General features: G+C 43.6%; 1 protein-coding gene and 1 pseudogene across 5 annotated transcripts; one reads left to right on the top strand and one right to left on the bottom strand.

Moving 5' to 3' along the window:
* Positions 1-38,535: 38,535 nt before the first annotated feature.
* SLC41A3 (solute carrier family 41 member 3) lies at positions 38,536-141,060 on the bottom strand. Of its 5 annotated transcripts, none has more exons than XM_043572011.1 (11): positions 140,917-141,060; positions 117,459-117,745; positions 94,088-94,195; positions 75,341-75,412; positions 69,468-69,612; positions 60,128-60,274; positions 57,338-57,482; positions 55,823-55,902; positions 53,625-53,759; positions 40,718-40,866; positions 38,536-39,427 (listed from the first exon to the last, which is right to left on the bottom strand). In XM_043572011.1, the coding sequence occupies exons 2-11, from the start codon at positions 117,711-117,713 to the stop codon at positions 39,218-39,220; spliced, it is 1,446 nt and encodes a 481-aa protein (XP_043427946.1). In that variant the 5' UTR covers positions 117,714-117,745; positions 140,917-141,060; the 3' UTR covers positions 38,536-39,217. The 5 variants fall into 5 exon arrangements, with proteins under 5 accessions (XP_043427946.1, XP_043427945.1, XP_043427947.1 ...); XM_043572010.1 differs by lacking the exon at positions 140,917-141,060 and adding an exon at positions 134,500-134,642; XM_043572012.1 differs by lacking the exon at positions 140,917-141,060 and adding an exon at positions 134,500-134,642 and having other exon boundaries at positions 117,528-117,745.
* On the top strand, positions 76,766-90,265 carry LOC122478375 (annotated as a pseudogene).
* Positions 141,061-144,179: the final 3,119 nt, after the last annotated feature.

Genomic DNA, 144,179 nt, shown 5'->3' with positions numbered 1-144,179 from the left:
TTCCCCTGCCAAGCAGAACTCTGTCTTCTCAGGCTCAACAAATCTTCCTCCCGGTGTCCTCTTGCCCTCCTGCTCTCCAAGCAGAGCTGTTGACTTTTAACATTCCAGATAAGTCCCTCTGGCTGTCAGAACTCACGAAGTCCGGCCCCTCCGGTTTTGCAAGCCAGATTTCAGGGGCTCTGCCTTGCCGGGTGGGCTGCACCTCCACTGCCCCGCCTCCCTCCCGCCAGTCCAGGTAGTGCGCACAACCTCTCTGCCCTTCCTACCCTCTTCTGTGGGCCTCTGGTCTATGCTCAGCTCCGGAGAGTCTGTTCTGTTAGTCTTCTGGCAGTTTTCTGGGTTATTTAGGCAGATGCGGGTGGAATCTAAGTGATCAGCAGGACGAGGTGAGCCCAGCATCCTCCTACGCCACCATCTTCCTTGCAAACCTAATTTATTTTCAAAGAACCAGCTCCTGGCTGCATTGATCTGTCCTATTGTTTCTATATCACTTACTTCTCCTCTACTTCTTATTATTTCTCTTCTTCTTCCAGCCATAGACTTCATTATTTGTTCTTTTTCTAGCTCATTTATGTGTGAGTTTAGGTTATTTATTTTAGACTTCGTCCTGTATTGCTATATACTTCTCTCTTAGGATGGCTTTTTCTGAGTCCCAAAGGTGTTGTACTGTTGTATTTTCATTTGTTTCCATGCATTCTTTAAATTTCTTCTTTGATTTCCTGGTTGGCCAATTCCTTGTTTAATAGCATGTTGTTTAAACTCTGTGTATTTGTGGCCTGTCCAAATGTTTCTCTTGTGGTTGTCTTCAATTTCATAGTGTTATGGTCAGAAAACAGGCATGTTGTGGCCGGGTGGCTCAGTCAGTTAGGCGTCCAACTTCAGCTCAGATCATGATCTCACCATTTGTGGGTTTGAGCCCTGTGTTAGGCTTTGTGCTGACTGCTTAGATCCTGGAGTCTGCTTCGGATTCTGTGTCTCCCTCTATCTCTGCCCCTCCCCTGCTCATGCTCCATCTCTCTCTCTCTCTCTGTGTCTCTCTGTCTCTCTCTCTTTCAAAAATAAACACTGGGGTTCCTGGGTGGCTCAGTTGGTTAAGTGTCCAACTTCATCTCAGGTCTCATGATCTCATGGCTTGTGAATGTGAGCCCTGCATCTGGCTCTTTGGTGGCAGCTCACAGCCTGCAGCCCGCTTTGGATTCTGTCTCCCTCTCTCTCTGCCCCTCCCCTGCTCACACTTTGTCTCTCTTAAAAATAAACATTAAATTTTTTAAATAATTAAACATTAAAAAATAAAAAAGGAAACAGGCATGTTATGATCTCAATCTTTTTGCACTTGTTGAGGCCCAATTTGTGACCTAGTATGTGGTCTATTCTGGAGAATGTCCCATGTGCTTTTGAAAAGAATGTCAAAATGTTAGGATGTTATCTTCTGAATATATCTCTTAAGCCCATCTGGCCCAGTTTGTTATTCAATGACGTTTCCTTGTTGCTTTTCTGCTTAGATGATCTGTCCAGTGATGGAAGTGAGGTGTTAACATCCACTACAATTATTGTATCAATATCAGTGGTTTACTTAATGTTGTTATTGTTTTATATATCTGGGTGCTCCCACCTTGGGTGCATAAATACTTAAAATTTTTACATCTTCTTGTTGGATAGATGCCTTTATTATAATAAAGTGCCTTTTGTCATGTCTTGTCACTATCTTTGGTTTAAAATCTAGTTTGCCTGATACAAGTATCATTACTCCTACTTTGCACCTCTATTTCCAGGACCAGTGTTACTCCACTCCTTCACTTTCAATCTGCAGGAGTCTTTAAGTCTAAAATGAGTGTCTTGTAGGCAGTATAGATCTTGTTTTTGTTTTTGTTTATCCATTCTGACACCCTATGTCTTTTGATTAGATCATCTTGATTTGCTCATCCAGGGTAATAATTGCTAGATATGTATTTAGTGTCATTTTATTACTCATTTTGTTATTGTTTCTGGACATTTTCTCTGTTGCTTTCTTGTCTTTATCAGTTTTCTTCTTTCCTTTCCACTCAGAGTCCCCTTTAATATTTATTTCAGGGAAGGTTTAGTGGTAACAGACACCTTTAGATTCTGTTCAACTGGGAAATTTTTCATCTCTCTTTCTATGCGAAATGATAGCCATGCAGGATAGAGTGTTCTTGGCTGAATATTTTTCCCCTTCAGCACTTCGAATCACTTAGATCTCTGGCCATGACATCATCTTGATCTTTCATTTGAGATGAGTTCCTTTGTCTAGGAATTTGGCTTTAATTGCCTTTAATCAGTCAGGTACTGTGTGGAATGAGAAATTTGATTCAGTGTTTTCATATTTCATTACAAACAATGGTACTAATTATGATAATGATGACTAAGAACATCAGCGGTAATTTGGAGTACCACAAACTCTAGGAATTTCCACCTTGCTAAAGTCCATCCTGTGCTGGACTTCAGTGAGAGCCAAGCAATTCTTAACTCCATTTTCTTTTCAACCAAAAAACCATCTGGTCATCCTCGGAGCAGGCACCAAGTGACAGCCAGCTGTTGAGAAGGTCACTAGTAAGTATCCTAGGACCTCACTGGGATGACTGAACTCATGCACACAGCCTCCAAAGTAGACCTCCAGCAGCATGTCCAGATATGCTCCCATGAACATTTCCCATGGAATTCTGGAAAAAACTATCAACAGGTGACAGGTAAACAGAACAACCTGTGAAGATGGCACTAGAGTGGGTCTGTGACCCAAGGTGATGAGAGTGGGCCACCAGGTGACTGTGGGCCCAAGGCTTCAAGTACTCATTGATGGCAAGACAGGTAGGCTTCTCATATTAGCCATCCTGAGAAGGGCCCCAGCTCTGGAGAGGGGACTTGTAGTAATTTTGATGTTCTCACGACTGGAATCTATGTGGAAAGGTGGGAGTTCTGGTGCCTCCCTTGTACCTCCATAGCAGGTCCCCAGCTCTAGGTGAGGTTTGGAAATATTGGGAAATGAAAAATGACTACTGGAACCATAAAGAAGGGCACAGGAGCCAGACCTATGTCTTCTTGTGCCCAGCAGCCCCAGTAGGACCCTGTGTGCAGAAGGTCCTAGAGCATGTGGGTTGACCTTTGCCTGCCACCCCAGTGACCTGGAATCACAATGCTGGCCTAGCCCTGCACCCTTCTCCAGAGCCACCCTCAGGTGGGTGGATAGTGCACCAATCCTCCGACACCACAGTAATGATCCTGCTAGTGATGCCAGGCTCCTGAACCTCTGCTTCCCTTTCTGCACTGAAATCTTATCTCTTGCCCATTTCCCTGGAGCTCTGAAGGACAAAGCTACCTAAAAGCATCCACCAGGTATCCACAACACCTGAGCAATCATGATCAGGAAGGACATGGATCACTTCTTCTTGAGCCTCGGATCTCCTTCCCAAGCCAAGGACACATGGAGTGTCTCAAGCGAGATCCTGGGTGCCTCTGAAGCAAACCTCATGGCCTGCAAGGTGTGACCATGGAAGCCTTGGAAATGGACTTGGAAATGTTTTCCAGGAGGTCCTGGGGATGGTAATTTTTGGAGAGATGTTTGCTAAAAAGGTTAGAGTCTCCTGAGTAGAATCTCATGCCTACTGGGACTACTTCCAGGCTCTGGAGGAACATAAAAAATTTCCCAATGCCATGGGAAAGAAGAGGAAGAAATCCCTTCAGGGGCTTCTCAGAGCAAGAGGAGTTGTTCCCAGGCTCCCAGTGGCCTTGGGAAATCTACAGGGGCATGGGCAGGCACGGACTGCAAAATTGAAACCATGAAAGTACTTGAAGAATTGTGTATTTATCATATTTATTTCATAATTTCAGTGTGGAGAACTTTCAAAACATTTTTTAAAACCACTTAGAAGTCACAAGGGAAAGATTGATAAGCTTGACCATACAGAATGTTTGTAATAAATAATCATTAAGTGGGACCAGGGAAGTAAATTGCAGCACATCCATACAATGCAATACTATCCATTTTTGGTTTATTTATATCATTATAATGAGATAGATCTGTAGGTTCTGAGATAGAAACATGTTCATGAACTGCTAAATGAATATAGCAAGTGCTAGAATTGTCAAAGTGTAGACAGAAAAAAAACATGAAACTTTTTCAAACTTCTATGGAAAGGCAGGGAATTGGAATAGCTTAAGCATTTGTGAAGGACAAGAATAAAGTCTTTCCTATATCCTGGTGTCAACAGTCAAAAACAACACTGGCTTCATAAACTATAAGCCACACTTCCTCCTGTCTGCTGTCTCCTACTTACAGTCCTCTGGCAGGCAGCTGACATCCCAGCCCCTCCAACCTCCCAGCTCCTTTAAGGCCCAAGTGAACTGGGAGCCAGTAGGACCCTGAATCTTCAGGGTCCCTGTTTCCTCAGCCTTTCCCTTCATACTGGGAGCCCCAGGCAATTCATTCATCTGCCTCAGCCGTCCAGGTCTGGTGCTACATGTCCCGACCTACACTAAGTGTAGTCCTTCAGTCCAGGAGCCTTGGGATGCATTCCCAAGGGAAGTTTATTCCTTTGCAGAGCACATAGGAGGGAAGGGTTAACTTTTTGCACCTGGACCCACCATATAGACATTGTATGCTTTCAACTACCAGTAACCCAAACTTACAGAAGTCTTGGGTTTGTTGGCACAGCCATGGCCATTGCTCTCTCCACACATGGAGGCACAATAGCAAGTTCAGGAGTGCCAGAAGGAAAGGGGAGATACACACACACACACACACACACACACACACCCTGATGGTTAATTGGTACTCTTGCCAGGGCCTGCAGTGGTGGCAGCAGAAAAGTATTCTTTTAGTTAAAGCAAACTAGCTAAATTTTGTTTGCTATTTACTTTATTTTTTTTATTTTTTTAATATATGAAATTTATTGTCAAATTGGTTTCCATACAACACCCAGTGCTCATCCCAAAAGGTGCCCTCCTCAATACCCATCACCCACCCTCCCCTCCCTCCCACCCCCCATCAACCCTCAGTTTGTTCTCAGTTTTTAACAGCCTCTTATGTTTTGGCTCTCTCCCACTCTAACCTCTTTTTATTTCCCCTTCCCTTCCCCCATGGGTTTCTGTTAAGTTTCTTAGGATCCACATAAGAGTGAAACCATATGGTATCTGTCTGTCTCTCTATGGCTTATTTCACTTAGCATCACACTCTCCAGTTCCATCCACGTTGCTACAAAAGGCCATATTTCATTCTTTCTCATTGCTATGTAGTATTCCATTGTGTATATAAACCACAATTTCTTTATCCATTCATCAGTTGATGGACATTTAGGCTCTTTCCATAATTTGGCTATTGTTGAGAGTGCTGCTATGAACATTGGGGTACAAGTGCCCCTATGCATCAGTGCTCCTGTATCCCTTGGATAAATTCCTAGCAGTGCTATTGCTGGGTCATAGGGTAGGTCTATTTTTAATTTTCTGAGGAACCTCCACACTGCTTTCCAGAGCAGCTGCACCAACTTGCATTCCCACCAACAGTGCAAGAGGGTTCCCGTTTCTACACAACCTCGCCAGCATCTATAGTCTCCTGATTTGTTCATTTTGGCCACTCTGACTGGCGTGAGGTGATACCTGAGTGTGGTTTTGATTTGTATTTCCCTGATAAGGAGCAACGTTGAACATCTTTTCATGTGCCTATTGGCCACCCGGATGTCTTCTTTAGAGAAGTGTCTTTTCATGTTTTCTGCCCATTTCTTCACTGGGTTATTTGTTTTTCGGGTGTGGAGTTTGGTGAGCTCTTTATAGATTTTGGATACTAGCCCTTTGTCCGATATGTCATTTGCGAATATCTTTTCCCATTCCGTTGGTTGCCTTTTAGTTTTGTTGGTTGTTTCCTTTGCTGTGCAGAAGCTTTTTATCTTCATAAGGTCCCAGTAATTCACTTTTGCTTTTATTTATTTATTTTTTATTTTTTATTTTTTTTAAATTTTTTTTCAACGTTTATTTATTTTTGGGACAGAGAGAGACAGAGCATGAACGGGGGAGGGGCAGAGAGAGAGGGAGACACAGAATCAGAAACAGGCTCCAGGCTCTGAGCCATCAGCCCAGAGCCTGACGCGGGGCTCGAACTCGCAGACCGCGAGATCGTGACCTGGCTGAAGTCGGACGCTTAACCGACTGCGCCACCCAGGCGCCCCTCACTTTTGCTTTTAATTCCCTTGCCTTTGGGGATGTGTTGAGTAAGAGATTGCTATGGCTGAGGTCAGAGAGGTCTTTTCCTGCTTTCTCCTCTAGGGTTTTGATGGTTTCCTGTCTCACATTCAGGTCCTTTATCCATTTTGAGTTTATTTTTGAATGGTGTGACAAAGTGGTCTAGTTTCAACCTTCTGCATGTTGCTGTCCAGTTCTCCCAGCACCATTTGTTAAAGAGGCTGTCTTTTTTCCATTGGATGTTCTTTCCTGCTTTGTCAAAGATGAGTTGGCCATATGTTTGTGGGTCTAGTTCTGGGGTTTCTATTCTATTCCATTGGTCTATGTGTCTGTTTTTGTGCCAATACCATGCTGTCTTGATGATTACAGCTTTGTAGTAGAGGCTAAAGTCTGGGATTGGGATGCCTCCTGCTTTGGTCTTCTTCTTCAAAATGACTTTGGCTATTCGGGGCCTTTTGTGTTTCCATATGAATTTTAGGATTGCTTGTTCTAGTTTCGAAAAGAATGCTGGTGCAATTTGGATTGGGATTGCATTGAATGTGTAGATAGCTTTGGGTAGTATTGACATTTTGACAATATTTATTCTTCCAATCCATGAGCAGGGAATGTCTTTCCATTTCTTTAAATCTTCTTCAATTTCCTTCATAAGCTTTCTATAGTTTTCAGCATGCAGATCTTTTACATCTTTGGTTAGATTTATTCCTAGGTATTTTATGCTTCTTGGTGCAATTGTGAATGGGATCAGTTTCTTTATTTGTCTTTCTGTTGCTTCATTGTTAGTGTATAAGAATGCAACTGATTTCTGTACATTGATTTTGTATCCTGCAACTTTGCTGAATTCATGTATCAGTTCTAGCAGACTTTTGGTGTAGTCTATCGGATTTTCCATGTATAATATCATGTCATCTGCAAAAAGTGAAAGCTTGACTTCATCTTTGCCAATTTGGATGCCTTTGATTTCCTTTTGTTGTCTGATTGCTGATGCTAGAACTTCCAGCACTATGTTAAACAACAGCGGTGAGAGTGGGCATCCCTGTCGTGTTCCTGATCTCAGGGAAAAGGCTCTCAGTTTTTCCCCGTTGAGGATGATGTTAGCTGTGGGCTTTTCATAAATGGCTTTTATGATCTTTAAGTATGTTCCTTCTATCCCGACTTTCTCAAGGGTTTTTATTAAGAAAGGGTGCTGGATTTTGTCAAAGGCCTTTTCTGCATCGATTGACAGGTTCATATGGTTCTTCTCTTTTTTTTGTTAATGTGATGTATCACGTTGATTGATTTGTAAATGTTGAACCAGCCCTGCATCCCAGGAATGAATCCCACTTGATCATGGTGAATAATTCTTTTTATATGCCATTGAATTCGATTTGCTAGTATCTTATTGAGAATTTTTGCATCCATATTCATCAGGGATATTGGCCTGTAGTTCTCTTTTTTTACTGGGTCTCTGTCTGGTTTAGGAATCAAAGTAATACTGGCTTCATAGAATGAGTCTGGAAGTTTTCCTTCCCTTTCTATTTCTTGGAATAGCTTGAGAAGGATAGGTATTATCTCTGCTTTAAACGTCTGGTAGAACTCCCCTGGGAAGCCATCTGGTCCTGGACTCTTATTTGTTGGGAGATTTTTGATAACCGATTCAATTTCTTCGCTGGTTATGGGTCTGTTCAAGCTTTCTATTTCCTCCTGATTGAGTTTTGGAAGAGTGTGGGTGTTTAGGAATTTGTCCATTTCTTCCAGGTTGTCCAATTTGTTGGCATATAATTTTTCATAGTATTCCCTGATAATTGTTTGTATCTCTGAGGGATTGGTTGTAATAATTCCATTTTCATTCATGATTTTATCTATTTGGGTCATCTCCCTTTTCTTTTTGAGAAGCCTGGCTAGAGGTTTGTCAATTTTGTTTATTTTTTCAAAAAACCAACTCTTGGTTTTGTTGATCTGCTCTACAGTTTTTTTAGATTCTATATTGTTTATTTCTGCTCTGATCTTTATTATTTCTCTTCTTCTGCTGGGTTTAGGCTGCCTTTGCTGTTCTGCTTCTATTTCCGTTAGGTGTGCTGTTAGATTTTGTATTTGGGATTTCTTGTTTCTTGAGATAGGCCTGGATTGCAGTGTATTTTCCTCTCAGGACTGCCTTTCCTGCGTCCCAAAGCATTTGGATTGTTGTATTTTCATTTTAGTTTGTTTCCATATAATTTTTTATTTCTTCTCTAATTGCCTGGTTGACCCACTCATTCGTTAGTAGGGTGTTCTTTCACCTCCATGCTTTTGGAGGTTTTCCAGACTTTTTCCTGTGGTTGATTTCAAGCTTCATAGCATTGTGGTCTGAAAGTATGCATGGTATAATTTCAATTCTTGTAAACTTATGAAGGGCTGTTTTGTGACCCAGTATATGATCTATCTTGGAGAATGTTCCATGTGCACTCGAGAAGAAAGTATATTCTGTTGCTTTGGGATGCAGAGTTCTAAATATATCTGTCAAGTCCATCTGATCCAATGTATCATTCAGGGCCCTTGTTTCTTTATTGACTGTGTGTCTAGATGATCTATCCATTTCTGTAAGTGGGGTGTTAAAGTCCCCTGCAGTTACCACATTCGTATCAATAAGGTTGCTTATGTTTATGAGTAATTGTTTTATATATTTGGGGGCTCCGGTATTCGGTGCATAGACATTTATAATTGTTAGCTCTTCCTGATGGATAGACCTTGTAACTCTTATATAATGCCCTTTTTCATCTCTTGTTACAGCCTTTAATTTAAACTTTAGTTTGTCTGATATAAGTGTGGCTACTCCAGCTTTCTTTTGGCTTCCGGTAGCATGATAAATAGTTCTCCATCCCCTCACTCTCAATCTAAAGGTGTCCTCAGATCTAAAATGAGTCTCTTGTAGACAGCAAATAGATGGGTCTTGTTTTTTTATCCATTCTGATACCCTATGTCTTTTGGTTGGCGCATTTAATCCATTCACATTCAGTGTTATTATAGAAAGATATGGGTTTAGAGTCATTGTGATGTCTGTATGTTTTATGCTTGTAGCGATGTCTCTGGTACTTTGTCTCACAGGGTCCCCCTTAGGATCTCTTGTAGGGCTGGTTTAGTGGTGACAAATTCCTTCAGTTTTTGTTTGTTTGGGAAGACCTTTATCTCTCTTTCTATTCTAAATGAAAGACTTGCTGGGTAAAGGATTCTCGGCTGCATATTTTTCCTGTTTAGCACACTAAAAATATCGTGCCAATCCTTTCTGGCCTGCCAAGTTTCAAAATCCCTTGCTGCTTTCAGAATTTTCTCTTTATCCTTGTATTTTGCCAGTTTCACTATGATATGTCATGAAGAAGATCGATTCAAGTTACGTCTGAAGGGAGTTCTCTGTGCCTCTTGGATTTTAATGCCTTTTTCCTTCCCCAGTTCAGGGAAGTTCTCAGCTATAATTTCTTCAAGTACCCCTTCAGCACCTTTCCCTCTCTCTTCCTCCTCTGGGATACCAATTATGCGTATATTATTTCTTTTTAGTGTATCACTTAGTTCTCTAATTTTCCCCTCATACTCCTGGATTTTTTTATCTCTCTTTCTCTCAGCTTCCTCTTTTTCCATAACTTTATCTTCTAGTTCACCTATTCTCTCCTCTGCCTCTTCAATCCGAGCTGTCATCATTTCCATTTTGCTTTGCATTTCGTTTAAAGCGTTTTTCAGCTCCTCGTGACTGTTCCTTAGTCCCTTGATCTCTGTAGCAAGAGATTCTCTGCTGTCCTGTATACTGTTTTCAAGCCCAGCGATTAATTTTATGACTATTATTCTAAATTCACTTTCTGTTATATTATTTAAATCCTTTTTGATCAGCTCATTAGCTGTTGTTATTTCCTGGAGATTCTTCTGAGGGGAATTCTTCCGTTTGGTCATTTTGGATAGTCCCTGGAGTGGTGAGGACCTGCAGGGCACTTCCCCTGTGCTGTGGTGTATAACTGGAGTTGGTGGGCGGGGCCATCGTCAATTCTGATGTCTGCCCCCAGCCCACCGCTGGGGCCACAGAGGGATCTCTGTCTCTGGAGTGAAGATTAAGTTTATTATTCAGATGTAGAGTCATGTAAAAGGCTAACAAAATTAAAATTGAACATAAAAATCATGTAGAATGCTAATGGTTTGGATGAGGTGAAGATGGCAGGAGGTTTCTCAGACTCCTGTTAGTGATTGAGGCTTGGTCCAGGAGGGATGGAGAAGGGAGAAGAATCTCACCTTTGGTGAACTTGACCCACATAGAGCCTCTGTTTAAAAATTTCATCTATTCAGTGTTTTATCCATAATCACATTTTTCTGAGCCCCTTTCCACATCTGGCCCAGCGTCCTCATAGAGCACACAGGCTGGAGACATCATCAGAGTGTAAACACAGCACTTGGACCTACACAACCTTCCTGACATGCAGCTTTTGATTGCCAAGGTAGCCATTTCAAAGATATCCATTGTGAATACACCCATTGCCAGCTGTTTGACACAGCTACTGGGGAAACAGCTAGATGAGAAACCAGGTCACCGCAACTATGAAATTCCCCTTTTATTAAGCCCTGGATAACTGACCACTTGAGTGACTCCCTTCTTATACTTTAATCCCTATAATTTTCCAATAAAGAGTGAACCTTGAAACCCTAGACACCCCTCCTGAGACTTCAATAAAGGCACACTCCCAAGTCTGCTTTTCTCTCCCTACCTGAGACCCTAATGTGTGGCCCTTGGGTGTGCTGTGTACCCTCCAGGACCTGTGAGTATTTTTTTTTTCAAAGTTCTTTGGTGGTTGTTGCTGTGGTGCATCTTGCAATCATAATAAGAACCACAAGGGCCAGTCCAGCCTCAACAGTGGCTCTGGATGGGGAAATGCCTGTGGGTGCTCATCACAAGTAGTACATGCCCAGGTGAGTGCCTCAGGCACTCCTAACTGATAGCATCACTATCAATTGACTGAGACTGACACTAAACAGACTAAGGGACCCAAGTGAGACCATAGAGGCCTGTGGGAGAGAGCAAGGCCCAAGATGGTCTTCATGAAGGAAGTGCCATCTGAGTTGGGTCTACAAGATGAGCCAGGGGCAGCCACTGAGCTGGAACAAAAACATGACAAATGGATGAACAAATGAATGAACAAATGAATGGCTATCCATCTAGCAGAGAATGAAGCAGGGAAGCTCACCCATGCTGAGGGCTGAAACACAGTGCACACTGGGTGTGTTAGTCCATTCAGGTTGCTATAACAAAATACAGCAGACTGGATAACTTAGAAAAAGCAACCCTATTTGGAGGCTGAAAGTCAAGATCATGGTACCAGCATGGTTGGGTAAGGGACCTTTTCCTGGTTCATATCTGGTAGCTTCTTGCTATGTCTTCGCAAGGTGGAAGAGACTAGGTGTCAGTGTGGAGCCTTTTTATAGAAGCAAGAATCTCATTCATGAAAGCTCTGGCCTCATTACCTAAACACATTCCAAGGACCCCAGCTTCTAACAATTTCACATTGGGCATTAGGATTTCAACATATGAATTTGGAGCAGAGGAGGGGACAGGGAATAAACATTCAGATCATAGCACAGACAGAATGGTGGTGAGGCCTATGGTGTAATGCCTGCCTCACTCACTTAGGGAAAGAATGTGGCACTGATGCTTTGGAGGGGAGACAGTGAACATAGCATGTTAGAAGGGGTATGTGCTACAGAGGAAAGATGGGGACTCAGGAAGCTTATAAGTGGGCTGGAGTGGACAGGAGGGGGCTAGGAACAGCAGGGGCAGGGGACAGTCATGTTGAAGAGATTGCACAGGACATCGTGCCCGCTGTGAGGACTTTTCCTCCAGGTGGGGCAGCTTGTGCTGAGCAGGGGTGGGGCTCTGAATGCCCTGAAGGTATGAAGTGGGTAATAGCTAGGGAGACTTGGGGTGGGGGAGGCTGTCACTATAGATTGTGTAGGCAGGGAAGCCTTCTCTTAGGAAGTGACATGTGAGCTGATACGTATCTCTTGTATGGACCATGTTTCTAGCTTGCTAAATGTGGTGTTTTAGCATGTGCATGTGTACACTGGACATGCCTTGTTGTAAACAACCCATTGGTATGTCTGAGTCACTTCATCTAGGCGTCCAGCCTTCCTGCTCACCATTTCAACTTAGAGGAATCATTCTCCAAGGGGTTTCCTTTTCAAATACAAACCAATCCATCCAGTGTCCACAACTCCAACCACTTCATCTATCAGACTCTCACACTTGAGGCCATTATCCACCTGCCCTAATAATGCCAGGGCCATGTACCAGAAAACTAGGGACGACCTCTATGTTCCAGAGTCCTGAAAGTATTCAAGCCAGCCAGTCCTAAGCCTGCTTACCTTTTCTACCTGTTCCTTTCTAAGGAAACTACAATAAGGAACTTTCTCACGTTTTCCCACCCACTCCCTGTGCCTCCTGACCATCATGGCACATGTGGCCCTGTACGGTGTGATTTGCCCCCTCCTCTGGGAGCTCTGAGTAAAAACTGTCTTTTCAATAAAAGACCACATCCATGGGGCGCCTGGGTGGCGCAGTCGGTTAAGCGTCCGACTTCAGCCAGGTCACGATCTCGTGGTCCGTGAGTTCAAGCCCTGCGTCGGGCTCTGGGCTGATGGCTCAGAGCCTGGAGCCTGCTTCCAATTCTGTGTCTCCCTCTCTCTCTGCCCCTCCCCTGTTCATGCTCTGTCTCTCTCTGTCCCAAAAATAAATAAACGTTGAAAAAAAAATTAAAAAAAAAAGACCACATCCTGATATGTTTACCTTACTATAACACATTTATGAATACACTATATTTTAAAATAGTGAATGACAAGAGACCTCCTAGGCACTTTGAAGAGTGGGCAAACGAGTAAACTATACATCTTTTCATAATATTCTCAAGTTTAATACCTTAAAATATATTAGAGTTCCTTTCCCCCATAAAATTTCAGACTTCATAAGAATGGAGGGCATATAGGAAATTATATGGATCAGACCAGGCATCTGGAGAAGAGACTGGGAATGCACAAGTGATAGAAGAAAGAACAAGATGAATCCCCCTGGAAGATAATAGCTCCAGACTTGTTTATTTGGGAACATCAATCTTCCAGAGAATTTCCAGAGAAGTGCCTGGAGAAGGGATGGCTGGAGCCGAACTTGGCTGTTCACCCTATGGAAGGAAGGGCTGAAATTTCAGAGGGCTGTGGTTCTAGGAGCAGCCTGGCCCAAAGGAACCACACAGAAAACTCTTCCCCAAGACTGCTGTCCTGGTTAGAATAAGGTTCAGCTGCTGTCAAAGAGGTCCCTCGCATGAGTTTGCATCTCTCTCCTGCTTGGTCTAGAGGCAGACAATCCAGGGCTGGCCTGGTAGGGCTGCCCCAGGAAGCCCCTCTCCCTGAAGCCCTGTCATCCCAGAGGAGTTGCCCTTGTCCACACAGGCCAGGATGGAGCTCACATTCCAGCAGCAGGACAGGGAGAGAAGCAGAAAGTGCCTGATTCTCTCTGCTAGGAGACATCCCAGAAGTACAAATCACTTTGCTTCCCATCCAGGGGGGAAATCCTGGTCACACAACCAGCCCTGCCACAGAGGATGCTGGGAAATTTATAGTCTGGGCAGCCATATGCGCAGTTCAAAGTCAGGTGTCTGGTTACTTGCAGTAGTGGATAATGCCACCAGGAGCCACATGTACATGTCTGCCACATCCCTTTAAAAAACGTTACCTCCCACCACCCAACGACTCCATATCCCAAGTTCATGTTTAATAAGAGATTGTCCATGAAATAAATTGGATTAATTCATAATTCAAGAACCAGCTGAAAATCATAGGCCAGTGGATGCTTTTCATTAGATTTGCTAGCAAATTGCTAGTGTAACCCCATTACGAACTCTGAAGCTTTTTGGCTGGCAAAGGTGACAGGGCCAGAGAGTGGGAGGATAATAGCAAAGTACCAATGATAAGATAAGAACCATATGGTCCTGTCAATAGATGCAGAAAAAGCATTTGACAAAATACAGCATCCTTTCTTGATGAAAACCCTCAAGAAAGTTGGGATAGAAGGAACATACTTAAACATCACAGAAGCCATTTCTGAAAAGCCCACAGCTAATATCATCCTCCATGGGGAAAAACTGAGAGCTTTCCCCTGAGATCAGGAACATGACTGGGATGTCCACTCTTACCTCTATTGTTTAACATAGTATTGGAAGTCCTAGCATCAGCAATCCAGACAACAAAATGAAATAAAAGACATCAAAATTGGCAAAGATGAAGTCAAATTTTCACTTTTCACAGATGAAATGATACTCTACATGGAAAACCCGACAGACTCCACCAAAAGTCTGCAAGAACTGATACATGAGTTCAGCAAAGTCGCAGGGTACAAAATTAATGTACAGAAATTGGTTGAATTTTTATACACCAATAATGAAGCAACAGAAAGAGAAATAAAGAAACATCCCATTCACAATTGCACCAAGAACCATAAAATACCTAGGAATAAACCTAACCAAAGATGTAAAAGATCTGTATGCTGAAAACTATAGAAAGCTTATGAAGGAAATTGAAGATGATAAAATGAAATGGAAAAACATTCTATGCTCAGAGATTGGAAGAATAAATATTGTTAAAATGTCAATAATACCCAAAGCAACTACACATTCAATGCAATACCAATCAAAATTGCACCAGCATTCTTCTCAAAGCTACAACAAACATTCCTAAAATTTGTATGGAACCACAAAAGACCCTGAATAGCCAAAGTAATATTGAAGAAGAAAACCAAAATGACAGGCATCACAATCCCAGACTTTGGTCTCTACTACAAAGCTGTAATCATCAAGACAGTATGGTATTGGCACAAAAACAAACACACAGACTAATGGAATAGAATAGAGACCCTAGAATTGGACCCACAAATGTATGGACAACTAATCTTTGACAAAGCAGGAAAGAGTACCCAATGGAAAAAAACACAGTCTCTTTAACAAATGGTGCTGGGAGAACTGGACAGCAACATGCAGAAGAATGAAACTAGACCAGTTTCTTACATCATACATACAAATAAACTCAAAATGGATGAAGGATATGAATGTGAGACAGGAAACCATCAAAACCCTAGAGGAGAAAGCAGGGAAAAACCTCTTTTACCTCAGCTGCAGCAATTTCTTACTTGACACATCTCCAAAGGCAAGGGAATTAAAAACAAAAATGAACTATTGGGACCTCATCAAGATACAAACTTCTTCACTGCAAAGGAATCAATACAACTAAAAGGCAACTGACAGAATGGGAAAAGATATTTGCAAATGACACATCGAAATAAAGGGCTAGTATCTAACATCTATAAAGAACTCACCAAATTCCACACCCAAAAAACAAATAATCTAGTGAAGAAATGGGCAGAAGACATGAATAGACACTTTTCCAAAGAAGATATCCAGATGGCCAACAGACACATGAAAAGATGCTCACAGTCACTCATCATCAGGGAAATACAAATCAAAACTACAATGAGATATCACCTGACACCAGTCAGAGTAGCTAAAATGAACAAATCAGGAGACTATAGATGCTGGAGAGGATGTGGAGAAACAGGAACCCTCTTGCATTGCTGGTGGGACTGCAAACTGATGCAGCCACTCTGGAAAACAGTGTGGAGGTCTCTTAAAAAATTAAAAATAGAACTACCCTATGACCCAGAAATAGCACTGCTAGGAATCTACCCAAAGGATACAGGAATGCTGATGCATAGGGGCACATGTACCACAATGTTTACATCAGCAGTATCAACAATAGCCAAAGTATGGAAAGAGCCCAAATGTCCATCGATGGATCAATGGATAAAGAAGATGTGGTTTATATATAAGATGGAATACTACTTGGCAATGAGAAAGAATGAAATCTGGCCATTGCCAATTGCCAATGAAGCAATGTGGATGGAACTGGAGGGTATTATGCCCTCCAGGGTGAAATAAGCCAGGCAGAGAAAGACAGATACTATACATTTTCACTTATATGTGGATCTTGAGAAACTTAACAGAAGACCATGGGGGAGGGGAAGAGGGAAAAAAAAAGTTACAGATTAGGAGGGAGGCAAACCATAATAGACTCTTAAGGACTGAGAACAAGCTTAGAGTAGATGGGGGGTGTGGGAGAGGGGAAAGTTGGTGATGGGCAGGGAGGAGGTCACTTGTTGGGACGAGCAGTGGGTATTGTATAGAAACCAATTTGACAACAAATTATACTTAAAAATAAAAATAAATAAATAAAAGTTTCTCCATTAAAAAAAAAGACTTACATGTAAGTCAAGAAACCACAAATCTAGAAGAAAACATAAGCAGTAAGCTCTTGAACATCAATCTGAACAGTATGTATGTATGTATGTATGTATTTTGTTTTTTTTTCTTTTTTTTTAATATATGAAATTTATTGACAAATTGGTTTCCATACAACACCCAGTGCTCATCCCAAAAGGTGCCCTCCTCAATACCCATCTGTATGTATGTATTTTGGATCTGCCTCCTCGCACAAGGGAAACAGAAGCCAAAAATGAACAACCTTGATGACATCAAACTAAAAAGTTTTGCACAGCAAAGGAAACCAATAATGAAATGAAAAGGCAACACACTGAATGGAAGAAGATATTTGCAAATGTTGCAAATACAGAAGTTAACATCCAAAATAGATAAAGAACTCACTCACACAATTCAATAAAAAGTAAACAATCCAGGGGCGCCTGAGTGGCTCATTCGGTTGAGCATCAGACTTTGATCAGGTCATGATCTCGCGGTCTGTGAGTTTGAGCCCCATGTCGGGCTCTGTGCTGACAGCTCAGATCCTGGAGTCCTGTTTCAGATTCTGTGTCTCCCTCTTTCTCTGCCCCTCCCCACTCATGCTCTGTTTCTCTCTCTCTCTCTCTCTCTCTCTCTCTCTCTCTCTCTCTGTCAAACATAAACATTAAAAAAAGTAAACAATCCAATTTAAAAATGAGCACAGCATCCTGAATAGATATTTTTCCAAAGAAGACATACTCATGATCAACATGAAAAGATGAAAAGAGGGTCAATATCATCAGAGAAATGCAAATCAAAAGCACAATGAAATATCACCTCATACCTGTCAGAATGGCTATTATCAAAAAATATAAGAAAGAGCAAGTATTGGCGAAGATATGGAGAAAAGGGAATGCTCATGCGCTGTTGGTGGGAATGTAAATTGGTGCAGCCACTGTGGAAAACAGTGTGATGGTTCCTCAAAAAAATTAAAAATAGAACTACCATACAATCCATCAATTACACTCTTGGGTATTTATTCTAAGAAAACAAAAATACTACTTCCAAGAGATCTATGTCTCCCAATGTTTATTGCAGAATTGTTGACAACAACCAAGATATGAAAGCAACCCAACTGTCCATCAATAGATGAATGGATAAAGAAGAATGTAATATACATATACACAATGAAGTATTACTTTAAAAAAGAATGAAATCTTCCCATTTGTGACAAATGGGTGGATCTGGAGGACATTATGCCAAGCGGAATAAATCAGTGAAAGACATACCATATGATTTCACTTATATGTGGAATTTCTAAAAAATGAAACAAATAAAACAGAATCTGATTCATAGACACAGAGAATAATCTGGTGGTTGACAGAGGGGAGAGGATGGTCGTAGACAAAATGGGGAAAGGGTGATCTTCCAGTTACAAAGGTACAAGCTTCCAGTTATAAAATAAATAAGACGTGGGGATGCAACATACATAATGGGGAATATAGTTTATAATGTGTAACAACTCTGTATGGTGACAGAGGGTAGGTAGTGTTACCATGGTGTTAATTTTGCGTGTATATAAATGTTAAACTACATTTTGTACATTTGAAACTCATATAATATTGTATGTTAACTATACTTCAATAAAAAAATAAAATACACAATTATAAAATAATCAAAGATGCTGACAAAGATTAATGTACAAAATGTTCACTGTGGTGTGTACAATGGCCAAAAATTAGAAGCAATTTAAATGCCTTATCAATAAGATAATCAGGTATGTATTGTACTATATAATAATTACCATACTGCTTAAAAATCATGTTTCTGAAGAAGCTTTGGCACTGTGGGGAGATACAATGAGCTTAGAAATGAGCTTTCTAATGAGGCCTGCTAAACTTCCTAGGTCCCAAAGGGGACTCTCAGTCTTGTTCAACAAATCTTATTTCTGCCCCCATCTTCACTCTAAGTAAAAACTACCACTGTCTTCACAGTTTGAGTCAATAATCTAAAAATCGTTCTTGATTGTTTTCTTCCTCTGTCACTGGATAGTCATTTCCTAGGCCAGTTTTGCAGAAACTACCTTTTAAGACCTCCAGGCCACCCTCTCCTTCCTCTTCTAGTCCCCTTCTCTCCCATCCCCTCCACTTCTCCATTCCTCTGTGCCTTGCCCTCCCTAACCCCCAAATTCCCAGTACACTAGGTCTCCTTTTTAAGATGACCACAGTGACCTACTTCTCCTAGGGAGGGGCCCTGGCTCCCACTCTCCCACCCAGAGCCCACAGCAGCCAGATGTGTCTTGCCCAATGGAAGTCGACTATATCAATCCCTGCCGGACCCCCGGCAGGAGTGGATCCCCTGCTCTTCAGAACAAAACCCAAACCCTTTCCTGTGAAACTAAGCTTTGACTAATGAGAGAGATCAGTGGAAACCACTGGCTCAGCAGCCAGGCCCACAGCTCACAGAAGGAGAAAGTTTTATTAGCAGAGCACTTCACCATCAGAGCTGATTGCTTTCCAGGCCCTGAGCTGTGAGATATTCATTTTTATTATTTTTTTATTTTTATTTTTATTTTTATTTTTTAAAAAATTTTTTTAACGTTTTATTTATTTTTGAGACAGAGAGAGACAGAGCATGAACGGGGGAGGGGCAGAGAGAGAGGAAGACACAGAACCGGAAACAGGCTCCAGGCTCCGAGCCATCAGCCCAGAGCCTGACGCGGGGCTCGAACTCATGGACCGCGAGATCGTGACCTGGCTGAAGTCGGACGCTTAACCGACTGCGCCACCCAGGCGCCCCGAGATATTCATTTTTAGAGACACATAGCAAAATGCACCAGTGGGTTGGTCCTGTACACAAAGGGTGCTAGTCCAATCCCTCCCTCCCTACTCTCACTCTCTATCTCTGATCCGATTAACCTAACACTCCAGCTTCCTTCTGTCTAGAATGCCCCTTCTCCATTTCTTATGTCAAACCCATACACCTGGGGCCTACTAGACACCACCTCCTTCAGGAAGCCACCCTGATACCTCCAGCAGTAGATGAACATATGCTGTGCTTTGAATATCCTTCCCATTGCACCTATGAACAGGTGACTGTACTGTAGTTATGTCCCTGCCTTGTCTTCCCAACTGGCCCATGAATTCTTCAGGTGGGATCTATGTGTGGTTCATCTTGGGGGAGAGCCCAATGTCATTTGGCTGAATGTCCAGCATATGGGCTTCTCAGAGAGGAAGCCACATAGGCAAAGTATCTGTGGGAAAGTGAATGATTCAGTGTGTGCAAGTGCAGGGTGATGGTGAAAAGGTCTTCATGGGGACAGGTAGGAGAGTCCTAAAAGCCCACTAAATGACTGGGACTTGCCCTGAAGGGGAGAAGAGCCACGGATGGATTCTAAGGAGAGCAAAACTGGTTGACCACACATTGAATTGTCCATCATAAAGAAAACCCAAACTCGGTGGGGGGGAGCCACAAGACCCCCACCCTGTCCCTAGTACTTTTTCTTGCTTCCCCTGGCCCTGCTGTAAGGGGGGATGGAGCATCTTCTCTGGTCAGATGCAAGGACCATCCCTGGGCAGGGTCACAGCATGTTGAAAGACTGCACACAGTGCAGCTGGGCATCACCAAAGCAGTCAGGGGACCTCTTGGAGATTCCTCGTGTTTCTTAGAAGCCCACAGGGTAGCTCCCTGATAGCTATCTGAAACCACAAATTCACTGCCAAAAAAATGTAAATACCTGTTTTCTGGAAACCAGGCTTTTACAGCCACCTTTCTGGCATCCCCTACATCCCTCCAAGCTGCTGTCTCTTACCATAAATCCCCCAGAATGTCTGGATCCTCATGGAGTGCCCCTTTGAACTTTGAATTGGATAAACAGCCAATACCTCAGGCCTCTTAGAAGGACTGCTCCATGCTACTGTTATAAAAAGGAAAAACCATCACAGTGGAGAGATCCAACTACTGCATTACAGTCAGGAAACTCAGTTGCAAGCTTCAGTGACCCCTAAGCCACTTTGGGGCCCACCCCCACACCACTTCTGACTCCCACACAGGCTGGTTCATGGGACTTTGTTACCCTGTTGTGAACTCTTGGTCACAATTACCACAGGCACAGGACCCAAATGCTCCCCTTGGTCCTTCTGAAAATGTTGGGCAATGTTAGTGTAGGAAGGTAATACACAATCTCTGCATTTCTGCCCTGCAATCCTCTCGTGATCATTTAAATCATTTTAAATCATTTTTAAATGATTTTAAATCATTTTTAAATGATTTTTAAACCCTTAAATCATTTTTCCATTTAGTTGTTCTGGTGACTTCCCAAGTACTACATCACTATACACTCCTCCCACTGGGGCATGCCTCAGCCCTAATTCTGTGTGGGGAGGATGCAAAACAGTATCTGTGATACATCTTTCTGGAGCTTTTATTACAGGATTTGGTAGAAATTCCCCCCTTTTCCTAAACATGGAAGAAAAGACAGAGAAGAGCAGGGGAGGGGAGAAGTGTTCCAAGAAAAAACCCAGTCATGATGGGGACAGAGGGATGAACCTGCAACTAGAGCGACCTCTCCTCTTGTAGGCCATAGATGTGGGATACCGTCTTGATTTGAATCCCATGCAGAGAACTCCAGAGCAGTTTGCAAGCCTCTCTGTCCATGGAACCAAGTTCTCTTGTCTAAGTGCCCTTGCACACCAAGCGTGTACTTCTTGTACCCCTTCCAGCCTCTGACCAATCTCCTGTACCATGTCGCCAGACTCCCTGGAGCTCAGCATCTTTTTTTCTTTCCATTTAAAATGTATAGAGTATGGCTCGACCTCCCCAGTATTTGATCCCTGCCTTGGCCATCCCCCATGAGAGATTAAACTGACTTAACTTTATTTTGTTTGCCATTCTGGTTCTTGCTTGGCAGCCTAAAACACAAGTGTCTTAGAATAAGATATGAGGAACATGATGGCCACTCCATGCCAGCCCTGGCTCTGGCCAAAGGAGGAGGCTGGGGTCATACCATCAAGCTGTCTGGTGTGGAGGAGTTTCGTTTTGAGAACACAGTCCAGGGCTTTATTACTGCTGCTAGTGCCTTGGGTGGAGGAGGTACCAGGGCCACATTGGGGGCTGAACTGGAGGCAGAGGATGCTCCAGGGCCACACTGAGATGCTGTGCTGGAGATGGGGGTCTTTCATTTCAGGCTGGGTGGGGAATGGCAGGCACTATGTGCTTCTGCTCTGTCTCCTGGTCCCCTTCAGGCCTCTGTGTTTCTTTACTGAACAACCAGGCAGGTATAGCTGGCTCATGCCGGCAGCATTTTCTACTGCCTCTGATACCTGCTGAGCCTCCTGGGTTTGGGAAGGATTGCAGCTGTTGGAGTCAGCAGAAGGGGAGGGCGTTGCTGTGATGGCATGGGCCTCCATCTTGGGTTTCTCAGAACTCAAAATCAAGGAGGTGGCCATACCACTGTTAAACTTCCAGGCTGTTGATGGGTCCTAGATCTGGTCCCACACATAGCCCATGTTCATTATCACTTGAGTCACCTGGGGGTCCTTGGTGTCATGGAGTGGCTCATTGTAAGGCCTGAGTTCCTTCTCCTGCACCACATTATGGATCTCTTATAATATCTTCTAACATTCTTCTGTCACTGGGGTTGAGGACCATCAGTTTTCTCAAGAGGTTTTCACATTCAAGAGGGAAGAATTTTGGATATGGTATTGTCTCCTCAGGATCTGCTTCCATAGCTGCCAGAAGTCCTCTCCCACAAAAGGCAGGGGCACCAGTGACCATGGTGACAGACTGGTTCCCAGGATCCACACATCCATCACAGGGCCAGAAGAGTTCTGAGGGAGCATAAGTTGGGGGGTGGGGGCTGCCACAGTAGACGTTCAGCTTATGGCTGATGGTGAACTCATTGCTGAGGCCAAAGTCTACAATTTTTATGATCAGGTTAACACCAAAAAGTAGGCTCTCCAGCTTCAGGTCCCTGAAGGCTGATGACACTGGCAGTACTGCACAGTGCATACTAGCTGCTATAATTTGCCTTGAGGCTCTTTCTCTGTCATGCAGCCATGGCCCAGTAAATAACCAAATATGTCACCCCCACTAATGTACTCTGAGATGAGGAAGAGTGTTTCTGTACTGTCAGTCACCTGGAGCATTTTTATGATATTGGTGTGATCCCAGCCCTTCATGCTATGGACTTCACAGAAAAGTCTTAGGAAGCTTAGGAGGAGGTCTGCTGACTCTTGTTAATGACCTTACTGAAGGAAGACAGCATTTGTGACATTTACCCCAATAAGATCATCAGCACAGTCTTCTTCAGCAGCCTCAGAGGCCAAATGACAGTGGGTTGATCTATTCAAAATGTTGGGGAAAAAATGCCAACCAACAATCCTGCTCTGGCAAAACTGTCTTTCAAAAATGAGAGAGAGATTGTTGATTCATTATATTATACATCTTAAACTAACATAACATCATATGTTTATAAAAGTTCAGAAAGAAAGAGAAAGAGAAAGGGAAGGAAGGAGGAAGGGGAGGAAGGGACAGAGGGAGGAAGGGAGGGAGGGAGGGGGTCAAGGAAGGAAAGGGAAGGGGAGAAAGGAAAGGAAAGGAAAGGAAAGGAAAGGAAAGGAAAGGAGGAAGGCAAGGAAGGGGAAGAAGGGAAGGAAGGAAGGGAACGGAAGGGAAGGGACCAGCAGAAAGGACTTGGAAGGAAGAATGGAATGGAAGAAAGGATGGGAGGGAGGGAGGGAGGGAGGGAGGGAAGGAAGGAAGGAAGGAAGGAAGGAAGGAAGGAGAAAAGGAGGGAGTGAGGAAGGAAGAAAAGGAGGGAGGGAAGGAGAAAGAGAGGGAGGGAGAAAAGGAAGGAAGGATGGAAGGGAGGGAGGGAGGATGGAGGGAGGGATTCTCCCCCCTCCCCAAGAAAAAATGAGGGATAAATTAAGACATTCTCAGATATGCCAAAGCTTAGAACATTGCTACTTCTAGACCAGCCCTGCAATGAAGGGAGTAGTTCAGGCTGAAATTAAAAGGCAATGGAAAGTAACTCAAAGTCTTATGAAGAAATAAAGATCTCTGGTAAAAAGAAATATATGGATGAGTATAAAAGCTAGTATTATTATAACTTTAGTTTCCATCTCTACTTTTTCCTTTCTACATTAAGAGACTAATGTAGTTTTTTAAAAGAAGTATTACTCTATGTTTTAGACTCAATCCAAAAGTATATAATTTTCTGACATCACTAACTGAAAGGAGGTGGGGTCAGAGCTGTAAAGGAGCAGAGTGTTTCCATGCTATTGAAGTTAAACTAGTATAAATACACATTAGGGTATTATAACTTACTATGTTAAATGTACTTCCCATGATAACCATGAAGAAAGCAGCTGTAGAATATACACAAAAGGAGATGAGAAAATAATGTAAACATTTCACTAGAAAAAATCAACTAAACACAAGAGAAGACAGTAATGCAGGAAATAAGGCACCAAAAAAAAAAAAAAAACCAAACCAAACAAAACAAAAACCCGCTATAAAGCACACAGAAAGCAAACAGCAAAGTGATAGAAACAAATCCCTCCTTACCAGTAATTACTTCAAACAAAAGTGGATTAAACTCTCCAGTCAAAAAGCAGAGATTGGCAGAATGGATTAAAAAATATGATTGAAGTATTTGCTGTCTACAAGAGACTGATTTTAGATCAGAAGACATAAACAGAGTTAAAGGGAAAGTATGGAAAAGATATTCTATACAAATAGCACCCAAAAAGATCAGGGGTGGTTATACTATCAGACAAAATTGATTTTAAATAAAATATATCCACGTTCATAGTAGCATAGTAAACAATAGCTAAATGTGGAAGCAACCCAAATGTGCATCAGTGGATGAATGGATAACCAAAATGTGGTCTATACATACAAAAGAATATTTTCCTGTCTTGAAAAAGAAGGAAGTTAGGCTACAACATAGAAGAACCTTGAGAAAAGTATGCTAAGTGAAATAAACCAGTCAAAAAAAGACAAATAGTGTATTATTCCACTTCTAGGAAATACTTAGAAGAGTCAAAATCATAAAGACAGAAAGTAGAACACTGTTTGCCAGGGGCTGAGGACTGGGAGGAATAGGTAGTCTTTGTTCAATGGATATGGTGTCTCAGTTTTACAAGGTGAAAAGAGTTCTGGAGATGGATGGTGGTGATGGTTGCCCGACGTTATGAATGGATTTAACACCACTGAACTGTATACTTAAAAATTAAAATGGTAAATGTTGCTGTATTTTAGTGCAATAAGAAAAACTGGGGGAGGGGAATTTTGTCTCTCTCTTACCAGCTCTCTTGTGACTTTCTGTATGTGTACTCAGGTGGGCAGGCAAGAAAGTGAGTAGGAAAAGCTAGCAGAGAGTAACCAGCACAGGCTAAAGATTCCAGACCATATTTCATACTCCTGAGCAAGATAGACTTCGTTTTCCTGCTTTCATTTACATTAATCTCAATTCCTCTTTCCCACAAAACCATATTATCCTATGAAAACTATGAAATTGAGAAGAACAAATTACTGGCACTGGAAAGCGTGAAAGAGGATTAGCAATGGAAATAACTCTGAGCCATTTATTCACCATGAACAGATGATCTGTTAGATTAAAATTCCATGTTAATCCAGCTCAACCTTCAACATCTGCTGAGAAAGGACAAAGGGAACTTGAACAGAACATATATTTAAAGTAGTTGAGGACTTTATTTCATAGCCCATCAATTTAACACATCATGCAAGGAAGAAAATCTATTGAGTATTAGACTAACTGGTTAACCTAGGTTTTGTTTGTTAATATAAAATACATCAATATCCTTACCAAGTACATACTGAAGTAGTGAAAATTCACTAAGCACCAAAGCACACAAGTATACTTTATTTCACTTCACTTTATTGCACGTCGCAGATACTGTGGGTTTTTTTTTAATTTTAATTTTTTTTTTTTTTTTTTTTACAAATTGAAGGTTTCTGGCAACCCTGTCAAACAAGTCTATCAGCACCATTTTTCCCCAACAGCATTTGCTGACTTCATGTCCCTGCTTCACATTTTGGTAATTCTCACAGTATTTCAAACTTCATCATTTATCATATTTGTTATAGTGATCTGTGATCAATGAAAGCTCAGATGATGGTTAGCATTGTTAGCAATAAAATATTTTTTAATTAAGGCATGTGCATTGTTTTAGACATAACTTTAATATTTGCTAGGAGAACAAAAACACATTTTGACTTTGCCTTACTGCAATATTAGGTCTATTGCAATGGTAGGGAACAAAACCTGCAATATCTCCAAGGTATGCCTGTATTTTTGATATGTGAAAAAGACTGGAGAAGCATTGAGACCTCACTCTGAATCCAACAAAATAAATATAAAGGGGGAATTGGAAATGTTAAAAGCATCTGTACCAGTCAGTGTTCTCTAGAGAAACAGGACCAATAGGATATATATAGATATACAGAAAAAGATTTATTAGGTGGGATTGGTTAACACAATAATGGAAGCTGAGAAGGAAGTCCCACAATCTGCCATCTGCAAGCTGGAGGCCCATGAAAGCCAGTGGTATGGTTCTAGTCCCAACTTTCACACCTGACAACCAGGGGAGCCAGTGGTGTTAAGTCCCAGTCTGAGTACAAAGGCCTGAAAAACAGCAGCATAAATGTCCAAGAGTAGGAGTAGATGGATACCCCAGCTCAAGCACAGGACAAATTTGCCCTTCCTCTGCTGTTTTGTTCTATTAAGGTCCTCAATGGATTGGATGATGCCCAGTCTCATGAGGAATGGCGATCTTCTTTCTCAATCTACTGCTCCAACTGCTAATCTCTTCTGGAAACATTCTCACAGATACACTCAGAATTAAAGTGTTATCGGCTATCCAGGTACCCCTTAACCCAAGTAAGCTGACCTATAAAATTAACCATCACAGCATATAATGAATTTGGATCTACCCTTTTAAAAAAATTATTTATTTATTTATTTTTATTTATTTATTTTTTGAGTTGCAGGTGGTTTATTTGCAAGATAATTACAGAGATAGAGTAGGAAGTTGGCAGAGTGATACAGAGAAAAGCAAAACTAATGGTGCACTATTGAAATATTTGCTTTGAATAGTTAGGGTTAAATTTTTCTAGGATCATAAAGATGTGCATAAAATCATCTCCAACATTGTCTTTCCCAAACACAAGAGGCTGGGGCATTCATCCACCAGGCACTTTTGCTCATTGATTGAGGGTTACCCCCAGCACTGTTATCTTTCCCCATCAATTCTGGGCTTCTCTTGGGTAATGGATGAATGGTATCCTGTGGTTTTGGAGAAGGCCCTGAGGAAAAAATTGGAAAACTCCATGGTGCTCATTTTAGTTTGGAAGAACCCAGGATTACAGGATCAGCTGCAACTGCAGCTGAACTCACTGGTAAGCTGATGTTATAGGCACACCTGCCATAGTCCGTGCTTCCATGAACAAATCTCTCATTAGGCCTTCAAGATGCTGGAATCTCTAAGAGGCAAATTTAATTACCAGGTTTATTGGAACAAACTATAATAGTTGTTATTGCAACTAATCTTAAAGCCCTAATAAGTACTCATCATCTCTTTCTTGGAATTTAATTGCTCTAGTACTTCAGCTAGACTAAGCTATATGGTCCAAACTCCTGTTTACCTTGTCCATGCCAGGTCATTATTATCACCAGGAAAAGAGGAATGGAGACACTTCTTTTTGTTTTGTTTTATTTTTTTAAATTATTTTTTATTTGTTAAAATTTACATCCAAATTAGTTGCATATAGTGAAACAATGATTTCAGGAGTAGATTCCTTAATGCCCCTTACCCATTTAGCCCATCCCCCCTCCCACAACCCCTCCAGGAACTCTCAGTTTGTTCTCCATATTTATGAGTGTCTTCTGTTTTGTCCCCCTCTCTGTTTTTATATTATTTTTGTTTCCCTTCCCTTATGTCCATCTGTTTTGACTCTTAAAACTTCATATGAGTGAAGTCATATGATTTTTGTCTTTCTCTGACTAATTTCACTTAGAATAATACCCTCCAGTTCCATCCACGTAGTTGCAAATGACAAGATTTCATTCTTTTGAAGTAATACTCCAATGTATATATATACCACATTTTCTTTATCCATTCATCCATCGATGGACATTTGGGCTCTTTCCATAATTTGGCTATTGTTCATAGTGCTGCTATAAACAAGGGGGTGCATGTGTCCCTTCGAAACAGCACACCTGTATCCCATGGATAAATGCCTAGTAGTGCAATTGCTGGGTTGTAGGGTAGTTCTATTTTTGTTTTTTTGAGGAACCTCCATACTGTTTTCCAGAGTGGCTGCACCAGCTTACATTGCCACCAGCAATGCAAAAGAGATCCTCTTTCTCTGCATCCTCGCCAGCATCTGTTGTGGCCTGAATTGTTAATGTTAGCCATTCTGACAAGTGTCAGGTGGTATCTCATTGTGGTTTTGATTTGTATTTCCCTGATGATGAGTGGTGTTGAGCCTTTTTTCATGTGTTAGTTGGCCATCTGGATGTCTTCCTTGGAGAAGTGTCTATTCATGTCTTTTGCCCATTTCTTCATTGGATTGTTTTTTGGGTGTTGAGTTTGATAAGTACTTTGTAGATTTTGGATACTAACCCTTTATCTGATATGTCATTTGCAAATATCTTCTCCCATTCTGTCGGTTGCCTTTTAGTTTTGCTGATTGTTTCCTTCGCTGTGCACAAGCTTTTTATTTTGATGAGGTCCCAGTAGTTCATTTTTGCTTTTGTTTCCCTTGCCTCTGGAGACGTGTTGAGTAAGAAGTTGCTGTGGGTAAGATCAAAGAGGTTTTTGCCTGCTTTCTCCTCGAGGATTTTGATGGCTTCCTGTCTTACATTGAGGTCTTTCATCCATTTTGAGTTTACTTTTGTGTATGGTGTAAGAAAGTGGTCCAGGTTCATTTTTCTGCATGTCGCTGTCCAGTTTTCCCAGCACCACTTGCTGAAAAGACTATCTTTATTCCATTGGATATTCTTTTCTGCTTTGTCAAAGATTAGTTGGCCATACGTTTGTGGGTCCATTTCTGGGTTCTCTATTCTGTTCCATTGATCTGAGTGTCTGTTCCTGTGCCAGTACCATACTGTCTTGATGATTACAGCTTTGTAGTATAGCTTGAAGTCTGGGATTGTGATGCCTCCTGCTTTGGTTTTTGTTTTCAAGATTGCTTTGACTATTCACGGTCTTTTCTGGTTCCATACAAATTTTAGGATTATTTGTTCTAGCTCTGTTAAAAATGCTGGTGTTAGTTACTTTGATCGGGATTGCATTGAATATGTAGATTGCTTTGGTAGATATTAACATTTTAACAATATTTGTTCTTTCCTATCCAGGAGCATGGAATCTTTTTCCATTTTTTGGTGTCTTCTTCAATTTCTTTCATAAGCTTTCTATAGTTTTCAGTGTATAGATTTTTCACCTCTTTGGTTAGATTTATTCCTAGGTATTTTATGGTTTTTGGTCCAACTGTAAATGGGATCGATTCCTTGATTTCTCTTTCTGTCGCTTCATTGTTGGTGTATAGGAATGCAACTGATTTCTGTGCGTTGATTTTATATCCTGCAACTTTGCTGAATTCATGGGTAAGTTCTAGCAGTTTTTTGGTGGAACATTTTGGGTTTTCCATATAGAGTATCATGTCACCTGCAAAGAGTGAAAATTTGACCTCCTCCTGGCCAATTTGGATGCCTTTTATTTCTTTGTGTTGTCTGATTGCAGAGTCGAAGACTTCCAATACTATGTTGAATAACAGTGGCGAGAGTGGACATCCCTGTCTTGTTCCTGACCTTAGGGGGAAAGCTCTCAGTTTTTCTCCATTGAGGATGACATTAGCATTGGGTCATTCATATATGGCTTTTATGATCTCGAGGTATGATTGGATCTACCCTTCTATTGCCCACATTGTTACTGATGGTCAGGGCCCCCTTCTCTATTCTGCCTCCCTCCCTCTCTCTGCTGATTTGTCTATTTTCATTTCTCCCTCTGCTTCTTTCCCAGGTCATTCTCTGTCATGCTTACTGGGCGTTTCCAAGTCATCTGCACCCAACCCATCCCCCATCCTCTATTTTACCATCTGTTTGGAACCCAGCTCTCCCTTACTCAACTCCATTTCCCTTGTTCTTCTTTGTCTCTTTTTTCATCTCCCACCCTTTCTGGGCCTTAGCAGAGATGGAAGAAAGATGGCCCTTACCCAGGAAGGCCAATGGGAATATAAATACACCCTGGTAGGTACAGCCAGTTGAATGGGATTGGGGACAGAACACACACTGTCATGGGACAGAAACCACTCATCTTCCCCTGTCCAGGGTTAAGGGCCCTCTCTGTGGGATGGCAGTGAAGGGGTACACCAGGTATCAGCAGCACCTGGCTCAGGAAGGAGGTGGGGTGTGGTCTTAGGAGAGAACTGGGGTCAGCAGAATCCCAGCAAGGGAGAGGGCTCAGCAGCCTCCTGTTGCCCTCCAGAGCCATGAGGGAATAGGCTGGGACCAGGGAGGGAATACACCTCCAGAGTGAGGATTTGAGAGTAAAGTGGGAAGGATGGGTCAATGGATGATATATATATATCATCAGTCAATGGACACTTGGGGTGTGGCCATAATTTGACTATTGTAGATAACGTTCCTATAAACATCAGGGTGTATGTGTCCCTTTGAAATAGCATGTTAAACTAACTGGAATTTAAATAAAAACTTAAAAAAATAAATATTAAAAAACTAATCTTTGAATACTAGTTTTGCACCATCCATATTCTACTCATTCTAAACACATTCTGTTTACTGTCTTTGCATACTCATACACACACTGACTCCCCAATTCATAGCAAATTGTGTATAATTCAATCTCTCTGCACATTTCTTTTGCTCTATTCAAATGTCACTCTTTAACCTCCTGTTTTTCATTTGACAATCATCGCTTGCACACTGTGTGCTATTTAATACCTTCTTTGTGCACAATTGCCTGCAGTTCAAGAGTCGCTCTTCACACACTCACTGTGGGTTTTCCAACAGACATTATTTCCACCTCCAATCCAACCTTCACTCCAGGCTACTCATTCAGTGCCATTTAGCTCTACCTGCCTGCACATTCAGTGTCTGTGACTCACAAAATTATGTGTGCAAATGACCAACCTTTCAATATATTATCCTTTTGCACAATCCAACTTCCACTCATTAAAACCAACATCATGGTATCCAATACTCACTCTTGGCACACTCACTATCTGCAATAAATACTCTATGTATGTTCGTTCTGTTCCATCCAACTTACAATACCTGCCCACTCATTCTGAGGTATTCAAACATCTCTCACACACTGACTGTACTTTATTTAACAATTACACTGGATTACTCACCACCACTTGTGATTTAACATCCACTCCTCCCACACTCATTATTGCTATTCCAATGCCACTCCTTGCACTCACATTGTATGCTTTTCAAGAACAACCTCATACACATTATACTCATTCTGCACCATCCAAATTCCATTCACTACACCCATTGCATGCCATTGGACAATAATCCCTTACATACTCCGTGTGAAATTCCAAAAGTATATGTATTCTTGGCAGGTCCTACCAACCTCCATTCCTTGCAAACCCATTATTTTCCAATTAATAATTGCTATTCACACTGTATACCATTCAACATCCTCTCTGTGCACATTTAGTGTTTCAATAACCACTCTTTCCACACTCACTGTGATTTGCAAACCACTCTTTGGATAATCACAGTGTGCAATTCAACAACTATTCTTTGCACATGCATTATGTACAGTCCAATCCCTTTCCTAGAACACTCACTGTTTGCTATTCAACAATCTCTCTTAATGCACTCCATCTTCTCCATCCAGTACCACTCCTCTGCCATTTAACAATCACTTCCTGCACACTTGCTCCTTGAGAATCAATAGGCACTCTTTTTTAACTCATTCTGCACTTTGCAGTTTCCATTCTTTGCACACTGTGCCATTCAACAATAAATCCTTGCAAACTCACTGCGCTATTCTACTTCCACTCATTGTGCGCTCATGTGTAATCTAGCAATCACTCTACAAGTATTCCCTACCACCCAACTTCCACTCCTTGCACACTAAACTTTGTGCATTCAACAACCACTCTATGCTCACTCACTGTATGATACAACCACCATTCTTTTCACACCCATTCCCCACCATCTAAATGCCATTTCTTTCACACTCAGTCTTGGCTAGTCTACAACTGCTCCTTGAATACTATGTGCTATTCTTGAGCTTAACCTTGATGTTTATTTTTCTTTAGATTTTTCTTTTTCTTTAGATTTTTCTTTCTTGACATTGGTCTTGATCTTCTCTTTAATGCTAACTTTGAATGTTCCTTGGCCTTGTTTTGATTCCAACTCAGACAAACTTAACATTTCTTTACTTTTAGCCTTGATTTTAGCTTTGATTATGATCTTGACCTTGAGCTTTCTTGTGACTCACTCATCCTTTCCTATAAAATGTCTAGACAATGTATAGCCCTGAATGTGAAGTTGCATTTAACCTTGAACTTCACCTAAAACTTGATTTTGGCATCAATGTTGGTTTTTATTTTTGATCTGTTAAAAATAAGTACAACTTAAAGTAAGTACAAGCTTAAAGATGACCTGTACTTTTTTTTAAAATTAAAGTTAGTTAACATACAGTGTAGTCTTGGCTTCAGGAGTAGAACCCAGTGATTCATCTCATACATATGACACCCATTGCTCATCCCAACAAGTGCCCTCCTCAATGCCTATCACCAATTTAGCCCATGCATCCCAACCAACACCCCTGCAGTAACCCTCAGTTTGTTCTCTGTATTTAAGAGTCTCTTATGATTTGCCTCCCTCTCTGTTTTTATCTTATTTTTCCTTCCATTGCTTTAGGTTCATATGTTGAGTTTCTCAAATTGCACATATGCGTGAAATCATGTATCTTTCTCTGACTGACTTCACTTAGCATACTGCCCTCCAGTCCATCCACATTGTTGCAAATGACAAGATGTTATTCTTTCTTATCACCAAATGCTATTCCATTGTGTGTGTGTGTGTGTGTGTGTGTGTGTGTGTGTACCATATCTTTATCAACTCATCAGCCAATGGACATTTGGGCTTTTTCTACAATTTGGATATTTTTGATAACATTGCTATAAACACTGGGATGAATGTGTTTCAAATCAGCATTTTTGTATCCTTTGGATAAATTCCTAGTAGTGCAACTGCTGGGTAGTAGGGTATTTCTATTTTTATTTTTTTGAGGAACATCCATACTATTCTCCAGAGTGACTGAGCCAGTTTGCATTCCCACCAAGTGTTCAAAAGGGTTCCTCTTTCTTCACATCCTCACCAACATCTGTTGTTGCCTGAATTGTTCATTTTTTCCCATTCTGAGAGGTGTTAGGTGGTATACCATTGCTGTTTTGATTTGTATTTCTCTGATGATGGGTGATGTTGAGCATCTTTTCATGTGTTTGTTACCCATCTGGATGTCTTCTTTGGAAAAGTGTCTGTTCATGTCTTTTGCACATTTCTTCACTGGATTGTTTTTGGGTGTTCTTTGTAGATTTTGGATACTAACCCTTTATCTGATATGTTATTTGCAAACATCTCCCATTCCATAAGTTGCCTTTTTTTTGTTTCATTTGCTGTGCAGAAGTTTTTGTCTTGATGAGGTCTCCATAGTTCATTTTTTGCTTTTATTTCCCTTGCCTCCAGAGGCATGTCAAGTAAGAAGTTGCTGCCTGTTTTCTCCTGTAGGATTTTGATGGTTTCTCATTTCACATTTACATCTTTCATCCATTTTGAATTTATTTTTGTGTATCGTGTAAAAAAGTGGTAGTTTCATTCTTCTGCATGTCCCTGTCCAGTTCTCCCAGCACCATTTGCTAAAGATGCTCTCTATTTTCCATTGGATGCTCTTTCCTGCTTTGTCAAAGAGGAGTTAATTAAAAAATACATGGAAGCAAATGAAAATAAAAACACAAGAGTCCAAACCCTTTCAGTTGCAGCAAAGGCAGTCCTTACAGGAAAATACATTGCAATTCAGGCCTATCTCAAGAAGCAAGAAAGGTCCCAAATACACAACCTAACCTTACACTTAAGAAGCTAGAAAAGGAGCAGCAAATAAAGCTCAAAGCCAGTAGAAAAAGGGAAATAATAAATAGAGCAGAAATAAACAATATAGAATTAAAAAAAACACATTAAAAAAACAGATCAATGAAACTAAGAGTTGATTTTTTGAAAGACTAAACAAAATTGATAAACCACTAGAAAGATACTTGAAAAGAGGGCCAAATAGATAAAATCACAAATGAAAAAGGGAAGACCACAACCAATACTACAGAAAAATAAATAATTATAAGAGAATACTATGAAAATTATGTACTGACAAGCTGGACAATCTGGAAGAAATGGACAAATTCCTAGACATTCACACACTACCAAAACTCAAACAGGGAAGAAACAGAAAATTTGAATAGGCCCATAACAAGGAAAGAAATGAAGTCAGTTATCAAAAATCTCTCAACAATTAAGAGTCTTGGGCTAGATGGCTTCCCAGGGAAATTCTGCCAGACATTTAAAAAACGGTTAATACTGGGGCACCTGGGTGGCTTGGTTGGTTGAGTGTCCAACTGTGGCTTAGGTCATGATCTCACAGTTTGTGGGTTCGAGCCCCGTGTCAGGCTTTGTGCTGACAGCTCAAGCCTGAAGCCTGCTTCAGATTCTGTGTGTGTGTCTCTCTCTGCCCCTCCCCTGTTCATACTCTGTCTGTCAACAATAAATAAATGTTAATAACAATTACAAAAAAAAAAGAGTTAATATCTATTCTCAAACTGTTCCAAACAATAGAAATTGAAGGAAAGCTTCTAAACTCATTCTATGAAGGGAGCATTACCTTGATTCCAGAACCAGACAATGACCCCACTAAACAGGAGAATTACAGGCCAATATCCCTGATGAACTTGGATGCAGAAATTCTCAACAAGATGCTAGCAAATTGAATTCAACAGTACATTAACAGAATTATTCACCATGATTGAGTGAGGTTCATTTCTGGGCTGCAGGGCTGGTTCAATATTTGCAAGTCAATTAATGTGATACACCATATGAGTAGATAGGATAAGAACCATATGATCCTTAAAATAGATGCAGAAAAAGCATTTAGCAAAATACAGCATCATTTCTTGATAAAAACCCTCAAGGAAGTAGGGGTAGAAGGAACATACTTCAATATCATAAAAGCCATATATGAAAGGCCCACAGCTAATATCATGCTCAATGGGGAAAAACTGAGAGATTTCCCCTAAGATCAGGAACACGACAGGGATGTCCACTCTCACCACTGCTCTTCAACATACTGCTGGAAGTCCTAGCTGGAGCAATCAGACAACAAAAAAGAAATAAAAGGTATCCAAATTGGCAAGGAAGAAGTCAAACTTTCACTCTTTGCAGATGACATGATACTCTACATGGAAAACCTGAAAGACTCCGCCAAAAAACTGTTAGAGCTGATCCATGAATTCAGCAAAGGCACAGGATATAAAATCAATATATAGAAGTTTATACACCAATAATGAAGTAGCAGAAAGAGAAACCAAGGAATCTATCCCATTTACAATTGCACCTAAACCATAAAATACTTAGGAATAAACCTAACCAAAGAGGTAAAGATCTGTCTGATGAAAACTATAGAAAGCTTATGAAAGAAATTGAAGAAGACACAAAGAAATGGCAAAACATTTTACGCTCGTGGATTGGAGAAACAAATATTGTTAAAATGTCAATACTATGCAAAGCAATTGACACATTCAATGGAATTCCTATCAAAATTCTTCACAGAGCTAGAAAAAAAAATCCTAAAATTTGTATAAAATCACAAAAGACCCTGAAAAGAAAAGTAATCTTGAAAAAGAAAACCAAAGCTGGAGGCATCACAATTCCGGACTTTAAGCTGTATTATAAAGTGTAATCATCAAGCAAGTAAGGTATTGGCACAAAAACAAGACACATAGATCAATGGAATATAATAGAGAACCCAGAAATGGACCCACAAATATATGGCCAACTAATTTTTGACAAGGCAGGAAAATGTGTTTTTTTTTTAAGTTTACTTATTTATTTTGAGAGAGAGAGAGAGAGATTGAGAGAGAGATTGAGAGAGTGAGCGCAGGAGAGTGGAAGAGAGGGAGAGAGAGAATCTCAACAGACTCCATGCTGTGAGCACAGAGCCAGAAGCAGTCTCAATCTCACAAACAGTGAGATTATGACCTGAGCCGAAACCAAGAGTCAGAAGCTTAATCAACTTAGCCACCCAGGTGCCTCAAGGATGACCTGTACTTTAAATTTCTCCTTGACTTTCATGTAAACCCTGATTCAAAGCCACTTTATCATGCGTAGCCCAGGCTGTGAACTACAACTTGAACTGGACTTAGACTTTGACCTTATTGTAATGTTGACCCTGATGTGAAGTTTAGTTTGATTTGTCTTTTTAACTGATCTTAGTCTTGAACTTGGCCCAGACTTTGAATCTGAGCTTGAATTTTACTTTGATCTTGACCTTGACACTAAATCAGATTTACTTTTTGCTCCTGATTATAATCCATACTATGTGTTGCCCAAGTCCTCCTGTCTTTCACCTTTAACATGACCTTAGCACATTGAAATCTGCCTTTACCTCGACCCTGGTTTAGACCACATTCTGACCCAGATTATCATCCAGACCTTCTAAATATAAATTTGATTTTAACCCCGATCTTGACTTTGAATTGGAACTTAACCTTGACTTTTGATCCTGAACTTGAATTTTATCATGATTTTGTTCATAATTCAGACCACCACCTGTTTCAGACTCTCATGTATAGGTCTACTCCAGAATATGAACTTGAAATTGACCTTGATATTAACCTTGAACTATGTCTAGGTCTTAACACATGACCTTAACCTTAACCTTATACTTGACCTTGATGCTGACCTCAATGAAAATCTGTCCCTAATATGTTAATCAAGTTTCACTTCAAACACAAACTTGACCCCTTGATCCTTAACCCATAAGGACTTTGACCTTAAAGTGACCATGAAATTGACCTTGACCTTGATTCAGTTCCTCATCGGGTTCCTGATTGTTGTTCAAGATAATATCTAGATCAAACTACGAATTTGACCTTGATCTAGACCTTGTCCATGATTCACACCCAATTCTTTGTCTAATCATCGAGGACATGTGTAGCCATGATTGTGAACTTAAATACAGATCCTCCTCAGTTTATGATGGGGTTACATCCCAATAAACCCATTTTAAGTCAAACATAAGTGAAAAATGCATCGAATACACCTAACCTATCAAACATCAGAGTTTAATCGTTTCCCACAAAGCCTATTAGATAACAAAGTATTGACTATCTCCTATAATTTCAATACTCTTCTGAAAGTGACAAACAGAATGGCTGTAAGGATAGTAATTGTTAGCCCCCACAATTGCTTGGCTGACAGAGAGTTGCAGCTGTTGCTAACTGCCCCACATCACCAGAGAGCATCATACCATACCAATAGCCCAGTAAAAGATCAAAACTCAAAATGTGAAGTACGGTTTCCATTGAATGCAGATTGTTTTCACATCACTGTAAAGTTGAAAAATCAGAAGTCAAATTGTCATACATCAGGGATGATCTGTATGTTCCTGGTCTTGGAACTGATCTTGACCTTAACTATAAATTGACCTTAAACTTGATACTGATGTTGAATTTGACCTTGACTTTCACCTTGATTCAAATCCTCATCGTCTTCCTGTCTATTGTCCAGACCATATCTACATCTGTGAATTAAGTTGGATCTAAACAACCATGACTTTGACCAAGGAATTGACTTTATCTTTCTGCCTGATTCAGGCCCTTGACACTAGCAGCCAGAGCATGTACAGCTTTGGGATGTGAGGTTTAACCGAACCTTGAGTTTGGCTTCAATCTTAAATTTATATTCACCTTGACCCACTTCCTGCCCCTTACTCTTATCAAAACTCCATAGATAAAATTAACCCAGCTACTAACTTCAGTCCCATAGCCGGATTCATCCCAACTAAGATATTCAGCTCCACAACCAGATTTATACCCAATAATTCCTCAGCTTTGTGTGTGGATTTAATCCTGATGGCCACTTCAACACTGTAGCCAGATTCAGCCAGATGTTGACCTCAGTACTGGAGCTGCAGCAGGACTGTCCTTATGAGAACCACCTGGATTTATCCCTGATGGTGCCCTCAGTTCTGCAGCTGGGTTCATCACCTATGATGACCTTACCCCATAGGAAAATTCATCCCAGATGCTGACTTCAGCCCCGCATTAGGGATCATTTCCAATGATAACCTTACGTCATCTGGGTTCATCTCTGATGATGATCTCAGACCTGCACATGGATACATCTGTGATGATTTCAATGTGAAAGCTGTATTCAATCCTCATGTTTACCTCCTCTGTACAGAAAAATTCCTCCCTAATGTTGACCTCAACCTGGCAGAAAAATTCATCCCATAAATTTCCCTCATTCTAGCAAGAGGGTATATACCTGGTGATGTCCTCAGTCAAGGAACTATATGCATCTCCAGTGTTGACCTGTCTCACACATGTCTTCATCCAAGATGACATGAATAAGTAAATACCTATTTCACCATATGAAGATAATAATCCTCAACCCAAATCATGGCTAAAGTTGTTATGATGAGTGAATAAGAAACAGGAAGTAAACATCTATTTTAAAAAGTGAGGACATTCTGGGGCAGTGCTTCTCAAATGTAAGAGTGCATCAGAACAACATGGGGCTTGTTAAACCCACCTTGCTGACCCCACCCCAAGACAGGCTGACTGGCAGGCCCAGGGGAAGGAGGATTAACAACTTCCATGTCTAACAAGTTTCCCTGACTTTGATGCTTCTCTGCTAGAGACCACAGTTTGAGAAATAGACACTAGAGAAATGCCAGAGGTATTTGTTACTTACAGACCCCAAGTCTCATGGTTGCATTAACTACCTTTAAAGACACAAAAGGCCAAGTACAATATAATCTATGTTTTATTTTATACTTTTGTGATCACTAAAATCTAAACAGAAGTTTGGATTCAACATAAAAAAAGAAAAAGAAAAATAGCGACAGGATTAAATACCAAGAGCAGATGACAAGGGTATGCAAGGAAGGGCTGTCCTGGGAAGGGTTGCACATTTGCAGGCACATCAGCAAAATAGCCCATGAAGCTTGGATCTAGTCAGCCTGTGGGTAAGCCACAGCACAGTCCTGAGGTATAGGCACAGAAAGTGTTTCCTTCCTGCTCCTTCCGAGTACAGGCTGTGTGGACACAGAACACTGCCCACACATCCCCCCAGTGCACTGGACATGCCTCTTCCTTCAGCGTCTTCAGGCCAGAGTCCCCTGCTCTCCACACACACACATGCACTTATTTGCACTCACCCAGCACATGAGTACACACTCAAGCCCAGGAGCATGCAGTCACATGTACACAAACACTGCCTCTGATTTCAGGTCTCCTTCACCTTTACAGGCTCAGCTTCCAACTCCAGAGTCAAGATGTGTGAGTGTCCCTGGAAGACTGACAAAGGGTCACTGCAGAATCAGGGTGTTAACCATCCTTCCTGAGGACCTAGTCAGGGAGAAACTGTATTCTGTACCCTGCTGGTGGGAAGGAAAATTCTACTGAGCAAATATGGCTGCCTGGGCTCATTAGGGAGGCCCGGATGCTGGGTCTGAGATGCCATCCAGCCCTGCTTCACTCCTCAATAACCAGTTGATAAGGAAGCAGAGTGTCAGGAGGCCAGTCCCTAGCAGGTCCCCCAGCCCTGTGAGGTAGGGGATGCAGTGGCTGTCTGGATCCAGAGCCTGGTGCCACGTGAGCCGAACCATTACTTCTGCCAGGTACAGCAGAATTGTCACCTGTCATAAGAGCAAGCAGACACAAAAGATGACAACTAAGTCAGAAAGCCAAATGTCACCAAGAAACACTAGATTTCAAAGGCAGATACTAAGGTAGACATGTCAACCCCAGGGAGTCAACCCCATGTCAACCCCAGCTGGACTTCCTCCAGCTTCTCTTGGGGTCAATGCCTAGCTCTGAGCTCATGCAGAGGCCAGAAAGTCCACCCTCATCCACACTTGCCTAGTCCCCCTCCAGTCGTCAGGACCTGCTTGCAGCATCCTGAGGTGGCAGACAGATCGTCTCTGCTACACAGGCTCCTCTCACCTTCCTCAGAAACTCAAGACACAGACTTCAGATAGGGTTCCCTAGAGGGCCTCACTTGAGCAGTTTTGGAGAGTAACCCTTCCCTGGAAGCACCACAGTGCTGGTCTCACTTCAGAGCTCCTCAGTGTCTTGTGACAGGCTGACCACAGCCCCTCTGTCCCCCTCGGGACAGTTTCTCAAAGTACCCCGCCCTATCCTTCATGATCAGGGACATGCTGCAATTGCAAATGCTCTAACTCAGAGGATTTGAAAACATCAGTCCCTAGTTCTAGCATTGCCCTCCTAGAACGGTGCCCATCAAGGCCCACCGTTATCCCTGTGGACACCCTAGGCCCACCAGGGGCATCCGACAACTAGTCTGGGCAGATAGTCTGCTGAGTACTAGCCACAGGCAGGCACCAGCCTAACCTTTCATCATGCCCTTATCACCACCCAGCACTGACTAAAAGTCCTTGCATGTGTTTTAGCAACATCCCAGCAGGGACCTGACCCCTGCCCACCCTGTCTGTGATGAATGATGTGCATGGCCCAGTTCACCAGCCAGAACCACACATCAGCTTGCTTCACGGCAACTTGCTGTATCTTCAGGACCATCCTCTGATCTCCTGGTGATAATTGAGCAGTGTGCTATATGCAGTATGGATGGTGCCTTGTGGGAAGTGGAGATTAACGAGTGTGCAGTGTAAAGTGTGTCATGTGCAGTGTGCTGTGTGTACTGTGGAGCATGCTGCTTGCAGTATGAAATGTGCCCTGTGCAGTATGCAATGTGGAATGCATGCAATGCAGTGTGGTGTGAGTTCTGTGTCTGGTTCACACCCTTGAGCTTGAATATGTTGATTCTTGGAAGATGGGGGCCATGCCCTGCCATGTCCAGGAACCCCCCAACCTCACCCCCTCAATATCTTTCTCAGCTCAGGGAGATAAATCTTGCTGGATGACGAAGCACTGAATGCTGCTTTGATGCTACTAACAGTCATCCTTACCTGCATCAGACTTGCTAGCAGATAGAACACCACAAACATCTTACTTTGTGGGACCAAATGGCCTTCCACCAAGTAAATGATATAGAAGAAAATCAGATGGCCTGGAACCACGAAGGAGAGCAGGACTCGAGCTGATACGGAATTAATTTCTGGAAAAGACAACCATAGAGGTGTGTGTGACTTGACAGGCAGCAGGGACCACCTTGGCATGTTTAGTTTCCCGTGAGGCATCCGCATTCATTTATCTACTACACGAGTGTTTCCTGAGCACCTACTATACTGCAGGCATGTTCTAGCAGATGAGGATATAGCTCTGTCCCTTCCTTCAAGGAACTGACATTTTAGGGAAGAGAAAAAAAAAACAGACTTGAGTAGCAGAAGCAAACAAGAAAGGTCATTTCAAAGGGTGACCAGTGCTAGGAAGCATGGGTCTTTGTTTTAGAGAACCAGGTGTGTACTAGCAAGATGAGTTACTGGATACTAAAAGCTCTCTCGAGAAGAGGACAACTAGGCTGAGACACGCATCTGGAGGAGAGTATTCTGGGCAGAGAAAAGAGGATTTGCAAGGGGCTGAAGGTAGAAGAGAGCTCTGGAATGTGGGGGGAATGAAGGCTCAGCATGTGAAGTCTGATCCAGGGAGGGCTGGCACACTCATAGGGGGCCTCAGACAGCCCCTTCCTCACGCTAAGCCTGAGAGATCCATTCAGCACATTCTCTTTTGGCTTCAGCCCTCCAGGAATCTGAGACTCTGCAAGAAGTGTGACTTCCCCGCCCCAACCACACACACTTTTAAGAGCGTCACGTGTAAACGCAAATGACTCTTCAAACAGAAATAGTTTCAGTAAAAAGCTTCCATTTGCCTCTGAGTTAATATATTTCATCAAATTCCTAAGAAAGAGGGGGGAAATCATATAGCTTAGAAGCCAAAAACACTACCATAAAATAATATGTAGAGAGGGTGAGAAAACACAAGAGCTCCAAAGTCTATTCGTGATGAAAAATTAGACAAGGTATGAGAAGATTCTTTTAAAAAAATAAAAAGTAGGGGCGCCTGGGTGGCTCAGTTGGTTAAGCGGCCGACTTCGGCTCAGGTCATGATCTTACGGTCCATGAGTTCAAGCCCCATGTCGGGCTCTGTGCTGCCAGCTCAGAACCTGGAGCCTGTTTCAGATTCTGTGTCTTCCTCTCTCTGACCCTCCCCTGTTCATGCTCTGTCTCTCCCTGTCTCAAAAATAAATAAAATGTTAAAAAAATTAAAAAAAAATTAAAAAAGAACAAGTAGAAGCAAAATAAATAATTACTAATGGCAGCTGGCACTAAAACTCAAGACAATCTTGAGAGTAAGAATTCAGTAAAATATTTAGGTGCTGCTATACATTGGATGTTTGTCTGTATCCCCCTTGCTTTCACCACCCAGATCCCCATGTTGTAACTTAACCCTGAGTGTGATGGTATTTGGAGGTGATTAAGTCATAAGGGTAGGGTACAGCACTCACGTATGGCATTAATGCTTATAACTTATAAGCTATAAGAGACTTCAGAAAGCCTCTTCACCTTTTCCGTCATGTGAGCACATAGTGAGAAGACAGCTGTGAAGGAGGAACAGGCCATCACCACAGAATTTGCTAGTGCCTTGATCTTGAACTTCCACCCACCACAACTATAGAAAACAAGTTTCTTGTGGTTATGAGCCAATCATTTTATACTTGCATTATAGCAGTCTGAACCAGGAAAGGTACAAAAATACAGAAATTGAAATAGATTTTCCAAACACAAGTGACAAATCAGAAAATATAATAGGTACAATCCATCAAATGCACTATTAGGTAGTTACCCAAAGGATACAAAAATAAAGATCCAAAGGGGTACATGCACCCAAATGTTTATAGCAACATTATCAACAACAGCCAAACTACAAAGAGAGTCCAAATGTCCATAGACTGGATGGATGAAGATGTGGTATGTATATATACATATGTATACACACACACACACACACACACACACACACACCCATATGTGTGTATATATATATATATATATATATATATATATATGTATGTATATGTATATATGTATATGTATATACATATATATATATATACACATATGGGTGTGTGTGTGTGTGTGTGTGTTTTCATATATATACACACACAGTGGATTATTCAGCCATCAAAAATGAAATCTTGCCATTTATAATGATGTGGATGGAGCTAGAATGTATTATGCTAAGCAAAATAAGTTAGTCAGAGAAAGACAAATACCATACAATTTCACTCATATGTGGAATGTAAGAAACAATACAGATGAACATATGGGAAGGGGGTGTGGAAAGAGAAGACAGGGAGACAAAGCATAAGAGACTCTTAATGACAGAGAACAAACTGAGGGTTGCTGGAGGCAAGGGGGGTGGGGGTATGGGCTAAATGAGAGATGGGTATTAAGGAGGGCACTTGTTGTGATGAGTACTGGGTGCTGTATGTAAATGGTGAATCACTGAATTCTACTCCTGAAACCAACATTGCATTGATGTTAACTAAAATTAAAATTAAAGAAAAAAAAAAGATAAAATGTGGTTCCCAGTACTAGAAAAAATAACAGGGATTTCCACGTTAAGACAAGATGGGGTAGACACATTTCTTCCTAATCCTCTCACTAAATCCAACTAAAAATGCTGGACATTATATATAAAATAAACATAAGATTTTAAAAGGTGGAGAGAAAAAGTGGCTGGCCAGGGACCTCAGGATTCAACAAACAACACAGAGGTAAGTTACCTGAGTTGTTGTTTTTGGTGTTTTGGTGGGTGGTGCTGGTTTATTTCATATATCCCAGACAGGATGCTGGAGAAGTCAGCAAGCCAGAAATGTCAATCAATGGGCAAGATTCAAAAGAAAAGACTCAACAAAAGCCTGCTCTGTCTAGCCAAAGTTCCAGAAGAGGGACAGCCTAGCAAAGCACAGAACTTCTAGACAACAGCTGCTCTATTCCAGACAAACACCACAGGAAAGACTGCAGCCCCACTTTCATCAGCAAAGACCAAGTGGGGAGCCTGGACTCTGACCTAATCTATGTGGAATGTTGTGCTCACCCCTTCTGGCTGACGTGGGATAAGAGAAGAGTAAGTGGTACTCTGCCTGGTGGTAATGAGCTCCCCACTTCATGTTGATGAAGGCCATGTGAGGAGCAGTAATAAGGCATCCCTCTCCCTCTCGGACAAGGTGGGATCAGAAGAACACAGACTCCCTGCCAGTCCACCAGCAATGAGGTGCTCCTCTTTGCCCAGTGTGTGAATAGAGATAGGGGAATCCTGGGCTTCCAGCCCTACCTGGCAGTAAGCAAGCAATGCATTATTCCCTTTCCTTCAGTGGTGCACTGTCAGGGGAGGTGCCTAAAAAAGACTTAAATAAGATCCAGAATTTAATAACCTATACCCCAAATGCCTGGGATTTAATCTAAAATCACTTCTTACAAAAGAAATCTCCTATAACCAGTAAAGAAATAGAATTAGTAATCAAAAATATCCCAAAAAAACCAAGAGTCCAGGGCTGGGTAACTTTCCAAGGGAATTCTACCAAACATTTAAAGAGTTATTTTGAAGCTGTTCTTTTGAAGCTGTTCCAAAAATTAGAAATGGAAGGAAAGCTTCCAAACTCATTCTAGGAAGTCAGTATTACCTTGATTTCAAAACCAGACCAAGACCCAATGAAAAAAGGAGAACTCCAGACCAATTTCCCTGATGAACACCGATGTGAAATTACTCAACAGGAAACTGACCAACCAGATACAATACATTAAAAGAATTGTTCACCACGACCAAGTGGGATATATAAGCAGGATGCAGGGCTGGTTCAATATCTGCAAAACAATCAATGTGATATATCACGTTAGTAAAAGAAAGGACAAGAACCACATGATCCTCTCGATAGATGCAGAGAAAGCATTTGACAAAATACAGCATCATTTCTTGATAAAAACCGTCAAGAATGTAGGGATAAGAGGATCGTACCTCAAGATCATAAAAAGCCATACGTGATATCATCCTTAATGGGGAAAAACTGAGAGCTTACCCCTAAGGTCAGGAACATGACAGGGATGTCTACTCTCGCCACTGTTACTCAATATAGTATTAAAAGTCAGCCTCAGCAATCAGACAACACAAAGGAGTAAAAGGCATCCAAATTGACAAGGAGGAAGCCAAACTTTTCACTCTTCGCAGATGACATGATACTCTATATGGAAAACACAAAAGATTCCACCAAAAAACTGCTAGAACTGATCCATGAATTCAGCAAAGTTGCAGGATATAAAATCAATGCACAGAAATCAGTTGCATTCCTATACACCAACAATGAAGCGACAGAAAGAGAAATCAAGGAATCGATCCCATTTACAGTTGGACCAAAAACCATAAAATACCTAGGAATAAATCTAACCAAAGAGGTGAAAAATCTATACACTGAAAACTATAGGAAGCTTATGAAAGAAATTGAAAACACAAAAAAATGGAAAAATATTCCTTGCTCCTGGATTGCAAGAACACATATTATTAAAATGTCAATACTATCCAAAGCAATCTACATATTCAATACAATGCTTATCAAAATAACACCAGCATTCTTCATAGAGTTAGAATAAACAATCCTAAAATTTGTATGGAATGGTAAAAGACCCCAAATAGCCAAAGATATCCTGAAAAAGAAAACCAAATCTGGAGGCATCACAATTCTGGACTTCAAGCTGTATTACAAAGCTGTAATCATCAAGACAGTACGGAAATCGCACAAAACCAGACATTCAGATCAATGGAATAGATTAGAGAACCCAGAAATGGACTCACAAACATATGGCCATTTAATCATTGACAAAGCAGGAAAGAAAATCCAATGGAATAAAGACAGTCTCTTCAGCAATTATGCTGGGAAAACTGGACAGCAACATGCAGAAAAATGAACCTGGATCATTTACTTATACCATACACAAAAATAAACTCAAATGGATGAAAGACCTAAGTATAAGACAGGAGGCCATCAAAATCCTCGAGGAGAAAGCAGGGAAACACCTCCTTCACCTTGGCTGCAGCAACTTCTTACTCAACACATATCCAGAGGCAAGAGAAATAAAAGAAAAAATGAACTATTGGGACCTCATCAAGATAAAAAGCGTCTGCACAGCAAAAGAAACAATCAGCAAAACTAAAAGGCAACCAACAGAATGGGAGAAGATATTTGCAAACGACATATCAGATAATGGGTTAGCATCCAAAATCTATAAAGAATTTATCAAACTCAACACCCAAAAAACAAACAATCCAGTGAAGAAATGGGCAAAAGACATGAATAGACATTTCTCCAAAGAAGACATCCAGATGGCCAACTGACACATGAAAAAAGGCTCAACACCACTCATCATCAGGGAAATACAAATTAAAACCACAATGAGATACCACCTGACACCTGTCAGAATGGCTAACATTAACAACTCAGGCCACAACAGATGTTGGCAAAGATGCAGAGAAAGAGGATCTCTTTTGCACTGCTGGTAGGAATGCAAACGCTCCTGATAAGGAGCGACACTCTGGAAACAGTATGGAGGTTCCTCAAAAAATTAAAAATAGAACTACTGGGTGACTCAGCAATTATACTACTAGGTATTTATCCAAGGGATACAGGTATGCTGTTTCAAAGGGGCACATGCACCCCAATGTTTATAGCAGCACTAACAACAATAGCCAAAGTATGGAAAAAGCCCAAATGTACGATGGATGAATGGATAAAGAACATGTGGTATATATACACAATGGAGTATTACTCAGCAATCAAAAAGAATGAAATTTTGCCATTTGCAACTATATGAATGGAACTAGAGGGTATTATACTAAGTGAAATTAGTCAGCCAGAGAAAGGCAAATATCATATGACTTCACTCATATGAGGAACTTAAGACACAAAACAGATGAGCAAAAGGGAAGGGAAGCAAAAATAATATAAAAACAAGGAGGGGAAGAAAACATAAGAGACAAATACCGAGAACAAACTGAGGGTTGCTGGAGGGGTTGTGGCTGGGGGGATGGACTAAATGGGTAAGGGGCTCAATGAAAGGAATGAATAGCAGAATGGAGAGGACAGAAGAAAAATCTGTGAACTTGAAGGGAAAAACTATGGAAATTAGCCTATCTGAACAAGAGAGGGTAAAATAGGCTGGCACGGGGTAATTGAACAGAGACTCAGGGGATTATGGGACTAGAACAAACGATCTATCATTCATGTCATCAGAGTCCTAAGGGAAAAGCAGAAGAGAGTGGGACTGAAAGTGTATTTGAAGAAATAATGGCTTACAATTTCCAAAATTTGAAAAAATTTAAATCTATTTTTTCAAGGAGGTGAATGGACCTCAAATGTGGAAAATCCCTAAGAAATAGACATCAAAGTATATCATAACTCATAGTGTAAAACGTAAAGTAAAATTCTTGAAATAAACAAAAGACAAATGACACCTTATGTATACAAGAGAAACAATTCAAATGACAGTAATTTCTCATCAGAAGGAAGTGGCACTTTTTCAAATGCTGAAAAGTGAAAGAATACAATACTATATTGAATACTGAAAAAATATAATACGAGATTTTTTGCATTTATGTAAATTTTTTCTAATTCTATTTTACTTCCATCATTTTAGTCTACTACAGTGTATTCACTTTATCAAATTTTCAAATGATTTCTTTTTTCGTTTTTTTTTTTATTTTTTTTATTTTTTATTTTTTATTTTTTTATCTTATTTTATTTTAAGTGGCATTTTTTTAAAATTTTATATATGAAATTTATTGTCAAATTGGTTTCCATACAACACCCAGTGCTCATCCCAAAAGGTGCCCTCCTCAATACCCATCACCCACCCTCCCCTCCCTCCCACCCCCCATCAACCCTCAGTTTGTTCTCAGTTTTTAACAGTCTCTTATGCTTTGGCTCTCTCCCACTCTAACCTCTTTTTTTTTTTTTTTCTTCCCCTCCCCCATGGGTTTCTGTTAAGTTTCTCAGGATCCACATAAGAGTGAAACCATATGGTATCTGTCTTTCTCTGTATGGCTTATTTCACTTAGCATCACACTCTCGAGTTCCATCCAGGTTGCTACAAAAGGCATATTTCATTTTCTCTCATTGCCACGTAGTATTCCATTGTGTATATAAACCACAATGTCTTTATCCATTCATCAGTTGATGGACATTTAGGCTCTTTCCATAATTTGGCTATTGTTGAGAGTGCTGCTATGAACATTGGGGTACAAGTGCCCCTATGCATCAGTACTCCTGTATCCCTTGGATAAATTCCTAGCAGTGCTATTGCTGGGTCATAGGGTAGGTCTATTTTTAATTTTCTGAGGAACCTCCACACTGCTTTCCAGAGCGGCTGCACCAATTTGCATTCCCACCAACTGTGCAAGAGGGTTCCCGTTTCTCCACATCCTCGCCAGCATCTATAGTCTCCTGATTTGTTCATTTTGGCCACTCTGACTGGCGTGAGGTGATACCTGAGTGTGGTTTTGATTTGTATTTCCCTGATAAGGAGCGACACTGAACATCTTTTCATGTGCCTGTTGGCCATCCGGATGTCTTCTTTAGAGAAGTGTCTATTCATGTTTTCTGCCCATTTCTTCACTGGGTTATTTGCTTTTCGGGTGTGGAGTTTGGTGAGCTCTTTATAGATTTTGGATACTAGCCCTTTGTCTGATATGTCATTTGCAAATATCTTTTCCCATTCCGTTGGTTGCCTTTTAGTTTTGTTGGTTGTTTCCTTTGCTGTGCAGAAGGTTTTTATCTTCATGAGGTCCCAGTAATTCACTTTTGCTTTTAATTCCCTTGCCTTTGGGGATGTGTCGAGTAAGAGATTGCTACGGCTGAGGTCAGAGAGGTCTTTTCCTGCTTTCTCCTCTAGGGTTTTGATGATTTCCTGTCTCACATACAGGTCCTTTATCCATTTTGAGTTTATTTTTATGAATGGTGTGACCAAGTGGTCTAGTTTCAACCTTCTGCATGTTGCTGTCCAGTTCTCCCAGCACCATTTGTTAAAGAGGCTGTCTTTTTTCCATTGGATGTTCTTTCCTGCTTTGTCAAAGATGAGTTGGCCATACGTTTGTGGGTCTAGTTCTGGGGTTTCTATTCTATTCCATTGGTCTATGTGTCTGTTTTTGTGCCAATACCATGCTGTCTTGATGATGACAGCTTTGTAGTAGAGGCTAAAGTCTGGGATTGTGATGCCTCCCGCTTTGGTCTTCTTCTTCAAAATGACTTTGGCTATTCGGGCCTTTTGTGTTTCCATATGAATTTTAGGATTGCTTGTTCTAGTTTCGAAAAGAATGCTGGTGCAATTTGGATTGGGATTGCATTGAATGTGTAGATAGCTTTGGGTAGTATTGACATTTTGACAATATTTATTCTTCCAATCCATGAGCAGGGAATGTCTTTCCATTTCTTTAAATCTTCTTCAATTTCCTTCATAAGCTTTCTATACTTTTCAGCATACAGATCTTTTACATCTTTGGTTAGATTTGTCCCTAGGTATTTTAGGCTTCTTGGTGCAATTGTGAATGGGATCAGTTTCTTTATTTGTCTTTCTGTTGCTTCATTGTTAGTGTATAAGAATGCAACTGATTTCTGTACATTGATTTTGTATCCTGCAACTTTGCTGAATTCATGTATCAGTTCTAGCAGACTTTTGGTGTAGTCTATCGGATTTTCCATGTATAATATCATGTCATCTGCAAAAAGCAAAAGCTTGACTTCATCTTTGCCAATTTGGATGCCTTTGATTTCCTTTTGTTGTCTGATTGCTGATGCTAGAACTTCCAGCACTATGTTAAACAACAGCGGTGAGAGTGGGCATCCTTGTCGTGTTCCTGATCTCAGGGAGAAAGCTCTCAGTTTTTCCCCGTTGAGGATGATGTTAGCTGTGGGCTTTTCATAAATGGCTTTTATGATCTTTAAGTATGTTCCTTCTATCCCGACTTTCTCAAGGGTTTTTATTAAGAAAGGGTGCTGGATTTTGTCAAAGGCCTTTTCTGCATCGATTGACAGGTTCATATGGTTCTTCTCTTTTTTTTTGTTAATGTGATGTATCACGTTGATTGATTTGCAAATGTTGAACCAGCCCTGCATCCCAGGAATGAATCCCACTTGATCATGGTGAATAATTCTTTTTATATGCCGTTGAATTCGATTTGCTAGTATCTTATTGAGAAGTTTTGCATCCATATTCATCAGGGATATTGGCCTGTAGTTCTCTTTTTTTACTGGGTCTCTGTCTGGTTTAGGAATCAAAGTAATACTGGCTTCATAGAATGAGTCTGGAAGTTTTCCTTCCCTTTCTACTTCTTGCAATAGCTTGAGAAGGATAGGTATTATCTCTGCTTTAAACGTCTGGTAGAACTCCCCTGGGAAGCCATCTGGTCCTGGACTCTTATTTGTTGGGAGATTTTTGATAACCGATTCAATTTCTTCACTGGTTATGGGTCTGTTCAAGCTTTCTATTTCCTCCTGATTGAGTTTTGGAAGTGTGTGGGTGTTTAGGAATTGTCCATTTCTTCCAGGTTGTCCAATTTGTTGGCATATAATTTTTCATAGTATTCCCTGATAATTGTTTGTATCTCTGAGGGATTGGTTGTAATAATTCCATTTTCATTCATGATTTTATCTATTTGGGTCATCTCCCTTTTCTTTTTGAGAAGCCTGGCTAGAGGTTTGTCAATTTTGTTTATTTTTTCAAAAAACCAACTCTTGGTTTTGTTGATCTGCTCTACAGTTTTTTTAGATTCTATATTGTTTATTTCTGCTCTGATCTTTATTATTTCTCTTCTTCTGCTGGGTTTAGGCTGCCTTTGCTGTTCTGCTTCTATTTCCTTTAGGTGTGCTGTTAGATTTTGTATGTGGGATTTTTCTTGTTTCTTGAGATAGGCCTGGATTGCAATGTATTTTCCTCTCAGGACTGCCTTCACTGCGTCCCAAAGCGTTTGGATTGTTGTATTTTCATTTTCGTTTGTTTCCATATAATTTTTTATTTCTTCTCTAATTGCCTGGTTGACCCACTCATTCGTTAGTAGGGTGTTCTTTAACCTCCATGCTTTTGGAGGTTTTCCAGACTTTTTCCTGTGGTTGATTTCAAGCTTCATAGCATTGTGCTCTGAAAGTACACATGGTATAACTTCAATTCTTGTAAACTTATGAAGGGCTGTTTTGTGACCCAGTATATGATCTATTTTGGAGAATGTTCCATGTGCACTCGAGAAGAAAGTATATTCTGTTGCTTTGGGATGCAGAGTTCTAAATATATCTGTCAAGCCCATCTGATTCAATGTATCATTCAGGGCCCTTATTTCTTTATTGACCATGTGCGTAGATGATCTATCCATTTCTGTAAGTGGAGTGTTAAAGTCCCCTGCAATTACCACATTCTTATCAATAAGGTTGCTTATGTTTGTTAGTATATTTTTTTATATATTTGGGGGCTCCCATATTCGGCTCATAGACATTTATAATCGTTAGCTCTTCCTGATGGATAGACCCTGTAATTATTATAAAATGCCCTTCTTCATGTCTTGTTACAGCCTTTAATTTAAAGTCTAGTTTGTCTGATATAAGTATGGGTACTCCAGCTTTCTTTTGACTTCCAGTAGCCTGATAAATAGTTCTCCATCCCCTCAGCAATCTACATATTCAATGCAATCCTGATCAAAATAACACCAGCTTTCTTAACAGAGCTAAAACAAATAATCCTAAAATTTGTATGGAACCAGAAAAGACCATGAATAGTCAAAGCAATCTTGAAAATGAAAACCAAAGCAGGTGGCATCACAATCCCAGACTTTAAGCTATACTACAAAGCTGTAATCATCAAGACAGTATGGTACTGGCACAAGAACAGACCCTCAGATCAATGGAACAGAATAGAGAACCCAGAAATGAACCCACAAATATATGGCCAACTAATCTTTGACAAAGCAGTAAAGAATATCCAATGGAATAAAGATAATCTTTTCAGCAAGTGGTGCTGGGCAAACTGGACAGCAACATGCAGAAAAATGAACCTGGACCACTTTCTTACACCACACACAAAAATAAACTCAAAATGGATGAAAGACCTCAATGTAAGACAGGAAGCCACCAAAATCCTCCAGGAGAAAGCAGGCAAAAATCTCTTTCATCTTGCCCGCAGCAACTTCTTACTCAAAACGTCTCCAGAGGCAAGGGAAACAAAAGCAAAAATGAACTATTAGGACCTCATCAAGATAAAAAGCTTGTGCACAGCGAAGGAAACAATCAGCAAAACTAAAAGGCAACCGACAGAATGGGAGAAGATATTTGCAAATGACATATCAGATAAAGGGTTAGTATCCAAAATCTACAAAGTACTTATCAAACTCAACACCCAAAAAACAAATAATCCAGTGAAGAAATGGGCAAAAGACATGAATAGACACTTTTCTAAGGAAGACAAACTGATGGCCAACTAACACATGAAAAAAGTCTCAACACCACTCATCATTAGGGAAATCCAAACCAAAACCACAATGAGATACCACCTGACACCTGTCAGAATGGCTAACATTAACAACTCAGGCCACAACAGATGTTGGCAAGGATGTGGAGAAAGAGGGTCTCTTTTGCATTGTTGGTGGCAATACAAGCTTCTGCAGCCACTCTAGGAAACAGTATGGAGGTTCCTCAAAAAACTAAAAATAGAACTATGCTAAGACCCAGCAATTGCACTACTAGGCATTTATCCAAGGGATATAGGTGTGCTGTTTCGAAGGGACACATGCACCCCATGTATATAGCAGCACTATCATCAATAGCCAAAGTATGGAAAGAGCCCAAATGTCCATTGATGGATGAATGGATAAAGAAAATGTGGCATATATATACAATGGAGTATTATTCAGCAATCACAAAGAATGAAATCTTGCCATTCCACTATGTGGATAGAACTGGAGGGTATTATTCTAAGTGAAATTAGTCAGAGAAAGACAAACATCATATGACTTCACTCATATGAGGACTTCAAGTGACAAAACAGATGAACATAAGGGAAGGGAAACAAAAATAATAAAAAATAGGGAGGGGGACAAAACAGAAGAGACTCATAAATATGGAGAACAAACTGAGGGTTGATCGAGGGGTTGTGGGAAGGGGGATGGGCTAAATGCATAAGGGGCATTAAGGAATCTACTCCTGAAATCATTGTTTCACTATATGCTAATTTGGATGTAAATTTTAAAAAATAAATATAAAATTAAAAAAAAATAAACAAAGAAACAAACCCTAAAAACCATACCACAATATGTAGTCAAGAGCTCCATTTTTGGTGTGTTTATCTGCTCTTCTGTTTGTTTGTTTTTGCTTTTAGAGAGGGAGAGAGTACTGTGGGCAGAGGGAGGGAGGAAGAGGGGGAGAGGGAGAGTGGGAGAGAGGGAGAGAGAGAGAGAGAGAGAGACTTTCCCATGACCTTGGGGTCATGACCTAAGCCAAAAATAAAAAGTTGGGACGATCAACCAACTGAGCCACACTGGCTCCCTGTATCTGCTCTTCTGGACCATGTATATACATGGGGACAAGACTCAGCTTTCCCTGACTCATTACAATAATGTGACATCTAGTACCTGGCAGACCTTCAATGAATATTTGAATGTTTGAATATTTAAATGAATGAATGAATGAATGAATCAATCAATCAATCAACTAAAGGCAAGGGTGGGAATCAGGTCTCTGGGAGAAGGACTCATGACCTTGAAGATGATCTCTGCTGAAGTCAGCACTGGCCTTAGACCTCTGTTGCTACAGACACCAGATTCCACTAATGGTAAATTTTACTTGTTGAAAGAAATGGCCATGTGGCTTCCAGAAGATACCAGACTCACCTGAGGTGCAGAAAGTGGAGCATGGATTAGGCCAGTATTGTTTCATCCAGAGGGGTAGGACACCAGGTGTGCTCCACATGTGCAGGTAGGTGGAGATCCGGCTGGTCTGAATTGCCACCAGATTGCCACCAACACCTGGGAGGAGAAAAAGAATGTGGTTTCCCCCTTTTTATGCCAGTCTCTCAGTTCTGGCCCTTATTTTAAGTCTACTTCCTCCAGAAGCCTCCCTTGATTGATGTAGCACTTGGTCACTTTTCCTTCCCTCCCACTTTACAACAGATTTTAAGGGTAAGCAAGGGTAAACTGCAAGCAAGGGTAAACTCGACCTTGTGAGTTTAGTGCCAGGGTAGTAACTGTATCACTTTGACAGCTACCTCTTATGGTGAAGGAAATGTGACTGGCAAAGTAGGTTTACAATACAGATTTGTCAAGTAGAGGGAGGGAGGGAGAGTGATGGAAAGGTCTATGGGAAGATATTTTGATAAGGACCTCAAGGCCGTGGGAAGTGACAGGGATCAGATTACAGACTGGAACATCTGAGAAAATGAAGATTTTTTCACCTAAGGTGGAAAGGAGATGGAAGAGAAGGTGGGCAACAGCAGCAAGGGAAGAGGGGATAGCATATGCAACAGGCCTGGGGCTTATGGCTGAGACTCTCAGCTTCCACAGAGAATGGACCATGCCAAGATGACAAAGGCCATGCTGAGCTGTCTTTGCAGGGACAGGATTACAGGCTGACAGAGAAGAGCGCCTGTTCAGGACCATCTTCTTTAGAGAGTGGGAAGGCTGCCTCCATCCTGTTTCATCAGCCCATTGGGGAATAACCCCTCATTGGGCCAGATGTGCCCCAGTGATCTCCAGAGGTAGAGACCAACAACCCTGGATGCAAAGGTCTGTGGGCAGAGGATGGCTGCAGATCTATTTTGCTCAATCCACATGATTTAAAAATCATGTGGGGAAGAGTGGATTTAAAAATGTAACTCAAATTAATTCTTAGCATTTACATAAATTGCTGGCTTCTCCTAACAAGTCAGTTCTGGCAACTCTGGACCTCCAAACTTGCCAGGCAGCAATTGGCTGGAGCTAAGCAGGCCCCTCTCCCTCCATACCAGGAACACTTTCTGCAGCATGACCTATTCCCTGCTGCTCCTTACTGCCCAGCTATTGTCATACTGGCTGAACTCATTCAACATTCTCATGTTGCCCCACAGTCATCTGAGTTGGTGACATCCAAGGAACTCTTTCCAAGCTTTAGCCTGCCTTAGCAGTTGTTGTCTTCCACATGGCCAACTCCTTGTATGACGGGCAAGCCCTGCCTCTACTGGGACAGACGTGCTGGGTGGCCCACTGATATTCAAGGAATAGTCACCTGTGTTCCCATGGAAATGGGGAGAGGGGGTGCCCAAAGGCCTCTGTAGCCTGTTTCTGCAGCCCCAGAACACCAGGGTCTGGGACCAAGCAAAGTGTGCAAAAAGCTATCTTATTTGGTTCCCTCCCTGACTGGTCAGTCCCATTTACAGATCCTTATCAGAAGCCAGACACAAACCAAGCTTTGGTTAAAAGAGCCCATAGGATTTAAGCCTAGAAGGGAGATCAATGAAGGGTTGGGTGGAAGACAACAAGGAATGGAGGGGATTCAGGCAAACCGGACAAACACAAGTCCTGAGTGGCAGCTGATTGTTTCCTCACCCAGAATGTAAACTCAGTATTGTCACAGTCTTGCTTTTGAAGAAGGCAGAAATCCAGATTTTTATGTGCAAAATTCTTAGTTTTAAATGTCATCAATGAATCTAAATTTAAGAAATTAGCAAACAAACATACAAACAAACCATGAGAAGCCAACACCCCAGTTCTGAAGGCCACGATCAGGTGCCAGTGAATCCTGGCTTAGATGTGCCTTCAAGGCATGAGATTTAGCTCTGTGGGACAGCTCAAGCCTCTGTGGTGACTGTGAGGAAGAGTGTGAGCTGGTGGAGCAGTGGTCAGGGCTTTCTCCCTGAGGGTCTCCTTCCATATGAGAAAAACCAGCCCGGTAGTCCCTGCCCAGCAGAAACACAGCCATGGCTCAGTTTCCAGATTCTGCCTTTGAAGGCCTGGGGCTGGAGCTCTGAAGTCACTGCTTTTCAGGTCCCACTGCCCAAGCCCTGGGGGCTAACACAGCCCAGGGGTCCCAGGTGATGGTGACTGCCAATACCTACCACATATGATGGGAGTAAATATGGCCATGCCTTGGAATTGCTGTTTAGAAATGGTTTTGTTCAAGATGAGCCCTCCAAAACTGGGGAGAGAGCAGAGGGCAAATGATTAGTTTATCCTTGTAGGGGACCTGGTACACCTCTATACAAAATGTCTTACCAGAGGCACCTGGGTGGCTCAGTCGGTTGAGAGTCTGACTTCAGCTCAGGTCGTGATCTCATTATTCTGGAGTTCGAGCCCCACGTCGGGCTATATACTGACAGCTCAGAGCCCGGAGCCTGTTTAGGATTTTCTCTCTCTCTCTCTGCCCCTCCCCGAGTCATGCTCGCTGGCTCGCTCTCTCTCGCAAAAATAAACAAATATTTAAAAAAAATTTTTTTTCAAAATGTCTTACCAGTTTCCTTTCTCAGTGTAGCAAACACTTTCCTGACCCCTACACAAAATATCTGATATAGACAGGCTGGTATCCACAGTGTCCTCTCCACCACGCACATGGTTCTCCACCTCTATTCTGAGCCTCAGCTGTTCCAGAAGGCCCACCAGATAATGTTGGCCCATTAAAAACAAGTTACAAACTCTCTGAGGCCACGTAGCTGGCTGGACTCTCCCATGTGACAGCTCATGTACCACAACTGAACTGTTACTTTCCGAGCAGTAAATGGAACCTGCATGAGACTCCACTTCTGCTCCTTGTTCTCAGAGATGCTGCAATAAGACCTTGCTCCTACCAGCCCCTGGAGTTTAGCAAAGACTGCCCTGCTCCTACAGTCCTGGCGAGGTTGGATCAGTTCATAAGAGGAGCCCAGGAGCTTTCTGGAATCAAAGACACCTGGACCATAACCACTTCTCCCTAAGATTCAAAGTTTGGAAAGCACCCCAGAAAGCACTGGAGTGGTGCTCATCCAGGTCTACTAACAGAAAGGGCTCTGGAGAGTGAGGTTCAAGGGTGGAAGACCTGAGCTCAGCTGAAGGCCCAAGGGCCCAGGGGGACGAATCCCTCAGCCCCACTAGGTCCCACCAGCAGCCATGCTGTGGAAATGGTATCCACAGAGCCATCACTGTAGGGCCAGGTGAGGGACCCCCTGAAGCCTAAACAGGGGAACTCTGGCAGCAGGGATGGGGGAGACAGGTGTCCTGCAGTGCCACGAGGGGACAAGAGGTCCTGGCATCAGTGTGTTCAACTGATGTTTCCAGGTTCAGTTCTTCCTGGCTCTGATACTCCTGCAGTGGTAAACAGGACTGCCTCTCAGAATAAATAAGGCCTAAGGTTCTTGGTGAGAGGGAAAGAGATGAAGAACAAAGAGGTATGACTCAACAACCGGCACCGGGACTTAGTGAAGGAGCCCACAGCAATGATTCCCTCCAACCATGATCAGCCAGAAAATGATTTAAACCCACATGATTTACATCCTCACCCTGGAGGCTTGGTGGCCTCAGGCCACTCTCCCTGTCTGCAGAGGCCAGACAGGGGTGGCATGGAGAGCAAAGGGGTGGTGGCAGCCCTCACTCATGCGCACCTGCTGATGACCATCGCTAGAATGATTGGGAACCACCCGAACTTCAGGATCCTCATGATGGGTGGGTTCTGCTTGACAATGAGGACCCACAAGGGGATCAGGGCCGTGAAGCTGATACAGACCAGCAGCGTCAGGTATCGATTATCTGGGAGGAGAGAGAGAGAGAGAGAGAGAGAGAGAGACAGACAGACAGACAGACAGTGTGAGTGCCAGGGCACATGAGCATGGACTGTGGGGCCACAGTCTGGGCTGCAATGATTAGAGGTGGGCTTGGAGCTGAGGAGATGCTTCTGTCTCCGGTAGTTTAGGGTGGACAACCTACCATACTTCTAAAGATTTTGTCCATCTTATTAAGCAACTGGAAAAGCTCCTCTTTATCCTCAATTCCTGTCACAAGCCCCTTTACTTCTCTTTTTTGCTATTTTCCTGACATACATAACCTCTCCCATCTCCTTCCACCTCAACCTTATTATTATTATTATTATTATTATTATTATTATTATTAATGGTTACATTTATGGGATTGTGTCCACAGGCCAGCACTGTGCTCAGCACCTTCTGAGCACAAACTCATGTCATGTTCTCCATTCCCCCTCAGATGGGCATAGGAGAGACTACAGCATGAAGAGGTGGCCCACCAGCACCCGAGCCAGCATGCAGACATCAGGGCTACAGCCAGAGTTGGTTAATGATGCCAATCTGCTCCTGGTTGAGGCCAGCCTAAGGTGGCCTCCCCAGCATCTATGGGTCCCTCAGGGCTCAGACCACACCCAGCTTTGCAGCTACTTATGCCCCTGTGTCATCTTCTCTGCTGGTTGGAGCCAGCAGAACTCTGATGGTTCTGGGACACCTGACTGTTCCTGGAGCCAGGTCAGGGCCCCACATACCATCATTCTCACTCACTCCCTTCTTCCCTTATATTTTGTGTGTCACCTTCCCAATCACTCCAAACAAGACACCAGCTTTCTCTAGAGCTATCCTCTCACCCCCATCCCCACCTCTAAAGGACAGGCTCAGGTGGTGCACAGTCCTCTGCCAAGTGGACCCCAGCACGCAGAGGTGTGCAGGTAGGTCTGTGCGCCACATCCCATTTCTCTGAGCAGCATCATTAGGAGGACCCCTCCCCTCTTGTCTTTCTCTGCACTAAACAATCATGGTTCATTCCTCTGCCATAGGGAGGCCGGTCTCCTTGGGCAGCTACATGGAAGCACAGGCCACAGTTGCTCAACTTGGACTACAGACAAAGTAACTCATCATGGAAGGGGCCAGCCTTTCGCCATCCCAGGAGGAGGGAGACAGGCCCAGGAAGCTCTAAGCAAGTCTCAAAAGCTCTAGGAAGCAGCAGCCTACAGGAGTGCTGCTTTTAGGACATTTTTTCGGTCTGATTTTTCTAGAATGATTCAGGAGCCCTGGCAGAGGCTCCACTTCATATTTTCCCACGACCATGATGAATACTTCCCCCACACATGGCTTGTCTTCCCAACTACACTGACAGGTGACACAGTCAACAGCTCATTCTTCATCAGTGAAGATTTATCTCATATGTGCCAGGCCCAGTGAAACCTGTAAGTGCATCCAAGATAAATTCAGTCTAATTTGAGGGACGGACAACCCAACAATGATTCAACAGCTACTAAGTCATGTGTTGCAACATGCACAGTAGGGCAGAGAAGAAGGGTCTGGAAACACCAGTGACCCAAATTTGTTTTATAAGTAAAACTCAATTAACCGACCCACACACAAGTCTTGTTTTAAATTCACTATGGTTTAAAGATAAAATTAGGTCATCTTATCATTAGATCTTCATTGCCACTTACAGGAACTTTGAGGATCTCCCAACCATCAAACAGTATTGGTGGCAGGCAGTTCCTGGGGTGACAAGGAGCTGGTCCCAGAGCTGAGAGGGAGAGGGTCTCAATGCCCGGACACACTAAATCACAGGTATTCTGTCAGTCTGCTTCAGATGCCAGCATGTAAGCACTGGGTGATTTCTCTTGCTCTGGAGTCTGAGTTCCCACAGGGCAACGATAAGCCAGAGCTTCGCTGTGTCTGTGCCTGTGTCTAGGTATTTCCTCCAAATAAGTGTCACCACATTCCCCACTGCTGTCCACCATCTTCTTCACTGTCCACTCCACTCACTGATGCCACCTGCCCCCAGGTACTTGGGGTTATGACCATGCACAGAATCAACACTTCCTAGATCCAAACAACTGTGGGCAGCCAGCTTAGGTGGAAAGCAAAAACTGTGATGCTCAGAGGGGAGTAGTCAGTAGGTGAGAACCATCTGGGGAAGGGAGATGCTACCTGTCCACAATGCCCAGGGCAGAACATGTTCAGTGTGCCCCCAGGGCAGATCTAGGGAGACCCCTGGTGGAATCAGAGCCTCTAGCCACAAGGGTCTGTCATACAAGAGGTGTGAACGCCTTCCTTGGCTGATGACCAGGGCACTGGGCCACCTTCTGAGGAGACCTGGGCTTTTCCTGCCTCACACCAGCAGGGAGAGCATATGCTGCTGCCCATGCCTATGACATGCCTCCTTGGGAGTCCCTTCCCAGCTGGTTTGTATGTGTCTGGTGTGACACATGCCTTACCCATGGAGGGTCTGTTAACCTATGAGGGCGCACTGAAGTGGCCAGGACATCCTCTGGCCCTCCCTGGTCTCCTTGCATACCTCTGCCCTAAGGTGGAGACTGAACTTATCTGCTGACCTGAGTGGATGGGAGAGCTTGCTGTTTGCCGACATTGGACCCAGCCTTGTTCGTGTGCCCCACCTCAAGGGGTACCTCTTACCTTTGTGTTTATAGAAGAAGCTGCTAACAAAGGCCAGGATGGACAACGTGATGAGGTCTCCCAGGCTGGCAGCAATGGGCGTGGCAATGTTGTCTGGATTGACCCCAAGCTTCCGAGCACCAATTACTATGCAGACCATCAGCATTCCTGCAGGGAGGTGGCAGAAGAAACTCAAAGCACAGGATGAGAAAGTGGTCGGGAGGCTGCTCAGTAACTTGCTTCTATCCACACAGCCCTCCCCTGGAGCCAGGCTGCCCTAACACTCAGTTTCCCCACTATGCTGAAGCCTGAGAAGGCTGCAGTAGGGTGGACCCTGCGACTTGTGGGCGTGGTGTTCAGCAGCCTGAAAGATTTGATGATACACTCAAACCCATGGGGGAGACAGCAGGGAGGTGGTTCCTGGGCTCCCAAACCAGAAACTACAGATGTGAAGCTCACAGCTGCTCCCTGACAGGAAGAAGACTCCAAAACCGCTCTGAGCAACAGAGCCCCAGGGGCAGAGCACAGCCTCTTGTGTCTGTCGGGGTCCCTGGGGACACAGGTGCCCCAGTGGGATTAGCCACGTGAGAGGTTTGTTAGGGATAAAGCCTGTGAGGAGGAATGGGGGGCCACAGGGGTGTTGGGAGAGCCACGAGATGGCATGTAGGCCACCCGCAGTGGGAGACAGGAAGGCAGGCAGGGGAAGCACATGCAGACTACAGCACAGCATTGTCAGCGGGTCCACATCTCTGGGGAACAGGCCCATCTCAGGATCCTGGCAGGGCCACCACTGGGCGAAGGCAGCAGGTAACCTCTAACAGTGGGGAGTGGGGGTAAATTTTTGGGTATAGCACTGGAAACCCGAGAGACACATTCTCGTGGCCTCTATACCTCCCTGGGTCCTATTTTGTGTTCTGACTCTGTGTTCTGAGATGACTGTCACATGCAATCTTCCAGCCCTCATCTACTGCCTAGGACTTAATCCAACAGCATTGGGGGCTCCTGGGTGGCTCTGTCAGTTAAGCGTCCAACTCTTGGTTTTGACTCAGGTCGTGATCTCATGGTTTGTGGGGTCAAGCCCCATGTCAGGCTCTGTGATGACAGCATGAAGCCTGCCTGGGATTCTCTCTCTTTCTCCTTCTCCCTCTACCCCTCCCCTGCTTAAGCTTGTACCACTCACTCTTTCTTTCTCTCAAAATAAATAAATAAAACATTTTTTAAAAAGACACATTTTATCTTGGCTCTTGTTGTTTTAATACTTTACTCACTACTCTGTAACTCTAAATATAATTAGAATTATCACCTCAAGGCCTACTAACACTGCTGCCACTGACCACAGTTTGTGCCCTATTTTGTGACCAGGTCATAGCTACTTTATCTCTTTTGAAATGCCAATTCTAAGTGAGGTTGAGTCTGTGTGGCTGGTGGTCTGGTGAAAAACAGGGACTACATCAAAACCACCAGTTTGAGAGCACTTATTAAAAACCACCACCACCACCTGGCTTTACAGCAGTCATGCTGAGGTCACACTATGAGCCACCAGCCATGCTCCTCAACTTCTACACATCTTTGGACAACCCAGTTTATGTCCATGCTGCTGAACTTCACCCCTCATCTATGCTTCACTTTCCTCATCTGGAAAATGGGGAGCTAGGAATGACATTCTCTACAAGACTCCACAGGAACAGGGCTGGCCTCTGGAATCATCGGATTGTGTTGTTTTCAGAGACTTCATATCAAGTATCTCTTGGGCTCTGTTTCTCCACAAGGTGTGGCATACTCATTCTTCTCTTCCCTTGGACAGACTGAGTGATGGCGTCCTAGCCCCTGCCCCATGTGCACAGGCACAGGTACATGACCAGGAGCCGTCTGCCCAGGGAAGTGCAGTTTATGAATTTGCTCCTGGGTTTCTGCACTCTTACCCTCCATCCCGATTACATACACTAGCACAGGAAGGAAGAGAAACCACTAAATAACCCGCCACATTATCCTTACAGAGAGCTGAGCTCAAAGGTGTTTCATGAGCAGATGAAGAACAGAAGAGTAAATGCAAATCCAATTCCCAGTTAGCACTTATTCTTTCTTATACGTGCACATTGTTTGCGAGAGACACTCAGACATGCAGTCCAGAAGAGAACCAAAATGAAGTCCACTCATTCAGCAAACATTTGGCAGCTGGTAATATGCCTATTTTAGGTGTTGAAAATAGCCATCAGGCTCTGGGCTCATACAGTAAATGCTTGTTGGGTAGAGGAACAGCACACAAGTAAGTGAACAAGCATTTGAAGTAAAAAACAGGACATGAAAAGAAAGCAGGATTATGAATGGGGGCGTGATGCTAGAGAGCTGATCAGAGAGGCTTCAAAAAGGAGACACTTGCACTTAGCTAAAATTTGCTATGTGCGACTTTCGGGGAAGATGGCAGCATAGGAGGACGCTGGGCTCACTGCGCTTCCTGCTGATCACTTAGATTCCGCCTACACCTGCCTAACTAACCCAGAAAACCACCAGAAGAGTAGCAGAATGGAGTATCTGGAGCCCAGCGCAGACGAGAGGCCCACGGAAGAGGGTAGGAAGGGCTGCGAGGCGGTGCGCCTGCACGGACTGGCGGGAGGGAGCCGGGGCGGAAGGGCGGCCCGCCGGCCAAGCAGAGCCCCCGAGTCTGGCTTGCAAAAGCGGAGGGGCCAGATGGAGTGTGTTCCGATAGCAAGCGGGACTTAGCACCTGGGAGGTCATAAGTTAACAACTCTGCTCGGAAAGCAGGAAGGCTGGAGGACAAAGGGAGGGAGAGTTGCTGAGCCTGGGGACGACAGAGCTCAGTTTGACGGGGAACAAAGGCACTCGCCAGCGTCATCTCCCTTGCCCATCCCCCAGCCAAAATCCCAAAGGGAACCAGTTCCTGCCAGGGAACTTGCTCGCTCCGCGCAAACACCCAACTCTGCGCTTCTGCGGAGCCAAACCTCCGGCAGCGGATCTGACTCCCTCCCGCTGCCACAGGGCCCCTCCTGAAGTGGATCACCTAAGGAGAAGTGAGCTAAGCCTGCTCCTCCTGCCCCCGTGCACCTTGCCTACCCACCCCAGCTAATACGCCAGATCCCCAGCACCACAAGCCTGGCAGTGTGCAAGTAGCCCAGATGGGCCTCGCCACCCCACAGTGAATCCCGCCCCTAGGAGAGGGGAAGAGAAGGCACACACCAGTCTGACTGTGGCCCCAGCAGTGGGCTGGGGGCAGACATCAGGTCTGACTGTGGCCCCGCCCACCAACTCCAGTTATACACCACAGCACAGGGGAAGTGCCCTGCAGGTCCTCACCACGCCAGGGACTATCCAAAATGACCAAACGGAAGAATTCCCCTCAGAAGAATCTCCAGGAAATAACAACAGCTAATGAACTGATCAAAAAGGATTTAAATAATATAACAGAAAGTGAATTTAGAATAATAGTCATAAAATTAATCGCTGGGCTTGAAAACAGTATAGAGGACAGCAGAGAATCTCTTGCTACAGAGATCAAGGGACTAAGGAACAGTCATGAGGAGCTGAAAAACGCTTTAAACGAAATGCAAAACAAAATGGAAACCACGACGGCTCGGATTGAAGAGGCAGAGGAGAGAATAGGTGAACTAGAAGATAAAGTTATGGAAAAAGAGGAAGCTGAGAAAAAGAGAGATAAAAAAAATCCAGGAGTATGAGGGGAAAATTAGAGAATTAAGTGATACACTAAAAAGAAATATATATACGCATAATTGGTATCCCAGAGGAGGAAGAGAGAGGGAAAGGTGCTGAAGGGGTACTTGAAGAAACAATAGCTGAGAACTTCCCTGAACTGGGGAAGGAAAAAGGCATTGAAATCCAAGAGGCACAGAGAACTCCCTTCAGACGTAACTTGAATCGATCTTCTGCACGACATATCATAGTGAAACTGGCAAAATACAAGGATAAAGAGAAAATTCTGAAAGCAGCAAGGGGTAAACGTGCCCTAACATATAAAGGGAGACCTATAAGACTCGTGACTGATCTCTCTTTTGAAACTTGGCAGGCCAGAAAGGATTGGCACGAGATCTTTAATTTGCTGAACAGGAAAAATATGCAGCCGAGAATCCTTTATCCAGCAAGTCTGTCATTTAGAATAGAAGGAGAGATAAAGGTCTTCCCAAACAAACAAAAACTGAAGGAATTTGTCACCACTAAACCAGCCCTACAAGAGATCCTAAGGGGCATCCTGTGAGACAAAGTACCAGAAACACCACTACAAACATAAATCATACAGACATCACAATGACTCTAAACCCGTATCTTTCTATAATAACACTGAATGTAAATGGATTAAATGCACCAACCAAAAGACATAGGGTATCAGAATGGATAAAAAAACAAGACCCATCTATTTGCTGTCTACAAGAGACTCATTTTAGACCTGAGGACACCTTTAGATTGAGAGTGAGGGGATGGAGAACTATTTATCATGCTACTGGAAGCCAAAAGAAAGCTGGAGTAGCCATACTTATATCAGACAAACTAGACTTTAAATTAAAGGCTGTAACAAGAGATGAAGAAGGGCATTTTATAATAATTACAGGGTCTATCCACCAGGAAGAGCTAACAATTATAAATGTCTATGCACCGAATACCGGAGCCCCCAAATATATAAAACAATTACTCATAAACATAAGCAACCTTATTGATAAGAATGTGGTAATTGCAGGGGACTTTAACACTCCACTTACAGAAATGGATAGATCATCTAGACACACGGTCAATAAAGAAACAAGGGCCCTGAATGACACATTGGATCAGATGGACTTGACAGATATATTTAGAACTCTGCATCCCAAAGCAACAGAATATACTTTCTTCTCGAGTGCACATGGAACATTCTCCAAGATAGATCATATACTGGGTCACAAAACAGCCCTTCATAAGTATACAAGAATTGAAATTATACCATGCATACTTTCAGACCACAATGCTATGAAGCTTGAAATCAACCACAGGAAAAAGTCTGGAAAACCTCCAAAAGCATGGAGGTTAAAGAAAACCCTACTAAAGAATGAGTGGGTCAACCAGGCAATTAGAGAAGAAATTAAAAAATATATGGAAACAAACGAAAATGAAAATACAACAATCCAAATGCTTTGGGACGCAGGAAAGGCAGTCCTGAGAGGAAAATACATTGCAATCCAGGCCTATCTCAAGAAACAAGAAAAATCCCAAATACAAAATCTAACAGCACACCTAAAGGAAATAGAAGCAGAACAGCAAAGGCAGCCTAAACCCAGCAGAAGAAGAGAAATAATAAAGATCAGAGCAGAAATAAACAATATAGAATCTAAAAAAACTGTAGAGCAGATCAACAAAAACCAAGAGTTGGTTTTTTGAAAAAATAAACAAAATTGACAAACCTCTAGCCAGGCTTCTCAAAAAGAAAAGGGAGATGACCCAAATAGATAAAATCATGAATGAAAATGGAATTATTACAACCAATCCCTCAGAGATACAAACAATTATCAGGGAATACTATGAAAAATTATATGCCAACAAATTGGACAACCTGGAAGAAATGGACAAATTCCTGAACACCCACACTCTTCCAAAACTCAATCAGGAGGAAATAGAAAGCTTGAACAGACCCATAACCAGTGAAGAAATTGAATCGGTTATCAAAAATCTCCCAACAAATAAGAGTCCAGGACCAGATGGCTTCCCAGGGGAGTTCTACCAGACGTTTAAAGCAGAGATAATACCTATCCTTCTCAAGCTATTCCAAGAAATAGAAAGGGAAGGAAAACTTCCAGACTCATTCTATGAAGCCAGTATTACTTTGATTCCTAAACCAGACAGAGACCCAGTAAAAAAAGAGAACTACAGGCCAATATCCCTGATGAATATGGATGCAAAAATTCTCAATAAGATACTAGCAAATCGAATTCAACAGCATATAAAAAGAATTATTCACCATGATCAAGTGGGATTCATTCCTGGGATGCAGGGCTGGTTCAACATTCGCAAATCAATCAACGTGATACATCACATTAACAAAAAAAAAGAGAAGAACCATATGATCCTGTCAATCGATGCAGAAAAGGCCTTTGACAAAATCCAGCACCCTTTCTTAATAAAAACCCTTGAGAAAGTCGGGATAGAAGGAACATACTTAAAGATCATAAAAGCCATTTATGAAAAGCCCACAGCTAACATCATCCTCAACGGGGAAAAACTGAGAGCTTTTTCCCTGAGATCAGGAACACGACAAGGATGCCCACTCTCACCGCTGTTGTTTAACATAGTGCTGGAAGTTCTAGCATCAGCAATCAGACAACAAAAGGAAATCAAAGGCATCAAAATTGGCAAAGATGAAGTCAAGCTTTCGCTTTTTGCAGATGACATGATATTATACATGGAAAATCCGATAGACTCCACCAAAAGTCTGCTAGAACTGATACATGAATTCAGCAAAGTTGCAGGATACAAAATCAATGTACAGAAATCAGTTGCATTCTTATACACTAACAATGAAGCAACAGAAAGACAAATAAAGAAACTGATCCCATTCACAATTGCACCAAGAAGCATAAAATACCTAGGAATAAATCTAACCAAAGATGTAAAAGATCTGTATGCTGAAAACTATAGAAAGCTTATGAAGGAAATTGAAGAAGATTTAAAGAAATGGAAAGACATTCCCTGCTCATGGATTGGAAGAATAAATATTGTCAAAATGTCAATACTACCCAAAGCTATCTACACATTCAATGCAATCCCAATCAAAATTGCACCAGCATTCTTCTCGAAACTAGAACAAGCAATCCTAAAATTCATATGGAACCACAAAAGGCCCCGAATAGCCAAAGTCATTTTGAAGAAGACCAAAGCAGGAGGCATCACAATCCCAGACTTTAGCCTCTACTACAAAGCTGTCATCATCAAGACAGCATGGTATTGGCACAAAACAGACACATAGACCAATGGAATAGAATAGAAACCCCAGAACTAGACCCACAAACGTATGGCCAACTCATCTTTGACAAAGCAGGAAAGAACATCCAATGGAAAAAAGACAGTCTCTTTAACAAATGGTGCTGGGAGAACTGGACAGCAACATGCAGAAGGTTGAAACTAGACCACTTTCTCACACCATTCACAAAAATAAACTCAAAATGGATAAAGGACCTGAATGTGAGACAGGAAACCATCAAAACCCTAGAGGAGAAAGCAGGAAAAGACCTCTCTGACCTCAGCCGTAGCAATCTCTTACTCGACACATCCCCAAAGGCAAGGGAATTAAAAGCAAAAGTGAATTACTGGGACCTTATGAAGATAAAAAGCTTCTGCACAGCAAAGGAAACAACCAACAAAACTAAAAGGCAACCAACGGAATGGGAAAAGATATTTGCAAATGACATATCGGACAAAGGGCTAGTATCCAAAATCTATAAAGAGCTCACCAAACTCCACACCCGAAAAACAAATAACCCAGTGAAGAAATGGGCAGAAAACATGAATAGACACTTCTCTAAAGAAGACATCCGGATGGCCAACAGGCACATGAAAAGATGTTCAGTGTCGCTCCTCATCAGGGAAATACAAATCAAAACCACACTCAGATATCACCTCACGCCAGTCAGAGTGGCCAAAATGAACAAATCAGGAGACTATAGATGCTGGCGAGGATGTGGAGAAACGGGAACCCTCTTGCACTGTTGGTGGGAATGCAAATTGGTGCAGCCGCTCTGGAAAACAGTGTGGAGGTTCCTCAGAAAATTAAAAATAGACCTACCCTATGACCCAGCAATAGCACTGCTAGGAATTTACCCAAGGGATACAGGAGTACTGATGCATAGGGGCACTTGTACCCCAATGTTTATAGCAGCACTCTCAACAATAGCCAAATTATGGAAAGAGCCTAAATGTCCATCAACTGATGAATGGATAAAGAAATTGTGGTTTATATACACAATGGAGTACTACATGGCAATGAGAAAGAATGAAATATGGCCCTTTGTAGCAACGTGGATGGAACTGGAGAGTGTGATGCTAAGTGAAATAAGCCATACAGAGAAAGACAGATACCATATGTTTTCACTCTTATGTGGATCCTGAGAAACTTAACAGAAACCCATGGAGGAGGGGAAGGAAAAAAAAAAAACAAAAAAAAGAGGTTAGAGTGGGAGAGAGCCAAAGCATAAGAGACTGTTAAAAACTGAGAACAAACTGAGGGTTGATGGGGGGTGGGAGGGAGGGGAGGGTGGGTGATGGGTATTGAGGAGGGCACCTTTTGGGATGAGCACTGGGTGTTGTATGGAAACCAATTTGACAATAAATTTAATATATTGGAAAACAAACAAACAAACAAACAAACAAAAAATTTGCTATGTGCTTGCATACTGATGTCTCACCCCAAACCAGAACATACACATCAGAAAACAGTACAGTTACTCACCAGTGCATCCCCTCCACTGCACCAGTGCCTGGCACACAGTAGACACTCAGTAAGTACTGAGTAAGGAGTGAATGGGGGGACATTCTATGGTAATTGCATGGCAACCGTGGTTGGCCCTGAAATGGGTGAGCTCCCTGAATACAGGGTTGTTTGTCACTCCTTGTGTGTTCCACCTTCTGCAGACATGGAGGAAGCATCTGATGCATGGCAGGCGGTGTGACAGGAGCAGAATAGGAGAAGCCCTATTCTAACAGGGCACCTCTCTGAGGAGCTGACATTCTAGCAAAGGGGTGAGACAGAATAGAATGAAGAAAATGAAGTGAACAATTGCAGATGTTTATAAGTGCTCAATAAGGAAAACAGGTGCAGAGTGCAGAAGAGCATGTCAGCAGCTGGGAAGAAGGACGGAGGGCAGAACTTGAACGAGTCAGAAAAGACCTCTCTGCAGAGATGAAATTGAGGCTAATGCTAGAGTCTTGCTCCCTACAGGACTGCAGATGCCAGAATCTTCCACAGGCACATTCGCAAGCTGTGCTCAAGTAACATTTAAAGACTGACTGACTGAATGAGTGAATGAATGGATGGAGAATGGATGAACAGATGAATGTGTCCACTGAGCAAAGGCCAGTTCTCTGAACAAGCAGAGGGAAGAGAAATGGAGTCAGCAGCTCACTCCTGCACACATACATTGCCTAGGAAAGGACTCATTGTCCTCCTTGCCCATCCATAACGTGGGGCTTGGAGATTTAACTAACAGGCTCTCCCCCACCCTCTGGCAGGACATGTGAGGCCCCACCATTAGTGCACCCATTTTCCACATCTCAAGGAACTGAAACACAAAGAGTTGAGAGCAAAGTACTGAGGAATGGAGGACAGAGAGAGCTAGGAGGGGGTGGTAACTGGGGTGGGGGCACAGCTCACCTAAGGCAAATGCAGCGAGAAAGGCGGTAATGACACTGCTGGCACACAGCAACTCCACCTTCACAAAGTCCAACTCCTCCCTAGACATAGCACCCAGCAGCAGGGCAGCCACAGCAGCCAGGAACCCCACAACGGTGGCCTGCACCTGTCAGGGCAGAAATCAGAAACATGAGGAAAGGTGTCTCTGACCATCATTGTTCCTCCCTGCCTTTCCCTCCGCCTCCTCTCTGACCTTGAGGTCACCCAACCTCCTTTCCTCACCCTAAAATTTGCCAACAGCCCCTCCAACCTGGAAAAAACAAACACCTTGCTTCAATCCAACTCCCTCGAAAACTATTGTTTTCTTGTTCTGTAACTTGTTTGATGCCATTTTCCATCACAAAATCTTCACCTCCTACTCAGCCCTTGGCCAAGGGCCACCAGTCTCTTGCTCATGGTTCCTCTCACTGGTCTGGGCAAAAGTGCTCTGTAACCCCCAGCTGCTCAGACAAGCAACTTCCCCTGCAATGTGGAAATCCACGATCCACAGCTACGCCTTGGAAGTCTCTGTGCACACTCTGTCTCTCTCCCAGACTTTCCTTCCTTGGCAATTGCCCTTCATGCTGGTGGCCCTCTTTCTCTCCATTCTCCCCCATCCCGGCTGCAATTCCCATCTCATCTCAGTGGCGTCACACCTCTGCTGCTCATGCAGGCCAGTACCATGAGGTGCCCAGATCTCAGTATCAATACTGGCATGTTATCAGTACAGTTGACCCTTGACCAACACTGTGTAAAGTTGAAAACCTGTGTATAACTTGTCACTCCCTCAAAACTTCACTACTAACAGCCTACTGCTGATAAGAAGCATTACCCATAACACAAACTTGATTCACACATATTTTGTATGCTATATTATATACTGTATTCTCATAATAAAGTAAGCTAGAGAAAAAAATTAAGAATATCATAAGGAATCATACATTTATAGTACTGTATTTATGAAAACAAATCTGCCTATAAGTGGACCCATGCAGTTCAAACCCATATTGTTCAAGGATCAACTGTAATTCAAATGTCTCAATGGAAACATGCTGTATTATTAAAGAAGCCTAAAAAAACAAAGAACTCTACCATATATATGGATGAAAATGTTCCCCAAGTTAACCCACGTGATTCCAGTGAAAGTCCCAAGAAGACTTTTCATGGCACTTGACAATTTATCTTAAGTTCCACAAAGATGAGTAGATGTGCAAGAACAGCCAAGACACCTTGAGAAAAAAGATCAAGAGGGAGTTTGGCACATTCATTATCAATATTTAGTTTTAAGGCTACTGTAATTAAAACAGGGTGGTACTGGCACAAAAATAGACAAATAGATCAGCAGGACAGACTGGAGTCCAGGAATACCATCAAGAATAGATGAAAATTTATATATGGAAATTTAGTATGATAAAGGTGGCATTTCTAATCAGTATGGAATGGGTGGGCACTGAATAAACAGGGTAAGGAAAAGTGGATACCTAGGGGAAAAAAAAGGATTCCTACATTATACCATTCATACACACACCCCACTAAACATAAAACCTAATGTATGAAAAGAAAAAATATAGGATAATGTGTTTCAGATTTTGGATTAAATACTCCTTCTGAAGATGTGTAAAATCTCTGAAGAAAAATGAAATAAGCTGTATATAAATCCAAGTATGACTTCTATGTGATACCACAAACTTCAAAGACAGAAACTGAGTAGGAGAAAATATCTCCATTTATAAGTAATAAAGGGTTAGTGATCAAAATCATGAAGTCCATTTTACAAAGCAATGCCAACTTTTGTTTTTTTAATGTTTATTTATTTTTGAAGGGGAGAGAGACAGAACATGAGCAGGAGAAGGGCAGAGAGAGAGGGAGACACAGAATCTGAAGCAGGCTCCAGGCTCTGAGCTGTCAGCACAGAGCCTGATGTGGGGCTTGAACTCATGAACTGCAAGATCATGACCTGAGCCAAAGTCAGATGTTTAACAGACTCAGCCACCCAGGCACCCCAAGCAATGCCGACTTTTTTTTTTTTTAACGTTTATTTATTTTTGAGAGAGAGACAGAACATGAACGGGGGGAGGGTCAGAGAGAGGGAGACACAGAATCTGAAACAGGCTCCAGGCTCTGAGCTGTCAGCACAGAGGCCGACGTGGGGCTCGAACTCACGGACCGCGAGATCATGACCTGAGCCAAAGTTGGCCGCTTAACGGACTGAGCCACCCAGGCGCCCAGACGCCAACTTTTTAAAAAAGATAACCCAACAGAAAAATGTACAAGGAGTATAAATTGACAAAATACAGAAAAGGAAATACAAATGGCTAAAAAGCAAACAAAAATGTGACCAGCTTCCCAAGTAATAGGAAAAAAAATTTAATCCCAATTTGAAAGTAGGTATCTTATTTCTTTGTAATTGATGTTGGTGTTCCTCTACGAAAAGGTCAGTGCCCTCTCAGTTTTGGTGGGGGTGGGTGGGGAACTCAGCCGGTGCTAAGCCCTTGTCTGTGCTTATCCAATGAATGAATCAATCAATGAGTGCATGGGTACACTATATTTATCCCCCAGACTAGGTAAAATTAAAATTTAAAAGGTTTAGGGGCACCTGGGTGGCTTAGTCGGTTAAGCATCTGACTCTTGCTTTCAGCTCAGTTCATGATCTCAAGGTTCATGGGTTCGAGTCCTGCAGTGGGCTCTGTGCCATCTATGCGGAGCCTGCTTGGGATTCTTTCTCTCTCTCCCTCTCTGCCCCTCCCCTGCTCTCTCTCTCTCTCTCTCTCCCTCAGAAATAAATAAACATTAGATAAATTTTTAAAAATTTAAAAGGTTGATAATATAAAATACACATTGACAAATATGTGGGAAAATGGTTCTCTTACATATAGATGGTGGTAAAATTGGTACAGGAATTCTGGGAGGAAACTTGGCTACAATTTACCCATATACCTTATGATCTAGCATTTTCTCAGTACAACATTTGCACATGTGAACAAAGAACCACGTAATAATGAGAATAATGACTGGAGCTGACATTTCCTGAGTGCTATCTGCTATTCTAAGTGATTTTCATTCATTAAGTCATTCTTAAAAGTACAAGTTACAGAATTATATGTACAGCATAATACTTTTTGTGCTTAAAAAAAAAAAAAAAACAGAAAGACAGGGACACCTAGCTGGCTCAGCTGGAAGAGCATGTGACTCTTGACTTTGGGTCGTGAGTTTAAGCCCCAGGTTGGGTGTAGACATTACTTAAATAAAACAATATTAAAAAAAAACACAGAAAGTCATAGCATATATTGTCTATGGCCACATATACCTATATGGCAAATACAAAGTAGTTTAGAAGAATACTTTCAATGCTGGTGAGGTTATGGAGAAGCTAATAATTAAAACATTAACACTGGTGCTATTACTTAATACTAAGCACTGAAATGTTTTATAATCCTTTTTGGAAAAATCTAGATCTTTAAATTGTTCATACCTTGTGAACTTGTGGGAAGTTATCTTTAGAAATTCATGCAAAAAGAGAACAATGTCATTGTGGTGTAATTTGTTGAGCAGAAGCCTACAAACAATTTTATGTGCATCCATGTGATGAAGGTCGAATGAGGTGGGATAGGGCTGAATTTGGACAGTTTGCAACGGCCCTGTTGGACCAGCTCTTAGTGGCTGCACTTCAGTCTTACTAGTTGAGTTCCTGGGTCCTACCAGTTGTTAAAAATCACTCATGGGTATATTTTAAATATTACTGTCGGGTGTATTTGTGATAGAATATGAAGTTACTAAAAGTTCAATTATGAAATTTATTGGACCATGTGTGACTCAATGTTAAGCTCCTTAACAAACAGAAGAGACAAACTTATATCCATGCTATGAACCAGAATGTGCCAAGCCAGTGTCTGGCCCAGGTCAGGACTTAATGAATGTTGGTTGAGAATCAATCATGTGGAAATGTGCATGCATATGGACAAGGATTTGGAAACTTGTAGCTCAGGCACTTATTACCTGCCCCTTGCCAGCCTCTCTGTTAAGGGCATCACGAGCATCTCATTTAATATCCAAAGCTCTTCAGCCATAGGCCATGGTCCTGGCACAGGTGACTTGGCTCAAGTGGAGAAGGCAGACATCTACACACAGAATTGCAACCAGGTCAGCTGCAGCTGCATGTGCAAGGCCCCAAAGAGTACCTGGTGTCGGGCTGGAACTGAGACTTGATTGGAACTTCATTGCCGGAAGAACAAGAAGAGACAGGACATTCCAAGGAAAGGCAACCACACACACAGAGGCAGCAGGTGTGGGGGACATGAGGCTGTGGAAGGGAAAGGACCAGACCAGGAGTACCTTTGGGCCAGGCCTACACTTTGACAAGTAGAACCAACAAAGGAGCTTCAGGAGGAGGCAGTTTGATCAGCTCTAGGATTTAGAAAAGGTCACTCAGGTGTCCAAGCAGAGGGGAGCCAGAGGGGAAGGAACCTGGGGCAATGAAGAGGTTTGATGTCAGTGATGCAGGAGACCAAGAGGCCAAGACAAGGAAGAAAAGAAGCAGGGCTGGATTCAAATACAGCTCAGAGGCAGACTCCTCTGCGAGTGGTCGTAAGGTTGAGGAGCAGAGATGCTGAGAGAGACTCGGTCTCAGGCTTGATTAATGGGAAGACTCCTCACTAGGCACAGCTACCATGATTGGGAGTTTACCACATGTGGCCAGGTGCCATGGCCTTACATGATTGAAACCTCACAACAGACCATCTTACAGATAAGGTGAGGTGATTTGCCCAAGGGTCTACCCCCAAAATGAACTTTCAACCATCAAACTCTTAGGGATTGGGGACTTCACAAGAGGTAAGTGTGAGGAGATAAGGTGATGATGCCAGATCTGGCTAAGGTGTTTCAGGGATGCTTCGGGGAGGGGCAAATGGAGATGCCCCGTAGACAGCCAGAAACAGTGGCTCTAGAACCCAGGTGAGAGGTAAAGTGGATATCCACCTACTCTGATGGACAGGGAGATACAGCTAAGCAAGTCTTGTGTGGTCTGCCCAAGGCCAACCTGTTGATAAATGACAGCCTTAACGCCAGCCTGTCTGATCTTAGAGTCCAGGTGCTTTGTGCAGCCTCAGGCTGCCCCCAGCCAAAGAAGCCCAGAAGGTTCTGGATAAAACTACTTCCTCTCTTGCCCTGAGCCAATCTCTTCCCAGTCTCCCCCTGCCCTAGGCTTCCTGATTTTGTAATACTCTGAGACTCCTCGGATGAAAACTTAGCCCAATTAGGGTCTATTAGAAGGAGGTTCAAGTTTGAACAAGCATGAAACATTTAAGGGACAAAGGTGTGGGGGTTGGAGAATATCCTGCAAAAGCTGAGAAGGCACAGGGTGAGAGGCAGGAGTGGGGCCAAGGAGGAACTTCCAGACAGGAAGAATCTCCAGAAACTATAAGCAGGATCATATGCACGAGGCAGTCAGATACACCAATTAGGATGTCAGTGACTTTGGCAAGCATAGCTTAAGTTAAGACAGTGGGAGAAGGCAGTTAGCCCTGTCCATGCTATGAGAAACAGGAGTAAGTAAGTATACGTGAATCTTTCAATAAGTCTGTCTTGGAAAGAAGGAGGTAAAGAAGCTGGAGGGAACTTGGGTTCCAAGAAGAGGCATCTACACTCCGGTGCCAGTGCCTGTAGTTGGGCTGATCCTCCAGCTGCCACATGAGTGTGGTCTGGTGGTTACAGAATGAATGAGGGGCCTATTCCCAAAGCTCAGTCTGGAGTACAGGGACAAGGGCTCACTTAGTCTTTGCTCTTCCTACCTGGAGCAGGCCTGACTGCAGATTCAAAGCAGGAAGGAGATTCATCAAATGGACAAAGGGGAGAGTCACCTGAATGAGGGCGAGGTTACTGCTGATAACTCTGTGCTGCTCTTGGGTGTCATCAATTTGTCCAGTGTTGGCCTAAGATGAAAAGAAAAGGGCAAAGGGTAAGTCTGGCTGGTCAAAAAGCCACGTGAAGCCTTCCTGGAAAACGCAATCTCTCAGGAAAGAAATCAGCAAATGCCATTTCATTAACACCAGAACAAATTATTCTGCCCAACTTTCAAAACTGATGTGGGATGGGAAGATAAGACACAAATCCCTTTGAGAATAAGATGGTGTCATGAACCATCTCTCCCATACTCGAGTATTTAAGCACACACAGAGGTAAGCGTCACCAACAATTTCAGAGCCACCTCTCAAACTCATCCATGGGCAGCAGGGGGAGGACCCCTGCTGAGAAGCTGGTTTGCATCCTCAGCTAGGTCTTCAGCTATGTTCTCCTCAGCACCTGCAATCCCTTTTCCCACTAACAGCAAGTCACATCTCAGCTGACCACTAACCTCCTCAATCTCACTTCTGCAAATCATCCCATTTAAGAAATGTTTAAGTCCTTCTTAGGATAAAAAAAAACATGATCAGAAATACAATTTTCTCCTTTAAAAAATGGTAGTCGGCTTCTAATTTCATAGCATTTTACTGCAAAATTCAAGATGTAGATAAGAAAAGGTTTCAAGCAAATATACTTTTCCTAGCTCCTTTGAAATTAGTTCATTATGTTCCTGAACTCCAAAGAAAAAATAAAATTACTTTTCATTTTCAAATAAGGGGAGGCTTTTCTTTTCAGCATGATGGAAACCTCAGGTGTAGCACACACCATGGAGCCAGGTGACTTTTACTTCACACAGGTAGATTAATATGCATCTTGGGAGTACCCACCGGGACAAGGGACTAAGGTGGAACAGAACACAGCTACACAGCTTGCCACACACCAAACATGCAAGGCCAACAGGCTCATTTCCCTTCTCTGCTCCATGCTATGCTGGGTGCTTGCTGGACTCAACCAGCGCATTTACTGTGTCCTATCAATCCACCAACTCTAACCCGGTACTCATCAGATAAGGGGGAGCTACCAGCCCATGACACCTGAGTATTAATTAGAAGGGCATTCCTTCCTCAATGGCTGAACCGGAAAGGGAGTGATGCCAAGAGGTGCAGCATGAGGACTGGAGGGCTGGGGAGCTTGCAGAACTCATACAAATAAGGAAGGAGGAAGACCTGAGGGAAAGAAGCTGTGAGAAGGGGTGAGATGGTAAGGAAATAGGATTTAAGAGCATGTGGAATGGATGGCCCATTTTCCAGTGGGGAACAGACCAAGGCAGCAAAAGGTAGGGAAGGAAGCAGGGCAGAACCAGACTAGCAGGATAACCCACAGGGAGGGGGCACTTGGGAGCAGGTCTCCATCAAGGTAGATGGATACTGCTTTACCCTGGAATGGTGGTCCCAGAAATGTCCAGGTAAGAGCTGGAGAGACAAAGCCAGTCCAAGCACAGGCTCAGTGGCTTTTTGCTAAGAATGTAAAGAGAAAATCAGTGGGAATTTGGGACATCTATTATGGAGACTGACCTAGATTCATCTCAGTGGGAGACGTTTAGGGAGGCTGTTCCCAAATGTTCATTTGGATCACACAGACTTGAACATTTTAAAATGTCTTTTAATGTCTTACAAGTATAAATTGCTATGTGAAATCCTATGGGGTCCTATATCAGTTCTAGATTTTCTAAATCTTTTCTTATTGGCTACATCATAACAGGTTGCTTTAACGGATTCAGACCATGAAGATGACATATCCTCTGGGCACCTCTCTGGGTCTGGATTGTACCTGGAAGGCTGACCCATATAGATGCATATACAAGCTCCATTGCCCTGTTGCTTCTGGTTGGTTTTGGTCAGTGGGGAGTCACGGAAAGTCACTGGAGGGACAGCAAGAGTGAGGGTGGGGTATAAGCATCTCTGTGCCCTTCCCACTGCCCCAGTGGCTGCGCTCCTCCACACAGACCTGCAGCACCAGCCAGATGGCCCTTTCCTACAGCTCTCCCAGGTTCTGAGAATCATCCCTACCTCTACCCATCCTCTTGCCCCTTTCAGCTTAGACTGATCATCACTTCCTCTTATTGCCAGTCTTAGGGTGATTCACTGCCCTTTTGCAGTTTCCCATAATCCTGCCCACAATGTGGTCAACTCTTCATTAAACCCTGCTCAGCTCCCATCTGTATGTGCCACCTCTCTCCTGCCAGGATCCTGACTTATCCACTGAGTTTTATCTTCATAAGGACACTTAGCTTATTGACAATAAAAAAAACCCAATCTGTCATTATTTTGTATATTTTTTCCCAATAACAAATATACCAATTATTTTCCAATAACAAAAAAAAGACTTACTGGATTAAGATGGAGGACTGAATGTTTTACTATCCTTCCTAACCAAACTGAAGGATAGGGAAAGACAATCTTTTTATTTTGAATTAATTTTAGATTTCAAAGGAGTTCCAAAGTTAATATACTTTCCTATATACTCTTCACTCAGCTTCTCCTGATTTTAACACCTTATATAACCACAGGACAATTATCAACTGAGACATTAAGGCTAGTACAACCCTATTAACTAAATGACAGAACATATTCAGATGCCTCCAGTTTCTTCACTAGTGTCCTATTTCTGTCCCAGGCTGCCCATGTAGCTAGTCATCATGTCTCCTTGGTTTCTTTCAATATGTGGCAGTTCCTCACCTTTCATTGTCTTTCATGACCTTGACACTCTTGAAGAGTACTTGATTAGATATTTTGTACAATGTCTCTCAAATGGGTTTGTCTGGTGTTTCCTCATGATTACACTGAGATTATTGGGTTTTGAGGGAAATCAGGCTATAGAGGTATAGTGCTTTTCTCTTCACATGGTATCTGGAGAGCTGTCATACCAACATGGCTGATGAGATGTGGCCTTAACCTTGGTCCTTGGTTCAGGTGGTGTCTGCCAGGATTCTCCACTATAAACTTACTGTGTTTCCCTTCCAATACTCTGTTATTTACTAGTGAGTCATTAGGCCCATTCCATATTCAAGGCAAGGGAATCCAGCTTCACCTCCTAGAGAACAACGTATCAAAGATTTGAGGACATCTACAAACTACTATAGTGATTCACAAGTATTTGGGGAGATAGTTTGGGGCCAAGCAAAGACCCTATTTCTCCTTCAAGTGCCACCTACTAATTCATTAGTGGATTTTGCCTGTGATCAGTATGATATTCTTCTAATGGTGATTTTATACTCCTTCATTCTTTGCACATAAAATTTTCTCTGAGATACAGAGGTCCCTTCTCCCCCTCTTAAATCATTTATTTACATGGTATGATTGGACTCATGGGTATTTATTTTATTCTTGAGGTCATAATACTATTATATTTATTTTGTCACTAACACTGCTCCCACTGTGGCCATTTGGGAGCTCATTAAGGTTGTCTTTCTGACATGCACCCACATGCTGTTTAGTACTTCCTTACTTTCTGGCACTATCTGATACTCCAGGTACATCTTGTATTTTCTCTGTCCCAGTTCTAAGATGAGCCATTTTCCCAAGAATGTTGGCTTCTTTTATTGAAGAATGGTATCAGAAATCAAGACCTAGATGGCAGATGTGTTAGGTGTCACTGGGATGGTACTGCTTCTAGGTTCTGTTAGTGGGAGAGCTAGGAAATGTATGTATGGATCCTAACCCATGTATGTACATATACCCATGTCTATTGTTGTACCTATCTGCATACATATTAAAACAAATGTGAGTCCATATTCATATTTCTGAGTCAAACCCAGGATCATAGGGTTAATTCTAGCATTGAGGAAATGATTTTTAAAATGGACACAAGTTGTGGAAAATAAAAAGAGGCATCTATAGTTTAACACAGCTTAAGAGGGCATCCCTAAATAATGTAAAGCAGGAATTAGGTTGGAGGAAGGACCCATAACCAAAAGGTCTACTGCACAAAGCAGAGGTAGCCCTGGGGATGATGGGAGCAGAAGGGAGCCTGGGACAACTGAAAGGGCTTTGGCCCAGAGAGCAGAGCAGGAACATCCAGAACAGTTGGCCTCTTCCCTTGTCTGCCAACAATGAGACACCTGGCCATTGGGCTGTAAGCAGAAGTAGTGTGTGTGTGTGTGTGTGTGTGTGTGTGTGTGTGTGTGTTGGGGTTAAAAAGGCAAAGCAGTGCCCAGAGTGGCCATGATAAGATGGACAAAGAGTCTCTAGACTCATAAGCCCAGTTACTGGCACATACTTCAAGGTAACCTATTTTGACTTACCCCCCCCCCCCCCAATCACTACAAGTATCTTCCTCTAAAGGACAGCATTCAGAGATTCAGAGTAAGAGGAAAGCTAAAATAAAATGATGCTCAACCAACCAAAAATCACTGTTCATGAAAGGAAGGTCACAATCATGAAAGAGATTCATCAGACTCAACCAATGGAAGCACAAAAATCTAAGGAAACAGTCAAAACAGGAAACTGAATAAGATTCTAGGGCAAGCAAATTAACAGATGTGGGAGAATGGTGCTCCCGTAAGTGAAAAGACAATTTTAAATTCTAGAAAGTACAAACGTGATCTCTGAATTTAAAAGAGAGGATTAAAAAAAAAAAGACAGAAACAAACAAAAGCTCTTCATTAGATGACCTCAATAACACAATGGTCAGAGAGATGGAAAGTGATTTAGTGAAATAAAACATCAAGCAGAAGTATTCCCCCAGACCAGACACAAATACAAGAAATGTGAAAAGAAAGTTAAGGAACTCAGAAGGTAGATTCAGAAGTTGCATTGTGCACCCAATAGTAATAGTAGGGGGTAGGGGGTGGGGTGACAGAAAGAATGAATACCAAAATATTATAAGTAACAGCAGCAACAAGGTTTCCATAGAACTGAAGACAGGCATAACCCTTTAGATAGAAAAATCTAAGATATATGTAAGGTAATGAGAAAAGGCCCTTGCCAGAGACATGATGAACATAGCTGATAAAGAGAAATATACCAAAAAGTCCAGATAGAAAGGTGAACAAATAATCTAAAAGAAATTAGATTCTAAAACTAATGGGGCTTCCAGGGGGGCATGGCTGGCTCAGTCAGTAGAGCATGTAACTCTTGACATGAGAGTTGTGCGTTTGAGTCCCCCAATGGGTATAGACATTACTTAAAAATAAAATTTTATTTTTAAAAGTTATGAGGCTTCCATCAGCCACACTGTACACAAGAAGACCCTGAAAATATGCCTCAGTACTGATGGAAAATAATTGTGAACCATGCATTCTCTACCCTTCCAGGTTGGCATCCAATTGTGAAGATAAAATATTGTCATACTGCAAATGTCCAAAAAGTTCACTTCCAACAAATCCTATCTGATTACTAGAAGACACACTAAAGTAAAACAAAAAAAAAACCACCAAATTTAAAAGAAAAGTGAGGGAGAATGGTATCAGCAAGATGGAAGGCTAGGAAGCTCCAGGCCTCATTCCCCCCATGCAAATATCAAGTAAAACAAGAGACTGACCAAAACAGCTTTGTGAGAGCTCTAGAAACCAGCCAAGGATTTGCAAAATCAAGTGACCACTCACCAAGAAAAACCCACACTTAGAACAGTAGAAAATCCAACAGTGTCTTTGCTTATCCTTGCACCACTTCCTCCTTGGTACAGAGTAGTGCAGTGCATGGTGCCTTCCTCAGGATAGAAGGAAAACAGTGGACCAGTTTGCAACATCCTGGCCTTCCTGGAGGATACCTGAGGGTGTAGTTTCCATTTTGCCGGACTTGGAGATCAAAGGAAAAGGTGGCATAGTTTGGATATCAGTTTCCAGGCTGCTGAAACCCTGTATCCGGGGTGCTGGATACAGTACAGCTGCAGGGTATTGCAGGCCCATGCATAGACTATAGACGGAAAAGTACAATAAAGCATGTAAGTCCCCAAGGAGAAGCAATGTTGAGTTTTTTAGGGTAATTAAAAGGTTTTTAAAGAAAAATTTCAATGTTTATTTACTTTGAGAGGGAGAGAGAGAACAAGCTGGATAGGGACAGAGAGGGAGACACAGAATGCAAAGCCAGCTCCAGGCTCTGACCTGTCAGCACAGAGACTGACACAGGGCTCAAACTCACTAACCGTGAGATCATGACCTGAGCCAAAGTTGGATGCTCACCCGACTGAGCCACCCAAGTGCCCAAGGTAATTAAAACATTTAATAGCAGCCATGTGTGGTGAATTGGAATGGAAAAAAAAGTACATATACAGGCCCAGGGAAGACACATGCCCACAAAAAGCCTGAAAAGACTTTAAGCCTTCACACCAGACTGACTAGTGAAGGTCCTCCCTTTCATGAGCAAGTCTGCAAAGACTGGGAGAGGTAGCTATTTTCTCAAATGCCAATTTTTTGACAAAAGATGAGAAGGCAGGGAGTGCCTGGGTAGCTCAGTTGGATAGGCATCTGACTTCAGCTCAGGTCATGATCTCATAGTAGATGAGCTTGAGCCCTCTTTGGGTGAGCACAAACCCCACTTTGGGTGAGCCCCACTTTTCTCACTCTCTTATTTAATAAAGACTTTAAAATAACTGTCTTACATATGTTCAAAGAACTAAAGGAGGGCATGGATAGAGATCTAGGGAAATGATGATAACAAAATGAGAATATCTACAAAGAGAAACTTTTACAAAGGAACCAAGAAAAATATGCAGCTGGAAAATATAATCACTGAATTGAAAAATTCACTAGAGGGGTTCAATAGCAGACTCAAACAGGAAGAAGAATGAATCAGTGAATTTGAAGATAATGTCATTTGAAATTATCAAGTCTCAGAAACAACAACAAAAAAAAATGAAGGAAAGTGAACAGAGAGCCTACAGGACTTATAGGGCACCATCAATCAGATCCATCCATCCATCCATCCATCCATCCATCCACCCATCCATCCATCTCATGTGTTTCCCAGAAAGGGAAGAGAGACAAAAAGGGGCAGAGAGCTTATTTGAATAAATAATGGCCAAATTTCCCCAAATTTGAGGAAATCCATGCATATCCAAATACAAAAAGGTCAACAAACCCAAGGAGGACAAACTCAAAGAGGCCCACACCAAGAAACATTATAACCAAACCACTGAAAGTCAGAGTCAAAGAGATAATCTTGAAAGATACAAGAGAAAAGACTCCTTACAAATACAGGATCTTCAGTAAGATCAGATTTCTCAGGGGAAACCATGCAGGTCAGAAGGTAGTGGGATAATATATTTAAATATATTTTTTACTGGAAGAAAAAATAAAATTCACCAAAAGTTCTATATACAGCAGAACTGTACTGCAAAAAAAACCCCACAAAAAACAAAACAAACAAAAAAACAACAACAACAGAGAGAGAGAGAGAGAGAGAGAGAGAGAGAGAAATGAGAGCATTCCTAAATGAATAAAAGCTGAGGGAGAGTTCAATACCACTAGACCTGCCCTAGAAGAAGTCCTTCAAGTTAAAATGACAGGACTTTAGACATGCTAAAATGAGCCCTTCAAGTTAAAATGAAAGGACACTCAAGACAGGAACTCAAAGCTATATGGATATATAAAGTTATCCAGTACAGGTAAATATTTAGATAAATATAAAAACCTGTATTATTTTAATTGTGCTTTGTAACTCCATTTTTTATTCTTTTATATAATTTAAAAAGCAAAAGCATAAAAATAATGAAACTATGCTAATGGATACTCTAATAAAAATAGATATTTTGTGACATCAGTAACATAAAATCAAGGGGTAGAAGAGGGCAGAGGTATAAAGGAGTAGACTTTTTTATGTGATTGAACTTAACTATTATCAGTTTAAAATACATTGTTGTAATTTTAGGATGCTACATGTCATCACTATGGTAATCACAAAGAAAATAACTACAGAATACAAACAAACAAAAAAACAAAACGACAAGAGAATCAAAATGTATTGCTATAAAAAATCACCTAATCATACAGAAAGACATTAAGGAAAGAAATAAGGGACAAAAATAAAGCTGTAAGACATACAGAAAACCAATTTTAAAAATGGCAATAATAAGTCCTTACCTATCTGTAATTACTTCATTATAAATAGGTTAAACTCCCCAATCAGAAGACATAGACTGGCAGAATTAAGAAAAAAAGTGGGCCCAAATACATGCTTTCTACAAAACACTCCCTTCAGATTTGGGAGATGCCTAGGTTGAAAATGAAAGGATGGAAATATCTCATGCAAAGAGCAACCCAGAGAGCAGGAGTTGCTATATTATTAGCAGACAAAATAGACTTTCCATTTAAAACTGTTGTAAGAAACAAACAAGGATATTATTTGATGGTAAAGGGGTCAAATCATCAAGAAGATACAACAATTATAAATGCACCAAATATCAGAGCTCTTAAACAAATGCAAACACTGACAGACATGAAAGGAGAAATGGACAGCTCTACTATGATAGTTGAAGACTTTCAATAATGGACAGAACAACCAGGCAGAAGAAAAATAAGGAAATAGAGTATATGACTAACAATATGTAATGACTGGACCAAACAGGCATAGATAGAACACTCCACCCAAAAATAGAACGCAAATTTTTCTTAAGTAGCCTTGAAACATTCTCCTAGATGAACCATATGTTACCCCACAAAACAGGTTTCAATAAATTTTTAAACACTGAAATCATATAAAATATCTTTTCCAGTCATATTAGAATGAAACTAGAAATCAATAGCATGACAACTGGAAAATCAGCAAATACATGAAGATCAAAAAAAAATTACTCTTCACAACCAATGGATCAAATAAGAAATCACAACAGAAATAGGAAATATATTCAGATAATTAAAATGGAAACACAACATACCAAAACTTAAGAGATACACTTAACACAGTACTAAGCTGGATATTTCTAGCTGTAAACAGTCTTAAATTAAAAAAAATAATAATCTCAGTCAACCACCAAAAATGACAACTTAATAAATGTGAAAGAGAAGGGGCACCTGGGTGGCTCAGGTGGCTAAGCAGCTGACTTCAGCTCACATCATGATCTCATGGTTTGTGAGTTCGAGCCTCACATTGGGCTTTGTGCTGACAGCTTGGAGCCTGGAGCCTGCTTCAGATTCTGTGTCTCCCTCTCTCTCTGTTCCTCCCCTGATCTCACTCTATCTTTCAAAAATAAATAAAGATTAAAAAAAATTTTTTTAATGTGAAAGAGAAGAACAAACTAACCGCAAAGCTAGTAGGAGCGAGGAAATAATAATGACTAGATCACAGATACAGAATGGAAAAACAAACGAGAAGATTAATGAAACCATGAGTTGGTTCTTTGAAAAGATGAATAAAATTCACAAATCTATAACTGCATTGATTAGAAAAAAGAGAGGACTCAAAATCAGAAATGAAAGAGGTACATTACTACTGCTTCCATCAAAATCAAATGGTATTTTTTTAATTCCAAAACCAGAAAAACACCTCACTAAAAAGGAGAAGTATAGACCATATCCCTCATGAACATGGATGCAAAAATTCTCAACAAGATACTAGCCAACTGGGTCCAAAAATACATTAAAACAATTATTCACCACAATCAAGTGGGATTTATACTGGGGATGCAGGGCTGGTTCAATATCTGCAACTCAATCAATGTGATACATCAAATTAATAAAAGAAAGGAAAAGAACCACATGATCCTCTCGATAGATACAGAGAAAGCATTTGGCAAAATACATCATTCTTTCTTGATGAAAACCCTCAAGAAAGAAGGGACAGAGGGATCATACCTCAAGATCATAAAAGCCATATACAAAAAAACCCACTGCTAATATCATCCTAGATGAAGAAAAACTGAGACTGTTCCCCCTAGAGTCAGGAACACCTCAGGGATGTCCACTCCTGCCACTGCTATTCAACATAGTGTTAGATGTATTAGCCTCAGCAATCAGACAACACAAAGGAATAACAGACACCAAATCAGCAAGGAGGATGCAAACTTTCAATCTTCACAGATGACATGATACTCTATATGGAAGACACAAAAGATTCCACCAAAAAACTGCTAGAACTGATCCATGAATTCAGCAAAGTTGCAGGATATAAAATCAAACCACAGAAATCAGTTGCATTCCTATATGCCAATAATGAAACAACAGAAAGAGGAATCAAGGAATTGATTCCATTTACACTTGTACCAAAAACTATAAAATACCAAGGTATAAACCTAACCAAAGAAGTGAAAAACCTATACACTGTAAACTTTAGAAAGGTTATGAAAGAAACTGAAGAAAATACAAAAAAAAAAAAAAAAGAAAAATATTCCACGCTCATAGTTTGGAACAACAAATATTGTTAAAATGTCAATACCAGGGCACCTGGGTGGCTCAGTCGGTTGAATGTCTGACTTCAGCTCAGGTCATGATCTCACAGTCTGTGGGCTCGAGCCCCGCATCAGGCTCTGTGCTGACAGCTCAGAGCCTGGAGCCTGCTTCTGATCCTCTGTCTCCCTCTCTCTCTGCTCCTCCCCCGCTTTCACTTTGTCTCACTCTGTCTCTCAAAAATAAATAAATGTAAAAAAAAATGTCAATACCACACAAAGCAATCTACATATTCAATCCAATGCCTATCAAAATAACACCAGCATTCTTCACAGAGCTAGAAAAAAAATTCCTAAAGTTTGTATGAAGCCAGAAATGACCCCAAATAGCCAAAGCAATCTTTCAAAAGAAAACCAAAGCTGGAAGCATCAAAATCCCCAGCTTCAAGTGTATTACAAAGCTGTACTTATCAAGAAAGTATGGTACTGGCACAAGAACAGACACTCAGATCAATGGAACAGAATAGAGAACCCAGAAATGGACCCACAAACATATGGCCAACTAATCTTTGACAAAGCAGGAAAGAATATCCAATGGAATAAAGACAGTCTCTTCAGCAAGTACTGCTCAGAAAGATGGATAGCGACATGCAGAAGAATGAACCTGGACCACTTTCTTACACTGTACACAAAAATAAACTGAAAATGGATGAAAGACCTCAATGTAAGACAGGAAGCCACCAAAATCCTCCAGGAGAAAGCAGGCAAAAATCTCTTTCATCTTGCCTGCAGCAACTTCTTACTCAACATGTCTCCAGAGGCAAGGGAAACAAAAGCAAAAATGAACTACTGGGACCTCACCAAAATAAAAAGCTTCTGCACAGCAAAGGAAACAATCAGCAAAACTAAACGGCAACCGACAGAATGGGAGATGATGTTTGCAAATGACATATCAGATAAAAGGTTAGTATCCAAAATCTACAAAGAACTTATCAAACTCAACACCCACAAAACAAATAATCCAGTGAAGAAATGGGCAAAAGACATGAATAGACACTTCTCCAAGGAAGACCTCCAGAGGGCCAACCGACACATGAAAAAATGCTCCACATCACTCATCATCAGGGAAATCCAAACCAAAACCACAATGAGATACCACCTGACACCTGTCAGAATAGCTAACATTAACAACTCAGGCAACAACAGGTGTTGGCAAGGATGCAGAGAAAGAGGATCTCTTTTGCATTGTTGGTGGCAATGCAAGCTGGTGCAGCCACTCTGGAAAATAGTATGGAGGTTCCTCAAAAAACTAAAAATAGAACTATCCTACGACCCAGCAATTGCACTACTAGGCATTTATCCAAGGGATATAGGTGTGCTGTTTCGAAGGGACACATACACCCCCATGTTTATAGCAGCACTATTACCAAAAACTAAAGTATGGAAAGAGCCCAAATGTCCATCGATGGATGAATGGATAAAGAAGATGTGGTATATATATACAATGGAGTATTACTCAGAAACCAGAAAGAATGAAATCTTGTCATTTGCAACTACGTGGATGGAACTGGAAGGTATTATGCTAAGTGAAATTAGAGAAAGACAAAAATCATATGACTTCACTCATATGAGGACTTCAAGTGACAAAACAGATGAACATAAGGGAAGGGAAACAAAAATAATAAAAAACAGGGAGGGGGACAAAACAGAAGAGACTCATAAATATGGAGAACAAACTGAGGGTTGATTGAGGGGTTGTGGGAGGGGGGATGGGCTAAATGGGTAAGGGGCATTAAGGAATCTACTCCTGAAATCATTGCTTCACTATATGCTAACTAATTTGGATATAAATTTTAAAAAATAAAAAATAAAGTTAAAAAAATTTTACCATATATTTCCAATCAGGACCTGTTCTCAAAGAACTCTGCTCAATATTATGCCATTCTCTCTTAATTAGTATAATAGTACTCTTGATTAATGGTTGTTTAATAAACAATTTATGTCTGTCAAAGGAAATTAGATTTTTGGTGAAAAAATTTATATGATTTCCTTAAAAAAAACAATGTGACTATACTTAATGTGAATATACTTAATAATATACTGAACTAGACACTCAGAAATGGTTAATTTGTAAGTCTTCTTTTATGTGCATTTATCACAATTAAAAATTATTTAAAAAGGACCATGTTGGGGCACCTGAGTGCCTCAGTCACTTAAATATTCAGCTTCAGCTCAGGTCATAATCTCACAGCTCCTGAGTTCGAGCCCCGCATGGGGCTCTGTGCTGACCTGGAGCCTGCTTTGGATTCTGTGTCTCCCTCCCTTCCTGCCCCTCCCCCACTCAGGCTCTGTCTCTCTTTCCTTCAAGAATAAATAAACATAAAAAAAATGTAAACATAGAGTTGCTGCAGCGGCCACCGCCATATTAAACAGACAGCAGTGCTGCGGTCTGGCCCCCAGCAGAGCGAGGGACCGTCAGTCTGTCTTCAGTCCACAGACCCTGTCCTGACCTGGGGACTCTGGCCTGCCATCCAGCCTGAGCAGCGAACCTGAAAGAGCCTAGAGCTTGATGGATCCGTGAAGTCAGAAGCCAACTTTGGGGCTCGTGCTTCCACTCCGTCACACCTTCCTCCTGTATTCGTGGGCTCAAGGCACCAATGTAGCCCCTCCAAATCTCGGACCAGCTCTTAGTGCCCCCTCCTGGTTGGCTCTCCCGCGGCTGGGGGAGGGGTGGGCTCACCATGGCTGAAGCGCCCCGCCTTGGGTTCTGGAGATCCACCAGGACTAGGACCGGTGGCCCTGCCATGCTTGTGTACCTGGCCACCGCCTAGGCTGGCATTAGGCCAGCCCACCTCTGCCACTCCAGCCCTGCCTGCCCTCAGCGGCTGCTGTCAACACAAGCTTCCTGAGCAACCTGAGCCTGTTGGACAAGAGCAGGAACTTCCAGCTCAGGCCTGGGTCCAGCTGGGGCCACCACCAGGGTTTGGTGCAGGGACTTGCAGGGCCCAGAGGCTGGCTGCTTGCACAAGTCCGCTGTCTTGGCACCTGCCCATGCCTCCAGCCGCCACCGGGCCCCTCACAGGGTCGCCACAAAAGAGGAGCTCATCCCTCAGGAATGCATCAGGCAACCTGTCCTATGCCCATCTCATCACCAAGTCCATCAAGAGCTCAGGGTGGAAGCAGCTCATGCTGTCGCAGATCTAAGAGGAGATGGTCAAGTATGTGCCATACTTCAAGGGTAAGAGTGACAGCAACAGCTCGGCGGGCTGAAAGAATTCAATTTGCTTTAATCTGGCCCTACACAGCAAGTCCATTCATGGGCAGAATTAAGGAACCAGAAAAAGTTCTTGGTGGATGCTCAATCCAGAGGGAGGTAGGAGTGGAAAATCCCCCTAGAGAAGAGCTGCGTCCCTGGACAACAGTAAATTTGCTAAGAGCCAGGGCTGAGCTGTTAAGAGAAAAAGTGTCTCTACAGTCTGGTCAGGAGAGTGCCTGGGACAGCCCAGGATCTCAGTTTTATAAATGGCATGTGAGCCCTGGCTCTCACAGCAGTGATGGCTTTGATAAGTGGCATGCATTTCACCCTCCAACTAGCTCAAATGCTAGTACTATTAGTAGGAGACTTTATCCCATTATGACCGAACAGAATGATCTTAGAGATGGGGATGTGCATTCTATGGTGTACCCACTATCTGCTGCAAAGATGGCTTCTGCTCCATCCAGTCTGTCTGAGATAAGTAATCCTGAAAATATGGAAAACCTTTTGGATAATCTCAACCTTGTCTCATCACCAATGACATTAACTGTTTCAACTCAGTCTTTACCTGGCACCAGGATGCAGCAGACATCATGCTACTCATATGTACTACCAAACACCAGTCTGAATTCACCCAGCCCCAACTCCCAAAAATATACACACGGCCAGTCCAGCAGGAGTCCTTTGCCCCACATGCCTATGTAAACACTTCAGGACAGCAAATTGAGCTATGGAGGTATGAATCATTGTAACTGTGCACCGGGAATCTTGAAGGAGTTGCTTACTTACTCTCCTCCCCATCATAACATTATGACAGTAGTTGATCCTGGGATCATCCAACCCAACAGCCAGGTCCTTGGTCAGAATATGTTAATGGGCCCTAATTTGGTCATGTCAACCTATGGTAGTCAGGCATCTCATAACAAAATGATGAACCCCAGCTCCCACACCCACCCCGGACATACCCAGCCAACATCTGCAGTTAATGGGGGTGCCTTGCCCCATGTGGTCAGCACCATGCTCCACACCTCAGGAATGAACTGCCCCCAGTGAAGACAGCTTTACAAGTGTTGCTGTCGCACACCATGCAGATGAAAGCCCTGGGGGCCTACTCCTCAGTGAGCAGCTGCAATGACCATGGCAGGATGGGCCTTCTCAACCAGGGTAGGCTCCCAAGTGACTTGGATGGCATGTTGATTCACATGGAGTCCATCATTTGGAACAACCTCATGGATGGCGATATGTTAGATTTTGATGCTGACAATGTGTTGCCCAACCAAAGCTTCCCACACAGCATTAAGACAATGACACATAGCTGGGTATCAGGCTAAGAGTGAGTTAGTGAACAGGCTACAGTTTAAAGGACTTCAGATTGTCTGACAACAGGAATGGAGAGAAGCAGTCCAAAGATGTCCTTCACCCCTCATTTTCCTTTTCTTGATTAAAAAAAAAAAAAGGGAAAAAAAAGCAATTTTTTTTTCCTTTCGTCAGACTTGGCAGCGAAGACACTTTTCCTGTACAGGATGTTTGCCTGATGTTTGCAGGTTATGTGCCACTGTAGGTAAGGACTGTGTCATTGGAAATTTCATTACAATGAAGTGCCAAACTCATTACACTATATAACTGCAGAAAAGACATGCAGATACTGGTGTGCTTTCAAGTTTTCTACATAAGCAGTAGCTACAGAACTATGTGTGTTTTGTTGTTGTTGTTGTCATTGTTGTTTTAAATATCCATTAGGTCAAAGGAAAGTTTTGTAATACTGTGATGGTCTCATGTCTTTGATAAGTTAAACTTTTGTTTGTACCACCTGTGTTCTGCTGACCAGATGAACCACAGAGAACCAAGCTCTCCATCCTGTGCCTCCATGGAACAGCTTTGGGCCTGTTCACAAGGCCACCCAATTTACATGAGAACCAATAGCCCATTATCATTCTGCTGAATTAATGGACTTGTCAAACACATTTGGGAAAAACAGATTAAAGGCCAGCCTTGTACAGGTCTTTTCTAATTTTTTGGTTTGTTATTTGCAAATTTGTACAAACATTTAAATGATTCTAATTTCCAGATAAATGACTTTTGACATCATTGGGACTTGAGATCATTTTTGAAATAGATATTGAACGGTAATGTTTTCTTAAAACTAGAGTCTACTTTGTTACATAGGCTGATTGTAAATTTGTGGAATCCCAGATATTTGAGGCAACATCCATAATTTTCATTTTGTATTTCTAACTGGATTAGTACCAATTTTATATGTGTTTAACTGGCTTGTACACTTTGGGATGTTACCTGGTACTGTTTCTGACTAATCTTAAAATCATTGTAATTAGTACTTGCATACTCAACATTTCTGGCTCTGTTCTGGCAGGAGAGTGATGGTTAGTCATGGAGATTTTGTGTTTAATCTTTAGGAGAACTTAGTAAGCTTTTATGTATGTATTATAAAGAAATTCCATCTGCTCCTATTATCCTGTGAACTAAGTGCACCACAAAGCATTAAGTCTTCTGATAGATGCTTCTATGCTATGTTGTTTCAGTGACTCCTGAGGGGCCTCATGATGTTTATAGATCAGAAAGGGAGACCTGAGGCTAAAACCATGCTCCTCTCTCAAACTGGGAGTTTTGAGCAACTTAACCTTTTGGAATTGAGCTTCAGGAAATGTTTTCCCTCATATTTCTGTGCTCTTATTTTGGTCTAGGTGGAGGCTGGCTTGGTAGCTCTGCCTTGCAGGATTACGTTCAGACTCACACTTCATTCCTCTCTGCCTTCTGTCCTGCAGATTACTTAGCACACTGGAAATTTAGGTGGAAGGAGGAAAATTTTAAATAGGACTTTAGTGATTTGCAGAATACTTTGTGTCCCTGAGTGCAGATGGCTACCAAAGTGATTAGAGCTTGTTTACAAACTGGGGCAACGAATTGGAAAGCCAACAAACCAGCTGTAAGTTGTATGTTTGAATTTACTGTAAATGCTCTTATTGTAAGTTAAGAATTGGAGAATTTCCTTAGCCTTTAGCAACCTCAACTATAATTCTTCATCATTATGTTTTAATATTATGCAGTTACCTATAACTGACAGACCAGGTTAATTGACTTTGCATCCATCACTATTTTCAACTCTTGTGGCATGCCCTAAGTCAGCACAGTAAAAGAAGCAGGTGCACAAAAATGTTCCTCTTGCCTTCTTGAGAAGGCTCTGATTCCTTTCTGTGTATTTAGCCCAGATCACGCTTGCTTTGTCTTGCATGTGAATTGCAGATCTGTTGGCTTGGTCTTTCCTACATGTTTAATGAGAACACAAGGGTTCCTGAAAGATTTCCTATAGAAGGCCAGCTCTATTGTAAGCTTCCCACTGTGAATTCTATTGTCTTCAAAATTCATTAAACAGCCACCTGTCCAACCATCTTCACTGCTAGCCACTCCAAAATATGTCTGGTTTTGGAAACCCTAGTTTCTCTAAGCAGTGCCTTCTGCATATGTAATAGAACTTGTTGGTGCCAGAGTGCTTGGGTTCTCATCTCTGTTACTGTGTCCAGCTTCTTTCCTCCTCCTGTGCCATCACACAGTGAGCCTCAGAGCCCCTGTTTGTTCACTAAAGAGGCAACTCCAGCTGAAATCACTCTTAAAATCTTATTACAACCTAGAGTAACTTTTCAAAACATGTTTCTTCTTCCTGAGTCTGTGTAAGTATCTTTTTTTTTCCCTGCAAATTCTTCTTTGTGTTGAAATTCTAACATGAATCTTGGGTATCTCTCTGGGGTACAGTGAAGTCCAGTGAAAGCCATCTTGTCTGTTTTGAAAACAAATATTATGTAACCTCTGGTAATTCTTTTTCTGTATTAATATGGACGTTCTTGAGTAAGGGTATTCATTATTGTACATGATTGCTTTGTGAAATGTGTAAATGAGATCACCTATGCAGCCTTGTTTATTTCCTCTGGTTTGTAGTGTTATTAAAAGCACATTCTATTGTAAATAAATAAAGAAATAAAATTAAAAATAAAATCAATTGTTTGAAAGATACCTCTTTTCCAACTGTATTTTGTAAATGATTATTTCTAGTGTGTACACAGAAATGCACTTCTGTACTTCCTACCTTCTGGAGGCCAGGAGTCTGAAATGCATCTTATGGGGCAAAAATCAAGGTGTCTACATGGCCTTACTCCCTCAGAAAGCTTGAGGGAGGGATCTGTTTCTTCATCTTCTCCAGCAGGTAAAGCCACATTTCCTGGCTATTCCTCCAACTTCAAACCCAGTGGCATAGCATCTTCTCTGACTTGACTTCCCTCACATGGCCTTTGCTTCTGAAACATCCCTGTCCCCCCCTTACTAGAGAGCCTTGTGATGACACTGGGCCCATGTGGATAATCCAGGATCATCTCCTGTGTCAAGGTCCTTCACTTCATCCCACCAGCAAAGACCCTGTCAACATAAGGAACTATGCACAGGTCCCACAGATTAGGATGTGGCTCTTTGGGGGCCACTGTCCAGCTAGCCACCCTTCACCCACTCTCCAGGCAGGCCCCACCTCTTTCCCTCACTATTCCAATTACATCACTCTTGTTTCAGTTTCCTGACTACAACATACCTACTCTTGCCATCAGCCTTGTTCACATCCTGAATGTGAAATGGGTTTCACAGAAGGGGAAAGAGCATTCCGCATAATAGAAGGAAAAGAACTGCAATTCTCAGGATAGCTAGGAGGGGTAGAATGAGTGACAGCCTGAGGGACAGAGTGAGTTAGGGAGTCCTGAGAAGACCCCTCTGCTGACGGGGCATTTCAGAGCCATCATAGAAAAGAAAATCCTCTAACAGATATGGATGATGTGGTGACGAAAATCCTGTTTCATCTCTAAAACCCTTCAGTAAGGCTGCATTGCTCATTACAGCTTCTGTGTGAATGTGTGGAGCCAGGCTCCGGGACACAGCAGGTTACAGGAGAAACCAAGGGCACACGGGGCTGAGCCTGGCCCTCACCAGAAGTCCAGTTGCACTGTGGAACAACAGGATAGCAGGCTGTGAGGAGCGACCAGGTGGAGCATCATGACAGAACAAAACCTCTTAACACCTGTCTTTTCAGAGAGGCAAACCCACCTGTCTAACAAGGCTATGAGGAGAAACTGGGAGGTGCCCATGTGTCCGTCCCTGGGAGGCAGGTAGCCCAGATGCTCAAATATCTACTTACAGCAGTGGAGAGTCGTGATGCCAGCGTCATTTCCAGGTTCCCCTTCAGGCCCACCAGGGGTGGCACCAACGTCAATAGGTCTTTAACCTCCACAAACACAGGCCAATGCTGGTGGGGAAAGAGTAAGATCAATCCAAACACACATATTGGCACATCTTCGAAATTTCTTGAGAGAAGTTGTGGCAAGTTACTTTAGCAGCTAGGAAAACTGGAGGCCAGACTGTGTCCGAGCCTGACTGGCGGGGTCCAGCCTGCAAACACGACATACCCAGGGTGCCCCATGTGTCTGTAGCAACAGGAACGAGTCACCAGTTTCAAAGCTGGGAGGTTTCTCATGAATGGGAGAGCTGGTGAGAACATCTGGGACAAAGGAGTGACATAGATTTCCCAGTGACCCAGAGTATCATGTGGGGACACTGGATTTGTCAAAACAGACAGAATGTAGCTCTATCCAGGTCTCTATCAAAGGTAAAAGATTAAAAAAAGTATGAAAGGGGGGCACCTGGGTCTTTCAGTCAGTTGAGCATCTGACTTCGACTCAGGTCATGATCTCACAGTTCATGAGTTTGAGCCCCACGTCGGGCTCTGTGCTGACAGCTCAGAGCCTGGACTGTGGGGGGCCGGGCCCCGGTGCCAGGCTGAGACCGGGTCGAGCAACGTTCCCTGTTGACTCAAGCCAACCCGGTGGTTCCCCCTCCCATTCCCCCACTTTCAAGGGCATACGAAAGCCTTGTCAAGGCTGAGAAAGTTAATTCCTGAAGCCTGTGGTCTGCAGGTGTTGGCAGTAATGCTACCTCCCTTTTTCTACCCCAAGTCAGATAGAAACAAACATGGGAATTGTGTTTTGCTAGCAATCTTATCAACAAGGTCTTGTGACCTGTCTAAAAATGCACAAGAAACACAGAACTAAATGTTTTGGTTGGCAGTGATTATGTGAAACCTGTTTATTCTCAGAATGGCCTGACCCGTAAGAGTCTGGATATAAAAGATTGTGTACAGCAACAATAAAGCCGTCACTTGGGCCATCAGCCCAGGGGACCCTCCTGTTCCCAAACTTTCTCTTCTCTCTTTTTTCTTGCATTCCCCTACCCTCAGGACCCTGACCTCGGTGATTGTCACGCCGGTCGCGACACTGGACCCTGCTTTGGATTCTGTGTCTCCCTCTCTCTCTGCCCCTGCCCCACTTGTGTTCTCTCTCTCTCTCTCTCTCTCTCTCTCTCTCTCTCTCTCTCAAAAATAACTTCTTTTTGAGGTGAAAATTATTCCCACCAGTTTATATGCAATTAGATTGCTTATTCCCACCCTACCCCCATCAATTTTCAATACCTCATCCGATTCTATTGACTTAATTTACCTCTCAGTACCCTATAGATTTCTGTGATCCCTACGCTAAGAGCTCCTCCTGGTTTTAGAATTCTAGACCTAAAACAACACTCCTACTGTGTTAGCTAGGAGATAGGAGCCCTGGGGTCTGGGCCCTGTTGCCTGAGACTGACGATATGGTGGGGGGAAGGAGAAGGGGGGTAGAGCCCAGGAGAGTCCTCTAAAGCAGCCCAACAAAACATCTTACAGGGTCTGGAGTGAAAGGGTCAGGCGTCCTTCATGTCCTCAGAGAGAGGAAGAGCACTCATGGCTGCCGGTTCCCTCTTTCTTTTTACCTCATTGGCAAAGCTGGGAAATTCAGAATCCAATCCCAGATCTGATGGAGCTATGAGTCTACCCTTCTCTGAAAGTTCCGAAGAAAACCATGTCACCAGGCAAGAAGGTGCTCCCACTGTCAGTGGCCTCCTGTGGCTCTCAGGCTTCCAGAAGCATTTGGCCCCTGTGCAGCTATCCCACCAGTGTGCCACAGCATGCATGGAGACGGAAGTCCCTAGCCCAGTTCCTGGCACAGGCACCCCTCCCTGGGCTCCAGCCTCCCCTGAGGCTGGCATCCTCTACCCCAAGCCTCCTCTGGCCTCCCACCTCGGCCTGCTCTCAAGCACCTTCATTTTTGCTGACACACAAGACCAAGTCCCCACCAACTCAAGTGTAAAAATAAATCCCCTCTCTCTGCATCCCATCACAGAAGCTTCCCCTTGTCTTCCTCAGCACCACTGAACTTAGTGAGTCTTGTTCTCACCCTCTCAGATGCTATGCTAGCTGCTGTCCCTCCCCACCCCATAGCAATGCCCTTTCCTTGGGCTCTTCTAACCTCCATTCTTCACTCCTTGGCTCTCTGAGCTATGGACCTCCCCCACCCCCAGTACCAGCTGGTGTTAAGCTCCAATTGTGTGACAGGCACTCCTCTGACTCCATGTAACTCCTGTGAACTCACAACCACATACCCCCAGTCCGAAACTGACCTCTGCTTATTCCATGTTGACCTCCATTGAGGGCTCCTCTTCCTCCTCCTGACCTCTTTTTCTTAATATTATTTAATTTAAAGAATTTTATTTCCTTTCTCCAGATAGGCAGGCTGCAAAGCTAGAAATTTTACCAAGGTCTAACAATAATTCTTGATTCTTCCAAATGGACACAGGCTTTTCAACTCTGGACCGTCCTTGGGTTACGTAATAGCCTTATGGAACTGATGCTCAAGAAAATAGTCCATCGTTTTCAAGAGGTCTGTCCTCTAACTCCACAGTTGAGAAACTCCCTGTTACAGAACAGACAGAACCGAGCCAAGGGTAAGGTTAGGCTGGCATCAAACCACTTACTGCTCTGCGGCACTCATGGTTCCTGACCCATCCATTCCAAGTCTGCTTTCTGCCAACGGTGGCTCCCAGAGGTCAGGAGACCAAAGGCTGTAGATCTCCTAACCTATTAATCCTGAGTCCTTCATGCTTCATCTTCATCCTCCTTCCCTGCCATTTCCTCTCCCTCCCAAGGCTTGAGTCACCTTCTACTGCACACCCTACATGACCTCACCCACAGCCATCTCCATCCTCCCTACATTAACAAGCGGCCCTAAGGGGGTGAAGGGCAGGAGGAGAGCCTTTGCATCAGTCATGTGGGTGTGGGCTGGGACACAATGATGGCCACAGAGACTTGAGAAGTCACATCTAGACACATCAGGCACCATATAACCACCAGGGGTCTATTATGGGACAAAGTCAACTAACAGGGAAGACTAAAGCAGAAAAGCAGTAGGACCCTGGATCCTCGCTGACACTGTTAATCCAGGGAACTAACAAGTACTAGAGCAGTCTGATCTGTAGCCTTCTTTATAGGAATCCTAAATGACTCTAGTCACTTGGAGTTAGGGTTTTCTGACGAAGACATTGTGCTCTGTGCTGGTGATGCTCGACATCTCTGGCTCAGATCTGTCTTCTGAGCACTGCACCTGCCTACCCAACTGCTGACTGAATCCTGACATCCCATGGGCCCTTCAAAATCAGGATTCCAGACTTGACCTTCCTTGCACAGACCCTTTGCCCTGCCCACTGTGGCTCCAGGCATCCTTGGTCTTCCAGCAGGGACTTAAGTAACCCCCCGTGTTCACTGACAGCCTGGCATCCAAGTCATGGTAACTGTCTTAATTTCCGCCACAACTGCCCTCTCTGGAAATGCTTCAAAGAAATCTTATGAGGGGCACTGGGGAGATCAAAATCAGTCAGAGTTAGTAATGGTTCTTGCACTCACGGGGCTCTGAATCACAGCCACAGCTTCCCAGCTCTTCCCTGTGGCCTTCACCCTGCTGCCACAGTTCAGTTCTGTTACAGTTATGACCCTGTCACTCAGCCCCTTGACCAGTTCTGATCCTGGGCATACACCCAATAGATCTGTCCCCTCAAAACATACAAGAAATAGACAGGAATGTCTCTGGTAATATCATGCTTCAAAAACATCCAAAACTAATGCACAGTATTAGAAGGCAGAAGACTGGCTTAGGTGGGGCAGAGGATGGAGGAGCCCGCTGGGGGCTGAAAATGCTCTTGACCTGGATGGGGATTACACAGGTGCATTTATCCTGAGATGGTCATTCAAAATCTACACATAACACATACAATTTTCAACACATCCATGATATACTTCAATAAAATACACATTTATTTTAAAACAAATAATGAGGACAAAAATCAACAACCCTTCTGCACTCAGCATACAACTTGAGCAGAGCAGACAGCCCTTCTCACAGGCTGTCCAGCACCCCACCCCATGACCATGGCCAATTGCTGTTCCTCACTCCTTGCAAATGCCCACTCATTTGTCTGTATCTCTGCACACATTGATCCCTTTGCTTGGACTGTCTGCTCTCTCTCACATCATCCCAGAAACTATTATATTATCCTTTAAGGTCCAACTCCGACTGTCCTACTAACTGCAGATTCTTTGACTCCTCTGGGAAAAATGAACTGTTCCCTCTTTCTTCACAGGCAAATGTCTGCTCACTGCTCCACTCCCTTAACACTGGCTTGTGGGATGAAGCACCTGCCTCACCCCCTAAGCTACAAAAGCCAGGGAGGCAGAGACAGGTCTGTTTCTGCTCACCATTGCACTCCTGGGGCCTGAGAGCAGCTAACACAAAATTCAACAAAATATGCTGAATGCATAAATGAGGAACCAGATGAATGAATGAATTCATCTATCCTACTCTGTGCTCAGCTACCAGCTGCTCAAAAGCAGACACCTGTCTGATTCATCTCTAATTCAGTGAAGAAAGACTACATACACTCTAACAGTTACAACCGCTGTCACTGTCTCTGGTGCCCACGGGCCTACATAAACCCCCAAGAAGGCCTGAAAGGATACACAAGACATGATAATAGAAGCTTCCTCCAGGGATGAGATTGAGGGCTGAAATACTTATTTTATAAAAAAGAGAAACATGGGCTCCTGGGTGGCTCGGTTGGTTCAGCATCCAACTTTGGCTCAGGCCATGATCTCATGGGTCACGACTTCAAGCCCTGCATTGGGCTCGCTGATACCAGCTTGGAGCCTGCTTGAGGTCCTCTTTCACCTTCTCTCTCTGTGCCTAGCCCCCCAACAGCCACACTCAAAAATAAACATTAAAAAAAGAGAAAGGGAGAGAAACATTTATATATACCTTACTTGTGTATCTGAAAAATAATTTTTTGAAAAAAAAACTGAACTGATACTCTCTGGCCCCTTACTGGGCCCCAATCCCTGGACCCAACTATAGACTGACCCCAACTATAAACAGACCCCAAACCCCATTAACAGAGAGACTCCTGACCCCAAATCTACAGTAGGTAAAGTTAGCACCTAACCAGTACTCTTGGGGCCAGCCCACTATGCCAGAGATAGCCACGAGGCGCTCCTGCCAGGAGGTTATCCCTGCTTCAGGCTCATGGGGGCTATGGGGCCCCAGAATGTGGCAGCCTGGGTATAGTGGGAGCCAGGCCACCCTCCTGTTATGGAATTTCACCCTGGAACAGTATTGACAAGGCCACATCCTGCACCACTGAGTGGGGGTGACCAGGGAGGTGGTGGTGCACGTGCAGGAGCCACGAAAACCTGAGTGCCCTTGACCTGCGAGTCACTGCACATTTGCAAACTGGAGGGAAAGAATGAGCTGTGTCTTCCAGGGCTGTTATCTGTTCCTCCCAAATGCTGGGCCTCCCAAAGCTGGATGGCTCAAGGCCTGGATTTGCAAAATTGCCCAAGTATGCTCTGGGCCTCCTTCCCAAGACATCCCCTTTTCTTCATGCTAGACTCCCAGATGGAGACTTAACACAAGGTCAGGAAACGGCCCTCCAGTTGGAGGCACTTCCTCCTGGACTGGCCTCCTGTGTCACCCCTGCTGATGGTCAGGTACAATCCCGAGCCCTTCTTCTCCTGACATCCCATCCAATCTTCCAGACTCTGCTGAGATCCCCCAACTGACTGATATATAACCTCTCAGGCTGCAGCAACTGAAGGACATGCACTGTGGTGTAGGGGCTCAAAACCATGTTCCATGAAGTGGCCATGGAAGGTCAAAACAGAGACACAGGGCAGAGTCTTTCTCTGGAGAAGGGTCTTAGGAAGGGGGTGAAAGACTATTAGAACAGCCCAAGGGGTGAAGCTCTGAGGTGAGAGAGATGGGGATCTAGGATGCAAGCCCAAATGAATGCTTTCTAACAGCAAGTTGGCCAGTACACAAAGGGCTGCCCTAGCCCCAGGTAGGGTGAGTGTCCCATCCACTTAAGTCTGAAGGCAGAGCCATCAAGAGCCTCATCCAGAGACCAGGGGACAGGGCGGGTGTTGATAACCCCTCTTCAACTCACACACAGTTGCACAAAGAATGCTGAACTGTCATCAGGAAGGAGATGCTTTGTGGAACTGAGGAAGGCACTGCACTAGCTGCAATGTCCCCATGGGCTGCAAAACTAAATTTAAATTTAATTTCACTGATTAAAAAGCACATTACAGGGGCACCTGGGTGGCTCAGTTGGTTGGGCATCTGACTCTTGATTTTGGCTCAGGTCATGATCCAGAGTCATGGGATCGAGCCACACATTCGGTGCTGTGCTCACAGCAAAGAGCCTCCTTGGGATTCTCTCTCCCTCTCTCTGCCCCTCCCTCCCTCACTCAGGTACACACATGCACACACTCTCTCTTTTAAAAAAAATATAATAAAAGCACATTACATAGCAAGATCCCATATATTTATGTTTACACATTCTTGATAGACATGCACCATGATGTTGATAGAGATTATGGGCACCCTTCCTTCTTCACTTGTGCATATTTTCTAATTTTTCTATCTCACACTAACTCTATAAAAATATTTAGGTAGACAGAGCAAACCCTCAATGATTCAAACAGCATTACGTGAACAAACCCCAGGGCATAAAGAGACCAGGAGAAGTGAATGCCAGAGTGTGTGCTCGTTTAAGGGCCTCCCCACAATGCTTCTAATCAACAGAGACCACCATATCCCCACACTCGTCTGGACCCCAGCCCGGGATCTGGACCTTTTCCCCTCACTGAAGAGCCCCACAGAGATTCTGGGGACTGGAGGGAACAGTGCCCATCACCCTTGGAGTCACAACACGAAGCACACTGGGTGTCTCACCCTCACAACCCAGTGAGGTCGGTGCATTCATTAGCCCCATCTGTAGATGGGGAAACTGATACGGGGGAAGCTAATGAATTCCCTCAAGTAGTAAGTGAATGGCAGAGGGTTTGAACCCCTCCAGGCCCTGCCTGATGAATCTGGAAGGAAAATGGTTTGAGCTAACGTGGTTAGTGTGGGCTGACCTTGGAGAGGGTCATCAGAAGCTTCTTTGAATTTCAGACCCGAGGCCCCCCGGAGGATCCTCCTGCTGGCACCACTGAGCCCGGGAATCCTGGGCTGCACCCCGACTCAGGGCCTCTGGTGTTCCCTGGCCTATCATATCTGTGATGCCTAGGGAGCCTGGTTTCCCACCCCCCTCCCCCCAGGCCCCCAAATGCCCGGTACGCACTTGGATAGTGTTCATCACCAGGCCGGCTGTCAACATGCCCAAGCCTGAGAGCAGAATGGGCACCATGATCTGGCACATGATAGAGAAGACGGCCTCAGGGAAGACCCCATGGGGGGACCGGGTGAGTTCACAGCTGAAGCCTCACAACTTCTTGCCCTGGAAGCAAAACTGCAGGTTCAACTGGGTGACCACCATGATCAGGCTGCCAACCATGTTCACAGGAGCAAGACGTCCACTTGTGTCCTCTGTCTTCCTCCTGCACCAGGATATGCTTCCAAAGATGTACACATAGGGAATGCTTCCAGTGCCCTGAGCCGTTGGCAGGATCCCCGAATGCCCCTCAGCCAAGGGCCAGAGCAAGCAAGGAACAAAGGCCAGTGTGACTCAAGGCCTCATGTGGGGCCTTGGCGAACTCCTGCTGTCTCTCCACCCGCTACAGATCAGGTTCTCCTCAGAGAGTAGCTGCTCTGTCATCTAGGACGTCCCTCAGCTAAGTCTCTCACAGTGACCTTGATAGCATCCAGCCTTCCAGCCTACACTGGCTTGGGCTAGACCCAGGGAGACAGAACCACGAGGCCTGACCTTGGTGAGGGCCACAAAGAATCCTGCCCGCCTCTGCACACACTCCCCAGTTGCTTCTACTCTTGGCAGACAAAGGCCTGGAGAAATCTCAGCCTAAAGGACCCACTCTTACAGCCCCCCTGAGGAGTTTCATGCCTCAAGGTTGAGAGGGCTGCAGGTACCCAAGAAAGAAGCCACATCCTGTGATCATCTTGACTTCAGAATCCAAGGGCTCTTGACCATATGAAGAAGCTATGTTCACAGAGGAAATGCAGCCCTCTTTACTCTCAAGGGCCCAGAAAACTAATAAACACACTTCCAGGGGCACCTGGGTGGCTCAGTCGGTTCAGTGTCTGACTTTGGCTCAGGTCATGATCTGATCAGGTCATGATCAGGTCTGTGAGATCAGGTCTGTGAGTTCAGGTCTGTGAATTCAGGCCTGGCGTTGGGCTCTGTGTTGACAGCTCAGAGCCTGGAGCTTCCTTCTGATTCTGTGACTTCCTCTCTCTCTTCCCCTTCCCTGCTCATGCTCTGCTTCTCTTTCAAAAATAAACATAGGGGCACCTGGGTGTCTCAGTCGGTTAAGTGTCTGACTTCGGCTCAGGTCATGATTTCGCAGTCTGAGTTTGGGACCTGCATTGGGCTGTGCTGACAGCTCGGAGCCTGGAGCCTGCTTTGGATTCAGTGTTTACCTCTCTCTCTGTCCCTCCCCCACCTATGCTCAGTCTCTCAAACATAAAATAAACATAAAAAAAATTTTTTTTTAAAGATGCTTCTGTAGAGACTCCACTCTCATCCATTACAAAGGTTAGACCAGCCCTGATACCCAGCTTACTGCCGCCTTCCAGAGAGTAGGCTTGGATATCACCTTTGACTGCCAGCAAGTCTAGTGTTGGGTGTGCACTGGGCATTCCACAGGTAGCAGGGATGGAATGTCAGGCATGAGGGTTGGCTGGAACAGGGATCAAGGTCACAGCCAGAAGAAGCCCAAGGCTGAAGGTCAGAAGCACACTCACCTACTGACCCTGTGGGACTTCTCCTGGACCAGGATCCTGATCTGAGCCTCAACTTCTGCTCCTGTTCCTAAACCAGGGCCCTCTTGGGCAACCTCCTGGTTCCCCTCTGTTGGATAGTCTATCCCACAGTCAGGTCCCATCCCCTTAGCCTGGAGTTCACAATCTAGATCCTACTGACCTCCCCAGGCCTATCCACCTCCCTCCCAGCTCCAGCCAAACTTCTCCAACAACTATTTTCCTCATGCCCCAAATATTCCTCTCTCTACATCTGTCCTCAAACAATTCATTTGCTCATTCATTCAATAGATATTTTTAAGCCCTTCCTTGGAGCCAGACATAATGAGCTCTAAACTTCTTGGACATTCTCCCATTGGGAGTTGGAGTTTCTGTCTCCTCCCTTCAACCTGTGACTGCTGGACCAGTAAAACACAGTGGAAGAGACACTGTGTCAGTTTGGTTCTTGAGAAACAGTCTCCGCTTCCCATCTCTTGAGATGCTCATACTTGAAACCCAGATACCATGCTATGAGGAAGCCCAAGTAGTCACACAGAAAGGCCACGTATGAGTGTTCCAGCTGAGGATCCAGGTGACAGCAGCAACTGTCATGTCATGTGAGTGAGCTAGCCTGGATTGGGTACGATGCTTGGCAAGCCACCGCAGCAGATGCTGCACACAGCAGACATCCATTCTCACAGAGCCCTATTCGAACTGTAGATTCATGATCAAACTGAATGACTAGCTTTAAACAAGCCACTACATGTGGATGCAGTGTGTTGCATAGCAATAGATAATTGGGACATCTGGGGAACCTCATCCCCACCCTTTACTTTTCTCATCTCAGAGAAACTAACAATTTCCAAACCTCTCTCTAGTCCAGACCCCTCCCCTGAGCTTTCAGGCTCTGTGTAGCCCCTGTATAACTCAATTAGTCTTTCATGTTTGTTCCTTCCAACTCCTCCCCCAAGCCTCTTGCCTCAATAAATGGTTCTGCCAGAAGCCCAAACTGCACTCTGACTGCCCGTTCCCCAACCAACTCAACCCCACATCAAATCTGCCTGTCCCCATGTCTTTCCCCTCCTCTCCAGTTCATGGACACCACCTTCACCATAGCCCTTAACTACCTCCTAACCCTTCTGTCCACCAAAAGTAATACCTGCTCTTTAACACCTTATATTACATCTTCAAGTGACCTGCTTGCCCAAATATCCTCAATAGCTGTCAACTCATTACCTGAGAGAGTTCAGATTTTGTGGCCAGACATTCAAGGTCTCTCACAATTTGGGGGGGGAAAGCATCCTTTTGAGCCCTCTTTCTGCCTAGTACATGATCATCCACCGCATGTCTTAAAAGGCGCTTCCTGTGGACCCTCACATGGGCTGTGCCTATGTTCACACTACTCCCTCTGCATGTTCCACTCGCTGCTCAGGCCAAACTCTTGCCAAACCTCATGGCCAACTGAGGTGCCCTCTCATCTCTGAGGCCATTCCAGTGTCCTGGCCAGAGCCTAACATCTTACCCAGAATTACCAAAGCTCTTTTTTGAACCCCTCTGAAGGAAGTCCACATATGCCTAATGACATAATGAAATGCACATACATCAACACTCCCATCCCAAAGTGTACTCCTCTTGAGGTGGAGTCTGGTTGATTCATGGCCACAATCTTTCAGAGCAGGGGAAAGTATTCATTCACTTACTCCACAGATTAGTACTGAGGGCCTTATGTTTGCCAGACTCTTGGTCTAAGTGTTGTGGTACATCTGTTAGCTGAACAGCACATACTTAGAGCTTTTCAGTGTGGCAGATAATCATAAAAATGGAAATGTAATTATGACCTGTGGTAAGTGCTCTGAAGGAAACCCAAGGAATGGGAGCAAGAAATGAGGATCAACCAACCATACACAGCACCCAATGACCTGCAAATGAAGGAATGAACAAATGAATGAAAGATCTCATTCCCTTGTGTACCCATCTGTGCCTCTCACTGCCCTTTCACACTGATTTCATGTTCAATCACCAAACTTTCAAAATATCTCTAGGATATCCAGCAGGAAGTACACCAGTTTTGCAAATGAGAAAACAAAGGCCCTGAGAGCGTTTACCCAAGACCACACCGCAAGTCAGTATCAGAGGCAGGACTAAGACCCTCAGCTCCCAACTCTGGGGGCAGACTGCCTCCACCACCCTCCATGCTCTCTGCTCCACACCCTTCTCCTGTTGATGCTGCCTGCATCTGTGGCTTGGGTTCTTGTGTTCAAACAAGAGTCTGAACCAGGAGGAGGCAGACACAAATGGCATATTTCAGAGAAAAGAGTTGAGACGTTAATTGGTTTCAGACAGAAGCACTCTGGGCTGGGCTGGTTTCTCTGGACACTGACCACACGGCTCCCATAGAACTCAGCTGGAGGGACCCCCAACAAGCGATTGCTTTCTTCTGACTTCAACAACTCCTGTGATTTAGTTTTGAATGTGGTCAAACATCCTAATACAATGTATAATCATACACAGTGGGCCTTGAACCATTCTCATCAGTACAGAAGATATGGAAACAGACAATAATTTACATAATTCCATATAGAAACAGACTTCTGATTAAGTAAGTTCTTAATTATTAAAAAATATTTCTAATTTCTGTTTAAAAAACCAAATGAGAAATTAAGATAAATGCACACACACATAATACACACACACACATGCAAGTAGTGAAGTTCAGAAGGATAGTCATGAAGATGCTAAGAGTGACTACCGTTGAGAAGCAGAATTTAAAATGACCTTTATTTTATAATGTTCTAACATTCTATTGTGATTACTTGCTTTTATAACCATCAAAACATAAACTGTCACCAAAAATAAATAAAAGATGTCATTACATGAGAAAGATTACTTTCCCATGCAACTTGAGAACAAAATATGACAACATGGTTTACTGGGTCAGAATCCAGAAGATCAGGAATGTAATTTTAAAAATAGCTAGCACAGGAGAAAAGCTCAAAGACCTTGAACTAGATTCTGGGGCTGCACTGAGCAGCAGATGGAATCTGGGTCAAGCATTAGGTGGTTTCCCAGATGACCCTGAATAAGGCTCTGCCCCTGTACAGGCCTCTAAACTCTAAACATGAGAGGTGGGACTGCATCAGTGGTTTTCCGTCTACTCTGCCATCAGAATGACCTGGGAGCTCCTGAAATGTATAGCCCAAGCCCAAGCCTGGACCAAAGAATCAGGATCCCGAGGCCTGCGGCATGACCTACTCATCTATTCCAACCCCCTTGATTCTTTGGGAGTGTGTCTTTGGAGGACAATTAGGAAGGCCTGCAGAGGGTGGGCAGAGAGCTTTGGAATGCACATCACCATTCCTGGCTTTCATTTCTGATTCTTCAGTGGGAACTGGGTGTCTTCCCAGAAGCACACCTTCTAAATGGCCTCCTATTCCTTTCCTGGCCATCTTGAGCCTGGGCTGGTTCTGAGCCAAAATGTCAATCTTAAAAGGCCTGAATTCTTCCTCATCCTGTTAAGGTCTCAGAGATCAAGCTGATTACATTCTCAATAATGGAGGGCTTCTTCTTTATTTCCCGCTTCTGATGTCGCTGGCAGAACCCACCCACAGGTGAAAACAGAACCAGAGCACTCATGCCTACTCAGGGCTGGCTGTCTTCAAGCACTTTCTTCAAGCAGCTCCTTCATGTCACTCAGGCATTCTGGGACCTCCCTTTCCAAGGCTGAGATGCAGCTGGCCTTCTTGTCTCATAGCTCTTTCTGCTAACACTGACTAATGCATCTGCTACTCTCCTTGCTTGACTGTGATGCCGTGAGAGTGGAGCCTGGCTCTTGTATCCCCCACAGGGTCCAGCATAGTGCTGGTCCTCTCTCCCCCACTGCTGACACACACGTGTTGCATTAATGAGTGAAAAAATGAATATACAGAATCATAGAAACAAAGAAAAAAAGAAACCCAATCAGCCTTCTGTAGGTTGAGTGGTGTAAGGCCCTAAAATTATTATGATCTGCTGCCTTGACATGTGGTAAAACCAGGAGGGCCTCACAGGGTCTACCTGCAACTCCCCTTCCCCCTCTTCTCCAGTGGACAAGGTCCCCTAGTCAAGCAACCGTCCTTACCAAGGGGACCAGGCACAGGGGGTTTTAGTTCCTGCTGGCCCACAGAATTATTCAAACAAGTCAATCATACCTTCCAATGAGAACTGGGGCACTTTATGCTATTGTTACTACAAAGTCTGCCTCCTGCAGCCCCTCATGGTTCACTCTGCTTTCCAGTGCAACCCTGCGTGTCCCTGGGTGTGAGTTTGTGTGACTGATAAACTGTGATTTCCTCAGTCCAGTGTTGGGGTCATGTGTTTGGCCATCTCCATATGCTTGGGTGGAAACCCCTCCTTCACCAACAGAGTAAGGAGAGGGTGATTGCAGCAGCTGGCATCACAAACAGGACTGCCCAACCCTGATAGAAGATGCCTGGTCAGCTTTCACTGTAACTGCTCTTTGTTGCCTGACTAGCTCCTGACATGGCCAGTGCTGCCTGGGATGGAGCCACTAACTGTTGGCCAGCTTGTGTATTATTAGCCTGTTCCATGTCCCACTGTCTCTCCTGGGTAATGCCATCTCCTCCCATCACCAAGGCAAGAACTATTGCCAACTGGCCATAGCCCAGCAGGAGGCACCTCAGGGCAATCTGTATCTGGCAAGTGCTCTGTGGCACTCCTGCACCTAGTCTAAATTATAAACTGCCAAGATGGGACCCCATGGAACACCCCCCTCCACCCAGCTAAAAATAAAATAGTTAACACAGCCCAATATAAGCTAACACAGGGCCTTCAAGGTTTGAAATTTATCATACAAGACCTACTTGGTGATTACCCCCACTGCTTCTCCTTTTAAAAGCCCAATTTGGCCTGCTCTTAAACCTGGAAAGAACCTGCCACAGGGTGAATGACTGCATCCTTCATGCTCTGGTTCCATCCACTGTGGCCCCATACACAACATCCAATGTAACTGAAATTACCGACTCCCCCTGATCAGCACCAGTAAGGATTTTGTTACTATAGATTGGGCTAATATTTTCTGTTCAATGCCTATTTCCACACCCTCTTAGGCGCAGGTGACCTTCAACTCTGAACGGACACAGTAGACTTTCCAGGTTACTCACGGGGTACCTCACCAGCTCTGCCATGCACGGTCTTGCAGGCAACATCTTAACTGCATGCACCTTTCTCAAGGAGCACAGGTCTAATGTTACATTATGATGTCCTCCTCCAGGGAGACTCATGTGACACATTCACTAAAGGCAAAACACTCAGGAGCTCGCAAAGAGAGGATGGGCCATTACTTCACATGTGGGGCAAAGCCAGACATCTTGGCAAATTCCTAAAAATTATTTTGGTAAACCGAGGGCAACTCCATCCTTGACACTGTCAGAAAACAGCCATTGACTCTTAGCACCCACACTGTTAATAAACTGTTCATAGAAGCCCAACACCTTGTAGTCCTTTTTGAATTCTGGAGGCAACACAGTCCTCCTCTGCACATTTGACTTATGCCCATTTATGCTGTCACTTGCAAAGGACGCTGTTTTAAACAGACACCTCCAACAAAAGGCTCTAGAATCTGTCCAAATTAAAGTCAACAGGCATTGCTATCAGTGCACTCAAAAATTCCTTCACTGGCAAAGCATTAGCAACCTCCTCTTATGCTTCTTGGAGTCCTGGACCACATACCTATAGTGAATATATGTTGCCCAAGAAGCCCTTGGGTGCAAGAAAATACCCTCCTTGCCTAACTTTACACCAACTGAGCAGCAACTGCTGGCTACATACTGGGCTCTCCTGGAAAGGGAGGCTCTCCTGGAAAGGGAGGCTCTCACAGACCCTGGCCTGTGACCCTCCATACACAGCAGCTCACTGAGCCTTGGGAGGCATAGCTACTGAGGACTCAATACAGGATAGAGTCAAACTTGGACTCTCTGGCATATGCCACTACAGAAGGATGCCTCCTCTGTCCTTCCTTAGTCCCTTGCCAGATGCTACCATACCAGAGGAGGTCACCCCTCCGCCAGTCCCCTTGGCTATGTAGGGAGCCCCCTTGACATTAACCTAGTGAACAGCAATGGACTTTGTATACTTTATGGGTGGTATGACCATGATACTACACCATGGAGCTCAGTGGAATGTTTATGTCCCTGATAAAGGAAACAACTCACCCAACAGTCAGCAAAAATGGTCAAATTTAGGCTGCCATTTTAGCACTGGATGCTCTGGCCAGCAAATGGTTCCATCTGCAACTTTTTACAAACTCTTGGGCCACTGCCTAGGAGCTGTTCCAAAACTTTTACTCTAAGGAACTAGGGCACTCTTGCCTCAGAGACACCCAAAATATAGTCAAAGTCACAGATGTCTCCACATGCACTAAGGCCACAATACAAGGCCTCACCAGGACACTGCTTGTCCTCCTTATTTTACAACATTACAGGTCATGGCCAGCCCTCATTTTGCTTCTGAGGACACACAGGGCTGACTCTACAGGAAGGACTCAATAAACTCCCACCTCCTCTGCAGACCCTAAGCAGCCAGAAGAATTGAGAGGCACACAGGTCTCCTCAAACTTAAGCTCTAAGGTGAAAAATAAGCCCCAGTGGGGGGTGGAGGTTGATTAATGTGGTATTTTTTGATTGAGTTTTTTCTTTTCTTTTTTTTTTCGAGAGAGAGAGAGAGAGAAGAGGAAGAAGAAGAAGAAGAAGAAGAAGAAGAAGAAGAAGAAGAAGGCGAAGGAGAAGAAGGGGGAGGAGAAGGAGAAGAAGGGGGAAGAGGAGGAGGAAGAGGAGGAGGAGGAGGAGAAGGAGAAGGAGGAGGAGGAGGAGGAGGAGGACGAGAAGAAGAAGAAGAAGAAGAAGAAGAAGAAGAAGAAGAAGAGGAGGAGGGAGGGGGGAGAAGGAGAAGGAGAAGGAGGAGGAGGAGGAGGAGGAGGAGAAGGAGAAGGAGAAGAAGAAGGAGAAGAAGAAGAAGAAGAAGAAGAAGAAGAAGAAGAAGAAGAAGAAGAAGAAAGGAGGAGGAGGAAGGGCTGAGGGAGAGAGAATCCCAAGCAGGCTCCAAACTCAGTGCAGAGCCCAACATGGGGCTTGATCCCACATTCTGGGATCATGACCTGAGCTGAAATCAAGAGCTGGACGCTCTTAACTGACTGAGCCAGCCATGCACCCCTGGCACTGATTTTAATCTGGATTCATGCTCCTGGGGATACATGCTATCTGTACCCCAACACAAGCCCCTCCACTACCTTTATTGGCTGCAATGGGGAACCCTTATAAGTTCACCAGGGGGCCCTCTCCCTCCAGGTCAAGAGGCTGCTTCACTTGCTGGGGGGGTGAGGGTGTTCTCTACCTGCTCCCTAGAAGTCCCAGTCACCACCACGATTTAAGTTGGTGTCACGGCATCATGGGGTCAATGTGGTATGAGGCCTAAAACTAGCAGTATTATGTGTTGTGACATGGGGGAAAGCAGGAAGGCCATGAGGAACCTAACCACAAGTTCCACTCCGCTCTGTTCCCACAACCCTTCCTATCCCTGAGGAGCGGGCTCTCTCTGCTTCCCTGCCGGCCTGTGAAGGATCCAGGCACACCCTTCTTCAGAAACAGGGGCGGTGGAGGGTTCCCCCACCGATAGCACACAGTGTTCCCCAAGCTCATGCAGGCTCACTCTGCTCCCAAGCACTCCTTTCTGAAGGCCCTTCACAGCATCTGCTGTCCCCCTCTCAGGTTAGGAGTATATGTAATAACTAATGACCTGCTGTATTTCTCAAGTCCAAGGCCAGATGCCCTATATTCGACCATCCCCACAGCCCCATGATGGGAATCTATCCCTCATCAAGGCTGGCCTCATCCCCTGTGGCACTCAGTCCAGGCTTCACTCCTTTCCCTCACATAACTCTCCACTCCCTTGCTTCTCCCCTCCCATCAGCCCCTTGCCCTCCTGCCTTTCTAGAGGGTTCTGTGTCTTTGCTAAGGCACCATCCCTGCCAGACCCTTCCTCCTCTTTACCCCCACTCCACCTCCATGGGGCCCATGGTTCCTGACCCCTCTGCAAATGAGCATGATGTCTGTGGACCACCAGTTTGAATTTCTGCTACATGTAATACAAAGAGATCAGATTCATCACAAAGAATGGGGTTCTTTCTTCTTCCTATGTACACATTCCCAAAACCCTGTCATATATGCTGCCCTGTGTGGGGACCCAGGGGTCTGGAGAACTATATGAGAGGCAGCTTCTGTTTCTAAGGAGAACACTGGCACAGAGCCTTAAAAGAGTATTAATCTCACTACATACACAAACAAAAATAAATAAAAAATAAACATATGCACAACAAAGACCATCAAAAGCAAAGTCAACAAATAGAAAAATGAGAAACATATTTATAATCCATATCACAATTAAAAGGTCAATTCCCCTAATATATAAGAAGCCCTCAGGTGCCAGTAAAAGGATAACCACTCCATAAAAATACAGGCAAAGAATAGAAGCAAACATCCAAAGATATTCAACTTCACTTGCTAATGTAAGAAATACAAATTGCACTACCAGGGACCCAGCAGGCAGCCCTAGAGAATGATCTCTAAGGATCCCTGCCTCCTCTACTGACACTGGCTATAATACCTTCCCCTGAAACGTGGGCTGAACTCAGTGACTTGCTTCCAGCCAAGAGAAGAAAGATGTTGCTTCTGTGGTAAGATTTATAAAAGGTGGTTTCTGTCTTGCTAGCAGACTCTATTTCCTTCTCAGACTGCATGCTTTCATGATGCTGCCATGCTGGAGACATCCAGTGAGGAAAGAACTGAAGGTGGCCTCTGGGCAACATCCAGAGAGGAACTGAGGCCCTCAGTCCAACAACCTGCTGGGAGCTGAATCCCTCCCACAGCCTATGAGTGCCCTGGGATGATGCCACAGCTGTGGCTGACGTCTGGACAGCAGCCTCCTCAGATATCTGGAAGCAGAAAACCTAGGTCTACTGGATTCTTGGCCCATGGCAGCCATGAGGTAGTAAGTGAGTACCATTTTAAGCTGCTAAATTTGGGGATGACATGTTGCATAGTAATAGAAGCTAATACAGTGTACAAGGAAATGCAATTTTCCATCTATCAGATTGTTAAAGATCAAAGAGTTTGAAAATAAACTACGTTGCTGAGTATTGGCAAGCAGGCATCTCCCTATGATGATGGAGGAAGTATAATTGGTCCCACCTCAAGGGTAGGCGATTTGGTGATATATCTATCAAATGCATGATGTTTTGACCCAGCACTTCTACTTGCAACATGTACCCTACTCATTTACTCCAGCATGTAGCAAACGTCAAGATTATTCACTGCAAGGAACTGTAGGGGGCTCAGTAGGTAGTCATCCTGACTCCTGAGTTTGGCTCAGGTCATGATCTCATGGTTCAGGAGTTCAAGCCCCAAGTCAGGCTCTGTGCTGAGTGTAGAGGCTGCTTGGGGTTCTCTGTCTCCCTCGCTGCCCCTCCCCTGCTCTCTCTCTAAATAAACAAACTTAAAAAGAAAGATTATTCACTGAGCTTTCATTAGTAAGACTATTTTAAGGTGTTGTTATGAGCTGAATCATGCACCCCTCCCCCAAACTGCAGTCTTAACCCCCAGCACCTCAGAATGTGACTGTATTTGGAGACAAGGCCTTTAAAGTGGTATTAAATTAAAATGAGGTCACAAGGATAGGCCTTAACCCAATATGACTGGTGTCCTTACAAGAAAAGGAAATTTGAACGCAGACATGCACAGAGGAACAACTATATAAAGAGACACGGAGAAGGTGGCCATCTGCATGCCTCACAGAGAGGCCTCGGAAGAAACCAGCCCTGAGGACACCTTGATTTTGGACTTCTGGCTTCCAGAACTGAGAGAAAATAAGTCTCTGTTGTTTAAGCTGCCTGATCTATGGTCCTTTGATATGGCAGCCCTAGCAAACTAATAATTAAGTTTAAAAACACATCAGAAAAGAAATGGTTAAATAAATTCTGGTATATTTGTATAATGGAATACTGAACAACCATTTCTAAAAAAGGAAACTTTTAATGTATCTATAAAGAATATTGTAAGGTGAATATATTGTGTAGTGAATATACTGTATACTGTATACTGAATATACTGTGAGGTGAAAACACCAAAAGTCAAGAGTTTATATATGCCAAAACTTGAAAAAAAAGAGTGAGCAAAATATACAGAGACAGATGAACAGATATAGATATTTGTTTGTACGTGCATAAAATATCTTTAGGAGGAAACAAAACCAACTGGGGCCTAGTGGCTGCCTTGTCCCTGTGCATATTTGTGAACCTTTTACATTCTGAACCACAGCCTCTTTTCTCAGGGAGTTCACATTCGAGCCAGGGAGAGCATCAGATCCTGCACATGGTAAAAAGAAATGGCAAATATCCCAACATCTATAGAAGGTGACATGCTGGTGAGGCTAGCACCTCAAGAAAGGATCCATGTAAGGCTGCCCATGTGAAACAGGGTGGGAAGGATGACGGAAGGCCTCTTCACTCAGGGTTGGTGGGAAAGAAGGCACAGAGAGGGGGCAGTCTAAGTGAGGCTGGGGGTTACCACACAGCTGACTAAAGCCAGCACCACTGGACAGAGCGGACAGAGGTCTGTCCAGCAGTGCTGGCTTTAGTCAGCTGAGCCAGTGTGGCACCACTGACTGTTTTCACCTTCCCGACAGAACCAACTGTACACAGGAACCCATCCACAGGGCAGGGGATCTTCTCCTCTTCTCAGCTCAATCAAGCCAAGGCAATCATGGCCATTCCATTCTCTTTGCCAATTTTTGGTTTTTAAGTAGGACATGCCCAAATCTGCCAGTGAGAAGTTGAAGAGTTTTGTTGGGGATGCCCAGGAAAGGTTCCCTGTGCTTAAGAAGGAGGAACCAGGCGTAACTGGTGGCTCAGTCGGTTAAGCTTCTGACTCTTGGTTTCAGCTTAGGTCATGATCTCACAGTTCATGGGATTGAGCCTCACATTGGGCTCTGCACTGACAGTGAGGAGCTTGCTTGGGATTCTCTCTCTCTCTCTCTCTCTCTCTCTCTCTTCTTCTTCTTCTTCTTCTCTCTTCCCCTCCCTGCCCACTCTCTCTTTCCCTCAAAATAAATAAATAAACGTTGAAAATGAGTAAAAAAAAGGAGAAGGAACCAGAGCAGAAGACCCATTCTTCTCCCTCTGGATATGATGGGGCTATAAGGCAAAGCCAACTTTGGCTGCTGACTCGGCAGGAACTTGGAAAGATCCTGGTTCCTTGGAGTCATTGTGGGCCGGTTATGGTAATACTTTCCAAGCCTGGAATTACCCCATCTTGGAAATTCCATTTTGGAAGATGACAGACTTCCTTCTTATTTAATATACTACAGGTGTTTTTTCTGGTATGTGTAGCTGAAACCATCCTAATTGATACAGCCAAGGTGAGCTCAGGATGTCTGGATGCCAGTTTGCGGAGTTTGGATTTTATTCCAGTCAGTAGAGAAATCAACAGAGGTTTTAAAATTCAGATCTGCAAGGCACCTGGGTGGCTCAGTTAGTTAAGCTTCTGACTCTTGATTTTGGCTCGGGTCATGATCTCATGATTCATGGGTTCAGCCCTGCATTGGGCTCTGTGCTGACAGTGTGGAGCCTGCTTGGGATTCTCTCTCTCTCTCTCTCTCTCTCTCTCTCTCTGCAAACATGCAGGTCTCTTTGTCCCTCCCCTGCTTGCTCTCTCAAAAAATAAACTTAAGAAAATAAAAATAATAAAAATAAAATTCAGATCTGCATCATGGAGTTCCCCCTGAGATGGCAGTTAGGCCATGACCTTCATATGGATCCAACAAACACATGACAAAAACTGTAGAATGGGTATTTCTGCCTAATTTTATCCTCTTAAATTGTTGCACTGACAGAATATCAATGACAACAGGAGTTAACAGCAGTTAACCTTCACTGCCTAGTGCCAGGTCCTGTAACTTCCACTTCACAGACCTCATAACAAACTTCTGGGCTCAGTTCTAATATACAGAAGAGAAAACAGGGGAACAAAGAGCAACTTGTGTAAGTGACAAAAGTCGGACTCAAACCCAGTTAGACTAGCTCCAGAGTCTGGACTCTCAAGCAATTCAGCTCACTGTTATACTGCCTCTCCCTATATAATCTATAAACCTGTGTGTGTACACTCTAAACCAATGTGTGTATGTTTAGGGGGTTGATATATATGGATGTATATATAAATATATAAGTGTGAGGTGTGTGTGTGTGTGTGTGTGTGTGTGTGTGTGTCTGTATAGGGGTACATGCCCCAGTGACACCATACTGACAGAACATTCACTAAAATAGGCATCTTGCAAATCAGTGGTATTGAGAATGGACTGCAGGGAGTAGCACCTGAAGTAAGTAGGGCGGTGAGGAGGCTACCGCAGTGCTAACTAACCATGTCAAGAAAAATGTGGACTAGGTCACCAGGAAAAAGGAGAGGGCTGGGGGTCTGGAGGGCACAGAGAGACCAAACATGCAGGCAGGGACTGAATCAGACTGGGATAGGCGCTCTGGTTTAAGAGACAGCCATCCTAGGGCTGGGCAAGGTCCAGGTGGATTCTGGGAGTGAGCTGGTGGTCACTGGTGTTGTGACGTCATGAGGAACTAGACAGCTGGGTACTGGAAAGGTCTTTGAGAACTCCAGAGTGGAGCAGGGCCAGGCAGGTGGTGGAATGCAGTGGGATGGTGGGGACTGTGGCAAATCAGAGAACATGGCCGCCTGGAGGCGGCTGCAACCATCCACTGTGCAGTGAGAGAAAGTGGGGCCAATTATGCGAGAGTTGCCAAGTTTCAAGACAAAACAGAAATTCAGACTTTTACATAAAATCTCTTGATTTTAGTGTTAGTTTAAAAAGAATTTAGGGGCGCCTGGGTGGCTGTCTATTAAGCATCCAACTTCAGCTCAGGTCATGATCTTGTGGTCTGTAAGTTTGAGCCCCATGACGGGGTGCTGTGCTGAGAGCTCAGAGCCTGCAGCCTGCTTCAGGTTCTGCGTCTCCCTCTCTCTCTCTCTGCCCCTCCCCTACTCACACTGTCTCTAAAAAAAACAAAAAAAAACACACACACACAAAAAAAAACCATTAAAAAAAATTTAGGGGTAGGTGACTCAGTCAGTTAAGCATCCAACTCTTGATTTCAGCTCAGATCATGATCTCATGGTTCATAGGTTCAAGCCCCACATCAGGCTCTGAGCTGACAGTAGGGAGCCTGCTTGGGATTCTTTCTCTATGCCCCTCCCCCACTTGCTATTTCTTGCTCTCAAAATAAATAAATAAACTTAAAAAACACTTTTTAAAAATTTAAACCACCAGTCTTATTGCTAAGTGGTAGAACTGGGACTTAAATCCATGAGGGGCAGGGCCTAGGTCACCAGGCACAGAGCCCCTGGAGCACTGAGTGAGACACAGGCCAGGAACTGTCACACACATCAGCCCTGCTTCTCCCAGTCTGCCTCACTCTAGACAGCCTTTGATCTCTGCTGACTGCTAACTAATAGGAGAGATCTAGCCAGTTATGACTTAGAATATTCTTAGGGACTATACCTTTCCAGGAAGGACTTCTGAAGACCACACTGATAAAAGGAATGACAGTGTGGGCAGTCATGACTTAGAATATTCTTAGGTACTATGCCCTTCCAGGGAGGACTTCTGAAGACCATACCAATGAAAGGAATGACAGTAGAAGAACAAGAAAGTCAGGGTACATTGGTAACTTTTTTGTCTGATGGGTAATTCCCAGTTCCTCACTCTGTGGCATTTCGGTAGGGCTGCAAATCAAGGCACCCTGCCTCCTCTCCAAGAGTGATGACAATGTAGTCAGGCGAGCCAGAGAATGTTCTCCCTCAGGGAACAGGAACTGGAACAGGAGTGGACACCTGACATCAGGATCAATTTTTAGAGACTGATGTGGACATTGACAAAGAAGTCTCTCTTTTTTCTAAGAACGCATGTATTAAGTTGAAATTAAATGCCAAGGGCCATCCTCCCCTCTATGTACAGAATCCTACCTGAAAATAAATCATAGATGTGTGGCAGAGAAAAAGCCAGCATCCTGCTAATCATTTAAGCACCTGGATCATGCCATGCCTGAAATCTAACCCCTTACATATTTCAATTATATGAGCTAATAAATTGTCTTTTTAAAGCTTAACTTGGGTTAATTTTAGTCTCTGTCACCAGTAACTACAAGAATCTTTCTCAATTTATAGAAAAATGGTATTTAAGAAGAGGACGTCCTGTCCCTTGTCCCTCAAGCTGGATTCAAAGTGTAGAGGCCTACTCTTCAGGTATGGCATTCAACAGTGCCCCCAACACCACCATTCCCATTTATTTTCCTCTTACCTGGAAATAGTTCAAAAGCATACCAGCCCCAGACAGTCCCAGTCCTGCAAACATGAAGGGCACCATCACCTGAAGGCCAATGGACAAGGCAGTCTCCCTGATGAACTCAGACCCCAGTGGTTTAGAGACCACCCTGTGCCTCTCAGACACACTCGGAAGTCCATCTTCTGAGGCTCCAGAGAGTCTTCCAGGGCTGAAGGCGTGTGGCAGAGCCAGCTCCTCTGGCTTCCGCTGTCGGGTCTCTGTCCCATCCATGTGAGCAGAGCTGAGCCCCTGGCAGCCTTAACCTGGGAGACACAAAGCAATAGTGGCTGATCAGCAGAGTTCCTGACCCCCATAGGACTGATACCCTGTAAGCCCTCAGGCCCTTCTGTCCAGCAGAGGCTGGCATCATTCTACCCAGTCAATAGCCCCTCGCTCAGGGACTGCTCCACATGGTCTCCTGCAACCCCAATTTAAACAGTTTTTATTTAATATGCGCATGTTTGAGAAAAATAAAATATCACAGAAGAGAGCACTCAATATTTACTAATTCGAGTCAGCAAAACTGGTGGTATAGGTGGAGGAAAATTCTTTCCTCCAGAGAAGAACAAGATACCTAGCAAAAAATGTCAGAACCCAGTTTTTCAGAACTCTGGAAATTCACCAAAGCTTGGAGCAATGCAGGAGTATTTATTTAAAAAAAAATGCTGAATCCTCAGCAAGAACAGCACATTGTTGTGTCCATGGTGTTTGTGATATTTTTACTGTGCCTTAGTCCCACCCCCTGCTCTGCAGCTCTGCAGCACCCTTAAAAACCAACAGCCTAGAAAGAGCAGAATGGGCTGGAGCTCTTTCAAAGCCTCATTCTCAAAGGACTATCGCTGTTTGACCTATCAGGTGGTTCACCGCAAAATGCCACTTACAGACTATCTGTATTTCACCTGACATTTAAAAAAATTTTTAACGTTTCTTTATTTTTGAGAGACAGAGTGCGAATAGGGGTAGGGACAGAGAGAGGGAGACAGACCCGAAGCAGGCTCCATACTGTCAGCACAGCACCTGATTCAGGGCTTGAACCCATGAACTGTGAGATCATGACCTGAGCCCAGGTCAACAGCTCAACCAACTAACCCACCCAGGTGCCCCTCACCTGACTTATAAAATTCACATAGTGTAAAAAACCTTTTCCCTGGGGGGTATTTATTGAAAACAATTATAAGCACTTCAAGACCTAAGGCAGTGGGTAATAGCTGGGGTAAATAACACAGAAACCAAAAGCCTAAAAGATGAGATGCCTAAATTCTGAAAAGTTCCTAAAAATCCTGGGAATCTAGAAGGCCACTCATGGTGAGCTGGGCATATGCTCAGGAAAGAGCCGAGAAGGCCCGAAGCTCTAACCCCCAGCTGATCTGGAGGCTCTGCATAAGCAGACGTGAAGACTAAGGCAGGGCTGTGAACGACAGCACTATGTACTGAAGGTGTGCCCCAACATGCACACAGAGCCTCCAGGCAAAGACTGAGGGACTCATCACTTCCACACACGGCATTCAAGGACATCTCTAACCAAGCATTACCTGACCACAGAGCAGAGTCCTCAGGAGCTAAGTACAACACAGAATACCAACCAAAGAAGTCATTTAGAAAGGTCGCTAAACCAACAACAGCTATAGAAAGCAGCAATAACAGACCCTCAAAAAGACACTGGCCCCTGAGATCTCCAGCCCTGCTCCAGCCACACCCTGGAAGTTGGCTGGCCTGCGTGACAGAAGCTTAAGGAATCAATATGTGGACTGAGCCCAGGGGTTTGGATGCAACTCTGCCAGCCCTTGCCCCTCATTGGTGTCATAGCCCTCATCTAACTTCTTACTGTTGGGCTAATAGAGACTGCACCAACAAGCTAGAGATGGGACAAAAGATGCATGCTGGGTCTCACATACCTCCTCTGGATGGGAGGATTATTAAGTATTGCCTGTATATTATGATAACCTCTCTCACATTCACAACTGCTGCTTACCCACTTTGCCCCCAGGATGGCTATATGACAATAAGGGAGTCAAGGGCGTTCAGCGCCTTCACCTCCCTCCACAAAGATTGCTACAAGGGAAAAACACCCACTCTCTGTCAGTTACCTGGTGCCCCAAGGACTAAGTATTGGACTGTAGAGATAACCCAAAATGTCAGGAACCCATGTGACAACAAGGGCTTCCAAAGAGGGAAGTCTTGTTACACTTACCTTCCTCAATGGGGGAATCTCGGGCAGGGAAGAGATACAGGACAGGGCCCTTCAAAAGGTTATAAAGGATACCCAGAACAGGGTAATATAAGCCATAAAGGTGACCACTCCCCCGGTAGCCTACCAGGGTTTGAGCCTTTCAGCCCTCAATCAGATGCTTACCAATTCCCCACTCCAACGTTGGACTAACACTACCTTACCAGTCCTCCATAAAATAGATAATCACACCCAAACCTGCTGGATGTGCTTCCCCTCAGCAGGAGGGCTTACTTAGCCACTCCTATCCCTTTTACCTAGGAAGCTCCTGAAAATCTCAAAACCAACATTTCTGTCTTAATTGGACCCCTGGCCACTGGGATCCATCTCACAAATGCTAACAATCTAATCTGTCCCTGAAGGTATGAACGGTACCTCTCTATACGGAAGAAATATAACCTTAAAGAGGAATACAACCCTATGTTCAACCCCTGGGGTGTTCTATCTATGCTCTAATTTGGCCTACCAATGCTTACAGGCCAACTGGACTCAGAGATGTTATTTCATCTTCCTAACCCCAGAGATATCCTGTATACACTGAAGATCAGCTCCTAACAACTTTTAGCCCCACTCCTGGGCTAAATGGGCAATCCTGCTACCCATTCTGATAGCAGCAGGAATTGCGACAGGAATAGGAACTGGAATAGGGGGCATAGGTTCATCCATAGGACTATACCATAGACTATCTCAAGAGCTAAATGAAGACATGGAACAAGTGGCAGATCCTCTGGTAACCTTACAAAGCCAAATAAACTCTCTGGCAGCAGTGACCCTCTAAAACAGGTGAGCCCTGGACCTCCTCACTTCAGAAAAAGGAGGGACTTGTATCTTTCTGGGGGAGGAATGTTGCTATTTCATAAACCAGTCAGGAATAGTTACAACTAAGGTTAAGGAACTCAAGGAAAGAATTCAACATAGACAACAGGAAAATATCAATCAATGGAAAGGATGGGATCTCACAGACTGGGCATCCTGGCTTCCTGCCCTGGTAGGGCCCCTCCTCTCCATAATTTTACTTGTATCCATTGGCCCCTGTATACTGAATGCCATGGTATGTTTTATTGAAAACACTGTTGCTTGCCAAAGTACTCCAAGCGTTCCGAAAGTACCAACCTGTATATTTTAGCCTTCTGAGAGTACCAACCTGTAAAATTGAAAGGTGATGCCTACTAAAAATTTTTTTAAAAGGTATCAAAGTGGGGGGAATGTTGGAGAAGTGGATAAAGTACACCAAAGATGGCTGACTGGACTAAAACAAACTCTGGTCTCTAGCTTAGAGACCCCTCCTCCGGTTTCTTCTTCCTTTGTTTGCTGTGCGCGTGAAAACTCCCACAGATATGGAGGCTGTTGGCTATAAATTACCCTCCCCACTTGCATTCTGGGCTGACACCTTTGGCGAAACAGTCTCCTCTGAGCCCACTAGTGTAAAATAAATCTCCAACCCACCAAGACCGCTGAGTGCCGCTTGGTTTTTCCGCCAGTGTTCCAGCTTGGTTCAGTAACATGTTCAAAGAACTTAAACAACCATCCCTGAAGAACTAGATAAAGTAAAAAAATGGAGTCTAACCAAAATGGAGAATATCAAGGAGATAAAAACTATTTTAAAGAAGAACCAAATCAAAATTCTGGAGTTGTAAAATATAATGGCCCTAGAGGAGTGCAATGGCTGATCTGAGCAGGGAGAATAAAGAACAACTGAACTGAAAGCTAAGTCAACAGAAATTATCCAATCTGAAGAAAAGAAAGAAAACAGAATGAAGAAAAATGAACAAGTCCTCAGGGCCCTTGGGACAGCATCAAGCACACCAGCACGTATAACGGGAGTCTCAGGGATGAAAAATTAAAGGGGTCCAAAAGAATATTTGAAGACCTAATGCACAAAAGCTTTCCAAATACGATCAAACTTCCATATTCAAGAAGCTCAACAAATCACAAGTAGAATACAAGAGCACAAATTACAAGAGATCCACCGCAAGACACACCATTATCAATCTTCCAAAAGTCAAAGATGGACAGAAAATCTTGAAAGCAGGGAGAAGCAACTCTTCATGCACAAGGACTCCTCAGGAAGATTAACAGCTTACTTCACATCGGAATCCATGGAGGACAGAGGCAGTGGGATGACATGTTCAAAGTGCTGAAAGAATAAGACCTTCCACCAACAGTTCTGAAAAGCAGAAAAAGGATCCTTCAAAAATGAAGGACAATTAAGAGATTCCTAAATGAGCAAAAACCAAGAGAATGTGCCACTAGCACACCTGCCCTACAAGAAACACCAAAGAAAGACCAAGAGACTGAAATGAAAGGACCTAGATAGTACTTTAAATTCATATAAAAAATAAAGAACACTAGTAAAGGTAACTACATAGGCAAATTAAAAAAAATGTATAAATGCATTGTAACTCTATTTTCTCTTATCCAACTTAAAGACAACTGCATAATTCAGTAATTATAAATCACTATATATAGGTACACAATATACACAAATGTAATTTGTATGACAGCACAAAGTAGGAGAGAACAGAGCTATATAGGAGCAAAGTTTCATATACTAGTGAAATTAAGTTGCTATTAATTTAAATTACAATGTTATCTAAGGAAGGAATTGTAATCCTCAGAGCAATCACTAAGAAAATAACTAAAATATATATATTTTTAAAACAACAATGGAATAAAAATAATACATTAGAAAATATCCAACTAATACAAAAGAAGATAGTAATGAAGGATAGAGGAACATAACAAAACCGTAAGATATAGAAAACAAATGGGAAAATGTCAGGATGCTATCTTATCAGTAATTACCCTAAATATAAATGGATAGGTCGAAAGTAAAAAGGTTTTTAAAACATACACCATGCAAACAGTAACCAAAAAAAGGGGGGGGGGGAGTGACTTTCCTAGCATCAGACAAACAGACATTAAAACAAAATTGTTACTATAGATAAAGAAGAGCATTTGATAATGGTAAATGCATCAATAATTATCAAAAAACATGACAATTATATACACCTAACAATATAGCTACAAAATACATGAAGCAAAACCTGACAGAATTGGAGAGAGAGAAATACAATTCAATAATAATAGAAGACTTCAATACTCTACTTTCAATAATCTACTGAACAATCAGAAGATAGACAAAAAAAGGGAAGACTTGAACACTATAAAAAAATTAGATCATGCATGCATAGAACATTCCACCCAACAATAGCAGAATAGACATTCTTTTCAATGTATACAGAACATTCACTAGGATAAACCACACATCATATAAAAAACACACAAAATGCAATAAAATTATAAATAAATAAAAGAAAATTTGGGAAATTCACAAGTTTGTGTAAACAACACACCCAAATAACTAAAGGGTCAAAGAAGAAATCATGAGGGAATCATAAAATTTTTGGGAATGAATTAAAATGAAAATATAGCATACCACAAATTCATGGGATGCTGGGAATACAGTGCTTAAAATTTATATATGAAAAAGCAAAAAATAAAAGAGAGAAGCTTATATTAATAAATTGATCTTTCACCTTAAGAAAAATGAGAAATTAGACTAAACTAACACAAAAAAAGTAGAGGCTGGGAAGCAATAAAGATTAGAGTGGTAATAAATGGAATAGAGAATAGAAAAACCATAGAGAAAATCAACAAAACCAACAGTTGAGTCTCTGGAAAGATTGACAAAATACACAAACCTTTAGCTAAAACTGACCAAGAAAGAGCGAGGATGTAAATATTTAAGAGGGAACACTACTTCTGAACTTACAAATATAAAAAGAATTGTGTCTGTAGTGTAGTGGTTATCACATTCACCTAATATAAAGACAATAATGAGGGAATACTATGAACAATTGTATGCCAAGATGTTAGAAAATCTAGATGAGATGGATAAATTCCTACAAACACACTAACAAACTAATTAAGAAGAAATAAAAAAATTAAGAGACCTGTAAAAATTACAAGATTGAATTAGCAATACAAAAAATTCTTCCACAAAGTCCAAGACCAGATGGCTTCACTAGTGAAGTTTACCAAGCATTTAAAAAAGAATTAACACCATCCTTCACACACTCCCAAAGAAATTGATGAAGTGGGAACATTTGCCTGATACCAAAATCAGACAGAGCCAACCTAAGAAAACTACAGACTAAGATAAGAGCCTTATAAATATACACACAAAACTCCTCAACAAAATACTAACAAAGTGATTTATGTGGCATATAAAAAGTCTTATACAACATGACCAAGTGGGATTTATCTCAGGAATGCAAAGTCGGTTCAATTTGTGAAAATCAATGTATTACACCATATTAATTGAATGGAGGAAAAAAAAAAAAACATGATTCACTTAATGGATCAGAAGAGCATTCAGCAATATCCAACACTTTCATGATAAAAACACTAAAAAAAATCACTAGGAATTTTAAGGGAATTATTTCAATCTGATAAAGTTTATGAGAAACCCTCGGTTAACAAACTTAATGGTGAAAGATTGAAAGCATCCCCCTTAACATGAGGGACAAGACGAGGATACCTGCTTTTGCCACTCCTGTCCTATGACATTGTACTTGAAGTCGTATCCAGCACAATCAGGCAAGAGATGAAATAAAAAGCATCCAAATTGGAATGGAAGAAGTAAAACTAACTCTGTTTACAGATGACATGATCTTGTACATAGAACATTCTGAGGAATACACACACACACATACAACTTCAGCAAGGCTGTAGGATACAAGATCAATTTTTTAAAAGTCAGTTTTATTTCTATACACTAGCAATGAACAATCTAATAAACTAAGAAAACTACATCTGCAATAGCATCAAAAAGAATAAAATACTTAAAGGATAAAGGTAACCAAAAAAAAGTATAAAAACTTTTACCCTGAAAACTATAAAGCACGATTGAAAGGAATTTTGAGAAACCTAATAAAATGAAAAGATATCTTGTGCTCATGGACTGAAAGACTTATATTGTTAAGATGGTGATATTTCTCAAACTGATCTACAAATCCAATGCGTTCCTATCAAAATTATATTCATCTTTTTCACAAAAATGACAAGCTAATCCTAAAATCCATAGGGAAATGCAAGAAAGCCAGAATTTTAAACAATCTTGAAAAAAAGAATATACTTCCTGATTTCAAAACTTACTATAAAGCTACAATAATCAAGACAGTATAGTACTGGTATTAAAATCAAAATATAGATGGGGCGCCTGGGTGGCTCAGTCGGTTAAGCGGCCGACTTCGGCTCAGGTCATGATCTCACGGTCCGTGAGTTCGAGCCCCGCGTCAGGCTCTGTGCTGACTGCTCAGAGCCTGGAGCCTGTTTCAGATTCTGTGTCTCCCTCTCTCTCTGACCCTCCCCCATTCATGCTCTGTCTCTCTCTGTCTCAAAAATAAACGTTTTAAAAAAAATCAAAATATAGATCAATGAAATAGAGTTGAGAATCCACAAATAAACCCATGCACCTGTGTTCAATTGATTTTCAGCCAGGATGCCAAGGCTATTTAATGGGAAGAAAAGAGCCTCTTCAAAAATGGTGCCAAAATAACCGGATATCCATATGCAAAATCATGTGTTTAGACTCTACCTCAAACCATATACAAAAACTAACACAAAATGGTCCAAAGCCCTAAACCTGACAGCTAAAACTATAAAACATTTAAAAGAAAACGTAGGTATAAGTTTTAGTGACTTTGGATTAAGTAACGGTTTCTTAGACATGATATCTAAAGTAAAAGCAACCAAAGAAAAATTAAATAAATTGGCCTTCATCAAAATTTAAGTTTTGTGGGACACTATCAATAAAGTAAAAAGACAATCCACATAAAGAGAGAGAATATTTGCCATGTAATCTGATAAGCATCTAGTATCCCAAATTTATAAAGAATACTTACAACTCAACAATAAATCCAATTTAAAAACTGGCAAAGGAGAATGGCCAATAAGCACATTAAAAGATGCTCAACATCAGTTGTTAGGAAAATGCAAGTCAAAAAGACACCACTTAGCATAATGTTTTCCAGGTTCACTGATGTTGTTACATCAATGAGTACTTCACTCCTTTTTATGGTCAAATAATATTCCACTGTATGGATAGAACACATTTGGTTTATCCATTCACCATGTCATGAACTTTTTTTACTTTTTGGCTATTACATGAACATAGAACATATGCAGGTCTTTGTGTGAACGTGTATCTTCTGTTCTTCTGAATTATACATTTTGAAGGGGCAAATTTTATGGTATGTGATTTACAAATAAATAAAAAAAATTCATGAATTATTTATGGAATAGGTAAAGAAGCAGAACACTAGCAGCTTCCCAAATTCTCTGAGCCCCTAACAATAACCTTTATTCCTTATCACAGGGGCGACTGTCCAAACTCTGGAGAGAATCACTCCTCAGTTTCTGTATCATCCGTATTTAGTGTTACCAACTAAGAATACAGCCCTAAATAACAGTGTTTTGCTTACACTGCAATTTAGATCAATAGTCACATTCCACTTATTCTTCAGGTGTGGTGTCTTTTACCTGACATGAAGATTCTTGCATTCAGCCATGCTGTAGAACCACAATCCATCAATTCTACTCCTGAAGAACCATCCCTTTCCAAAAAAAAAAAAAAAAAAACAAAAAAACAAAACCAAAACCGGATTGCTTTTTAACACAAAAGTAATGTGTTAATAAGAAATATAATTTAGACAGCACAGAGATGTAAATAAGGATATTTAAATGACTGACCATGTTACTGCCCCCAAATAACTAATGCTAAATCTAGTGTATATCCTTCCAATGTGTACACACACACACACATGCTATTTTTTTAAATCAATGTCCTAGATCCTGGGTTGTTTTATTTCATAAAATGTATACATCTGCCCACCCCTATTTTTAGCACGGATATAATTTTTATGTAATTTCTCATGTCATCCTTGATAGTTCACCCAGTGGTTGGTAAAACCTTTTTTGCCAGAGGATTTATAGACTGAGGAAGAATAGAGGAAAGAACACAGCAGGGACAAGTCGCTACATGTTTTAACTCCTATCCAGCCCAAGGCCACCAGCCCCAGACCCCCATTGGCAAGGGACCAGGGGCCCTGCACTGAGTACAGCAGTTTTATTAAGTCAGCAGAGATGCTGGGCCTGTGAGGACAGCCTGTGCTGTGAGCAATGAGTAAGGAGGACACAGGAGAAGCCTCACATCTTTGGGGACACCTCTGAAGGTAGAACAGTCCACACACACAAGGCTACAGAACCTGGGCGAAGGCAGGCTTTGCTCAGCTCAAAAAAGCAATAAACTACAAAAAAAAAAAGAAGATGGAAATTACATATTACACCATGAGTTCCCCCTCCTAAAGGCTTTACCAGCAGCCCAGCAGCAAAACAGGAAACGTCTGCTCTTCTTGCTACAGAGGTACCACCCTGGCTCCTGCCCTGGTCCTGCCACTACAGAAGTCACCCTTACCTCGTTGGTCCAGGCCCAGGTCATTCATTCGGACTGAGGCCCACACTCCATCTTCCCAGTGGCTTTCTTGCCCTAGACCCTCTGAGCCTGAACCTTGAGGCAAACCAACCATTCTTTTTAAATTCACCACAAGCTGTGCAGCAACAGTGGTAAACTGAGTCAGGCATACATAGGAGGCCTGGCTACAGTGGGGAGGCAGGTAATGGCGCTGGGGGGTGGAGGGGAAGAGTCCCAGTCCTACCACCACTGGAGCTGATGTGGGAAAAAAAGGCAGAAGGAAATGGCATATAGAACTAAATTTCCTTATAACCTGCAGCCCACTGACAATTACTTGAGGCTGGCAGAATAAAACGTTTCTCCAGGAACTCTTTGGAGTTAATGCTTTGCTACAGGGAAAAACCACCTTAGCTTGACAATGGCTAGGACTCTGGTATCCTATGAGTCTTCTTTGGCATATGAAAATCTCACTGGAAACTTCCCTTGGACTTTACCCCCCCCCCCCCCAGTCTCTCCTCATGGTCCCAGGCAGTTCTTCCTACCCATGGGTCCTGTCCTCATGCTTCAATAAAAATCACCTTTTTGCACCAAAGACGTCTTCAAGAATTCTTTCTTGGCCGTTGGGTCTGGATCCCTTGAACCCCACTATCACCCCAAAACCTCATCCAGAGCAACATACAGAACAAACAATAGGGTCTCAGGTCCCCATTCGGCTATCCTATGTGGCTCCCTTCAAACCCAAGGGGAGAAAGGATGCTTAGTAGAATAGGGTTGGGGAGGGGACAGTCCCTGAGTCCCTGCAGTGCCAGATACTTAATCTCTTTAAAAAAAAAAAAAAAATAGACACAGCTACCCAGGACCCATGCAGCAGCCCTTCATATCCTTTATGCTCACAAATCCTGAGAGGGCTATCACTGCCTCTCCCCTGGGCCCTGGAGCCCACCTTGGCCTTCTCAAGAACTAGCATTAGCAAGGGTCTCCTTTCCTGCCTTTTCAGTTTCTCCGCACTCCCTCTGCGGGATCCTCCAACAATAGGACCTTGCACGAGAATCTGTCTCTCAAATAAGTTCCCTGGACCCCAAGCCATCCTCTAGCTTGTACCCTATTTCTCTCCTCCCTTTCAGGGCACAATGAAAGAGACATGTCCATACTGTCTCTATGTCCTTGCTTCTGTGCTCAACACCCATTTGGCTCCTTCCTGCACACGTGGTCCTTGCCGAGACCAGCGGTCACCTGCACGATGCCAAAGAATCCCCACAGACCTCAGTGTGCCCAACGTCTCAGCCAGATTCACTAGGGCATGAGAGACTCAAGGACTTGAGACTTGCCCACCGTGGCCTCCCCACATCCTTGTCCCCACAGTGTGCCCCCCACCCCTCCTGCATGTGGCTTTAGCCCCTGCTCCTTTTTCATCCCTTCTCCTCCCTCCTGATAAAGTCCAGTCCAGCCTGCACAGAAGAGCTGCTGACCATCAAGAATGACGCCCTGCTCTCATTTCCGAAAATGGCCACACTGGTGCTGCCCCCTTCCTGCTACATCTACAGGAACTCTGACAAATACCTTCCCCCTAAAGCCCTTTAAAACATTCTGCCCACCTCCCCCTTGTTAAAAGGCTCTTCTGGAGCATTCCTGTGTTCAGCACTCTACAATAAAGGCTAGGTTAATGGTGCTGGGACTGATTTTGTTTCTCCTGGGCTCCTAGTGTGTGCATGTCAAGAAGCCTTTGATTGCTGAGGCATCCATGTCAAAGGCAGCTCCTAGCAAACCAACCCCAGAAGGTCACCCCAACCCATGAAGCTCCCTTTTAGCAAGTCCTGGGTAATCTAGATCACTGACTGCTTGAGTGACTCTGCTGCTCCCTTCCCTTATCCAACTTCTTGCTCTCATGTTTTAAGCCATCCGATAATCAGTGAACCCATGAAACCCTAGTTATCCTGTCCCAATAAATGCAGAGCTCCAGGCCCACACACCCTCCCTCTCTCTCTACCTTAGACTGCACTGTGTGGCTGTGTGGCCCTCGGGCATGCCATGGACCTGCCAGGACCTGTGAGTAATAAATCTTGTTCTCCAAAGTTCCCTGATGACTGTGCTAAGGCACTTCCTGCAATAATATAACAAGAACCACAAGGGCTGATCCAGCTTCAACAATGGCTCCAGGAGGGGAACCCGCAAGGGGATCACCACAAGTAGTATAGGCCCAGCAGGCATTCCTGGCCTGTAGCATCACTGTGGAAAGGCTGATATGATGTCACACCATTCTTCTTCCAGCTTAGGGTTGCCAGATTTTGCAGGTAAAATGGGACATAGTTATGCTGAAAAGTGAGTCACTGTTTCTCTCAAATTCTGTGTTTTATCTGGCAGCCCTTCCCAGGTTTCCATGCATGCCTCATTTTGTCCTACTCCATGGGTGTCCTGTCTCTTTTCCTGGTGTGGCTTCTCCCTCTGATCTCTAACGCTGACACTCCAGACTCTCCTCACTTGTCTTCTGTCTACAGCCTGTGTGTGGACCTCCCCCAGTCCCATAGCCTGAAGTAACAATGATATGCTGCTACTACCTCCCAATCACGTCTCCCAGCTCGGCCCTCAGCCCAGGATCCAGACACGGAGAGCCAACTTCCCACTCAGCGGTCTGAGAGGCATCTCAGGCACCCTCGGTCTAACACAGAGCTTGCAGTTTCCCCATTCCACCTCTTAATCTCATCTTTCCCATGAAAGGCATCACAGCCACCCAGCCAGTCAACACAAGAGGCGCGGATATAAACAGAAAGGGCTTGGGGTACAGAAGGTATGGATATAATCCTCTGGACTTTGTATGTAAGTCTATATTGTTCAGACTTCTTCCCAATGGATGTGCACTATTAAAAAAAAAGAAAAAAAAACACCTTTATTTTTTAGAGCAGTCTTAGGTTCGCAGAGAAATTGAGAGGACTGTACACAGAAGTTCCCATATACCCCTGCCCCCAACATCCCACACGAGACAGGAGCATGTTACAACTGATGAACCCACACTGGCACATCATGATCACCCCAAGTCCAGTTTACAGTAGGGGTCATTCCTGTGTTGTACAGTCGATGGGTTTGGACAAATGTAGAATGACATGCATCCATCATTATATCATACACAGTAGTTACACTGCCCTAAAAATCCTCTGTGCTCCACCTATTCATCCCTCTCCTCCTTTGGTGCATGAATGATTTATCATCCATTCAACAAATGTTTTCTTCCTTCCTTTTATGCAAGGAGTTTTCTAGGCACCAAGAATGCAGTGGAAAGCAAGACAGATAAAGGTCCTGCTCTCAGGAAATTTGTATTCTAGAGGCAGAGACAGAAATAAACAAGAGAACAAGTAAGTGAACAAGATAAATTAAATACTGTGAATTGACAGGGACTATCCTGGGAAAGTGTAGGGTAGGGTGTGGATGGAGGATCAAAGACTCAAGAAGAGAGGGTGACATTTTAATGAACCCTAAGTATAAAAAAAATTTCCCCTGTGCAGGCGTGCCTGGCTGGCTCAGTCAGAAAAGCATCCAGCTCTTGATCTAGGAGTTGCAAGTTTGAGCCCCACACTGGGGGTAGCAATTACTAAAAAATACATAAATAAAACTTAAAAAAAAAAAAGCCAACTGTGCAAAGATCTAGGGGAGGAGCCCTGCAAGCAGACAACAGCGAGTACAGAGGCACTGAGGTAGGGCAAATTTGGTGCTTCCAAGGAAGGAAAGGCAAAGAGGCCAACAAGTCTGGAGTATGTAGATACAAGAGGATGGCAGGAAAGGAGGACAAGGCAGCCAGTCACCTAGGGTCTTACAGGCAGAGCAAGGAGTACATGCTTCTTCCTCAGAGTGACTGTTTATGTTTTCAAAAGACAACTCTGTTGCTTCCCCCACTAAAAAGGGATCAGGGCCCCTGAGTGATGCCAGATGACCCCCGTGAAGCCAAAGTTACACCCCAGCAATCCACAGAACATTGAGAAATGATAAATCACTGTCTGTTTAAGTCCCTAGGTTTGGCAGTACTTTGTTATGCATCAAAAGATAACTGACAATGTTCCAGCTCTGTGATTTCATTTACAGTTTAGCTGCCCTCCTCTGGGGGTGAGAGATGGTGCTGAGCTGAGGACTGCCAATGTGGGAGAAAAATCTTAGCTGCCCGTGACACTATGTACTTCAAAGATAGTTGGCTACAGAGCATCAAACCGCTGGAAGTCCATGTGAACTCTAACCTTAAAACAAGATGTATTTTCTGGCTCTGACACTTCTAAAAGTAGTCCAAAGCAACAACATGTTCCCCTAGCCTGGGGGCCATGTATCTCTGCACTCAGATTTTCATGTCTAATACTCAAAACAGGACTCTTGGAGGACAATGAATCCCATAACTTGGGGCAGGAGAAAAATTGAGACGGCTCTGGAACCCTCTGGGGTTGCTAGAAAATAAGATGCTTTCAAAGGTGTCAGAGGAGGGACTAAAATGACAAAGGAACAAAATTGTAAACAGACTACCACTGTCAATCGGTGACAACTTCAGCATCTAATAATAATATAGTATAGTTACCACTTCACAAGTTGAGTCTGCAAAGGACCATGAGTTCATTATGATATCAAAACAGAAAAGTTAAATTAATACAAAATGTATAAAGCCAATAATGAATAAAATAAATCAGCAGACAAAATCATTCACTAATTAAAATCAACAAAGGATGAGATACAGCCTACCAGAGAATCCTTCCTTTGTTGACTTTAGTCAGCTGCTTTTGACAACTTAATCACAACTGCATCACTTCAGGAAGACTCACGCATGTAAGCAGGAAGGAGTGGAAAAGTCAAGACAGCGCTGGGAAAAGCAGGAACCAGAGGAAGGGGAGGAGAAATCACCCATCACCACAGTCACAGGATAACCAGGGAGCGGGAAGGCTCACCAGCTGAAGGGCACAGATCAGACAAGATAACCAATTAAAAAGAGGCCCAATGGGGAGCCTGGGTAGCTCAGTATGCTAAGTGTCTGACTTTGGCTCAGGTCATGGTCTCACAGCTATGAGTTCAAGCCCCATGTCAGGCTCTGTGCTGAAGGCTCAGAGCCTGGAGCCTGCTTCACATTCTGTGTCTCCCTCCCTCTTTGCCCCTCCCCTGCTCATGCTCCATCTGTCTCTCTCTCTCAAAAATAAACATTAAAAAAAATAAAGAGGCCCAAAAGCGTTTACAAACACTAGACAATTAGAGAAGCATGAACCACAAAGCTTCGTTCTCTCCTCCCAAAATGAGTGAAACCCTCTGGATGACTCACTCATGGCGGTTGGATTCAGACAGAATACAAATGAGTTTCTAAATATGCCAAGAAACCAGGTAGGCACCAGGAGGCAAGTGCCAGCAGCTGAGCTAAACTGAAGGGTTCCCTGACTGCTAAGAAAGAGGCCTCCTCTCAAGGTGTAGGGCAGAGCTATGAGGACCACACAGAACAGTTCCAGAAGAAACTTGTGTGAGGGAAGCACACTGAAGAATGCCCTCTAAACTCATCAAATGTGCACCAGAGGCCCAGTGTGGTCAGCACCCATCATGCATTCCCACCTACCCTGTGCCCATTACAGTGTGGGGCCTCCGTGATTCCCCAGCAGGGACCCCACAACCCTGTGGATGGTAGTCAAAGGCACTCAGCTTCCTTGGGAACATGGGTGTGTGTCAGAAGGAGAATGTGTTCAGATGTCATTTGCATCGACAGAAATGAGTACAGATGAACACACCAGGTCCTGAAGGACAGGCCTGCTGGTGAAGGCGGCCTCTGTCGGGAGAGTGGGCTGTGGATGCAGGAAAACCCTGTCCTGTAGCCCCCAGAGAGGGGGAGAACTGGGGGGGTGGCACTGACTCCAGGGCAGAGGTTCCCACCCAGCCTTTCCCCCAGAGGACACAATATGGAGGCGGTGCCCCAGGACAGGCCCCCACAACAAAGAAGTACTAAGGTGTCAGACCCTGCCAAGGTGTCAGAGTGTGGAGTGAGAGCCCTGCACAGCCCGTGTGCTTGGAGCCCCTTCCTCGGGCGCAGGCCTTGAGAAGGGCTGGGCAGGGGGACCTGGGGCCACCTGGCTGCCAGTCACAGGAATCTGTAAGGTCATTGCTCTTGCAGATGCCTCCTGGGGAGTCTGTACCCATCAGACTGAGGAGGACACTGATGCGCAGCCTCCCCGTGAGTCAGGGAGAAGCTGGCCTTGAATCTAGGGCCTTTGGGCACCCTGGGGCCAGCACATCAGGTCTGAGACCTGGTCACCAGGACCTCATACAAACTAGTGCTCACCGCAAGGCAAGAGACAAGGCCAGTCCTAACTCTTCACTGCACGGCCAAAATGCTGGAACCGATCGGCTCCACTCAGCTGCCCACTACCTGCTGTGAGGCCAAACTACCTCTGGACTTTACAGGAGACCTGGTTCAGTGGGAGCACCCTGGAGCCTGCCTTGAGGGTCTGAATCCCAGCTCTTCCTCTTCCTAGATGCTGGTCCTTGGAAAAGTGAAATTTCTGTGCCTCGTCTGTTAAATGGGGACAAGAGCACCAACTTCACAAAGCTGTGAAGATTAAATGTAATAATGCACTTGCATCACAGGGCACCTGGCTGGTTCTCCCACTTCAAATCCCTCAAAGCTCTAATGTTTCAGACCAGTGCCTCTTAAATTATAGCTGCATCAGAATCAGCTGGAATACCCACCTGGGTAGTTTCTGATAAGTAGGTGGGGGGACAGCAGGCCTAGTAAGCCAAGATACTGGCTATGCAGGAGAGAGAGCCTCAGAAATTCGTGAAGACTTGCCCAACCCTCAGTCTGGATTTCCCCCGCCTCCCCGCCCTCGCCCCAGGCACCAAACCTGCCTTGGGCCCTGGGTTTGTCTCCCTCCATCCCAGGTCCGTCATCCAGGACCCTGCCCTGGGCCCTTACCTGGATACCTCCCCAGGCGCCCCTCTGCCCAAGGCCCCTCTGGGACCACTTTCTCTTTCCCCTTCCCGTTTTCCCTTATTTTGGCCTATTTGCAGGCCCCTGGCCTCCCACCGGACTCCCCCCCGCTCTGGGTTCACGTCCTCTTCTGCGTTGCCCAGGCCCCGGACTTTCCAGGTGTGCCCCACCCCGTCCCGAGGTCCCCCTCCAAAGGCCCTGGGTTTACTCCCTCTACTGCTCATCCCCCACTCCGCGCCCCAACCCCAGCGCTTCCCCAGGGCCGGGCCTCCTCAGTGTGACATCTCCACACACCCAGACCGCCCCCTTTGGACTCCATCGCCGCTTTACCCCAGACTTCCCGCACCCCTGCCCAGGCCCGCTTGGGGCGCAGCGCCATGTTTACCCGATCCCCTCCCGGGCAGCAGCGCGCAAGAGGCGAGCAGAAGGCGCGCGGGCCAAGGGGAGGGCTCAATGAGGAAACAGGGAACGCCAGATCTTCAGGCCACCATACCCAGCCGCCGCAGAACATGGCGAAGGCGGGCCTAGGCGGGGCCTTGGGCGGAGCCGGCTCTGGAGGCAGGGCCCTGACGCCCAGGGCCCGAGGGAGGCGGGCCCCGGGTGCCCCCGCTGCAAGGTCGCGGTGTCTGACCCCCACTTCGCTGGAAAGCAGGGCCTCGCAGACTCCACCCCCGGGCCCAGGAGTTTGGACTTTGTGGTGGGGACAAGTGTAGCCAGAAGTCATTTCCAGTCTGGGTAAAACTGAACACTTCCTGAGAGTGCCAAGCTCCTCTCCTCCTTTGTTGCAGTCAATGCTCAATGCTGGCAACAGCCCTTGCGGGAAGGTCATATGCTGAGGCCTAGTTTACAAAGAAGGAAACCGAGTTTAGGGCTGTGAAACCACCCAGGAGGAATGGGGGCTTGAGGATCCCATCTGTAAAGGGTGTGTGAAGACCAGCCATTCTTAAGGAACAGCTGCTTCGCCTGCAGCCAGAGCTCCATCAGCTCTCCAGGATACCATTTTGTTCTTATGTTTAACTTCTTTATTATGAGAAATGTTTACTCACGCAAAAGTAGAACAATAAAATGGTCCCACACACTGATAGGCCAGCTTCTATCATGGTCTGCCTCTTGACCTTTTTTTTTCCCCTGTCTATATCCCCCTACACACACCTTTTGTTTGTTTGTTTTGTTGTTCTCGGAGTAATTTTTAAAGCATTCCGGCAGACGTATTTCACCTTTAAATTCTTGAGTATGTTTCTCTAATCATTAAGGTTTGTTTTTTCAAACATCCCCAGAATACCAGTATCACACCCAACAAAGTTAGCAATACCCCGTCCAGTTCTATTTTCCCTAATTGACTCAAAACAGTCTTAATTGTTGGCCTCTTCTGACCAACATCTAAAGAAGGATGAGAGATTTTGGAGGCACACAGCCTCAGGCAAATTTCACCCTTATGGTTTTTGCCAGAAACCTTCTCATGCTCACAGAGCCAGAACATGAGTGGAACCAGACAAAAGTCCAAAATGAATGGAAACACAAGGGCAAGTGGATGCTAGATATTTAATAAGATTTAGTCCTATGCTATATTATTTCAGCAAAAGACAAATCTGCATGCTAAACACAAAGATATATATATCTTTGTCAAACATATATATCTACGTAGATATATCTATCTACATAGATATATCTATATATATCTATATATCTATATAGATCTATCTTTCTATCTATATCTATATCTAATCATCTATCTATCTATATCTATATACTATAGGTTTACAGACACCCTGATTTTCAGCGGGTGTCCTGTCCTATATCTGGGTTGGGTACTGCCTGCACACCTCCTTACCCACCTAGGCTTCTGGGGGCCAGCCATCCTCTGGCACCTCCTGCACTCCCCAAGGAAAGAGGGTTCATGTCTACTGGTAGCCAGTAATCCTGCCCTAAACTTTCCAGATGATGCTCCAGCTCCCCAGACCTGGGAATTCTGAATGGCTCTAAGCCCACTGCTAGCATATATACTCAGATCAGTGCCCCAGAGAATGAACTAGTTGTGGAGCATGCCCTGTGTCTTTATACAAGAGTCCAAGAATTCTACATTTGAACTGGCTTCCCAGGTTGCTATGGAAGTACATTTGTCAAGGCCAGAAAACAGAATTTTACATTTTACAGCTATGTTTTATTTGCATATGTATTTAAACATATGGTTTGTGGGGCTTGCAATTGTGTTTTTTTTTTTTAACTTTTATTTACTTTTATTTTTGAGAGACAGAGCATGGGCAGGAGAGGGGCAGAGAGAGAGGGAGACACAGAATGTGAAGCAGGCTCCAGGCTCTGAGGTGTCAGCACGGAGCCCAATGCGGGGCTTAAACCCAGGAACCTGAGCCGAAGTCGGACGCTTAACTGACTGAGCCACCCAGGTGCCCCTGTGGGCCTCCATTTGTAATCTTTCCCTGGGTTCTGTAAATTTTGAGGTGGGTTTATCTTGTGTCAATATACTTATAAGAAACATTTTATTTTCTACTTACCTCTAATGCAGGAAAAATAAACCATCAAAAGCATGAGGATAAATGGCAACTATCAGTTGACTTGAATAGTAAAGAAACCATAGGGAGAATATAGCACTCTTGCAAAGGGGGCAGCCCCAGCTAAGTTCCAAAGGACAATTGCAATGCTCGGACACAGGACCCATTCTTCAGGGCCTTGGTAAGTGGCAGGCAGTGTGCACCAAATCCTGCAAACTAGCTCGTGCCCCATTCTCTTTCCCTCACTAATGGGCATCTAGAAGTGCCCAGAGTGCTGCCTTGGGAGTCCACAGGCCTGGCTGAACTTTTGGCAGTGAATAGCTTTACAAAGAGATACTATACCAAAACTGTAGTCCTGGGATGGAAATTTAGGATATATAGACACAAAATACATTTGTAAATGATAAAATGTTAGTGGATTTTATGGACTGAGTTGTGTTGTTCCCCACCCGAATTTGTATATTAAAGTCCTAATGCACAATGTGATTGTACTTGAGGATAATATCTATAAGGATGCAATAAAGGTTAAATGAGGGGCACCTGGATGGCTCAGTTGGTTAAGCATCTGACTTCAGCTCAGGTCATGATCTCACGATCTGTGATTTTGAGCCCCGTTTTGGGCTCTGTGCTGACAGTTCAGAGCCTGGAGCCTGCTTCAGATTCTGTGTCTCCCTCTCTCTCTGCCCCTCTCTTGCTCAAACTCTGTCTCTCTCATTCTCAAAAATGAATAAATGTGTAAAAAATTTTATAAAAAAGGTTAAATGAGGTCTTATGGGGTGGGACCCTGACCCTATAGGACTGGAATGCTCACAACTGGGGGGAAGAGAATCAAGAGTGCTCTCCTTTCATCTCTCATCTCTCTCTCTTCCTGCTTGTGCCCACAGAAAACAGGCCATGTGAGGACCCAGTGTAAAGGCACCAGAAACCAACTGTGCTGGCACCTTTAGCTTGGACTTCCAAGCTCCAGGACTCTGAGGAATAAATGTCTGTTGTTTAAACCACCTGGTCTGGAGTACTTTGTTGTGGCTGTCCCGGCTGACTAATGCAAGGGATTAATAATTTCACAAGCTTAGGAACACCTGGGTGGCTCAGTCAGTTGAGCGTCCAACTTCAGCTCAGCTCATGATCTCATGATTCATGAATTTGAGCCTTGCATCAGGATCTGTGCTGACAGCTTGGAGCCTGAAGCCTGCTTTAGATCCTAACTCTTTCTCTGCCCCTGCTCTGCTCACTCGCTCTGTCTCTCTCTCTCTCTCTCTCTCTCTCTCTCTCAAAAATAAATGAATAATTTTTTAAGTTTAAAAAAATAATTTCAGGGGTGCCTGGGTGGCTCAGTCGGTTAAGCGTCCGACTTCAGCTCAGGTCACGATCTCGTGGTCTGTGAGTTCGAGCCCCGTGTTGGGCTCTGGGCTGATGGCTCAGAGCCTGGAGCCTGCTTCCGATTCTGTGTCTCCCTCTCTGACCCTCCCCCGTTCATGCTCTGTCTCTCTCTGTCTCAAAAATAAATTTAAAAAAAGTTAAAAAAAATAATTTCACAAGCTGAGCTTAGGAAAGATGTGAACCTCAGTCTTCTCATCTGTAAAGTGGAGTTAATGTTAGTACCTGCCTCAAAAGGTTGAGGGCGACAGGAAGCAATCCATGTAAAGTCCTCACATCTAGTGCCTCACATGTAGCAAGGGCTCAATTCATGTTTCCTGCTACTATGTTTACTGTTACCATTAATGTTCTAACAGGACAAATCACAAGCAGGGGGTGATTCTAGGCACATGGATGGACCGTTGTAGCAGGCTTGGGGTACAAGGAGGGCCTTACCCTGCTCACAGCTTTCTCATGCCTGTTCCAGTTTCCTGCTGTTGCTCTGCCACCATACCGTCCATCCTTCGTTCCCAACCAGTCCTTGTCTTCCCCAAATGGCCTTCAGCCTGGAGGCAGCAGCCCCAGTTCAAATCCTTCCCAGCCCCCTGCTCCACCGCTGCACTGTCCCCCACAGTCTCAGAGGCCTGTATGATGGGCTGGCCAAGCCCTGACTACCTCACTTCCCAGAGTGGAGGGCCATCGCCCGGCCTCGCAGACTGACCCCACAAAGACATACTATAGATACTACAAATCACTTTGGAGTTTAGGAACGTCACCTTCTTTCCACAATCCCACCAACACCTGTGTGCCACTCAGCCATCCTTTCAGAGACCACACCTTGCAGCAAGGTCAGCCTCCTACCTGGTCCTGTCCCTGCAGTGGTTGCCCTCTGCAATGACTCCCTTAGCCTCTGCTCAGGCTTGTCCTCCCCTGGGAAGTGTCAAACACATGCCCCTCAGCCTCTTTCCTTGGAATCCCCCAACACCTCTTAACTATGTCATTGTGCTATATTAGGTGGGATATTTTTGCCTCTCAGACTGTGAATTCCCCAAGGGAAGAGACTCTGTTCATCTCTGAACATCTCTACTAGTACATAGTAGACACTTGTTTTAGGTTGCCCCCACTCCCAGCCCCCAGAAGTGACCTTGAGATGAGGATTCAAGTGCAAAGAGTTTATCTGGGAGCTGACCCCAGAAAACGTTGGTGGGAGAGGGGGGAGGTGAAGCAGGGAAAGGAGGGCAGCCAATGAAGTTTCGTTACCAAGCAAGTTACCTCCGTGGGCATCTGGAGCTCAGTCCTGCCTGGAATTCTGGGAGCCTCAGAGATACTGCCCCTGAAGGGTGTACAAATCCTAACTCCCACCTATCTTTACATGAGGACTACTTCCAGGGGACAATAGTGCCCCGGTCCTTCAGGCCTGATGGACTGTCAGGCAAGGTGGGCCAAGTGGCTCCCACGGCAGAGAAGGCTTTCCTGGGAATTGCTGCGGGCCCACATTAAGAAGTCAGGCAGGTGTGCCCGGGGCTGGAGATGGAACCTGAGTGGGGCAGTGGCGGGGACATCTGCAGCACTGGAAAGACATTTGCTGATTGCAGAATAAATAAAACGTTGCAATGATAGAGGGCAAAGGGTGCCTGCCAGCCACTTACTCCAGGTGCAGATTGCCATCTGCAAATCAGTGCTGACCTCTGGATCAAGCCTGTGAGGGGAATATCTCCTACCTTTTATATGGATGAGGAAACTGAGGTCCTAAAGAGTTCCTCCACTTGCTGCTGGAGGTCACAGCCCTGAGAGGCATAGCCAGAATTCAAACTCCATTCCAATTAAATCTAAAGATGACATTTTCCATTCCATCAACCAAGCTGCCTCTATCACACAAGGGAACAAGAGAATGAAGGCATGAACGGATGAGTGCTTTATACATAGGGGGAGGCTCCGATTCATCTAGTGTTCTGGCTCAAAGATGACTACTGACTGAATTAGCTGCTCTTTGATTTATAATCAAATTTACACAGGAAACTATAAAATTCCAAGTAAGAAATCTGTTGTCTGGTGAGGAAGATATCTTAAAATCAGGGCCTGCCCCTCACCACCCCTGCTTGGCATGCTGAATAATCCAGGGCTGGTTTAATTGCCCTCCACCCCAGCCTGCCCACCCACACCCAAAGGCCATTCCTGGGCTTCACACACACGTGGAGAAGTGAGCTATTGTTATTGTTGGTCTTGCCAAATCCATGACCCCATGACTCAGTGACAGCAGGATGAAGCACACGGGCCTCAAGGTGGGACAGGACTGCAGCAGTTCTCTCTGCCCTAGGCCCGGACCACCACCCTTGTGTCGAGAGCTGCCAGGAAGGAAGACAGCGCCACTACTCAAAACCCTCTTGTAATTTGCATAAACATGAACAAAAATATTTATGCTCAGTCAGCTAAGCGTTCAACTCTTGATTTTGGCTCAGGTCATCATTTCATGGTTTGTGAGTTCGAGCCCCACGTTGGGCTCTACGCTGACAGCACAGAACCTGCTTGGGAGTCGCTCTCTCTTCCTCTCCCTCTGCCCCTCCCCTGTTCATGCTCTCACTCCCCCTCTCACAAAGTAAATTAAAAAACTTAAAAACACTGTTCATGCTATAATGGAAACAGTACCTTGCACTTTACTAGGACTTTCCAACACATGCTTACATCCATGATATCATTGAATCATTGTGACAGACCTGGGGGCAGGCAGAACACACATTTTCCATTCCCATTTTCCAATGAGGAAACTGAGACTTGCCCCTAGAGAGTGTCTGGCAGTGCTGGACTTACAATGTGAGGGATGATCATGCCTCTGTTAGAAAACCTCCCTACAGCAGACCCAGGAGTCTTCTCCACCCCCAAAATGGCTTAACAGCCAGAGATGTTCTTGTCTTTGTTGAGATTCATGCAAGCAGACTTACAGTGCCCCGGTAGGGGCATGGACTCAGGTGTGCCTCAGTGAAGCTGCTGGTTTTCCCTCCGGGTAGGAATGTCACAGCAACTGGGCTCACATCCAGGCCCCTGACAGCCTGGGGACGCAGGAGGGAATAGCCCCACAAAGGAGGATAGAACACGAAGCTGCTGACACCTCAAGGGTTATAGGAACCTCAAAAACAACCCCTGGGCTACTGGGAAGAAGCCTCAGGGCCCCAGAAGGAGGGCTAAGGTCACTGCATCTGCCACTAAAAATAGTCCCACAAGTTTTGCTGACCTCACTTGGAAGAGCAGCTGGCAGAGGGGAAAAGACTAGGAGTCAGCAACTCACCAGAAACAAGAGCCTAAGGAAAGCCCACCTCCTCACCTGTAAGATGCAGACCATTTCCTCCCAAAGGCTCAAGAGGCCTGGACCACTTCCATGCCTGGGGGCTAGTAGTATATTAAAAAGATGAAGAAATGTCAAAACAGGCCTACAAAACTTGTACATTTTACATGTTAACACAGAGCACATTGGGGCACCTGGGTAGCCCAGTTGCTTAAGCATCCAACTTTGGCTTAAGTCATAATCTCGTGGTTTGTGAGTTCGAGCCCTGTGTTGGGCTGTGTGCTTATAGCTCAGAGCTTGGAGCCAGCTTTGGATTCTGTGTATCCTTCTCTCTCTGCCCCTCCCCTACTCATTCTCTCTCTCTCAAAAATAAATAAAGTATTTTAAAAAAACATGGAGCACATTAATGCTTAAAAATATAACTCAGAGTTAAGTCATTGTAGTATTTATTAACAATTCTAAATTGTTGTATAGTATGTAGTTAAAGGGCACAAATTTAAATTTGTATAATGTGCATCTTCTTCTGGATGTGAGTGATATATCTCAGCTCTCTGAGCCCCCTCATTTGCCATTGTCATTAAAAAGTCTATGTTTAGAGAGTCAGTTTGGGAAGATGTGTAAATTCTGGACATGGATGATAGTCACACAACATGGAAGTGAACTTAATGCCACTGAACTGGATGCTTAAAAGTGGTTGAGATGCAGGGTGCCTGGTGGCTCAGTTGGTTGAGCGACTGACTTCAGCTCAGGTCACGATCTCACGGTTTGTGAGTTCAAGCCCCACATCAGGCTCTGTGCTGATGGCTCAGAGCCTGGAGCCTGCTTCTGATTCTGTGTCTCCCTCTCTCTCTGCCCCTCCCCCATTCATGCTCTTCTCTGTCTCTGTCTCAGAAATAAACATTAAAAAAAAGTGGTTGAGATGGTAAATTTTATGTTATGTGTATTTTACAATTTTTGTAAGGTCTATGCTTGAAGCCTTCCATGAATGGTGAAGGCCAAATGCACACAGGGTCCCCTAGGTCAGATCCTGATCTGCGATTCCTGTGAGAAAAATCTGAATTCAGGATAGTGCTCCAGAGGCTGACTGGAACCCCCAACTCTTCCAACACCTACACAGCGAAGCACTCATAATTTACTTAAAACTTTCTTTCCTTTATTTCTCAGCTATATTAAAGTGAAGGTAATATGGTAATTTTATTTAGATGATGTGTATAGAGTGGAAATATGATCTGTTAATCTTGGGGGATATAAAAAGGGTGATATAAAATATTTGTTATAAAAAATGAAGATACTGGAATGAACAGAAATTAGAATCATTGATTTAACTCTTACCCTATCATTTGATATTTTGCTGGCTCTAAAATACATATATAATAGGGTTTTCTTATGAATTATGGTCAGAGGAACACCCATCTATCACTACAGCAATGAGAATAAAACTGTGTCAACGAACAAACAAACTCTGAAGTGTCAGCAGTTTATAACAACAAAGGTTCCTTTCTTGCTCCTGCCACAGGTCCATTGTAGTCACTGGAGGCTCTGGGCAGGCAGAACAGCACCCTTTCAGATACTGCCGGTCACTACCTCAGATTGGAGAAAGGGTCTCAGTCCAGCCACTAATTGGTCTGGTCCAGAAGTGGCACATTCACTTCCCTCTTGCAATATTGGGCAGAATTAGTCATATGGCTCCACACACACACCCCACCCCAGAAAAGAATGGGGAAGTGCCCTTTTCCCTGTGTCTGGAAGGTAAGGAGGATTGGATTTGGGTGAAGGACACTGATGCCTCCATCAGTCCGAGGGCAGCCAAGAGGTTCTTTTGGAGCCCTTATAACCAAAGGTGCCAACCCATTGCTTGTCCCCACTGCTGCACCCCAGCTAATTCCAGGTCATGCCTTTACTAGAAAAGGGAACTCAGAAGTTGGCACCGAGAAGCTGGCTATGTTCTGCTGTACATGTTTGGCCCCCATGACCAGCATTTCAGGCCTGTGGTTGCCTGACATCTCCCCCACCCACTAAGGTTAGCTCCAGGAGCCACACTTCACCAGCTGGGGTCTGCTGAGGTCTCTGGGTCCAGCCGTGATGGGCTGTAGAGGATGCCTGGTTTATGTGCACAGGGCCCTGGGGATAAGGTGGCTGCAGAGAGGATGAGATCAAGGAGTTCGGGGGCATAGCCTTAAGTGACTGAGATCAGATCCTGGGGATTTGGCACCCACAGCCTCCTGGATGACAATAGCCCTTGCATATTTCCATGGAGGACACCAAGAAGAGGAGGCAGGAAGAGGTGGCAGACAAGGACAAATGGAGCAGGATTGTCCAACATCACACCTGTGCATGTGCATGTGAGCAAGTCCCACCTCTGTGTGCACAGTGTGGTACCAGACTTTGGGGGGTTTTGTTGGGGCTCCTTTAATGAACACCTTTGGGGGTTCCCACAGGTGTGAACGTTAGAGAGGGGAGAGAAAACGAAAGAGCAACCACTTCCCTGAGGATCCTGAGCTGGGTTCAGGGATGGAGGGTCCAGGAGACAGCTGCTCTCCCACACCTTGTCCCCCTCACCACTACTGGGCCTCAGAGGTATGATCCCCAACTGGAGCCAGTCCTCAACTGCTGGACTCCATAGTGGCAAGATGGGGAGAGAGGCACTCATCCTAAGTCATGCAACAGCCCAGGGAAAGAGGAGTGCCAGACTGGATCTCCACTTCCCCTGACAGGCCAGGCAGGTTGTATGTGGCTACCTGCCTGGCTGACATTGTCTCTACACTGTGGATTCACACTGCCCCATTGGCCTCCACACTTAGCCTCCATGGCTTCCCCTATTTCTGTGGATGAAGCTCTGACCATGGTGGTCAGGACTTGCTCTCTGGCCCCCTGCCAGCCTCCCTAGCCTCCTCTCCTCTGGCTCTCCTGTCCCTGAACTGA

The sequence above is a fragment of the Prionailurus bengalensis genome, unplaced genomic scaffold, assembly GCF_016509475.1.
Source record: "Prionailurus bengalensis isolate Pbe53 unplaced genomic scaffold, Fcat_Pben_1.1_paternal_pri Un_scaffold_56, whole genome shotgun sequence".
Lineage (NCBI taxonomy): Eukaryota > Metazoa > Chordata > Mammalia > Carnivora > Felidae > Prionailurus > Prionailurus bengalensis.
The sequence above is the reverse complement of the archived record's forward strand: the minus strand, read 5'-3'. Positions and strand labels throughout refer to the sequence as shown.

Excerpts from the sequence above, each read along its gene's own strand:
- SLC41A3 (XM_043572011.1), bottom strand. The coding sequence starts at position 117,713 with ATGGATGGGACAGAGACCCGACAGCGGAAGCCAGAGGAGCTGGCTCTG. Across the intron at positions 69,613-75,340 it reads GTAACCTCGCCCTCATTCAG|GTGCAGGCCACCGTTGTGGG; the intron begins GTGACTCTCCCC and ends CTGCCCTGACAG. Across the intron at positions 39,428-40,717 it reads TGCTAGCAAGTCTGATGCAG|GTGACAATTCTGCTGTACCT; the intron begins GTAAGGATGACT and ends CTCTTATGACAG.